This window comes from Camelus bactrianus, chromosome 23 (assembly GCF_048773025.1).
Source record: "Camelus bactrianus isolate YW-2024 breed Bactrian camel chromosome 23, ASM4877302v1, whole genome shotgun sequence".
Taxonomy (NCBI): domain Eukaryota; kingdom Metazoa; phylum Chordata; class Mammalia; order Artiodactyla; family Camelidae; genus Camelus; species Camelus bactrianus.
In genome coordinates this window covers 16,982,705-17,104,600 of record NC_133561.1, presented here as the reverse complement: position 1 = coordinate 17,104,600, position 121,896 = coordinate 16,982,705, and the positions used below count along the sequence as shown (strand labels likewise).

The window sequence follows — 121,896 nt, the reverse complement described above, 5'->3', positions numbered from 1 at the left end:
CATAAGATTCATATGCAATAAAAATAAGGAGAAGAAAATATTGCCTGGCCCCACTGTCATTTGATTGTGGGTCTGGTCCCTGGGGCTTGCCCTGTTCCACACCCTGACGCTGGAGTTGCTGTAGCCCCACCTCCCAGGCTGCTTAAAACAAGTTTTGTTTTTTTAAATAAATAGATACAGCCTGGCACACAGCCCTGTGCCATGGGGGAGGGCATAGCTGGCACACTCTTGGTACTTCTTTAAAGACCCTTTATAATGGGGGTTTTATTTGATTATCACCTTTATATCTGCCTCAGCCGGAATCCTGCTGTCTGGCACCTGGGAAGCGATACCCTCTTCCCTGCTCCGGGCTTGCACACCACATTTTTCCTGGGTGTCGGGACTTCCTGCTGTTTGAAGATATGCAGTGTGATTGGGCTGGTTCTGACTCTTCAATTACTGCCTCTGAAGCCCCACGAGGCAGCTCTAGACCAACGTTCTTAGTGTCCCAACTCGAGCATTTCTGCTTTTCTCATCCATGGGGACACTGAACCTGGCCATCTGTGGGCAGGGCTGGGACACTCCATGTCCTGCATCAGTTCATCCAACTCCCACGTCCCGCTGGATGGTCATGGTGACAAAGAGCCAGTCTGTCATTTTCTGAGCACAGAACCAGAATTTTACAAAGACACCACAGAGAATGTTAGCACAGTTTTAATATACATTAAAATTTCCTGGGAAGTATAAACAAATACATTTATACTTATATACTACATATAAATAAATTTTTTTCTCAAGATGTTCACAGTTTCAAAAATCATAATACCAGCAGCCACACTGTTACCATCTGTGTTTATAGCAGATATTTTCAAGGCACCTCCACGTATGGCGGCAAGCATCTGACCACTTTATTATTGCCCTAGAAGTCATGCTCAAACAGCCACAGTTTTGTTATTAATCTCTTTCCCTGCATTTCTCCCTTATATTACATTTAGGACATTAAAAAAATGACTGTAGACATGCTGTTTTATCTATGGATTTTTTTCAGACAGTGAGAGGGATACTAAAAGTGATCTTTGTCTTTAAAAAATGACACAAACAAACTTACTTACAAAACAGAGACAGACTCACAAACACAGAAAACAAATTTATGGTTACCAGGTGGGGAGAGATAAATTGGGAATTCAGGATTTGTAGATACTAACTACTATATATAAAATAGATAAACAACACGGGCCTATTGTATAGCACAGGGAACTATATTCAATACCTTGTAATGGCCTATAATGAAAAAGAATATGAAAAGGAATATATATATATACACATATATATAGTATATATATGTATCAATGAATCACTATGCTCTCACCAGAAATTAACACAACATTGTAAATTGACTATACTTCAACTAAAAAAGACAAAAAAAAAAAAAAAGTGTTCTGTTTTAGGACTAGGTTTGGGGTCTGATAGGGTTCAGATCCATGGCCCTTGGACCTCCAGGTCCCTTAGAGCAGGGACCACGTGTTTTGCCCCTGCACCTGAAATACATTCTAGGTGCTTAATAAATATTTGTTGAGTGAATAACTTAACTATGAAAATAATTTGGGGAATTTAACACCAGCCCCTTGCTCTATCTTGTGCATATAGTAAGTGACCAATAAATATTTCCTAAATGAATGTGTGAAAATGGTGGAGCTTGTGGGTAGAAGAAAAAGGCAGTAAAATTTACATTTAAGATGACCTTGTCACTTAACCTGCGCTTCAGTGATTGTGGGAAAGCTGGAGGGGCTGAATGCTACTAGTTTAGTGAATTTAATTCAGGACATGTTCTCCTGAAGGGAAACAAAGATCAGAAAGAAATGCTTTCAGCCTATTCACCAAATCTATTCATCCATTCAATAAACTAAATAAATTCAGTATTTAGTAGGAGGGGTCGCAGGCGTGGTAGCAGTAACTGCTGTCACCTCAAAAGTTCCTACAATAGGCTTTGAAAGGAAGCTGATTTTTAAAATACAAGAAAGGAGATTATTTGTAATACATGAGTAGAAGATTTGTATATTTTTTTAAGTTAATTAATTAATTATTTTAAGATTTGTGTATTTTTTAAATAGAAGTATACACAGTGGAAAGTTTTAAAAATTAACCGTAATTTTCCTCCCCAGGTAATCCTCAGTGACATTTAAAAATCATGCCCGTATAAGATTAGAAAATTGAAAAAGTACAGAAAGGTAGAAAATGAAAGATTCAAACCTCCTTCATATATCCCATATACATAAATTTCTTTAGTTATATAAATATTTTAACCCAAAAGAACCGTACTATAAACGTGGCTCCGTAACACAGTAACATATTTTTGAGATTTTTTTTTCTATTATAAACACTGTTGTAATAAACATTCCTGTACCTGTGTCTTGGTACCTTTCTGAGGGACACTGCGCCTCTGGCCAAAAGACCAGGTTCAAATTTTGTCTCAGCCCCAGGCACAGCAAGGGAACTGGGGAGGAGACTGTCTCCCAAATAGCAGCCTCTGCTGGGAGGGGCCAGGAGGGTCTGTCTCCTAACAGAACTGTGTTAATAGTGGCTCTCTGGGTGGCAGAAGTCTGCCTGATTATTTCTTACATTATTATTTTTTTAATATTTTAATTTATTATTGTATTACTTAATTATTTTATTTTGGCAGAGGGAGATACTTAGGCTTATATATTTTTAGAGGAAGCACTGGGGATTGAACCCAGGACCTTGTGCATGCTAAGCATGAGCTATATACCCTCCCCCTATTTCTTATATTATTCTATGTTGACAAAATTTTCTACAACAAGCATATATTTATTAAGTTAAAAAAAACCAACCTAGACTTTATCTTAAAAAGTTTTGTGGCACATCCTGGAGAAAGGTAACAGTACCTTTGCTGCTTCTTTTTTTTTAAAAAAGTAATTATTTTTATTAAGGTATAGTTGATTTACAATATTATATTTTTTCCAAGTGTACAACATAGTGATTCAAAATTTTTATAGATTATACTCTATTTAAAGTCATTATACAATATTGGCTATATTCTCTGTGTTGTGCAACATATCCTTGTAGCTTATTTATTTTATACATAGTAATTTGTACCTCTTAAACTCCTACTTTTATCTTACCCCTCCTCCCTCTCTCCGCTGTTAACCGCTAGTTTGTTCTCTTTATCTGTGAGTCTGTTTCTGTTTTGTTATATTCATTCGTTTTATTTTTTAGATTCCACATATAAGTGATAACATATAGCATTTGTTTTTCTCTGTCTGACTTATTTCACTAAGTATAATACCTTCCAGTCCCATCCATGTTGCTGCAAATGGCAAAATTTCATTCTTTTTTATGCCTGAGTAGTATTCCACTGTGTGTGTGTGTGTGTGTGTGTGTGTGTGTGTGTGTGTGTGTGTGTGTGTAAAGAAGATGTGATATCTATATCTATATCTATATATCTTTATATATATCTATATATATATATCTTCATTTGTTGATGGACACAGGCTGCTTCCATATCTTGGCTATTGTAAATACTGCTTCTATGAACATTGGGGTGCATGTATCTTTTCCAATTAGTGTTTTCATTTTCTTTGGATATACACCCAGGAATGGAATTGCTGGATCATATAGTATTTCTATTTTCAGTTTTTTGAGGAAGCTCCATATTGCTTTCCACAGTGGCTGCATCAATTTACATTCCCACCAACAGTACACGAGAGTTCTCTTTTTTCCACAGCCTATCAAACATTTGTTATTTCTTGCCTTATTGATAATAGCCACTCTAACAGGTGTGAGGTGGTATCTCATGGTGGTTTTGATTTGCAAAACCCTGATAATTAGTGATGTTGAGCAGCTTTTCCTGTACCTGTTGGCATATCTTACCAGGCAGGGCCTCCTCAGCAGGGGAGGGGGGAAGGCTGTGCATATTCTGCATATGAAATGCAAGGGCCCCATGGGCCTGCAAGATTCATGATATACTGGCAGACAAGGCTAGAGGCACTGTCAGATCTTCAGGGTGATGTCTGGTGTGGCTTTGGAGTCAGACAGACCTGCCTGCAAGTCAAGGCTCCTCCACTGGCTCTGAAGGAGGGTTTGTGACCCTGTGCACGTGGCTTAACCTCTGTGACTTACTTTCCTCATTTTTACATGGGGACGATGATGCTTATTTTAAACAGCTATTGTGAGGCTTAAATGAGACATATACATAAAAAGCTTAGTCTAGTCCGTGGCACATACAACGTGATCAGTAGCTATTATTGGTGCTCTTCAATCATCAGTTCTAATTTTTAGAAAGTTCTTCCTCTTACTGAGCTAAAATTGGTCTCCTGTAACTTCTTTGCATTGCTATGAAATCAGCATGCTCTTTCAGTCATTCAGCAAACATGGATTTCCTGTGTGCCAGGGACTGTGCCAGGCCTGAGAATAAGAACGAGTCCCTGTATGTGGGAGAAGTACCCCTCCTCCACATGAGAGTCATTGGGATATGTAAGGGGAACCATCACTGATTCCTTGACATTCCTCTTTCCCAGGCTCAACCTCCCTCTCCCACATCCATTTAGTTGCACTTTTGGCTCTTGTTGCTTGTTGATTTTAATTAAGGCTCAAAATTATCCCTCCTCCAGGAAGTCTTCCCAAACCTCACTAAGCAACTATATCCCCCTGCCCAGGTCATTCTGTCAGCACTTGGAGACCCAGTTTCCTTTCTTCCTATTTGTTTGCACTTGCCAATTTTCTGGTGTGTTCCCACTTTTCTGGAGAGCAACCCAAGGCCCCCAAGCACTGTGCAAGGAAGCACTCTGCCATCCTGGAAGTCAGGTCTCCCCACTTTAATTCTCTGCTCTTTGGAGAGTGGCCATCCAGTATACCCAGGCAAGGGCACATTCAGGCCTGAAGCTTATACAGTTATGGAGGGGAAGGGGAGCTCTTAAAAACGATTATAAATTAGGTACAAAAATGAATGTTTAATTAGAGTGAGAAATGAAACCACAATGAATCACAAACGTTAAAAAAAAGCTGACTAGTATGACAAAATTCAAATGACAGTCATAACAACAACTATTATTATTATTTGATTTCCTGACACATTGCCATGCTTATTTTTCTTCCTACATTTTTTAGGCTGCATACTCTTTGTTCTCTATATGATAACTTTCATAATTTAATTTTCTACTGAGAGAATGGAAAGTTGATAATTTAGTCTTTCCTCTAGCATGGCTGATCAAATATTGGTTTTCATATCCATCATGTAGCAAAGTTTCATCATCTGGGCAGACCAGCCCAGAGCCCCAGGCTTTGTCCTGGTTCTGTAGCTCCCAGGTGGGGCCACAGCAGCCGCTCTACTCACTGTTGGCATCTCTCTTCCCCTACCCAGGAAGTGGCTACAGGCTGCGGATGCAGAGGCTAGCCTGGCGGGAGCACCTGGAGTGGAGTCTGGCTGGGGCAGCACTATCACCTCCAGCCAGCAGGTGGGGCTGAGGGCCCCGTAAGCGTAAGCATTAGTCTCAGAGCATCTTTTGAATAGATCTTTGGAATCATGGGTCTCCTTTCCTAAACCTTTCACCTCTTCTTACTGTAAGTGGAGGGTATTAATGAATAATAATAATAGTAACAACAACAACAATAATAACTATTATTATATGAATATTATATTTGAAAGACAAATGAAAGAATGCTGGCTAAATCTCAGCAATGGGATTATAGAAGAGTGGTTTTTTTAAAGACACAAATGTCTATGTCTTTGATTTCTTTTATTAGACTCATTTTTTACTTTTGAACCTGAAAAAAATATACATAATTTCATAATGGAAACTGGCCCCTAAGAGTGTTTTGCTGTGAAGGCCAAAGAGGAATGGTAACAGCAGCTATACAAATCTACTCTTACCTGTTCAGATATTGTACGATTTCTAACGCACTTCTACAGATATAAGTTAATTTAGCCCTCTTATTTTTTTTTGCCAATTTTTTTTTGGGGGGGTAATTAGATTTACTTATTTATTTATTTTTAGAGGAGGTGCTGGGGATTAAACCCAGGACCTTGTGCATGCTAAGCATGTACTCTATCACTTGAGCTATACCCTCCTCCCTTAATTTAGCCCTTTTAACAACAGCTTCTTTCTGAGCTCCCTACTGCCAGCCCCCCCTCCAAACTTTCCTTCCACTGTTACCCAAGTTATTCATGAAACTCCGTTGCATAAAATCCTTCAGTGGCTCCTCACCACTTTCAGTACCATCTCCAGTCTATTCTTCCACATCCTACACATCTGCCCCCTCCTACCTCTTCAGGCTCATCTCCTGCCACTCCTTCAAGGCTAGCCAAACATACTGGGCTCTCTTAACTCTCAGGACATTAGCAAAAGGTATTCTCTCTGCCTAGAATGTTGTTTCTACTTTCTTCAAATGCAAACATTCACAGTGATCAGCTGGACTTATCCCATCTCTGAAGCCACCCATAAACCTTCCTGGCAATATGCCATTCTCTTTCTTTTGTATTAGGGAGTTCCAAACATAAATGCCTACAATGTCAAGGCAGGTAACAATATAAGTAGATAGATGTGGTGTAATATGATCAATAGCACCAGATACAGGCCCATGATCAACATCAAGGACAGTGCACATCACAATGGGCTGGGGGGATTGCTGCAAACTCAAGGGCATGTGTCCCTCCTCATGGAGGCAGCCTCTATACAGCTCCAGCTCATGGCTTTCTAGCACCAATGCCAGGCCCAGTGTCACCAAATTTCTTAATTTTTTAAGGTAAGTAAGAAATCTGGATTTTTTTTACATTAAAATTCCAGATTTTAAAATGCTAGCAACCAGTTCAGATTTAAAGCACTATAGGGGACAATTTTTGCAAGCCAAGCAAAAGACATAAACAGGCCCACTTTACCCTGTGGGCCTCCAGTGTGCAATCTCTCTTCTACATTTTAATGGAACATTGGACATCACCATGGCCAAAATTTACTAAAAGCTCACTATGAGCCTAGCAGGTCCTTTTCTAAGTGCTTTACATGTTTTTCATGCATTCAGTCTTCTCCACAGCCTGAGAAGTGGATGCTATTATTGTCCCCATTTTACAAAGGAGGAAACAAAAGCTAAGTGACCTGCTGAAGGTCACTGAGTTGGTGAGTGCATTCCCAGCCCTAACATAGTGCTTCTCGCATGGTTTCGCCTACTGAACCATGATTCCTTTGTTTTAGACACCACAGCTACTCACCTGTGTATTTCTACAGTGTCTAGCATACGAGGCACTCCTTAAATGTCTGTGGAGCTGAATTGATGTTGCATGTAATAAATGTAATTATACTTTTATTCATTCACCCAGAAAAAGATTTGGAGTGCCTACCGCGTGTCCTGTCCTGTGGTAGGGACTATAGGAGTTCAAGGACATGGCCTTTGGCCTTCAGGTGCTTCTAATCAAGGAGCACAAAACAATTATCACTCCTAAAGTGTACTGCATTACTAAATAAGACTAACTGCAAAATTTTACCAAGTCCCAATTATGAATTCACCAGATAGAGTAGGAAACATACATTTCATCCCGGTCTCTGTCTGGTGATCTAACAATATTTCACAGAGCAGATGAAAATATGTGGCAAGAACAAGGGAAATGTTGATTTAAGGGAAGAAACTTCTAAAGCATTTCAGCAATGGTAATACTTCAGCGTATAAATGATTGAATGAAATGAAGCTTAACTGAAATTCACACAATAAAATTGGCTGGTTGAAAATTACTCTCTTTTGTACAGGAACAGACTTAGGGAAATTATTTGAAAGGTTTCAGAAAATATACTCTTTTGCTCACTGTGTGTCTCCTTCATATATAAGACAGGAGTATGGAAATACAGGTAGTTTCTCTGAACTGTTTATAGAAGTCAGATTCTATTGTGACAAGCACATTATAAAAAAGGTGTATTGAAAAGTCTTGGTGGAGGGAAGGATTACAGAAAGGGTGATGGATATGTTTGTTATCTTGATTGCAGTAATGGTTTTACAAGTATATGCATATGTTAAAACTCATCAAATTGTAAACTGAGTATTCGCAGTTTATTTCACATCAATTACATGTCAATAAATCTGTGAAAAAAGTTACCTAGACTGTTGCTGTTCAAAATGTGATCTGTAGGCAGAAGCAGCAGCCCAGAAAGCTTATTAGAAATGTAGATTCTCAGGCCTCCCTCCTGAGTCAGAATCTGCAATTTATCAAGACCCTCGTGTGATTCTCAAACACATTAAATCTGACCTCTTATAGTGAATGTCTGGAACTAATTTCCCTTCATGAGTTGTTAAAGGGGAATTATATTCCCTAATCTGTTTTAGGTCACTGAGAGCAACTATCTACAAGACATTCCTTGATGGTTATATTAGGATGAGGCTTAAATGTCTGACCTAGAGGATGTGCAGATTTTTCAATAACATTCAATATGTTAAATTGCAAAACATTAGAAAAAGTCAGTAATTGCTCGTGTAGCATATTTTACCTGCCCATCTTCCTAGGTGTGTTTTATAGTTTTTTTTTTTAACATTTTTTATTGATTTATAATCATTTTACAATGTTGTGTCAAATTCCAGTGTTCAGCACAATTTTTCAGTTATTCATGGACATATACACACTGTCACATTTTTTTCTCTGTGAGTTATCATAACATTTTGTGTATATTTCCCTGTGCTATACAGTGTAGTCTCTTCTACAATTTTGAAATCCCAGTCTATCCCTTCCCACCCTCCACCCCCCTATAGTTTTTAATATTTATATTGTTTTAAAAAAATTTTATGATTACAGAAGAAATGGTTATTGTAGAAGACTTGAGAAACAGAATCTATAATTCCGTGAAGTACAGTTATGTTTACCCATCTCATTATCATCCTCAAAAGTTACTGAATACTAAAAGTAGAACACAACAAGGTAATATATTTTTGACTTCTTGGAGGTAAGGCCTTGTGATATGCATGCTTTAAAAATAATTAAAGCTAAATCTAAAGATCCAAGCTAAGTGAAAAAAAAAATCAGTGGGCTTGGAGCAGTAGAATTAGTTTTGAGATATGCATTTACCATAGATCAGTGACGCTTAAGCTTCAGGGACCTTCACCTCAAAGCCCCTTCCAAGACCCTTGGAGAAGCCCTAGTAGTATATTCACCTGGCCAGATGTTTCTGTAAAAGTTTCTAAAGTAAGATATTTATGACCATGTCTCATATTCTGACTTCCATCATTTCTCTTCTGCATTAAGTGGTGTAGGAATGGCCATGGGCTTTTTTGAGATCTGGCTAAGGGAGGAGTGATTGAATTGGGATACATTTCATTTGGATTTAGTGGCATGCATTTATGGTTTGCAGGCATTTCCATCTACTGTTAAATTATTACTCACCGTGGGCATAGGAATGGCTTTCTGGAATACACCTACTGCCCATTATGCCAACTTAGCCAGCACCATGTCACAGAGGTGCAGGGCCAGAGGGCAAAGGAACTCTGTGTGGGTAGCAGAGGAGAAACTAGATTTGAAAGAAAAGGAGAAACTAGCCCACAGAAAATCCTTCCGACTATCAGAAGTAAAAAAAAACAAAAAAAACAAAAAAAAAACTCTAAATAAGAGGAGGGATTCTCTCAATGCCTAACCTAAAACGGAGGTTCTCACTCATCAGAAATCTACTAGGTAATGTCATACATACAATTAGAAGTGCACCATACTTATTTTTGTTTTTATGTGAATCATGCAAAATGGAATACATTAGAATTCTTGTGTTTGTGGGACAGAAACTTGCAGGTGTACTAAAGTGAGTCTATACATGAAGTCACATATTTTATTCATGTTAATGGATGAGATCCTGTCTTAACATAGCAGAAAATTCTTGTCCTGGAAAACGCTGGGATCCAGTAGAAACCACACACAAAACTGCCATGGAGGCAGCCAAACAGTCCTGAAATATTATATCTCATATATGAGAGCAACTTGATACAGGTTTTCTGAAATTTGACAACAGTCCTAAAAAAGTACACACTAGTATCAGTAATTAGTTGTAAAGCTGAAACTTGTAAACAGTAATAAAAAACAAATTTTGATCACCATGCTAAAGAAGACTGATTTTTCTATTCTCTTTATAGAAAACATTACACAATAATTGGCATAGTGTACAGCCAAAAAAAAAGTCGGGAAAATGCTTATAAATGGTGCCCATAAAGTCTAGAAACACAGGTAAATATAATGTTGTCAAGAGCATTTTCAACCTTTAAAAACATAAATAACTATGTTTCTGGATTTTTGGACACCCTGTAGAAGTGTCAGGCAGTTAATAAGAACTTTCACGGTTATCTGTGTGATATTTGTGAGTTTTGTTAACTTTTCAAAATGTCGCTTGTGATTTCTCATTCCAAATACAAATTCACCTTCCTACCTACCTTTCCGCTCCTAATTTTTAGTTTTTACTTAATGAGGGCCCCACAAATTGTATGAGCTTCAGGTCCCGCAAAACCAGGATCGGCCCTTCCAAGACAGTCTCATAGAAGCTACTGAATTTCTCGGTAACCTCAATTTCTTACTAAAAAAAAAAAAATTTTTTTAAGGTATTTGCTTGGCATTTCCTCCGAGCTGCTGTGAAGCCCAAGCAAAAACTGTGGTGGGCAAAAGAGTTCAGCCAACGACACAACTCGCTATAAATGGGGAGGGACTGACACAGAGGGTAGGGCGCTGGCCGGCAGTCACCCTCCCCGCACCGACCGCACGCAGGGCCGGAATGACGCCGCCCCTGCCGGACACCGGGAGCCGCGGGAAAGAACGGCGGGACGGGGGTCCCTGGGTCGTAGCCCCTCCCGGGAGAACGAGGGCCGGAAGGGGACCGGGATAGGGTGGGGACTGGGGCGCTCGGGACCCGCGGGGCTAGGGGCGGGAGGATCGTGCCGGAGCTGATGCCCCACCCAGCTCCGGGAGCCTGAGATCCTCCTCAGCGGCGGAAGTTCCGGTGTCGTTTAGCGGAGGTCAGAGGTCAGCAGGAAGTCGATACGTGGCCGCCGCCTGTCCCCGCTGAGGAGGCGCAGCAGGCGGATATGGCGGCGGTGCTGAACGCAGAGCGACTCGAGGTCTCCGTCGACGGCCTCACGCTAAGCCCAGACCCGGAGGAGCGGCCTGGGGCGGAGGGCGCCCCGCTGCTGCTGCCGCCGCCGCTGCCGCCGCCCTCGCCTCCCGGGTCCGGTAGGGACCCGGGCACCACAGAGGAGCAGCCGGAGCCCGGGGAGGCGGCGGCTGGGGGCGCGGCGGAGGAGGCGCGGCGCCTGGAGCAGCGCTGGGGATTTGGCCTGGAGGAGCTGTATGGCCTGGCGCTGCGCTTCTTCAAAGGTGAGCCGGGCAGGCCCACATCCCTGCCGCCTCTGCCCGGCCTCGGGGAGACTGGAGCAGACTCGCCCTCATCGTGCGGGGTCGCGGCGACCAGAGCAGGACTCTGTCCTTGGGGGTACCCGAAGTTTGTCACTACCCGCTTGGCCGCTAGGTCACACCCCTGAGGGGCCTGGAACCTTGGTTTGACTGTCTAAGTCCCGCCTCCCCGAGGTTACCGGAGCATCTTACCTGATTTAGCTTCTCGGGTTTCCAGGAGCCTGGGTGGAAGAATGAGCTTACCCCCACCGCCCGCTCTCTCCTCTCTCTTTTTCCCAGAAGATCTCATTCTGGGATTTTTTTGGGGGGTGGGGGGGTTAAACCATCGTATTCCTTTTCCTGTTTCCTATGGCTTGGAGTATCAGAAGCACCGATTTTTATCCTTTTTCCATAGTGGAAGAAATCTTTCCCTAGGTTCCATATATACTCTTTCCATTCATTCTGGGGAACCATAAACTCGAATAGGACTTGACCACTTGGCAGTATTGATGTGGCAGAAAGGAAAAAAGAAGTAAAATATTACGCGAATGTACCCCCTCTGGTTTGTCAAACTCTATAAAGAGAAGGGATGCCCACTATGTTCTAGTAATTTCTAGATGGTTAAAATTTTACCTTGTAAGCAATGTCCAAGAATGAATTTTTAGATTAAGTCCTGAAACTACCTTCTGTATTAATTACAGAGTTAATTGTAATAAATCTTGTCTTAGAGCAAGATTGATGTGTGGGTTTGTTTTTTTTTTTAATTGGGTGGTTCACTTAGCCAAATGGTGGTGATACCAGTCACATGACCTTGTCTGTAGGAAAGACTGATAAGAAGCCCGTTTGATTCTTAGAGATAATTTAGATCTCGTGGGGCGAATGGGCAAGGAGAAACATCAGCAAATGAAACTTTAAAAGTGGTTGCTAGGTTCCGTATGCATTCCAGAACGGCATATTTATGACACTTTTCCCAGAGGGAGTGCCTTTTGGAGTACATATTTTATTAGCTGAAGTTGAGTCGCTCAGTGTAGTTATACATGTAGAAGTTATTTGTTTTCTCTCAAAATAACTTTAATTGTGCAAGCTAATGAAGGTCTCTCTTTTATATATTTTCCGGAGTAGTCTTTCCTTGTTCATTGCGTTTTTATTAAAAAGTTTACCCTTGAAATATTCATCGTCATCGCACAGTGAGTTTCAGCCCTCTGTGCGCTAGCTAGCTTGGGGATTTGGTAATGGCTAATGGGTTTTGAATCACTTGACCCTTAGGTCACTGGTGTGAATTTAGAGTTACCAGTGGTGATAATATACTACCACTTATGTAAAAATCTCGTGGTTTCTGTGCAAATCGTGTATTTTGCATTTAATTAAAATTTTTATTCTTGAAACTTATTTTTCCAGTGTACAATAAGATTAAAGCATATTGTAGCAGAATAATGTGTAAGAACAAATCTAATACTGACTTTTGCCATATGACTAACAAAAAAAGATGGATAATTTTATCGTCTGAGCCTGTCTTACTTGAAAATAGTAGTAATGTCTTTAACAGTTTGAAACACTGTTAATGTGCTGTAAATTTAGCATTGCTTGGGAGTCAGGAAGCTCTGGATTCTATTTACCATGTACTCCTAGACAACTAACTTTTCTCTTCCAGAGTCTGTTCATATATAGATATATATGACTGGGTTAAGTGAATCTCAGATTTAAGATTTAGTGGTCTAAACCTAACATTATTTTAACATGTTTGTTGAGTGGCAGGACTCCTAGGGGAATCTGTAATTTAGGGACCTAGTTATCAGTCACCTTAGAGAAAAAAAGGTACATTAATAGGTATAATTCACTAAGTTTCTAAATTAAGCTCTCAGAGCAATATACAAGTACTTAAATGGAGAAATAACAGTCTAGTAATGTAAGCTGCCTTTCTGCATGGATCATAACATAGTTAGCAATGAAGAAGTTGTTAGTATATGAGATACCTGATTAGGGGGAAAAAGTAAGGATCTAAAAGCAATCAGAAGAATTATGGAAAGTGGGGTGAGTCGTGCTGGCTGCCTTCGTTTTTAATGTGTGAATTTTTCCAGCATAATACTTGGCATTTTTATCAGTCTTGCAAGGGTTTTACTAAATCCCTGTTTTGTGGTTATTATATCTCACATGAATTAAAAATAACATAACATTTTATCTCTCATTGTGGAATAAATAAGAATCTTGAAAACATGGATATCTTTTTCCGTTGAAAGTTACTTGGATTGGGAATCAGGAACCTTGTTTTGCATTCTGTTCCTGTCACAGTGGTCATAGGCCAGTGACTGAACCTATTATGTCAACTACCTACTCTCTTAATTGTATGAAGGTAAAAGTAAAATAATGGATGAAAATACTGGAAAATGTAAGTTAGCAGTTTACCATAGAAGTTCTTGACATTGTTGAATCCTTATTATGGATAAATTTTTGTATTAGGTTACCACTATGAATGAATAGTGTGTTTCCTTTTGTTGTTACGAAACTTAAGATTCCAAAAGAGGACCAGTGGCAACTGCAGTACAGTGTGGAGGATCCAGGGAGCAGATGCCATTCTAGAGAAGGAAAGGCATGTGTGTCTGGGAGATGGCAAACAGGAAGGGGTAGTTTGATGGAGAGAGAGCTGGAAGGGTAAGATGGGGAAGGACTTGAATGCCATTGTAAATAGCCTTTTTGTCTGTAGACAGTGAGGAACCATTGAAGGTTTTTAAAAGGAAGAGCAAAACTGCCCAGTTCTAGTTTAGCAAGATTAAGCTGGTTTTCTCACCTCTTTGGGTTAAGGACTAAATTGGTTGGTATTATTGTAGCGTTTATTCTTGGATAGAGTTAACCTGGGCAGTTGTGTTTTGGTTTTTATAATTCTTGGGGGTGAATTTTTCCTTCTCTAATACTTTATTACATCATTGTATTAAGCTGGTAGATGATTGCATTAATTTAAAACTCCAGAGTGATAATTGCCACCAGTTATTGAGCAGATGTTCACTAAATATCAGGTACTATTTTGAAAGCTGTGTATATATTATTTTGTTTAATCCTCTGCAAGTCCTTCAGTGAGGTATTATCCTGGTTTCTTAGTTGAGGAACTTGCCCGAGGCCCCTTGATTATTATTAGTAAGAGGCAGAGTTGGTTCTTAGTCTGTCTGATTCCAAAGACAGTTCTTTTCACTACAGGAGATGAAAAGCAAATAGGAACCCTGCTTTTTGATGGTGTTCCTAGGAAAGTATTCGTAACTACCTACCCTGTTGCTTTATCACATTTTTGGAACTTCTTTACCACATTTGCTTGAAAATATTAAGGGCTAATGGAAAGATTCATACTGTTTTCCTATTTATAATCATTTTATTGACAGTCTATTCAGATATCTGGAAAAGTCAAGTGTGAGAAGGTCATCTACTCTGAATTCCTGCATAACCTTGCTGTCAGGTTTCAAATTTTGATTGTAATGAAAAAATCCCCATCTGAAGGACTGAAGTAAATGTGCCCATCAAAAATATTGATACGCCAGATCTCATTGCTACTAATACAATATTAGACCTTTTGAGAGGCCTGCATTTAGCTAACATAATGTTTGTTTTTTACTCTTGTAAATTGAAAATGGATGTGTTGATTCATTAAGGATTGAAAACTTGTGATATTCTAATTGTCTTTCCTTCACTGTAATACTTTTCCTCATCTACTATTTGGTTTGGGGTACAGCTCAAATAGGAAAGGAAAGATATGCTTCTTTCCCATTATTAGTTTTCAAAATAATGAATTGTTTCCCTTAGCAGCCTCAAAAGGTGACAGTTTTTTTTAAATGTCATTATGTACTCATGCATTTAAACCTTTTTTTTCTTTAGCTTTTATTATTGATGCTCAAATTGTACCATTTTTAGCAAGTGGTAGCCTCTTCTGATTGGCTCCTAAGTTCCTTTGACATGATGGGAGTCTTCCATCGCTTCCTTGTATCTGGTATGATGACATGTTCCAGAAATGTTTCCTGCTGCCCTAGTAATCGGCCATTTCTCCAGAGAGACATAGTTCCTTTTAGTGGAAAGTGGCATTTGAAGAGCCATAATCTGGGTGTTAACAGTGGGTGCTCATTGCTTCTGGATTGGTCGTTATTTCAGAAGATAGATCTAGGGGGTGGGTGTGTGTGTGTGTGTTTATGCATGATATGTGAAAGGAAGCTGTAGTTGAGTTTGGAGGAACTTAAGTCTTGAACTCAGTTTCTCTATGTAATTGTTAATGCATTTCCACTAGCGTTGCCTCCGATTACGCTATTACATTACTGATAGCAGAGAAGCAATCGTACGGATGGTTCCATTTCCTTTTGTTCTTTAGACATGCATCTTCAAGAACTTTTATAATTGGTTCCATTAATGTTTTAAAATACTGTACAACTGTAATTTATTCTTTGATAACATGTATAATTAGTATGTGCCTCCTGGACTTAAGTGGGTTAGCTTCAGATAATTCCAAGATATTAGTGTATAACATAGGAGGACATATAGACCTAAGAGTCACTTAGAAGAAAGAAAATCATAGCCACCGAGAATAGTAATGGCCTTTTAAACATCTGAGTTTTTTATTTGCTAGTTCATGTTAGATTCATAGTAGATTTGAACTGAACTAAAATTTTCCTTTGAATACTGAATTCAAGGAGCTGTTTATGTATGTGTTGTATATGTATATTTTAGTGTAAGTGACTTTAACGTTTACCTGAGGCCTTCCCTTTATTAACTACACATGCAGAAAAGTACACAAATCATAAATGTTGCTTGATGAATTTTCACAAAGTGAACACTCTGGTAACCAATGCCCAGAAGGAGATAATGTTTACTTTTATCAGTTAACTAAAATGAGAGCTACTCTGGCTCAGTATCTACGAAATTGAGCTCTGGAGTCAACACTGTCTGGGGCACTTTTTCCTAATACTGCCACTCAGTTGTTTAAACTCTGCCTTCTTTTACTCAGATTGTTTTAAGAATTATATGTATATATATACCTGGCAGTTGGTATTCTGTGACTGCTTATGTTGTTCAGGAGAGATTACCAAGAATTTATTATGGGGTGTGTTGAAGTAATGGTGGAAAATTCAACTTTTATTAAGCACTTTGTACATGCTAGGTGGTTTCCAGAGTTTTATATTAATTAACTTATAAATACTGCATTATATTATACTTTCTTATAAGTAGTATAAAAATTTAGCAATCAGTTTTTTTCTCAATTGAACATGGGAGAGATGTGGTTTTAATGTTTCTAAAAGACAGAATTTATTCAAAATGTATTCTCTGCCAGGCAACAGTGTGTTAGGGCCATGAAAGAAAACAGATTTGAGCTTAGGCTGCTTTGTTGGAAATATGATATCTAGAATGAGAGAAGGGAGAGATGGTCCTGGACTCTTCCACACAGATCAGACAGTCCCTGGATGCTGCTTTCAGTTTGAGGCATCATCCTTTAGGGGTAAAGACAAATGGAGATCATTCAGAAGAGAGCAACTTGTACAGGGTGGGAATTCAAATCCCTACCATCATTATCATAACAGCTGCTGTTCAGTAAGTGTCTGCTCTATGCAGGCACTGTACCAAGACTTTGGACCACATTCTTTCTAACCCTCAATGAGAAACCTAAGGAGACGTTATTATCTCCATTCTATTGATAGCAAAACTGAGACTCAGAAAGGTTATCCGTGTCCCTGTTACATACTTAGTAAATAGCAGAGCTGGGATTTAAACACAGGTCTTTAGGAGGTATGTATGAGTGAATAAGTTAGGGATATTTAGCCTAGAGAATAGAGTACTGAGGGCAAATGTGTATGGTATTTTGTGGCTTTTTTCAAGGTCTCATCTGTTAGATGTGTTTTATTTAATGCTGAGGACTAGAAATAGACCCTGTGGATAGAATTGAGAGAGGTCTACTCATAATAAAGAGCTACAAGTCACAGCTATCCAAACATGGAAGAGACTGGGACAGTGAATTCCCATCACCAGGAAGTGTGCAAGCATACATTAGCAATTACTAGGTGGATATGCTTTGATTTCTTTATCTTAATCTTTTGTGTATCTACTTCAGGTTTTTTCTTTGTTGTTACCATTAAGTTTATATAAAATATTTTATAGTTATACTAGTTTAAGCTAATAACTTCCATGGCATACAGAAATTCTATACTCCTCTCTCCCTCACATTTTAGGTTATTGCTGTTATAGCTTGCAACTTTTTTTATAGTGTGTCCAATAACAAATTATTGTAGGTCAAGTGGATATGTAGAGGGGATTTGAACTTCAGTTGTGCATTTCGGTCACCTGTCTTTAATATCCTTGACAATCCATAGATTTTACTGGCTTTCGTTTCATCAACTAAAGGCTAGAAGGAACACTGAAATAATTTGTTACATTCTTCTGCCATTACCTCCAGAGAGCAGAGAAAAAATATTTCTCCGTAAACTTACTCTAGCAATTGACATTTGAGACTAATAGCCTTTTGTATAATTTATTTCAGGTGGAAGGGTCATCTTTCAGCACTTTGGGCTTGGTAACTGTGATTATAACACTATTATCAAATTATTAATGCTGTCTTTTTAGTATTGTAAAGTTAAATACTTATGAATTTAATAGGAATGTAATCTAGAAGTCATTTATATATTTACTGGGGAAAATGTGTTTTGTGTATTTCTTATTTATTGCTTTTATAACAAATTACCACAAATTTAGTGGCTTAAAACAAGTACATACTGTTTTATAGTTTTGGAGGTTAGAATTTCAAAATGGGTCTCACTGGGTTAGAATCAAGGTGTCAGCAGAGCTGTGTTCCTTCTGGAGGCTCTAGGAAAGAATCTGTTGCCTTGCCTTTTCCAGCTTCAGGAGGCCGCCTGGATGCTTTGGCTCGTGACCCCGTCCTCCATCTTTAAAGCTAGCAACATAACATCTTCAAATCTTCCTCTGTCTCTTCTTTGTCCCCTTCCATTTATAAGGATTCTTGTGATTACATTGGTTCTATGTGATAGTCCAGGATAAGATCAGCTGCAACCTTAATTCTATCTGTAATCTTAATTCCCTTTTTTAATGTAACCTAACATATTAACAGGTTCTGGGGATTAGGATGTGTGGACATCTTTGGGGGGCGGGTATTATTATGCCTACCGTATGTCATAGTGTCTTACTGATTACTGAAATTGAGCCTATGAGTTTAATCATTTTACCTTTTTATCAAAGTGGAAACAAGACAATTTAAAAGGTCAAGTTGTACTAGATACTTTATAATGAAAAATAGCCATCCCCTGTCTCTTTTCCCATCTCCAATCTGTCTCCCCCGAGGCAACCACTTTCCATTATTTTAACTTTCTTCTGGTATTGGTCTCCATTTTCCTGCTACTTCTTTCCTTAAGAAAAAAGATGTAACTTATACATGTATGCCTCTCTCTTCCTCCTTCTCAAACTCCTAATTTTATGTCACATTTGTGATTAAATCAGTGAGAGTCGTTTCTATTTGTGTTATTCATAGCTGAGACTGATCACGCACTTTGATTATATTTTGGTTCCTGTGCAGACTCTTGTCTTTTGTGTAGTTGGAGGTCATTATCATTTGGTTTCTTTGTCCTCAGATAAACTCCTTCTTTACAGGTATCTCTCCTAGATGTGCATAATTTTTTCTTTCAAGATGTCCTTAAATTTTTGATCCAGTCTTAGCTTTCTACCTTCTGAGTCTCTGTCTAGCTATCATCCTGGAAATTACCTTTCACCTCTCTATAATGGGAATTCTTCCTGGAATTCCTTATTTTCTTTTAGACTTTTTTTTTTCTGTTGGAAGATTTCATTGAGATTTTTTTTTTCCACGTTGGAAGCTTTCTCAAATGTCTGGTGATCCCTGGATTTTCATTCTTGTTAAAGGGTAAGGCACTAAAGAGGACTTGTAACCTTGAATACAAGCTATCATTGTAGGTGATGAGGCAGAAGTTTCATTGGGGAATCTTCAACATTAGTATCCTTCAAATTGGGGTGTGTGCAGGTCTTTTATTTTTGGACAGTTTTCCATGAAAATATTCTCCTGCCTGGCATGTGTTTGAACCTAGTTGCTAGCATTTGGGAACTAGACAGGAGAAAGGGTGGGTGGAAGGTGTTTACCATTTACTAGGGAAACTTCCACTTCATTTCTTTTTTCAGTCCTGCAGTTCAGTCTCAGGCTGGTGTCCTCCCACCTGGATCAGCTGTGACTCATGTTCTCTAGTGAACATCCAGACCTTTGCTAAAGTAGGGCAAGGTAGCCTACTTCGAGTTGCCAAACAAAATGGGAGGTAGGGGTACCTACTTCTTAGATAGACTTTAAACCAAAGCTCCTATTTTTATCTAGACTCTAGCTTTTTAAAGAACCTGCCTTTAATTTCTGAGCCACCTTTCCAGGGTTCTCTAAATTGGCTTCCGTGTCTTTTTAGTGGGGTTTCATTGGGGAGCAGATATAATTGTGTATGTTCAATCCACCATGTTTAGCAGGAAGTTTAATTGTATGTTTTTAATCTTTTTAATTGTATTTGAATCTTTTAAATATCAGGAAATCATTTGGTTTTGCATTTACTTCTTCCTCTAGTCCAGGATCAGCAAACCTTCCAGACAGTAAATATTTTAGGCCTTAAGAACAAGATATGGTTGGTCTGTGTTCATATTCTTTGTTTTTTGTTTGTTTGTTTTTGCTTTTTGTTGTTTCACAATTCTTAAAAAAGATTAAAAATATTCTTAGCTCAGAAGCCTTAAAACAACCGTGGGCAGAGTTGGTCTAGTTTGCCAGTTCCTGCTTTAGTCTGTCTCCTTTAGGTAAAATACATTTTAACCTGACTTTTATTGGTCTTCAGTTTTAAAGCAAATGAACTTTTTAATATAATTGTTGCTGGACAAATGCCAACAAGTGATCCCTTTTTAGTCTATTTGAGAATGACTAGCTTTGTAGTCATGCTTCTCCAGGTAGTAGAAGTAGTTATTTTCTGCTTCTCATTGGTGTGTTTTTATACACGTGCACCGGAAAAATAGCTCTGCAGCTTCTTTCCAAGCATAATTTGGGGTTGCTATAGAAAGCAGAATTCCAAAATTGATTGAATTAAATAACTTTGTAATAATTAACTCTGTAAGTGCAGGGATCTAGGATGATGCCTCTATTCCTTACTGTCAGGACTGAAAGAGCTTTCCTTTGGGGACATGGTCCTGGTTAAAGATTTTTGAGCTTCAGCAAGGCTTTTTCTGTCTATGCAGTTATGGTAGTTATAACTTCTTTCTTGCTAACTACATTTAATGCCCTTGGAATCAGAAATAATTTAGGAGAAAATTATTCTCATCTAACTCAGAAAAACTAAATAAAACCCTCATGTTGTGTGAACTAGAGCCATCTGAAGAGCGAAAGAGAAGTAACTTCAATAGTCTGCCTGATGATATTGATTGTGAAGGGTTTTCTTTGAAGTTTAGTATGTCAACACGATGTGGGCTGTCGTATACTAAAGGTGGCTGGGATTTTTAGCATATCCTCCTGGGTTTTGTATAATCCTCAGGGGAGAATAATTGCTCTGTTAACACTTCATCCCAAAAGCTGAAAGATAAATTGCCTTGACTTTTTAAAAATGTTTATTAAAAAAGAAAAAAAGCATATGTTTATTTGATATAGAAGTACATACGCATATTGGAAATCTAAGAAAATAAAAATGAATAAAGAAAAAAATCTGTAACCAAACTTTCTGAAATAATATAGTATTAACGTTTTGGTGTGTTTCCTTTTCTTTGTGTGGTTTTTCTGCCTTTTTTTTTTTTTGAGACAAATTTGGTCCCCCAGCTAGAATAATGATAATTAATTTGAAGGGGTTTAAAGGAAGGATTATGGAGCATTTCTTAAAACTAGCAAGTATGTAAGAGTCTATGGAAATGCCAATAGAGTTCATGAGAATGGATGTACTGTTTTGCTCATTCTCACAGAAATTTACCTATATAGTCAGTTTCTTCTTTAGAGATATTAGTTGAGTGTGGTTTTAGTAGGGAGTGCCTGTGAACAAAGGGTATTCTGGTTAGTGGTGGTGAGCAGATTTATTTGACTGCTTGACCCAAACTAACACTTAAAACCATATTCTTCTTTTGAAAAATCCCTTATGGATTGGGAATATATTCATAGTTCTCTCAGGCATAAAAGGGGCAGATACCAAAATGACATCCCCAAATCCTGAAACTCCCATCCCTCTATTGATGAGTCGCCTTTTAGGGTTAAGGTTAGACTAACACCTTGCTGAATAATGGGTACAGTTTCCTTCTTTACTTACGTTCTCCCAGGGTCCCCTGCTTCTAGTTTGCACTACTGAATGTTTGAAATAAGCAAATTTATCACCTGGTAAGAAATGGACCCTCCTTCCATTAAAATAACTTTGTAGTAGTTTTATTGTTAAAATATTTTTTTGTACCCACTAGTTCTGTTAGCTTCAAATCATCTACCTGAAGCAAATAAGAATTCTTGTGTGTATGTTTGAAAATTGCTCTTACACGACTTATCAGAAAAGTGTTTGATCTTCCAGTAAATAAAGTTTCCATCTGATTTTATCTTTATTGATGTTTATTTAGATCAAAGCAACCACTTTCATAGAATTTAGGCTTATTTTAAAAAGGGAAAAAGCAAAATAAACCCCCAGGAATCCTGATTGAACAAAACAGGAAAGTTAGTTATAGTCTACCATGCACTCTATCCCCACTGTTTCTCAGGCTACACCTTTTTTTCCCCTTGAATCACCAGCAGCCTGTTTTTCTTTTATAAGGCTCAAGATAAAATGAATATTTAGGTTGGTACCGTTTTGGTTTTAAAAATCAAAATCTTTCTAAATAATATCCTTTCAACTAGTTGGATAAGATCAGAAGTTGGAGCTGATTTTCAAAACATCACTTTTGGGGAAAGTGAGAAGAAAATTGTCTGGGCTATGCTTCTCTAATAATTACCTGTGACATAGTGTAAGAAAACTGTTGGTGATTAGTATGTATAAAATTAAGGTAGATGGTAAAGGAAGGTTATCGGCACCTTTAAAGTTGGAGAAAGGCTTTCTGGTAAAAAGTAGCCACTATTGTTTTACATATTTTAACAACCTAACATCTTAGAATACAGAGTTCTGGCTAGCTAATTTTGTAAGAAAAATCTTAACTGTAATTTTTTAAAAGAAAGATCTATATGTGTAATCACCCATTTTTATGTAGTTGTAAACATGGTATCTAATTTTTTATTCTACTTATTTTAATTAGTAAGTCATAAATCTGTTCTCTGAAATTCTATATAGCCCTTATATTGTCATTTTAATAGCTGTATAATCTATCCAGTGGATTACTGTAATTTAAGCAGTGTGTTATTGCTGAATAGTTAGATTTTTTGTTTTAAATAATGTAGCAGTGAACAGGCGTAACATGGTTTTTCTTGCTAAGATAATTTTTCAAGGCTGTATTTCGAAGAGATTCATTGGGAAGTGAATGAAATAAAGAACACTTCTAGGCTTGTTGGTTTTTACTTGAGAGGTAATGTAAAGGTGTATTTTGGTTTTGTACACTCTCATCTGTTTTACTTTACTTTGATTATATACTGTGTTGGAATTAAACACACCTACTGGCCCAAAAGAGTTGGAACAAGTCACTTTATTACCTTTTTGGCCTAATTTTTTTCCCCTAGGTCAGAAGTATTCTAAAATAATCTTTCTTTTATCTCAATATAATTTTATTATAATTTGTTTGCAGTATCTATATACCTGAACTATGCACCTAGACACAATGATATACTGTATTGCCAAGTTACAGATTTTTGATTGAGCTCAAGTTTGTAAGTTCCAGGAGGGCAATGAATCCCTAGCGTCTAGCACAATGATTTGTATACAGGTGCTCAATAAATATTTATTAAGTTGAGTGAATGAATATAGAAAAAGTCTTACAGTGTTCATCATTGATTGAAATAGCCTTCTAAGAGTTAGATTTTGAAATGGGAATTGCCTGTTAGCTGATAAATACAGACCTATGGTAATCATGTTCTAAAAACTTTACAGGGCGTTTCTACTCTTGGTACTGTCTAGTGATACTGTTTGCTCAGTAGCAAAGACAGATGGCATGTCCATAGGTTTCTGAACTGTTTTGATTTGTATTAAATAAATAAGATCAGTGCCACAGTTTTGTCTTTTTTTAATATTTATTTTTTCCAAGTATTGTATGAGTTTGTTCTTGTTGGAAAATATATAGGTGTGTGTGTGTGTGTGTGTGTGTGTGTGTGTATAATGCTCTTCAATCCCCATCCACTAATTTTGCCAGTCACTTCCCCAGAGGCAACACCTCTTAACAGTTCTTTTTGTTCTTCCACATATTTTCCTTTGAAAGGTTAAAATGTTCGTAGTTTTAAATTCTCTGATTATCACTCCTAGTCTTAGCCCCCTCCCACTTTCTCATTTTCATCTCTTTAGTGTGACTCCTCCTAGATCTTTTTCTTTGCATTTACATTCATATAAATGTACCCATAGACTGTATATGTGGGGGTGTTTACTTGCTATATTTCATCAGTTCTAAGACATACTAATATCTTATGTACTGTAGTTAAGGAAGAAGAACCACCAGTTATAACTGTAAAATACCATAGATTGTAAAAACTAATCTGATTTTAAAGAGGTTAGCATGAGGGTTGGAGGTAGTACTTAGAATTGATGCTGTATATTTTGTGCTGTGATTGTAGGTAGTTTTCTGCAGCTTCCTTTTTTTCACTTAACAGTGTTTCCTGTACTTGATTCATTTACACCACAGGCTGAATATACTACATTATTTAGCTGTTCCCTTATTGATGAACTCTCAAGTTGTTTACGGTAACAAGAAAACAGTGCTGCAGTGAATATCCCTGTATCCACCTCCTTCTATGTATTTGAGAGTGCATATCAAGAGTAGGTAATAAGAATTGAAATTACTGGACCATAGGAAATGTCCATTTATAATTTTGAGATTTATTGCCAAATTGCCCTCCAAGATAACTGTAACAATTTATACTTTCAACAGTAGTGTATAAAAATCGGTACCTATTTGTCCCATTCTTACCAACTCTTGATGTTTTTGGAACTTTTTTTTGACCTATCTAATGGCAGAGAGCGTCTTGGTATCTGATGGTTTCAGTTTCCATTTCGTTCACAAGTGAGATTGAATATCTTTGGATGCTTATTGGCAGCTTCTTTTTTTTTTTTTCCCTCCCTCTTCTGAGTTTCCCTTTCATATCCTTTAACCCATATTCTTCTCTCATCATCAGTGATTTTCTTTTGGTGACTGCTCTGTACGTGGATAAAATTTGTAGGCAACATATACTACTTTCTACCTCCTTTTTTTTGTTTGTTGTTTTGAAATTTGGTAGTCTCTTCTTATCATTAGACTCAACCAGTAAATTAATGCTACTATTTATCAAAGAAGTAGAACTATTTAAGGATTTTCCATTTTACCAGCACCCAGTTTCATACTACTTATGAGTGGTGTTGGTGATAGTTAAGTCTTTATAGGTCAAACTGGCTCCACTCTGAAAACCTGCCAGAGTCAACCATAATATGAAGGAAGGAAAAGGATCTAACAGTTATACTATTCTGTTACCTCTGAAGTAGCAGGAGGCTTCTCACCTTATTGATGAACAAACTGAGAGATTAAATGGTCCTACAGCTAGGAAGTATCTGAGATGAGATTTAAACCTAGGCTGTCTGATTCCAAAGCCCCTTCACACATCATAGTGCCTCGGTGGGATGGATACATTTTGAATATAGCTTTTCAAAGTGTATGTAATCTCTTATGCACATTGTCTCTTATATTAAAAGTGTTTGATATAAAATTATTTTTTATCTATTTAAAAAATAGTTGAATATTTTTAATATTTATGAAGGATGTCAAGTGGTACATTATTATGTGTGTGCCTGACTGTAGCTTGACAGATTGGTTTCTCTGTAGTAGTTTTAACATAGGTACTAGTACTTGGCTGTGTCTTAAAAAATTAATTCAGCATAAAGGGTTTCTATCTTGACTTACTATTAAAACTTAGTACTTAAAATAAAAATCTCACTATAATGGTGTTTATATATTACAAACAATTTGTGATATACCTTATAGCAAAATTTTAACATATAATGCTAAAAATTACGTATTTTGCTAGTGCTAATTATTTTCTTTGTATTGATTTTTCTTATAGAAAAAGATGGCAAAGCATTTCATCCAACTTATGAAGAAAAACTAAAGCTTGTGGCACTGCATAAGCAGGTTCTTATGGGCCCATACAATCCAGACACTTGTCCTGAGGTTGGATTCTTTGATGTGTTGGGGAATGACAGGAGGTAACAGTCTTTCGTTGTATAATGAATTTAATGAGACTAATGTTGAAAAGAGTACAAAATAAATTGGTTAAAGTGTAAATAGCTGGCTCATTAGCTTTAGAATAAGAAAAACATTTTTGCTTGCAGCTTCTGGAATCTTCAGATGTTTGTCTGTTCTTGGCTTGGAGATGTTTATGGCTGAATATTGTGGAAGAAGTTTACTCATCTGATTATGAACATAAGACAAGTACAGCTCTATTTGATTCTTCCTAAATAATATTAAAACAGCCATTTACAATATAGAAATTGATTCCCTTATTGGGACATATACAGAGTTGTGACAAAAAAGACTACATTAAGCATTTTATTCAGTTAAGGCTAAACTATGATAATAAGAAAAGTAAAACTTTGATACCCTTTTACTGGTATGGAAATTATCAGCAATGTAGTTGAATTGTAGTTTACAACAGTAGATTTGCTTAGTATGTGGCATATGTAGTTTAGTAAGTCACTACATGCTTGTCAAAACTTAAAGCATTGAATCTTTTATTTATAGTAGAATAATTCTTCATTTTAGTTATAACTGAGACTCATTAATATTTAACTCTTAGAATTTAAATCAAATTCTCATTCTGTTAAGAAGAAGAGGTAACTTTTCTTGTTATTCTTCACAGGAGAGAATGGGCAGCCCTAGGAAACATGTCTAAAGAGGATGCCATGGTAGAGTTTGTCAAGCTCCTGAATAGGTGTTGCCATCTGTTTTCAACGTATGTTGCGTCCCACAAAATAGAGAAGGAAGAGCAAGAAAAAAAAAGGTGAAGTTTGAGGGCAGACTACTTTTTCCTCGTGTAGCCTAGTATACTGATGCTTTTGCTTTATGGAGTGTCTGTTCTAAATCAGAGGTCTTACTTCCATTGGATCCCAACTTCTTATGGCAATTGCTCAGACTTTCTGATGTGAGCAAGTATTTACATTATGAGTTTTGTGGAGAGAGGATTTGCTGCTTCTGTCTGGCTTTACCTTTTTTTTCTTCTTTTTAAATTAAAAAAAAATTTTTTTGTTTTTTTTTTTCCTTTTTTGTTATATTTTTGTTGTTTTTTACTTTGTTTTGTTTTGTTTTTTGGCTTTACATTTAAAAGGAACCACCCATTCATCATGGCAGCATTCCTTTTGTATTACTGCACTAAGTTTCTGAGCGAGCACAATAAACTCAGCCATCCCTCTGGGCTGACACACCCTTTGCTGCTACCTTCCTTGGATTTCTAGAATATTCATACTTCATATCATGCTTATCAGGTGTGTTACATGGTAGGCCTTTTATAGGCATTTCATATTGGTTGTGGCGTCCAGATGGCTTATTATTTTCAGAGGTTAGAGGGGGAGCTATTGAATGTGCTATTTATGTTTATAGGATTCTATCATGATTGTGAACTCAGCAGAATTATAATCGGCACCTTATTTATCTGGAGGTTATATTTTCAAAAACTTTGACAGTCTAGGGGATAGGGTATAGCTCAGTGGTAGAGAGCATGCCTAGTATGCACAAGGTCCCAGTTTCAATCCCCAGTACCTCCATTTAAAAAAAAAAATTAGAAAGAAAAAAGAACTTTGACAGTCTAAAATTTCTAGGTATGAAAATGATGCTATAAAACCAATTCTCCCTCAGATTATATTATACTTAACTCTAGAAACAGTTAGTTCTCTGGTTCCCCACCTTAACCTAGATTGGAAATAACATACTAGAAGAGAAAATAGCTTGGCAGTGAGGGAGAAGACAGAAACCATGAAAAATAGACATAAGAATTATAGAAGTGTAGCAGTTAGGGGCCATTTAATATGAAAATAAACTCTCCATCACTGTGTTATGACATGTACAATTTTTATGTTGTAGTTATAACTCCTGAGTTATCAAGAGACAGGGCACTGGATATAATTTATTCCTCTTGAAGAGAACAGAAAATATCTTAATACACTTCCAGAAGATATTTATCCAAAGGAAGACAGTTTTTATCCAAACGAAAAGCTTTGATTCTTATAAGAGTGGAATGAGTTTCCTTTACTGTAAAATTGATTTATGTGCTGTATTATTGTGTAATGATACTGGGTCAGTGAGGTGTAGCTGTGTCTTTGGAAGTAAGTATACATTACTTTCTAAGTTTTTTTAAATGATAAATTGAGTAAGTTACTCCTCAACATATAAAACTGTATTTTTCCTTTTAAAAATATGCTTATGTAGATGAAGTCTACATAAAATTCTTTTAAAGCATTTGAGACTAGACTTCCTCTATCCTAAAGCTTAAGCTCTGGCTTGTGGACCATCTTGCCCTATGTACTAGCTGTGAGATATTAAAAGTAAATCATGTTATTGCTGTAATTTGAGCCTTGGTTGTGGCTCAGGCATATTCATCACTTGTAGAAGTTTGGAGAGAAAAGCAGGGTAACCCAGACACATCTCATGGTAGGACTATGAAATGGTATGTTCATTGAGAACCCTCAGAAATCTTCTCTTTCAGACCATCTTCAACCTCCCTTTGCCCCCACGCCACTCTTAGAGCTGTGGGGCATCTATGCTAGTGCAACAGGCTGCTCTCCCTTGGGTGAAGGGCTGTGGGCCAGAGCTGGGTAAGGGCTGCACCTAGATTTCCAGCTGTTCTTTTCTTTTTTAAATTAAATGCTTAAAAATTTTTAACTTCAGAAATAATTCACAAATATATGCAGTAAAAATGACTTTCCACATATGGCAATGTATGAAGCACAAACTGAAAAGCTTCCTTTCTGCCTTTTAATCTCACTCTTCTCTCTGTAGATAATAACTGACACGTTTAAGGTGTGTCTTTCTGGGCCTTTTTCTATTTATTTACCTGCTTTTTCCATTAAACAAATATATTAAACTTCTTTACATATTAGGTCATGCAATTCTATTCTTTTTTTATGGCTACATGGCATTTCAAGGTAGCTTATTCATTTCTATTCATGTTTGTTGAATGCTGGCTCTTTCCAGCACTGTGGTAAGCCCTGAGGATATAGCGGTGTGGGATAGGCAGTCTGCTCTTAGGTAGCATGTACTTTAATGAGTAAGACAGATGTATTGCCAGATTTGTCACACAAATTTAATTGCAGTCACAGCAAGTAGTAGGAAGGAAGAGCTTGTGGTGCTGTGAGCATATCTTAGAAGGAGCCTTCAGGGTATGGATCTATCAAAATGACTTAAGTAGTGCTTTGCTGTTGGACTCCTTTTTCTGTTGCTGTGCAGCAGCCATTGTTCTCGCCGTGATCTGTATATTGTGAGGTTGACGCCATATGATAAATTTCTCTTGGTGGAATATGTGCATTTCAAATTGTGATAAAATTATCACATGATTCTCTAAAAAGCTTATGTCAGTTTTCATAGGGAAATAGTCTTAAATTATTTTTAAACAGGATTCTTTAGGGTTCATTCTCTCTGTCCTTTACCTTGTAGGAAGGAGGAGGAGGAGCGAAGGCGACGTGAAGAGGAGGAAAGAGAACGTCTGCGAAGGGAGGAAGAGAAACGTAGGCGAGAAGAAGAAGAAAGGCTTAGACGGGAGGAAGAAGAGAGGAGGCGAGTTGAGGAAGAAAGGCTTCGGCTGGAGCAGCAAAAGTAAGCTTGTTGTGTGGCTTGTGTTAAAGAATGAGAAATGGACTGCTGTACTGTTGTGCTTGAATCTACGTTGTGTGCCTTAGAATGAGTCTGTGATTTGTGGGATGACTGGGAGGTAGACCAGCGTGAACTACTTGCCATTTGTGCCAATGATATGTTACCAAAGAGGGCCTTATCTTAAGCATTTGGTTGCAAAAAGAGGAATGTATTATAAGAATTTGGGATTTGCTCCCAGAACCCAGGGACCAGAACAGGAACTGAGGTTGCTTCCTTGCTTGCTCTGTCTTTGGGCCCACACAGTCTCTTGTCTTTGCTTCTCTCATCTGTGTCTCTGTTTCATTCTTCCTGTTCTCTGCAAATTGTCACTCTGCTTTGGCATGTGCAAGGCTTATCCCAGCCTGGATTTATGTAATATTTGTTTTCATGCATCTGAGTAAGACTGGCTGGAATATGAGAGACCCAGTTACAAATTCCCAGAACAGAGAATCTAGTTGGCTCAGCCTGTGTCAGGTGTCTATTCCTAGTCTCCTAGTACAGGACTTGGGAGCTGAAACCATTTCTTACTCAGTAAGGGCTGTGAGAGCGGCTGTCTCAGGAGGGACTAGTTCTTCAGGAGGGAGCTGTGGAAAGGAGGGATTAACACACATAAGACACTGTGGGAAGAACGCCTAGAATCTTAGGGGTGGCATGGCATATAGATTAAACCAGAGGACATGCGAATCCATTGTTTTCTCATTATTTCTGAGCAGTTCCTCAGAAAAGCTTCAGACCGACCCAGGATCTCATTCTACTTCGGAGAGAGACTGTGGGTTTTGTTGTTGTTGGTTTTGGGTTTTTTTTTTTTTTTTTTTTTTTTTTTGGAGGGGGGTGGTAATTAGGTTTATTAATTTATTTATTTTTAATGGAGGTACTGGGAATTGAACCCAGGACCTTGTGCATGCTAGGCAGGCACTCTACCACTGAGCTATCCCCTCCCCTCTGGAGAGAGATTACGAGTATTATTTTTTGGTTGGCGGGGATGTTGCCCTAGGTGGACCCAGGATCATATTCTATTCAGAATTTTGTGAGGTTGTCCTTTTTTATTATTTATTAACAAGTGGCTTTGAGGCCTTTATTGTTGGTCACATGACTGAGTTAAGAAGCATGTGGTTCCTCTATGGAAATAAGGAAAGAAAAGAAAAGAATAGTAATAGTTTACAGAACTCAGTATCTCTAAACCAAGTGTGCCCAGATATTATTAAAGTGTTCCTCTTTAAGGCAAGCTTTACATTCAATGCCAAGGACATGCAGATTTTCACTGACTTTATTTACCAGAGCCACATGTAACATCTTTTAGCTGTTCTGCCTCTTACTACTTTTCATGTATTTAGGTAGAAAAGCCATGGCCAACAGTTAACTCCCTCATCTGTGTCAGAAATGACAGTCCCTCTTCTTACAGCATCATGTTCAAAGAGTATAGGCTGGAGCCAGACTGCCTAGACTTGAATCCTGGCTCTGGCATCTACTAGCAGTGTAATCTTGGACAAGTTACTGGACGCCTCCATTTCTTCCTTTGTGAAGCCCTACCTCAGAGGGCGGTTGTGAGAGCTAAGTGGGGTAGTACATGGAAGTGCCCTGAACACTGCATGGCGCGCAGTAAGGGCACAGTAAGTGTGAGCAGTTATGATGGTGATGATGATGGTGGTGATGATGATATGCTTATTATTCTCCCTCTCCATCCCAAATTTCCTTGAAAAACTTAAGTGAAAAATTTGAGGCCAAATTCATTTTCTTAAATCTTCTGGGCCTAGGACACATGCTGATTGGTATACATGATTAGCTTAGTCCTTTTTAAGAGTTATAAATTATAAAAATAAATAACAAGGACATTTTATTTTGTCATGAACAGTCTCCTGTAGTCAGACTAGTATATATTTTTTGATGTTTTTAGGCAGCAGATAATGGCAGCTTTAAACTCGCAGACTGCCGTGCAGTTCCAGCAGTATGCAGCCCAACAGTATCCAGGGAACTACGAACAGCAGCAAATTCTCATCCGCCAGTTGCAGGAGCAACACTATCAGCAGTATATGCAGCAGTTGTATCAAGTCCAGCTTGCACAGCAACAGGTACGATAGATAACCCCTGAATTCAGCCTTAGAGAGGGTTTTTAGTTTCATTGGAATGCAAGGTCTTTTTTAATGGTTGCTAATAAATTTTGCATCAGTTAGCCTCTCAGGTATAAAGTAACTTTTAGGTGACCTTTATCAAGGGAGACTTCTAGCATTGCACTGGCAATTATGAAAGAAAGTACATAATATTGAAGCAACAGATGATGTGGCCACTATTATTTGTCATAAGGGTATTTGGGAGTTGTATGGACCTAGTGTTATTCCAGTGAGTCTGACATAGACTCTAATAGTGGCCCTGGAACAATGAAGATTTGGGTAATTAGTGTTAGTTCAAGCACATCCTTCAGGCAGAATGCTGTCATAGGCCTGGATAGCTTCCAGTTGGAGGACCCCCATCCCCTAAGACAGAGCTGGGTTGGGTCCATCTTGACCTTTGTGTTGGGTGCAGTAGCTACAGTGCTCACTTGCAACACATTGGTCGTCCTCCTCAGCTCCCTGCCCCCATGTATGTTGCTTCCACATAGGAATAGGTGGTTTGGGGAAAGAACATGGGACTGGAGGTCAGATACCACTTGGATTCTGTCCTGACTTTGTCATTATCTGGTTTGATCAGGCAAGTTACCTGTTGCTCTGATTGTTCTGCCTTTTCTCCCAGTCAGTAAGAATAGGATATAAAAACCTGGTACTTATCCTGTTAACCTCACAGGAAGATCAGAGGAATAAAATGAGAAAATGGTTACTTTGTGAAAGTATTTGGTACATGGGAAGATAACTGAATTTACATTCATTTTTTACATCTTAAGGAGGCATAAAATGCCTCCTTAAAGTTAACCTAGCTAAAGTTTACTTATTTCATTAATTTTCGCTTATAAAGCAGTTACTACCTTTCAAAATATCTGAGTGAAGAGAAGTGTTACAGTATAGTTGCTCAACATTTCTTGTTAAATGAAGTCATCTTTGTTGTTTTGCTACATTCTTTAAATTCCATAAAAATTAATACCCTTACCTAAAATATGTTTTCTGGAGTCTTTGGCATAAGTGAGCAGTTAAAAGGCACTCCAGGCTTTGTGTAATCCATAGAGGAGGGAAAAGATGGCAAACCAGAATTATTCAAGATAATAAGTGGTATTTTTGAGAGATTTCTTTTCTGTCCTCTAAAGCCTGTTTCTACTTTAGCATATCACTCCCCTTTTCCTGCTTCTTTGATGGGCATTGAGATAAGTTTTTAGTAGGATAGGTCATATACACTGTCCTGCTTGTAGGTTGCTGTCACTTAGTGAGAACAAAGTCAGTCAAATGGGGAAAACCAAGAATCTTTGAAACAGAATTGGAAAGCCATAGTTTAGACTGCAGTGATCGAATTGATTGATTATCTCTAGGAAGAGAGAAGGGAAGAGACTGGAGAAGGAACAAAGGGAACTTCAGCCCTGTAAAGCATTACTTTTTTTGTAAATACTGGAACAAAATGACAAAATGGGAACACTTGTTAATTTGGAGGTATGGTTACATGGGTGTTTGTTACATTGTTCCTGTGCCTTTCCGTGCTTTTTTAAACTTCCCAGAGATAGAAGAGATTATGTAAATAAATAATTATAATCTATTATAGATAATAGATATATATTCATAGACAGTGGGATACCAGGGTAGGGAGGTGTTCATTTTGGAGAGTTTCAAGAAAGGCTTGAAATGGAGAGGGACCATTTGAGCTGACCTGTTGATCATCAACAGAAATGCTTTTTTTGCTTTCCTGTCATGCAGTGAATGTTCTGAGTGTGCTGACTTGTTTTGGTTGTGTGCCCTTTTTCTGGAAGCTAGTACTCTTTTAGAAAACTGATATGGAAATTACTGAGAATGTAGTCCTTGGGAGAAGGTATTTTAAAATCTTAAGTGTTTTTCTAGCCTACACTAGCAGCAGAGAGAGGTGTTGCTGTTTAATAACTGGTTTGTAAATGTTACGTTAAATGAAATGTATATACAGATATGCCAAAATATGTCATTATCCCTAAACCATGAGATTATAAAGACTTTTTTCCTGTTTTCTTTCTTTTTTTCCCCTAATTATTATAAACATATGCTCGCTTATAACTTAGTGTTTTAGTTGAAAGTTACTTAAATGCCCAAATGCTCAACAGTAGATCGGAGAAATAAATCTTGTATTTTCACAACGGCATTTCCTATAGCAATACAAACAAACAAAATACAATTATAATTACTTGTGACCTTACAGATGAACCTCACAAACAAACTGAGTAAAAGGAGCCAGACACACAAAAGAGCATATATTATACAATTTAATTTATATAAAGTTCAGAAGTAAATAGGCAGAATGAATCCATAATGTTACAAGTCAGAATAGTCGTCACTCTTGGGTGTATCTGGAAAGGGGCACCAGGGAGGGTTCTGGGATGCAGATAGTGTCTTGATTTGTGTGTTGGATACATGGATATGTTTGGCTAATGAAAACTGATCAAGCTGTACGTTTATGATTTGTATACTTTTCTATATGTATATTTTAATTCAATTTAAAGTTCCCCAAAAAGTTACCTAAGTAATATTTAGGTACTTCTAGTTGTATTAATATTTATCCATCTTGATAGAAGAAGGGGATGTTCTAAAGTAGTTGTTTTTTGGACTTAACATGTTTTTATTCTCCATTTTTGACTCAGTGGACCTTTTGATTTCATGTTTATGAATATATATATTTTAATCATAATTATGTGAACAGTGATGAATTTTCATTAAGAAAGTATTTTGAAAGAATATGGAAATGAATATATGTTATGACTGAAACATTGCTATTTACACCAGAGATTGACACAATATTGTAAACTGACTATACTTCAATTAAAAAAAAAATTTTGATGTCAAACTTCATTTTATAAGCCTATTTAATTTTTAGGTCAATTTTTTTACATAATTAACAGTTTTTAATTTAATTGTGGTAAGAATCTTTCTTTATATATAGCTTAAAGATTTAATTTATTGATTATTTTTGTCTATGTTTGTTACACTTTGGGGGCCCTTATCAGATTTCACCAGTTACAACTTCTGCCTTTATGAAATTTCTGTTTATTTCTACTAAGTTTAATTTTTCTGATTCAAATTTTATGTATATTAATTTTATCAAGAAAATTTTCTATCAATTTTAAGAGCAAATGTTACTGTGTTCAATTTTTACCTGTAATAATTTTATTTTAAGTTGATTATTTCTGCCTACTTTAATTCTTCCTGGTTAGTTTTTCTAGTGATCCTCAGGTCACAAAAATGTGATCCTCAGTTACAGTTTTTTGTCCATGTTAGTATTTTGACTTTTTTAAGCTATCAGTTTGTTAATGTGCTACTAATATTCATTACAGATAGGATAAAAACTGGTAAGGTTTATTAGTAATTCCTTAAAGCATTGTGCTATCTGATAAGAGCAAAACTATGGGGTCAGAGTGCATTTCAGAGCAAATGTCTCATTTATTAGCCTTCCTGGTTAGTGTTTCTTCACTTTTTCTTGACTTATAGGCAGCATTACAGAAACAACAAGAAGTAGCAGTAGCTGGGGCTTCATTGCCTCCATCATCAAAAGTGAATGCAGCTGCACCAAGTGATATGCTGTCAGTTAATGGACAAGCCAAAACCCACACTGACAACTCAGAAAAAGAGCTTGAACCAGAAGCTGCAGAAGAAGCCCTGGAGAATGGACCAAAAGGTACAGCTTGGTGGATGTATTCATTCATCCAGATGCCATAATTCAAACTTAATGAAAAGCAGAAGTCAAGAAGTCAGATTAGTTAGCTTTTGAGAGCAATTACGTATTTGTGAGAGTTGAATGCCCTCTCATTCTTTTTAGTCTGAACCTGATGCTTCTGGTGAACCTTAGAATAGTTTAGAAGAGCAAGTCTCAACGTCTTTTTGACACTTTGGGTTGCCTTGTTTCATATATTGATTATCTATTGCTGTGTGATGCATTGGACCTAAATTTAGCAGTTTAAAGTAATAATTAAACATTTATTATCTCTTGACGGTTTCTGTGGGTCAGGAATTCAGGAGCTGTTTAGCTGAGTGGTGGTGGTTCTGGTCTCGTGAGATTGCAGTCAAGACATCCACTGGGACTGTAGTCAGGTGAAGGCTTGACTGGGACTAAAAGCTCTGCTTCCAAACTGGTTTCCTCATATGACTGGCAAGTTCATGCTGGCTGTTGGCAGGAGGGCCTTAGTTCCTTGCCCCATGAATCCTCTCCACGGGGCTGCCTGAGGGTCCTTAACACAGCAGCTGGCTTCCTCCAGAGCACACAGTCCAAAAGAAACCAAGGTAGAGATGGCAGTGTTTCTTATGCCCTGTCTTTGGAAGTAATACATCAGCACTACTGCCATATTCTGTTGGTCCCACATAGCAACCTTGATGCATTTTGGGTGGTGACCTCACAAGTACATGAGTACCCAGAGGTGAGGATTACTGGGGGCCCTCTTGGAGGCTGGCTACAATATATTATATTTTTTGAGACAAAAATACCACATTATCAAGAAGATAACTTAGAATTTTCAAAGATCTGCTTACCTTTTCGTGGGCAATTCATTCATTCATTCAACAATTGGTTAAAGGTTTTCTGAGTGTTGGGCTATAGTAGTGAAGCAAAATAACACATAAAATGTAAATTGTGGCTGCGATAAGTACTGTGAAGGAGAGAGAGAGAGAGGTCCGTTACAGAGTGAGAGTGTGTGATATGAGGAATATGGCCTAGTTGGAGGGGTCACCAGAGGTTTTCCTGGGGAAAGGGTAAGCAAGAGTAAGAGTTCACCAAGTAAGAAAGAAGACAAGAACATTCCAGTGGCGGTGATCAGAGATGGTGATATGGTTCATAAGAAAGTTGGTTGCAGAACCACCTTAGAACAAGTGACAAAATAGTTTCAAAAAAGACCTTGAAATACTTTGGTTTATACCACTCCCTCCTTTTTAAATTCCTATTAAGACTTTACGGGGATGGAAGGTGGAGGGTATAGGTCAGTGGTAAAGTGTGTACTTAGCATGCATGAGGTCCTGGATTCAGTCTCCAGTACCCCTGGTAAAAAGTAAATAAATAAACAAACCCGATGACACCCCCCACCAAAATAAAAATTACGAGTTTACCAGTATTTTCAAATAAATCTTTTATCAAAATCTCTGTGAATAACTCTGGAAACTTGAGTAGTCCAGTGTACATAGATAACTGCTCAGTAACAAGACTTTAACTCCCTTTTACTCAGTCACTAGCAGTTCCATTCCTGTCCGAGTTTTTCTGTTTCTTTGAATTCCTTTAGAATAGCCCTTCCCCTAGAAATTTGGTTTACTTGGAGGTCAAGACTTTTCTTCAATAGAGAGGCTGAAATCAAAGCCCAGCTTTCTTTGTCCACATCCAAAAATGAATTTATTTGAATTCCAGATCTCCTTTCTGTGTTAGACTGTCCCTGTCTCCAGCTAGTAAGTTTCCAAGGTCATTCTTAAATCCCCATATGCAATTAGAGTGTTGGAAAAAAATCCTTCTAAGACTATGGATTGCATTTGTTACCTGAAGTAATATGATGACCCCTGAATACCTGTGACATTGTTAAATGTAGTAATTTGGGGGGAGATTTCCATGGGAAAGCTTTTATAGTCCTCTGAGTCCTTGATCTAAGGTAGCCCAGATTGCACTTGGTGCCTACGTGTGGCTGGGCAGGTGGTCCTGTGCAAATGTTGCTACCTACAGGTGAAGGCTCATCCTCTTTAGCCTTTGTAATTCCTGTTGCCTTTAGAATCTCTTCCAGTAATAGCAGCTCCATCCATGTGGACACGACCCCAGATCAAAGACTTTAAAGAGAAGATTCGGCAGGATGCGGATTCCGTGATTACAGTGGGCCGAGGAGAAGTGGTCACTGTTCGAGTACCCACCCATGAAGAAGGATCATATCTCTTTTGGGAATTTGCTACAGACAATTATGACATTGGGTTTGGGGTGTATTTTGAATGGACAGACTCTCCAAACACTGCCGTCAGCGTGCATGTCAGTGAGTCCAGCGATGACGAGGAGGAGGAGGAAGGTAGAGCCGTTGGTCCATATTCAGTAGCTGGGTTGTGTGTTGGCAGAGATGGTGCAGTCAGATGTCAGCCAGCCTTATGCTTCCTGATTAACACTTCATGGATGAGAATCAATCTCCTCATTAGTGGGACCTTGGGATGAAAAGGCTGTGAGGGAAGCTAGCCTCCTAAGGGACTGGGGCCTGAACATGAATTTTTTTAAACACCAGGACGGTCTGTTTGACAGTTTATTTTACTGCTTTCTAAATACTATAATACTTCCAGCCTTGTGTGTTGAAAAGCCAAATGTGCAAGGTTGTTTTGAAAAATTTTAAAAGAGCAAGCAAGAAATTCTGCCAACTCTGGAATTTATTTAAATTTATATTTTTGAATCAGCTTCTTTGGTCATTATTCTAAGTTTTTTTTTTTTTATGTAAATACAGAAATTCACCAGAACATCCTACCTAAAAAATTTCAGTTGTTCTTCTGTTTTGCTAGAGTGAATCTTTTATTTTCTAAGTAGACAAAATCGAGTGTTTCCAAGGACAGTCTAAACTGTCTTGGTCTGGGAAGTAGGTTATAAAAGATATTGCTTATTAATTGAGAATATGGTCTCCTTAATTTTGTTATCCAGAAAAGTCAGAATGCAGGGCTTTTGTACACACCTAGTAAACACTTAAATATTTGTTGACTTGATTGAGAGTAATGTGGAAGAAGTGCCTTGGCTGGGCGAATGGGAAAGCACTTTCAATTCTTGGCCCTAACTAACCTTTCAGGTGACTTGTAAACAAACTACTTATTCTTGAAGAGAGTTGATAGTCACAGAGATTACACTGGGATAAATTTAAAGAGATAGTTGCTGGAGGTGCGTGGAGGGAGGCTAAAAATTCAGTCAGCTTTTGATATACAAGTTCAGTTACATCACCACACCATGCCACTCTCTAGGCCTTCTGGGGTCGTGTATGACAACACACACGTGGGCCAGTGTCATTTAGGAGCTTCTTTGTCTTTCATGGCATTTTGTTTTTAGCAATCTTTATTTCTGAGTACCACTAGCAAGGTAAAGCATTGCCCGTAAATACTACTGACTGAATCAGAAAGGAAAATCTAACAGTGAGAAAAAAGAAGAAGAGGTGAGAGAGAGACCTCAGCAGATCGCAGGGAAGGTGCCACTGCCATTGTCTCAGGTGCTCCTTGGCAACATCAGGACCAGGGACTTACCCTTTACTGGCCTTTCTGATGCACGCAGGGACTCATTAAAATCAGATGGTTTGCAGATGTCTGGGAAGGGAGATTTTTATTGTGTGTGCAAATTATTGTACTTATAAAGAACTTTGTGAATAATAGGAGAATTTTGTTAAGAAGTGAGTTGAGATAATATATTTCTCCTGGTTTGCAAGGTAGATAGCTTCTACAAGGAGGTTACTTCCTATTCTGAGCCCTTAGCTGATTATCGTTTTTGGGTTATCGCTGTTGGGAAGAGCATTGGTGAAAATGGCTGAGGCCCAGTGCCTGTGTAGAGGTGAGAGAGAACCTTGACATCCTTGACCTTTGCTCTAATGTGTGATATCCCTCAAATGGAAAATGCCTTTACCTATCCTTGTGCTGTTTCTCATCATAAAATGATTTGGAACTAAAACCTAACCCATTAAAATCTCTACATTAATAGTAACAACAGTGAGGATTTATTGCTCTTGAGAATTGTTTCCTAAGAGTGAGCACAACTTTTTCCTTTTTGAAGATTTAACTCACAAACAGCATTTAGCCATATGCCTCCTTGTGGAGGCTACTGTGCCACTGTGTCTTGTCCACCTTGTGTATTCTATTTTCTGAGGGATCCTTTTAGCTTGGTTTAAGATGGAAGAGATGTCCAGTTTTCTTGTTTGTTGCTTTGGTTTTTCTCCATTCAGTCTTTTTTTTTTCCTTTTCATAGTCTTTTTCATTATAGGTTATAAGATTCTGAATATAGTTCCCTGTGCTGTACCGTAAAAATTTGTTGTTTATTTATTTTATATATAGTAGTTAGTATCTGCAAATCTCAAACTCCCAGTTTATCCCTTGCCCCTTCCCCTTTCCCTCCTGGTAATCATAAGGTTTTTTTCTATGTCTGTGAGTCTGTTTCTGTAAATAAGTTCATTTGTGTCTTTTTTTTTTTTTTTAAGATTTCACATGTAAATGATATTATGTGGTATTTTTCTCTCTTTCTGGCTTACTTCACTTAAAATGACAATCTCCAGGTCCATCCATGTTGCAAATGGCATTGTTTTATTATTTTTATGGCTGAGTAGTATTCCGTTGTATAAATATACCACAACTTCTTTATCCAGTCATCTGTTGTTCTTGGCATTTAGGTTGTTTCAGTGTCTTGACTATTGTAAAGAGACTATGAACATTGGGGTGCATGTATCTTTTTGAATTAGAGTTCCCTCTGGATATATGCCCAGGTCTCCATTCAGTCTTAAAAGATGAAGGAGTTTGTTTTCTCTGAAGACAACATAATGGTAACCCATCCTCCAGCTGTGATTCTCCACTTTATTGTTTCCAGGTCCCACGTCTTTGCTTAAATTGATGAAAGATGTGTTGTTCGTCCATCTCAGTAAAGTAACCTTTAGTTTTACAGATTTTGAACAAAGTTTGGATCTTGAATTAGTGGACCCAAAAATCTGTTTCATCCTTTTGGGCAATAGTGTATATTTTGAATGGCTCTATATTTCTTATTTGCAAATGAAGGACATTTAATTTTAAGTAGTATTGCTATGATAAAGCAAATCTGATTTGGGCCTGTTTGTGTCATCTACTTTTTTTAAAATAAGCTTTGTATTTTAGAATAACTTCAGAGTTACACAAAAGTTGCAAAGATAATACAAAGAGTATCTATATACCCCACACCCAGTTTCCCCCATTGTTAACATCTTACATTGTACTGTGGGATGTTCATCATAACTAATAAACCAATATTGATACATTTTTATTAACTAAAGTCCATATTTATTCAAATTTCCTTAATTTTTTCTTAATTTTCCAGGATCCCATCCAGGATGCCACATTGTAGTTATCACATCTCCTTAAACTCCTTTAGATCCTGAAAGTTTCTTAGACCTTCCTTGTTTAAATTCCTTGTAGTGGCCACTGACAATCATCACATAGTTTATTCTGCCATGTTATAAACCTGAAGGTCTTTTAAAATCTATGCTGAATATTCCCTTAACCTATTTTGAGGCTATTTATATGTAATATGCTAAACTGAAACTTTTAAGCTAGTTCATAATTTTCTCATTCCTATAGTTTTCTACAGGTATTCTTTTCCTAACCTCATATCATTATAGTTCAGAAAACTATTAACTGGGGCAAACCTAGAAACAGCTCATTTTTTTACCACTCAGATCATCCCTGGGTTACATAGGCCTAGTGAAAATAATTGAATCTTCAGAGGGTCTCTGAATATCTACCTACCTCTACCTTTCTCATTATAATCTTTATATTTAAGATAAATAGAAAATAATAGTCCTTAGAAGCTCCTTCCCCCCTTCCTGAAACAAGAGGGGACTTTGATATTGTTGAGTAGGAGGATCAGAGCAACATTTTCCTTGGTCCTACTCAGATGAGTGAGATTCCTCCAGTTGGGAGAAATTAGGACTTGAATCGATGTGGAAGGGAAAAAGTGGGGCTCAGAAACAGGATCAATGGTTATAGTACAGAGAGGGAGAGAGGATGCTGACTGCTCCACCACTGGACTCCCAGACCCCAGACAGTGCTTGGCATATAGCAGCTGCTCAGATATATGAAAGATCAGTACATTTTCATATGCACATAAGTAGTAGACTGGATTGAGAGAATCCCTAACAAGCAATTTCTTGAAAGGATGGAGTTTAAAATGCTTGATGCAAATGGGGTTTTCTTGGATCTGTTCACACTGACTTGTCTCTGTTCTTTCTGACAGAAAATATCAGTTCTGAAGAGAAAGCCAAAAAGAATGCCAACAAGCCTCTGCTGGATGAGATTGTGCCTGTGTATCGCCGGGACTGTCATGAAGAGGTGTACGCCGGCAGCCACCAATATCCAGGGAGAGGAGTCTATCTCCTCAAGTTTGACAACTCTTACTCTTTGTGGAGGTCAAAATCGGTCTACTACAGAGTCTATTACACTAGATAAAGATGTTACAGAGTCTGGAGTCTAGGGTTGGGCAGACGGTGGCATTTAATCTGGAAATTTCTTTTGATTTTTGTGGAGCGTTGCAGTCAGTGTTTACCCTATTGATTTTGGTCTGATGGTTTGTGAACTCTTGCTGGGAATCAGGATTTCCTTGAAACTCTTTAGCATTAGTAGTTTGGGGTTAAAGGGATTCCTCAGACTCATCCAGCCCTTCGGTGCTGACCAGTAGAGTCACTAGTGGATGCCGAAGTTACATGAGCTATGTGTTAAATCTTTAAAGTCTCTAAAATAAAACATCCCAACGTTGACCCCACTCGGCTGATGGTTAGTCCATTGCTGCCTGCTCTGTGTGTTTTTTGAGAGCCCATAGTAACAGTGCCCTCTGATTTGAAGTCCTGTGTTAACAGTCTACATGAGGTGCATCTGACTTTGAAGATCACCATCTTTAAAACTTAAGACCTCACAGATTATAATAGAAAAAGAAATTGCCTTGGTTTGATCTTGTTCGGAATGACCTAGATTGTTTTTGCTTTGTATACAGCTGTTTAGTTCAGAGTTCTATTACAGATAATTATTTTCTGAATAATCTTAATATAGAATGTCAAACCTGATTGATAATTGAAGTATCAAGATACATAGAACATTTCAAACATCCATCTTAGCAAGCCACCACAAACTTGGTCCTTTTCATCTGGTATTCATACTACCAGTAGCAAAGCAAAATTAATTCATTTTTATCTTAATTTGGCTTTATAGAGCATCTCAAATTGAAACTATTTTCTATACATGCATATAGTTAGGGATTTTGTAAACTCAAATTGGCACCTACTGAATTAAAATATATAAAGCCATTAAAATATAATTTAGTGTAGGGGGAGTAACATTGCACTAATATGGAAATCACTGCCAGAGATAGTCCATTTTCTTTTAATTTGATACTACTTAGGCACAAACCCTACATGATTCCAGTTTGAAATTACTTACCTAGAGAGAATTGGAAACGCATATGCCCGTGCTTAAATTTTTTATAGCTTTAATCTGTATTGTCTTCACTGATGGAAAGAGGTACATCTTACTGAAAACAAATATAGATTAATTGCCTCAAACTTAAGTGATTGACCAGTCTAGAAAATCTTGTTTTTAGAAGGGAGGGTGGTTATGGGTAGAAAAGGACAAAGGTGGCAATATACACATAATGTTATTATATGTTGTTCTTGAAATACTTAGATTTTTTTAAATTTCAAATCATAAATCACTTCTTGTAGGAGGGTTTCCACTGATTAGCTGCAGAATATACAATTCACTACATAAGAGGCTGTTTGTTTTTTGTGTGCTGCATTTCTTTCTGGTTTTTTAATACCTGGTTTTGTACATATCTAACTCTGTTCTCTTTTGGTTCTTCAGAAACTGGATTATTTTCTCCTAAGCAGTGCGTAATTTGTGTTTTTTAGTTTTGATTCGGTAGTTCCAGCTTGTAGATGTCCATACTGTTACATCCAGAAGATTTGTCAAGTCCATCAGCTCTTGTGTACATATGGTATAGAAACCATGGGGTTAGGCACTTCCTGGCTTTTTTTTTTAATGAGAAAATACTGTATTTAAAATGTAAAATAAACTTTTAAAAAGCAGGCACTAATATATATTTCTTCCAGCCTTTGATTACAGATTTGTCCTTGCACATGTTAAGATGAATTATCCTCTAAACATATTGTTCTTGGGAGCAGTGTATGTTACTTTACATAGCAGCAATTCCTGTCACATATTCATGTCAGAACATTTTTGGTTTTAAATTTTTTATTGCCTTTGGCTGTTGATTAGTATATTACAAGTGCGATTTCAAAAAGATCTTGAAAATAATATATTTAATCAATTAAAATGTTTATCTGTAACTTGTTGATGTTTCATTAATATAGTTACTCTTTGAAGCATTTCATCGTTTGGGTAGGACAAGAAGAAATGTTTTAAGTGATCTTTTCTGTTTTAAAAAGTTAAACACTATTTCTAGCTGATTATTTAGTTTTTGCTGTGAATTACCCTAGTTTGTTAAAATAGGTTAACAGTTTTTCAGACTTCTTGATAAAAGGGAAAGCACTGACTTTTCTTATTGAAGGTGACTTATTATAAAAATTATTTCCCCTACAAAACCATGTATGTAGCACATTCCTTGAAGGCCTGCTTTAAAATATCTGCTAGGTATGGCACTTACGAAGCAGGAGTGAGAGGCATGCCCTAGTCAGTGTGATGTGGAATGCTACCCACTAGTCTAAAAATGACCCCATTGAAATGCAGGCTGACTTGGGCATTAATTTTTTTTTTTCCTTTGGAAATTTGGAGAGGTTAAATGAGGTTACCTCTTCCTCCCTCCCTCCCTCCCTCCCTCCCTTCCTTCCTTCCTTCCTTTTTCTTTCTTTCTTTCTCCCTCTCTCTCTTTCTTTCTTTCTTTCTCTCTCTCTTTCTCTTTCTTTCTTTCTATTTTTTCCCCTGTGTTATTTGTTGTTACCATGAAGGTAGACCGGAGAACAGTTAAGGAGAGGTATGAGCACATCTTAGAAACCATGCTGCCAAGTCTTGACCATATGTCTTGCGGAAGAGAAGAAATAATTAGTTTAAAATAATAAATGAATGCTAATAGTTCTATAGGGCTTGGAGTGCAAAAGTCCACAACCAAAAGTGATCTTTGTGTCTGTCCCCAGCTTTTTCTAAGTTCAGCTCTTCTGTTAGCAACCTAAACATGTATGCACGTATACTTGGGGTAGAGCAAATCTTAATTTCATTTCCATTCACTGACTCTCCAAAAGGTGTATGAGTCAGTATTGGACTTTTATTCCATACATTTGCCTAGGATTCTTCAACTTCCTTCTTGAAAGTTTTTTAAGACCAAGTTGATTAGTGTCCTTTCAGCACCTTTATTTTGAATGTATTACATTATTTTTTCAGGTGTGTATTATTTTGCTTCAATATCATTGCTTTAATCTTATTAAAGATGGAAGCACAAGCTGTCTATTCATTGATATGCCGCTTGTAAGTTGTAATTTGATTAGGGTACTTAATTTAAGTGGCTGACTTTTCCAGAACTGACATTGGAATTTGGACTCAGGCAGTCAAATATGGGGTAAAAATATAAGTTGAGCAGTTAATTCAACCTGTAACAAAAGTGTGATTGCTCAGTTCAACCCTATGATGAACCAGTGACTTGCAAGTCTGTTTCTGAAAAGGGCAAGTGCAAGTTGATTACAAATGCCAATTTTTTTGGACCTTTCTTTAATGGCATATCTGTACAATTGTAACAGTTTTCACCCTTTTCCAAGATCATTACTTTAAATATATCCAGTTTGAAAAGATAACATAACTACCTTTTTTTAGCATGTAAAAATATAGGAATGTAAACATGTTTTTAAAAAGGTCTATATTTTGCAACTTTTGGAGAACTTTTCCTGTTAGTAATTATGGGTCTACTGTGTTCTTTCAGTCTGCTGTGTGTTCTGTAGAGTGGCTCTTTGGCCATTTTTCTGTTAGTGAACATTTTAGGTTACTTCTGATTTTTTTTATTATAAATGATATTACAGTGAACACTCTTTTATATGTTTCTGCAAATGTGCATGAGTAAATACCAAGTAGTAGAATTGCTGGATCTTAAATTCTGTGCATTGCTTATTTTAATAGGCTCTACCAAATTGTCCTCCAGAGTGGCTGAACTAATTTCTTGTCTCATACACTGTGGTGGGTAGTGTATGAGAATACTTTTTCTCTTTTTCAACACTTGATATCAGACTTAGGGTGAAAAATGAAATTCCATTTTGTGTGTTTCCCTGATAACTGGTAAGATTAAGCATCTATTTTTATTGGTTATTTGTATTTCCCCCCTATAAATAGCCTGTTCATGTCCTTTACCCATTTTTTAGCTGGGTAATTTTATATTGACTTATTAGCATTTAAAAATATAGTTTGTACACTAGTCATACATTATATATGTGTGTTTTGTCCCAGTTTATTGCTAATCTGTTAATTTTGTTTATGGGTATTTTTGTGTGTGTATGTGTCTGTTTGGTCGTAGATGTTAAAACTATGTTGTCAGTTTACAGTTTTTTCCTTTATGTCTTTTGCTTATTTCCATATATATATATATATATATATATATGAGTTTGTTTTTGAACTCTGTTCCATTTATCTGTTTAACCATTTATGTGCTAATACTATACTTTAAATTACTATAGTTTTGAAATATATTTTGATACAAGGCAAATCTCTGTTCTTTTGATACTTTTTCTTGGCTTTTTTTTTTTTTTACCTTCTATATGAATTTCATCATTAGCTTGTTGTATTTCATGAAAAAACCTTTTATGATTTACATTGGAATATTACACTGAATTTCTAGATTAATTGGTGGAGATTCAGCCACTGATTCCACTGACTTTCAATGTGAGCTTAGGCTGCCTTTCTGAAAGAGTCTTTGTTCTTTAATGTTAACTTCAGTGGAAAAAATGAAAGTTCCAACCCTTAAGTGGTCTTTCCTGCCATTGTTAATTAGAATGCTGGCTAATCTGGGGCAACAAAAATAAAGTGGTTCAAATAAGATAGTCTGTTCTCCCATATAAGCCAAAGGAGGCAGTGGGGCAGGCAGGTGGGCACCAGTACTTGATGAAGAGATTGGGAGCCCCAGATTTCTGTAATGTTAATCTGTTCCACCATCCTGAGGGATGGTATTATTTTTGTATGCATGGTTAGACTCAGTTTTGCTGGGATCACATTCCAGGTTTACCTAGGGTTGAGGAAAGGGATTCATGCCGTTTTAAGGGGAAAACCCTTATTTGTCTGTGTTCATTTTCCATTAGCAAGTACATAGTTACATGCCCTTGACTAGCTGCAGGGTCTCTAGCTGGGCGGTCATGTGCCCAGCCAAAACTCATAGAGGGGTGAGTGTGACTATTAGGAAGAGGAAATGGATTCTAATGGATAGCAGACTTGGATTTATCAGGTGAGTATAAAAATATGTAACTTTCAGTGATTTTTTTTCCATTATAAAGGCCATGCCCATTTATTATAGCAGATACAGACAGTATACATAGGTGAAAAGAATAAAACTAAAATTATAAACCTACCACTCAGAGATAATAGTATAATTCTAGTGTACAGAAAAGTATAGAGTAGAATATGAGTACTCATGAACTCACCACCTGCTTTGGTCACATTTGCTGTTTTGCTTTATTTGCTTCAGATCTTCTCTTAAGAAACATTAATGAAAGTTTGGGCCCTTTGTACGTTTCACTGATTACCATTCCTCTTTCTTCCTCCCAAAGATAATCATTATCCTGATTTTGATGTTTATCATTCCATATGGCTTTTATAATTTTGTATGTTTGTAGAAAAGGGAGATAGTTTGGGTTTTGTGGAATGCTTTTGAATTTTATATAAATGATAATCATTTGACAGTTTTTTCTGCATTGTTTTTAGTAATTAGCTTCATATAACTTTACTCTTTTCCATCATGTGGATACTATAACACCATGTAGTCATTCTTCAGCTGTGAGACATTTAGGGGTTTTCTCAGGTTTCCACTATTAAAAACATTCTTGTACGTGTCTACTTATGCTCATGTGCAAGAGTTTCTCTAGTGTATATATCAAGAAATAGAATTGTTGAGTTATAAGCTACATGGATCTTCAACTATTCTAGGTAATACAAAGTTACTCTTCAAATGATTGTGCTGATTTAAATTCCCAAATGCAATATACAAGAGTGCCTGTGTTCCACATCTTTATGGACAATTGTCAGATTTTATAATTTTACCAATTTATAATTTTACCTTAATGACCAGTGAGGATAAGCATCTTTTCATGTTACTGGCCTTTTGTGAAATACGTGTTTATATCCTTTATCCATTCTCTTGGGCTTTTTCTTGATTTGTAAGAGTACTTTAAATATTCTGGATCCTACAATTTATTTTTGGTCTTATGCATCACAAATAACTGGTAACACACTTCAAATTATCTTTTTACTTTATAATGTCTTTTACTACTTAGAAGTTTTTGCTTTTAATTTAAATGTATTAAGCTTTCATGATAAGTGCTTTACATTCTACCTGTGTACCACAGTTTATCTGGACATTTGTTGATGGACATTTGGGTGGTTTCCACTTTTGGCTGTTGTGAATAGTGTTGTTACAAACATTTGTGAACAACTATTTGGGTATATATCTAGGAGTAGAACTACCACGTCATGATAATTCTGTTTAATTTCTTGAGGAACTGCTAAATTGTTTTCTGCAGCGGCTGCACCATTTTACATTCCCACCAGCAACATATGAGAGTTCCTGTTTCTCCATACCCCCTCCAACACTTGTTGTTTTCTGTGTTTGGTTTTTTTATGGCTCCATCGTAGTGGATTTGAAGTGGTATCTCAGTGGTTTTGATTTGCATTCCCTTAAGGACCAGTGTTGTTGGTTATCTCTTCATTTGCTTATTGGCCATTTTTATATCTTCATTGGAGAGATGTCTGTTCAAGTCCATTACCCATCTTTAAATTGTGTTGTTTGCCTTTTCTCTTCTTTTTTTTTTTTTTTTAATGGGGGTGGGAGTAATTGAGTTTATTTATTTATATTTGGAGGTGGTACTGGGGACTGAACCCAGGACCTTGTGCATGCTAGGCATGCACTCTACCACTGAGCTATACCCTCCCCCCCCACCCCCGATTTTACCTCTTTTTATTATTTCTTTCCTTTTACTTGTTTAGGTTTAATTTGGTCCCACCTCTCTACCCTCCCCCCCCCTCCAGTTTCATAAGGTAGCTTAGGTAGTTAATTAGAGATCTTTGTCTAATCCAATTATTTGAAGCTGAATTTTCCTCTCAATGCTGCCTTATCTACATTCCATAAATTTGGTATATGGGGTTTTTTTTTTTTTTGCATTTAGTTAAAAATATTTTCTAATTTCCTGTATGATTTCTTCTTTGATACATACGTAAGTTCTGTGGAAGTACATTGCTTCATTGCCAAATATTTGGGAATTTCCCAGTTGTTTTCTGTTGTTGATTTCTAATTTAATTCTATGTGGCTAAAGAACATATTTTATATGATTTCAGTCCTTTTTATCTGATTGAGACTTGTTTTAGGTCCCAGAATAGTCTCTCTTGGTGAATGTTCCGTGTTCACTTAAATAGAATGTGTAGTCTTTTGTTTGGGTGGAATGTTTTCTACATGTCAAGCAGGTCAGGTTGGCTGATAATGGTGGTAAGGTCTTCTCTATCTTCACTGACTATACTTGTTCTATCAATTACCAACAAAAGAGTGTTGAAGTCTTCAACTAAATTCTATTTTGTGGCCGTTTTTTGGTCAATTTTTGAATTACATATTTTGAAGCTCTGTTATTGGGTTTCTGCCCATTTATGATTGTTATGTTTTGATGGATTGACCCCTTTTTTATTATGTAATGTATCTTTTTAATCCTAAGTTATATTCCTTGTCCCAAAGTCTGTTTCCTCTGGTATTAATATTGCCACTTAAGCTTTCTTTTGATTAAAGTTTACAGGGTATATCATATTCTATGTTTTTACTTTTAACCTATCCATGTCTTTATGGGTTCCTTGTTGATAGCATATAGTTGTATTTTTAAAAAATTCCAATCTAATGATCGTTTGCTTTTCATTGGAGTGTTTAGACAATTTACAGTTAATGTAATTGTTAGTAGAGATGTATTGAAATCTCTAATCTTGCTATTTTCTCTTTGTCTCATCTGTTCTTTGGATTATTTTCCCCCTCTTTTACTGCCTTCTTTTGGAATTCTATTACTGTTTTGTTTTTAGCTTGTTTAGTGTTTGTGCTAGGGTTCATAACATACATCTTTAATGTGTCACAGTCTGCCTTCAAATACATCATACCAGTTCAAGTACAGTGTAAAAACATTATGGCGGTATACTTCATTTCCTCCCTAGTGTCGACAGGATAGATTTTTGCCTGGGCTGGGGAGGAGAGAAGGGTTTTCATGTCTGTTCCCCCAGAGCAGCCGATCCCTCCTGGGTGCCTGTGCTGCCAAGGGCGGCTCTCTCTAGCCTCCTGCTCTGTACCACTGGAGACCCAGCCTAGAAAAGAGCTTGCAAGTGAGTATGAGTTCTCCTTTTCTGGTCCTCTCTGCTGTCAAAATTGACACACTAGCCCGCACTCAGCTTTTAAAAACTTGTTAAAGTTTTAGTTCATTTCTTCTTCTTATCTCCAGTGACACCCATCGTTTTCTTCCATGCTCAGCATAGTATGCATGCTCAGTGCATCCCTCCTTTGTTTGGATGGGTTTATTACCCTTTGGAATTCTGTTATTTGGTTGCTTTGTCATAGCTCTGAAATGGGCCCAAGGAAAGTTATAATTTTGAATATTATCCACTTTTTTCCTTCACTGTTTATTTCTATATCTTAAGCAGAGTGAACCTGGAAGATATATTTTAAAAATAGCTTTTTCATGGTTTGTTGCTAATTGTTTTGCATATTGATCTTCTATCCAGGAGTCTTTTAGAATAAGTTATTTCATCCTGAAAAGATTTCACCTTTTTTCTCTCCAGCCTTAAAACAAGACATTTTGATACTGACATTGAGACACGGCAATTGTATCTGGTGATAAATTGATTTTTTAATTTATGTTTGTTGTAGTAAAATATATAGAACATAATAACATTTACCATATTAAACATTTTAAGTGTACATTTCGGTGGCATTAAGTATATCCATGTGTTATGCAACCATCACCAGGATCCGTCTCTAGAAATTTTGCATCATCCCAAGCTGAAAGACAGTCCCCATTAAACAATAAGTCCCCATTCCCCTCTGCCCCAGCCCCTGGTAATCACTCTTCTACTTTCCATCTCTATGAATTTGACTCCTCTGTGTACTTCATATAAGAGGAGTCATGTAATATTTGTTCATTTTGTTTCCAGTTTATTTCAGTTGGCATAATATCTTCATGGTTCAGCCATGTTGTAGCATAAGTCAGAATTTCATTCCTTTTTAAAGCTGAGTATATTATTCCATTGTATGTACGTGTATACCACATTTTGTTTATTCATTCATCCATTGATGAACATTTGGGTTTCCACATCTTGGCCACTGTGAACAATGCTATGAATACGGATGTGCAAATATTTCTTTGAGACCCCACTTTAAAATCTTTTGGATATATACCCAGGAGAGGAATAGCTGGATCATAAGGTAGTTCTATTTTTAACTTTTTGAGGATTATCCATTCTGTTTTCTACAGTGGCACCATTTTATATTCTCATTAGCAAGGCACACAAGTTCCAGTTTCTCTCTAACACTTGTTTTGTGTATCATCCTAACTGGTGTGAAGTGGTATCTGACTGTGGTTCGATTCATAGCTTCCTAATGATTAGTGATGCTGAACATCTTTTCATATGCTTACTAGCCATCTGTACGTCTTCTTCGAAGAAATGTCTATTCCTTTGCCTATTTTTTAATGTTGAGTTGTAGAAGTTCTTTATATATTCTGGGTATCAATCCCTTAACAGATAAATGATTTGCAAATATTTTCTCCCATTCTGTGGGTTGGACAGATTGATTTTTTGAAGGTTTTGATTTTTTACCTGCATCATAAGCAGGATTGCTGAACCTTTTAAACAGTTAAGTGCAGAGGGGATGGAGAGCAAATTACACTCTCCACATCCATCCACTGGGCTTTGGGATTGTATTGAGAACTAACTTCAGAGTCCAAGGTCTGGGGAGGACAGAGATTTGTCACAGCCAGTTGGTGATTATACTTTGAGCTGTGTGTTCAGTCAGCCTTTTCTCTGTGGTCTCAAAGACCTTTATTTGACTACTCTTCTGGGCTTCTGTCTGCCCTTTTTTTTTTTTTGTTCTTTTTGTTCTTTTCTCAGCACTGTATAAGGAGACTTGAGACGTTTCTGCCTGTATTGTCCCCCACAGTGATTATCAGGGACTCCTTGGAGTTCAGCCTTTTCTAAGTAAGGCTGCCAGCAATAGCCTGAAGCCCCAATTCATTGTTTCTGGGGACTGGTAGCTTTGCTGTGAGCTGGCTGTGAGAGGGGTACAGAATCTTTCCTGGAACACATTCATCTAGCTCTTTAATATAATTAAATCCCTTAAAGGATTAAAAATCCTATGGCAAACACACTTTATGTCCCATTTATCAGTATCCTCTGAACACTATTTCTGCCTAAGGGATTGTATACCTCTGTAGCATCTTGGGAAAGCCTTTATACAATAAAGGATTGAGTAGCATACAGACAGACAGGCAATCTGTGGAGATCACAGAAAGTTAAAGTGAAGGTTTTTATTTATTCTGGCCCAAAAAGGGGTACCACAATACTCTGGCTTCATGGACTATTTGCTAGTATCTGAACAGGCCGCCTTCCTCTTTTCTCAGTTCCCCTGTTTTCCCAAGACAGCCCCAGCCACCTGGCAACTATGACACTGACAGGACACTCAGCTCTTCTGGGCTGACTTGCATTTCTCACCTATGAAATGGGAGGTTTGGACCAGATGAACTGATCTCTGAGATGTTTTGTGACAGAATTTCTTCCCTCCTGGGCAGTTCTTTCATGCTCAGAGCAGACATAGTTCCTTCTGATAATCCCTAGCATGAAGATCTTCATCCTAGCCAGAAAGAGCCTCAAATTCTGGGGACAAATTTAAAGGAAGAATGAGTGGCAAAAGCAAGCTCCAAACTTACATCAGTTCCCAGAGAGGGCTGGTCACGCTCCTGGACAGACGTCCGCTGCCTGGCAGCACGGTTGTGGTCAGGTCTACCAGGCTGAGCCCCTGAGGCTGTGCCAAGGAGTCTGCAGCTGTCCAGTTCCACTGCCTTTGAACAGTAAGTTAAGGAGGCACAGTGGGGGGTGGGGGGGGGGAGGAAACACCATTTAAAAGTATACAATCATTTGCAACAGAACCAAAACAGATTTAGAGCTCCCAGTCATCTTACATGGAAACTTTTTTTTTAAATAGCCTGGTTTTCTCCAGTCATTTTGCAAGGCCTTGCTAGGTAAGCTTCAGTGGGACTGTACTAAATTATTTCACCCAGAAATGTAGGCCTATGGCCCCCTTTTTACTTGTTTACTGGTCTTTTCGTTGGGTTTTATGGAAGAATTTTCTCCTCCCCATATGTTTTACTGTTAAACCAGCTCTCTGTGGAGCCACATGGCTAACAAAGTAGGGACAAAGCTGCTGCCTCCAGAAAATGAGGATTTGTAGGAAGAGGGGAGAAATCAAAACCCACAAACCTGTGCCTGCACTTAGGCTGACGAGTGCTCCTGGAGAGAGTCTCCTGCTCCCTCTGGACCATCTTGATCCGGGTCACGTGGCCTCAGAGCCACTGGACCTACTTCTGTAGCCTTGCACGACCCCCACTGCCCTGCAGCAGCCATGACAGGCCCACCGCCCCTCCAGCCCAGCTCAAGCAAGTGAGCTCGCCTCCTGCCAGCAAATGACAAGGCCCTGGTCTCCACTCTGCCTCCACCCCATCTAGCGGCCTTGCTTCCCGCTAGTCCCATTCCATCCCCCATTCCATCCCCCATTCCCCTGGGTCCTCCCGGCATCACTCAGTTTCTCTTCCCAGCCTGGCCACCCTTTCTCTTCCCATGTAAGCATGCTCAAGTTTCATCTTAAAAGGAAAAAGGCTCATGTCCCCTGAGCCTGGCCCCCATTAGCTCTTGCCCAGTCACCTTTCCATCATATGCACAAGCTCCTCAGGAGGAAGTCCTAGGCTCCTTGCCTCTACTGGCTCCTGCCCCCACCAGAGGTTACCAGCAATCTCTCTGTGGTTAACCCTTGACACCTTTACATCCTGGGATGCTTTGCAATATTTGACCCCGTTTACTACTTCCTTCTGGAAATTCTTTGCTCCACTGGCCTCCATCGTCCTCTCCCAACTTACGAGACTCTGGGCCCTCTTTCCACCCTCTCTCTTAGCCTCCACTTCTTCCCATCTGTCTTCTAAAGGCCAGTGTTCCCAGGATCCTGGCTGCAGTCCTCTCCCCCCGCACCAGGGGAGGCACCCACATACAGGTTTACAGGCTTCCTCTTTTGTAATCCAGGAAACGAGCTCCTCCTGCAGGCTTTCTTAGCAGGTTTAACGAAGATCCGTGTGTTAAATGTGTTTGGCCATCAGTAAGTAGTAAACTGCTAGCAGTTTAGAGAATCAGAGAGAGGGAGGCTCCTGATTTGGTCTTGGGACCCCATGGAGAGGCTGTGGTGGCACAGGGACCCTGGACGCCTATATGTGAGATGTGGACTCATGGCTTCGGTCTCAGCTCACCCTGTTCTCAACGGACTCACCAAAGAAGTTAGTCTTTGCTGCTTAGCTCTGGATGGCTTATTTCCCCTCCTCTAGCTCCCGCTAGTTCCTGTCTTCACCACCAGCCCGACTCCGAAGTGGAGTAGGAGTGGGAGGTTTCCTAAAAGGAGCATCACTTCCGCGGAGCAGGACGTGGAGCCGACATGGGCACTGGGAGAGGAGAGAGGTACAGGAGGGCCAGCTGGGAGGCTGTGCAGGAGACTCAGTCCTCCTCCACCTGACCCTTGTCACTAGGTGCTGTCTTCAGGTCGAGGGATGTCACCAGCCCAAATGCCAGGGCTCGGAGGCAGTTTGGACCAGGGGCCCTACAGATTCAGTAACAGTTCAGTGAACAGATGCTCCTTGCGCACCTACTCTCCTGGCATCAGAGGCTGGGGATACTAGGGCATTGAGCCCAGCAGGGGCCCTGCTGTCAGACAGCTGACGTCCTGCTGGCCAGAGACAGACCAAGGGAAACGAAATGAAATAACATCAGATGATGAAAGAGCGATGAAGGAAGCACAAGAAGGTGGTGGGATACTGAGGCTAATCTAGCTTGGGAGGGCAAGAAGACTTTGCTGAGGGGATATTTTGTCTCCTCTCTTCTGGGGGGGGGGGGGAGAGGGAAGCCTGGGATTTTGTTTAAAAGAGTGTCTGGGGAACAGCCTGCTAGTCACGTGACCCATTCTGTCCCCTGGTTACTACTGATAACTGAAAAAGCCATGCGGGCCTGGAGGCAACTGATGCCTTAAAATCCCTGTGTAGTGTTCTCGTGGTCCTTCTCAAACAGTGAATGCAAGTAAGGTTTGCCAAGAATTTGGGGTGGCTAACACCCCCCACCCACCCAAATAATTAGCAGTGGTCTCCATTTAGGTGGACCGAAGCAGCAAGAAATTTGCCTGCCTGAAGTGCAGATCATGACAACTGAGAGGAACCCAGAAGTTCTCCCTTGGAGAATTAGAATTCAGACGGGAACTTCAAGCAGGAGTGGAGACAGCACCCCTTCCCCACCTGACCTTTTCACCAACATAGAGGAAAAGATGAATTTTCAGAACACATGAGTGAAAATATTCTTAACATGAATGTTCAGCACTGTACGGCTTATTAGTGTTGAATAGAGTATATTTTCTGCTTTAAAGATGGTTTCATGGTCCTACCGTTCATCAACAAGATGCCAAAGCACTTCAGTTCTATTCTGTAAGAAAAGGGGGAACGTTCTTTACTCAGCCTCCTTTCCTCTCCTTGAAGAGAGGAGACGAGTACCCCCTCAGAGAAGCCTTCTTGCCCTCCTACTGACCTATCATTAACTTAATGTGAAGTTAGCCCTGTCCAGACAGAGGAGGGTTAAACCAAGGTGTGGCAGGGTCTGGTTTATATTTTGGAAAGATTTCTCGGGTTGCTGTGCCCAGAGTAGGGAAGCAAGGACAGAGGCAGGGAAACCAGTCTGGAGGCAGTGGTCCAGGTGAGGCCATGGTGGCTTTGAACTGTGGTGGCGCGGTGAAGATGGGACTATTGAATTCGGGTTAAATTTCAGAGGTAGACCTGGCAGGTGACACGTGTTCTGAGTGGCAGTTGGCAGAGGATGGCCGGGCCATGATTCATATGGAGGGCTACCCCACTTAATGTGCTGGGCCCCTGAGCGGTGTTAGCAAGTCCTATGGGATTCACAACTGGAGACCACAGTGTTCACCCTTTCATCTGAGTAGGTTTGGGGTCTTAGTCACACGAGAAGAGAAGGGTAAGGTTAATCTCCTGCTGATATTCGGGGAAGACATGATGAAACATAATGGCGCTGCTACTTATGCTCAGTGGTAAAGGGAGATGCCCTAGTCACAGGATGCTATCCAGGTACCTACTGGATTCCACTGGGGATGTGTCTGGAACTTTCCCCAGGTCCACCCTCCTCCTCAATCCCTCATGTCAGAACTGTGTCCTCTTTAGATTCTCCCCTCATCAACCCAGGTCCTGCTGATCCTCCCCAGTACCTCTCACACCAGTGCTCTCCTCCACAGGGACATCACCTGTTCTCCATCTCCCATCTCTGTTCACTTTGCTTCTCTCCAGGAGCTGAGGTTCCCTCTGGGAAGTGGTGCCAAGGAGGCTGGGAACTCCGGGGCTTAGCCTTGTTCCCATAGTGCCCAGCCACCCTGCCTGGAAGATGTGGGTTTCTCCTGGTCTTCTCTATGTCCTGCCTCACTGCTGGACTGCACAGAGGATGAAGCACTGGGACATGCAATAAACTGGGATTTGCAGGTCCTGAACTCAGCGTTTCACTCAGGCCAGTCATTCTGGGCTCCCATTGGCAACAGCAATAGCACCTGGGAGCTAGAAATGCAAATTATCAGACCTCACACTAGACCCACTAAATTGGGAATTCAGAGGGTAGGGCCCAGCATCTGTGTTTTAATAAATCCCCAGGTGCTTCTCTTCTTTAAAAATTTTTTTGTGATTTTCTTTTCCAAATCAAGCACTTTTATTTCTTTATTTTTAAATTTTGTTGTGGAGGAGAGGTAATTAAGTTTACTTACTTTTAATGGAGATATGGGGGATTGAACCTAGGACTTCACGCATGCTAGGCATGAATTCTACCACTGAGCTATACCCTCCCTCTCCAAGTGTTTCTGATGCACAAGGAAGTTTGAGAACTACTGCTTCATCCGTGTGCCTGGGACTCACCCAGTGTTACCACTGAAAAGTCTTGAGTCCTGGAAACTTCAGTCCCCGACAAACCAGATGGTTAGTCACCCCCAGCTTTAGGTCTTGTGTTTCATTTCCTGATGCTGTGAAACAACACCCCTCCCCCCAACCAGAGTGACCTAAAACAGTATTATTTTGTTAATGAATGTGCAATTTGGGCAGGGCCAGCCCATCTCTGCTCCACTCTGTGTTAGCTGGGGCAGCTCAAGGACTGGGGTACAGCGTCAGCAGGTCTGGCTCCTGTGCTGAGACCAGAATAGTGAGGCCCTTGGCATCTCTGGATACATGTGGTCCCTCCAGCTTGGTGGCTTCAGGTGTAGATGGCCTCCCTGGATCCCAGGGGGCATGTCCCAGAGAGAGAATGCAGATGGGAAGTCTCTCCTCAGTGAACAGCACTTCCAAAGCAGTCAGGCTCCCCAGATTCCAGGCGTGACGTCACCATCCTGTGGTGGGAGGTGCGCACCCCTCTCCAGGAAATCCACTCAGCCACGCCTTGTCTCCTGCACCAGCACAGAACATTCAGAGAAGGGAACTCTAGCCAGCCTGAATCCATCCCTCCTCCCCTCTTCCTTCCTCCAACCCTACAAAGTCCACTGAGCACCTACAGTGTGCTACGACCTGGGGCTGGAGGCTCACATTTCTCTGCAAATACATTTAATTTTTAACAAGTCAGGCTTGAGCTCCAGTCCTGGGAGCCTGGGACAGCTTCTGATGCTGGAAGAGGAGCACTTGGATACTCTAGGTGGGCTTTGAAAAAGGGACAGTGAGGGGGTGGGAGAGACAGAAGGGAGGAAAGGAGGGAAATTCTGCTGCTGCTGCAGCTGCTGCGGCCGCTTTGAAGCTTTCCTGGATAAATGGGATTTATCCTGCCTGGATGAAGGCTTCAGGGGTTTCAAAGCACTTGCCCTCACATCACCCTATTTGATTCCAAACTGACCATTAGAACAGTGGCCATACCACAAATTTCAATTTTTCCAGTGTCTATTTCCTACCTGACAGTGAACTTCTTCCAGAGACAGGACTATCTTGAGCCATCTGGAACCTTCAGTGCCCAGCAGAGAGAATCCTGGTCTCATTGGGCCCCAGGAGCTGGGTTCCTCTGCAGGTACTGGCAATACGGAGCGCCAGCTGTCTTGCTGTAGTTTCTCCCCGACCCCGGCCACCACAGGCACTTTCTGAACTTGTATGAATTAGAAGAAAGCTTCTCCCCTGGGTTGTCATCTATGTCCCACAGCCTGAGTTTCAGCCCCCATCTTGGCCAGAGCCCTCAGGCAGGGCTCTACCTGTAAAACCATGAGTGCATGGTTGCTCTGCTCCCCACAACCTCCAAGGTGTGTAAGTGAGGCAGCTGGCACCTTGAGAGAACCTTCACCTATCTTCTAGGGTCTAAGGGGTCAGACAACTGGAACTACTCACTTCCCCTGCAGCAACTGGGGCTTCGAAGCCCAGGTCTCATTGTACCGGCTTTGGCGCCATCTAGTGGACATGTCTGGTCCCGCAGCCCTTTCTGTAGCCCAGAAGCAAACCCTTACCTGGTCACATTGGTGCCTTTGGACTTTTGAGTCCCAAATCCACAAATCCGCTGCTCTCCCACCCTGCTTGGCTACAGTGGGGTGCCTGCTGGATGCCAAGTCAACACTCCTTCTCTTGAGATGGGCAGGGACTCACACTGAAACTCTCTCCCCAAACCCCAGCCCTGTACTCAAATGTGTGCACGAAAGTGGGCACAATTAGAGCAGAATGAAACAACCCAAATGTCCATCAGGATGGTGAACACTGATTCTATGGACCATCATGCAGAGGCTAAAAGGAGTGTGCTGGACTGGAAACATCTCCAACAAGCATATCAAAGAACAACACACACAGTATGATTCCAGTTACTAAAAGAGACCAACCCAAACCTGACCTGGGGTTTACACATCAGTTTGAAAATGTATGGGAGGACTGGTCAGGACACAGGCCTTGGCAAAGGGGGAATGGGGAAGGGTGGAGGAGGCCTTTCCCTCTCCACACCCTTACTGTACATCTTTTCCAGTCTTAAGAGGTAAATAAATAAACCAACAAAACCCTCCTGTCGCCAGCACCTGAGTCCCTGCTGCTCTCCCAGGTGGAGCAGCCTGGCCTGCTGACCCAACTCCTCTGCCCCCCCCCCCCAGTCTGGGGCCACCAGCCTCCCAGTATCTCTGCTCCCCTCCCATTGGGGTGTCCTCAGCCCTCGGCAGCTTCTTCCTCTTACCCCTGACAGTTGAAACTCAGCTCTGGCTGTGGCTGCTGGCCTCTTCCCATGACATCATTTCCAGCCAGGAGGGCCTTTCAGAAGCTTATGTGGTCCGGCTGCTCCTGTTGAAGACCCTTCACAGCTCTCAGCAGCAAACACTTGGTGGGTTGCCAGTGTCCACACTGCCTTCCCATCTGTAGGTGATCCCCATTGTGTGAGTTGTCATGAGGCAGGGCCTTTCCTCCCATTTCAAAGGCCGAAGGGGTCTGGCTATCCCCTCCCTGTCTTCTGGGCAGCTAGGGTGCAGAGCCCAGACCCAGGCTTGTGCAGTGGGAGCTCCCCCAAAAGCAGCGATGCAGGGACACTAGCCTCCCTTCACCACTGAGGTGCCCAGGGGTCCAGCGCTCCCATGACCCTGTGCTCACAGCTGAGGGACCACCTCCAGCAGTGCTGCCACCCACCCAGGCTCCCTTTGTCCCTCTTTGTTTTCCAAGCCCTGTTCCCGACTCCCAGGCAGTCCTGGAGCTTCCAGTACCCTCCTAATAACTCCTTTAGGGAGTCCAGGTCAAGGGTCACAGGTAACTAACTCTTCCGCAGGGGACCCTGATCAGTGCGATAACCTGTGGTCCATGCAGCGAGGGGCTGCTGGTGTAGCAAGAAGTTGCATCAGAACCCAGATGTTTAGTCAGGGGATGCAACATTCTAAAGGCAATTTCCACAACCACAGGAGATGATTTTGCTGGGTTTTCAAGGTATTTAGGGACATAAGAGGCTTGGTGAGCTTTCACTTGGGCCTTACCTGGCCTGGCAGGACAGGCTAACCATGGTCACCACCAGGGAGCACATCTTAGGGAGGAGCTGGAGAGACCAACGGCAGGCCCCGGGCAAACATTCGCTGGTGATGTATCTAAGGGTACCTCTGTCAACTGTCACTTTTACAAGCAGTAAGTTCCAGCCCTCATTTCACCCAGTCTCTTCCCTACTCTCGAAGGGGTCAATTTCCAGGTGCCCTCACCACTCTCTGGGACCTCTGCCAGCCCTCAGACCCTCCTCAACCTCATCCCTACCCAGCCAACCTTCTCCAACCCAGACACAACCTGGAGCCTCTCTCCTCCAGGTGGCTCCTCACCGCCCTGCAAAGCCTCTGGGCTGCCAGGCTCAAAACAAACCCCTCATCTTTCTGGTCCGCGGGAGCCCACACAGCTCAAGTCCAACCTCCATCCTCCATAGATATTTAGATATTTACTTATTGAGCCCCTACCAGGTGCCAGGATCTGGAGAGTGCAGACAGAGGTCCTGGCGGGGGCTCCCTACTCGCCCACATCTCCCGGCCTCTAAAGTCTTCCCGCAGCGCCCGGCTTCTGCTCCTTGATGCACCGCCTCTCGCTGCTCCCCGTGCGAGCTGTGTCTGTCCCGCTTCGGTCCCTGGACTGGAAGGCAAGGCACGAGCGCTACGCTCACGGAATCCTCCCCTTCCCTTGTTGGGCTGCAGCCACCCCTCAAATAAGTGTCTGTATTTTCAAGGCAGAGTCCTAGGAGCTGGGACCAAATCCCCAGCAGCAGTAGCAGCAGAAAATTACCATCTCCCTGTTCTGATTTCACAGTCCAGAAAGTGTCGCCTCTGCCCCGGCTCTGCTAATAAAGGCGTTTTTTTAAAAAAAACCAAACTGCCACAGCGACTGGGGCGGCTCTTCTCCGCTCCTGAGCCTGGGCCCCCCCAGGACAGAGGCGCAGGGCGGGAGAGTGCGCCTACCACGTCCGCGGGAGGCTCATGCTGGCCCCGCAGACAGGAGTTCTGGACCTGGCCGCGCCATGTGACCCGAAGCCTATCACCTCCTCTCCTGGAGGTTTTCTCGGCGGCAGAGACTGGCAATTACATACCCCTGCTTTTCTCACCCTCGAGAAGCGAGGCGGGGCAAGAGGTGGGCACCCGGCCCGCAAAGCCGCAGGGGCGGCGGGGGCGGGGCTTGGCGGCGGACAAAGGGCGGTGGACGGGGCGGGGCGGCCTGGCGGGCGGGAGGCCGGGGCGGGGGTGGGTTATGTCCTCGTCGCCCCCGCCCCCCGCCCCCTTGCCGCCTCTCTGCCCGGGGGCCCCGCGGCCGCGCCCCTCACCGGGTGGCCCAAGTGGAACCGCGAGCCGCCGCGACAATAGCCACCATTTCCGCCCGGCGCAGCTCCCCCTGGCTCCTCCCCGCGGGTCCCGAGCGCTAGGGCGCCTCTCCGGTTTTATGGACCGCGTGTCTCAGTCGATTTCATTGATTTTATAGAAGTCCGGTTTCACCACAAACATGCTTCCTTTTTGTGGAAAAGAAGATGAGGCCGCGAGGCCCGGACGTCCCCGCGCGTGGGGTTCCCTGGCCGCTGTCGCCCCCGTCCGGCGGCGGCCTGGAGCACCCGTGCTCCCGCTTTCGCACGCGGCGACCACCAGAGGGCGCCCGGCTCCGTCTCCTCGTCCTCAGGCGCCCTGGCCACCGAGACCCGGCCGAGCGGCGGACGCAGATTGGCGACGGGCCGGCCAGACCCCATCCCTGCACAGGGCAGCGGGGACCTGCTGGCAGAGAGCGGCCTCTGGAAGGGAAGCGCCGGGGTGTGTGTGTGTGTGTGTGTGTGTGTGTGTGTGTGTGTGTGGGTGTGTGTGTGTGTGTGTGTGTGTGTGTGTGTGTGTGTGTGTGTGTGTGTGTGTGTGTGTGTGTCTTGGGGGGCAATCACGCAGACCCGCTCCTCAGCCCGAACCTCCAGAGGCCACGAGTCAGAGAATCAAGCTGGGTCTCTGTGTGGCCCTCAGGCAGGTGCTGGCCCTCCTCGGGCCTTGCTTTTCCGCCTGTGGACGGAGAATGGGCACTGCCTCTCTGCGTGCGGGGCGCGGTTCGCCTGGAGGCCCGGCGGGCGGGCGGGCTTTCCCAGAGGGGCAGGGGAGACGTGGTACAAACTGCCTTGTTATTGTATTTAAAATCAAAAGTCCTTTGAGGTGGGAGCCAGGTCCTCTAATTCCCAGGTGCACCTGCCCCCAGCGCTGTGATGTTGTCGCTACTCAACACAAGCCTGGGAAATCCCAAGCAGACCTTCCTTTGAGCATACTCGGTGCAGGGAAATCTGGCCGACCCAGGAGAGGAGCAGAAGCTGAACTTCTGCTTAGAAAGGGAGTCCTCCGTTTACAAAACTCACTTGCAATGGGATTTCTCTCAATGAATAAGTTGTAGGAAAATGACCTTTGTAAACAGAATATTTATAACAGGCCAGGGGACTTGAAAATAAATCCTCTTGTAAAATAACTTACCTGGTAATAATAGGTACAGGGCCAAGGGCAGGCATGTGATGGGGGAGCTGGCTTGGGGCTCAGCTGGTAGGTGCCTTGAGCGGCTGCATAGGGTCCAGTTCTCTCCCACTCCTTCTGTAGCCTCCCTAGCAGGGAATCCGGATATCAGGATACTGCCTTACCTGGCCTGGGGTTAGAAAGCTGGGCCCCTTCCTGTCTCAGTTTCCCCTCCTGACCCCACCTCCCCAGGACAGAGGGGGAGGCTGCTCCACTGCATGCACTGGAAGAGACTTGGAGACCACTCAGGGAGCAGTCTCACTGGCCAGTCAGCCCGGGTGTGCTGGCTGGGGCCTCCAACCTTGCCCAGAGTGAGTGCTCCAGGTGGAGACTCTAGCTTGCAAACACCTACTCATTCCCTACTCCCACACACACACCCCCCCACAACATTCCTGAACTCAGTGGGGCATCTCTCTGGATGCTGGTGGATGGAGGAGATGGCATTTTGGGCTCCAGGACTCCATGTGACATGTGGACTGTGTCTCGGTCCATCAGCCCCAGGCCACCCTGCTGCAAGGAAAGACTCAGCCACTCACCATGAGGGGGCCAGCCACACAAGCCTTGCCCTTCCCTGGGCCATTTGGTGCTGGGCTGAGACCCACCCAAGCAGAGATACCACTGCTCACTCGCTACTTTTAAAACCTCTGATCTTTGTGAATTTTTCATTAAGTCCAAAGAGCCAGTGGAACACATAGCACTCATCCTGCTTAGCCGAGGGGAGGCAGAGCCAATGAATGCTGGGGTTTGGCAGGGCCTTGTTCACTCCCATTAATGTTGGAAAGCCTCTCTACCCCACCACCCCAGCAGCCCTGGGCCTTCCTGGCCAGAGGGTGAGGGCCAAACCTGGGAAGCCTGTGGGGAGGGGAACACAACCTAGGGCTTCAGGTGGGAACCATCAGGGCGCCTTCACCACAGCTGCCCTCCTCCCCTCCCCTCACCCCCTGCAGCTGGGGAGAGCTTAGAGCCTATCCTGCTGAGATAGGCTCCATCCTCCAGGCATGTGGGCATGTGCGGAAGGCACCTCATAAGGCAGATTTCATTCATCATTTTCTTTTTTTTTTTTCCTTTAAAAAAATTGGGTGGGGGTGGGGAGGTAATTAGGTTCATTTATTTTTATTTTTTTAAATGGAGGTACTGAGGATTGAATCCAGGACCTCGTGCATGCTAAGTAGACACTCTACCTCTAAGCTAACCCTCCCCCCCATTCATCATTTTCTTTGTTTTTCACTTATTTGTTCTACACACAGTTCCTGACACCTACTTTTGAATCAGGCTCTCCAGTAGAAGTGAGGGCGGAGACCCAAAACATATTTTTATAGGATTCATGGAGAGTGCCTCTTCCTGATACTGAGGCAAAGAACTCTGACTTCACTACTTACCAGCTGTGTGGCCAGGGGCAAGTCACTTAACCTCTCTGAGACTCAGTTTCTTCATCTGTAAAGTGAGAACAAGGGCACCTTGTCCAGAGACTTCCACTATGGGTCTCGGCCATCAGGCTGTGAGATGTCCCTGCGGAACTTTCTCCGGCCACTGCAGAAAGACAGCCTGAGGCTCTGGGGGTGAAAAGAGACCAGATCCTCCTCCGGGAAGGCCCTTGGTCTCCCTCCACCTTCCCTCACCCTCACGGGGCTGCTCCAGCCCCCTAGGCTTCCTCAGCAGTCTCTTTGTCTGATGAGCTGCTTATGCAACTGGTAATTGACTGAATGCCAAGGACCCCTGAGGACTCCTGCCTGGGAAGGGACAGATATCCCAGGAGGAAAGAGAGGGCTCCCCCAGCTCCTCCAAGGCATGAGACTCCCAGCCCCCACCCCACGCCCTGGCTCTGCCTCTGATGGCTGTGTGTCCTCCTCTCTGGGCCTCATCCATCCCACTAGGGCCTGCTCCTCACACCTCCCTGCAGTCAGCCATCAATCAGAATCACCTGGACCCTTCATCTCCTCCCTTAGCAATACCTCCTCCCTGGGACAATGCCCTTGCACAGCTGGGAGGTCTGACAGTCCTCCTCCCCACCAGAGCAGCCCGTCCAGCAGCCAGGGTTCTCGGCCTTTAAGAAAAAGCTGACATCCCCCATCCCCTGCCGCTCCCTTTCCTCCCTCTTCCCTTCTCCCTTCCTCCTTTCAGGAAGCAGGGGCCCAAGGTCAGAGGGGAACAGACGCCACAGGGCACCACCCCTCCCCCACAGCAATCCTGATTACCTTGATGAACCCGGACAGAGGCCCCCAGAGGCCAGGAGCCTGAGCAGTTTCACGAGGCAGCTGGGTGTGGCGCTGGCACCATGGAGAAGACGGACTGTTCAGCTCACCACATTCATCATCATTATTCCTCCTCGCCTCTCTGTTGGCGTTGGGGGGGCTTCTTTAATGAACCTTCTGGCTGACAGTTGACGCTACCCCTTCAAGAAGTGACATTCCCCTGCTGGAAGGATCATCTGATGCAGGAGAATTCCTCCCCTCCCCCCAGCTTCTCATCTGGTTCCCCAAATGCTAAAAGTCTTCTGAGTACAACTGGCATTTCCCTACCCACCGGAAGGGCAAGAGAGGACCCTCCCCCTAGGGACAGGGACTGTCTCCAGGAGCTACATGGTGGAGGGAGTCAGGGGGACCCAGCGAGAGAGATCTCCCAAAACTCGGGGTCTCTGCCCAGCCGGAGCAGAAGAGGGGAGGGGCATTGGGACACTCTGGGGGGAGGACTCAGTGCCACTCCAGGCCCAAGAAAGGGGAGTGTTTATGCTTACAGGGAGTCAAGGTGCGCAGTATATAACCAAAAAAAAAAAAACCCTTATAAGCTGAATGTCCTTGAGTTTTCTGTGCCTCAGTTTCCTCACCTGCAATAACTGAAAGGATTAGAAATAAGACACGTAACACTATGCAGCAGGCCCCTGATATGTGGTGGCTGAATATTAATCAAATAATGCTGGTCCCTTGTTTGCCCATCCCTTCCACAAACAGGCACTGGATTCTTGGTGGACAAGGCATCACGTCCTGCTACAGTCAGGACAACGGTGCTTCCAGGGCTGGGACTGGAGGTGCTCCTGGCAGGTGGCCCTGTGGTCCCACTGGCAGGGAAATGTTTGCTGGGGAGCTGGGAGCTGAAACCCTTCAGCTGGAATGCAGAGCTGGGTCTGCCTTCACAGATGGGCATGGGGTTGCTGGGGCCTGGGAAGGGAGGGATTTTGTCCCTGAATACTGTTTTGTGCCTTTTTAATTTTGAACTATGTGAAGGCATCATCTACCTGACAAATAAGTCAATTACTTATAAAAAGTGAGGCATACAAAAACAAAAAGTAAATAAATCATAATAGAGTAACATACTTAAAAAAAAAAAAAAGCCCAAAATGGAGTTCCTTATGCTAAACCCCATGTCACCAAACCAAGACTTAATTACAGTTTCAGTTCTCCCAGAAATGGAATCTTAAACTGGTCCGTCAGGAAGTGCCTGATCAGTACTAGTGAGGTCATCTGCCTGACAGACTCCCCCCAGCTTCCACTAAAGGAAAGTGACCTGGCAATAACCAGCCCACTTTCTTGGCTGGAAGAACTTCCTCGTTCCCCCTCCCTTCTGCCTATAAAAGTCCTTCCTTTTGTACAGCTCCTCAAAACTCCTTTCTAACTGCTAGATTGGATGCTGCCTGATTTGAATGGATTTTTGCTCAAATAAACTTAAAATTTTTAATATGCCTCATCTTTTAATAATACAAATCTTAGAAAATCCACCAATGAGAAGACCAAAGTGTGACGATCCAGGCAGGGTTCTGTGGTGAGCCAGCGTGGGCTCCACTGGTGGTGGAATTAGGGGCACACAGGGGCGAGGAGGAGCGGGAGTGGGGACAGAAACAGGGGAAGACGGGGCACTCCCTCGTCCTTCAGGGCCGGGTGTCTGCTCACCCACACTCCCACCCCGCTCCTCCTCTGCTCCCAACCTCTTGCCCACCTAGGTTAGGGCACCCAGGGAATGTCCTAGAAGTAGCCACTTACCTGGCTCCCTTCCCCATCTGGGTCCCGAGTTTCTTGTACCTGAGAACCATGTCTTGTGGTCTCTTTCCCCAGGCCTGGTGAAGGAGAGAAACGAGGCCGTGTAGAATTGGCTTGGAGCAGAAGTCTTCACTTTTCTGTGAGAGTGGGAAGACCTCAGCTTTCCCCTCAGTACCTCAGCAGTGGAGCTCTGGTCTCCTGCCTGTGTCTGAGTTCCAAACACAGGCATCCCTCTTGGTCATGGCAATAAGGGACCTTACACTGGTAACCAATGACCTTGCACTCTGGCCCCTGGAGAAGAGAAGGAGGAGGGCCTGTCTCATCAGTGTGTCATCTTCCTCACACCCAGGGTGGTCTGGAAGGCTGCGCCACACTCAGGAGAGACCAGAGACGGCCCTAGCTCTCCACACATCCTTGGCTGAATGCATGCCTTGCACACGTATGGAAGAGACACAAAAGGGCCTGGCAGAAAATAAAGGCTGGGTTAGACTCACACAACAGCCTAAGCTTTGAATGCATTCCCCTGACTGACACACAGATCCATCAGCGAAGGGTGGAAGACTTACTGGCTTAAAATGTGTGGGCACAACCTCTGACCAATTGCTGACTCACAGGGACAAGCTCTAGAAAGGCCAGGTTAAAAATCAAAATAAGAAGAAGAAACAGCAGAGAGAAAATAGTTGCACACTGTGGGGAGACAGACTCCACAGAACTGGCCTGAGCAAGGGGATAAACCCACACACCCAGCGGTAACGATGGCAGGGAAGGGGTCCAAATCCAGAACTGCTACAGCATATAATCTAAAATGTCCACTTGGCAATAAAAAAAAGTATGAGACATGCAAAGACATAGGAAAGGGTGACCTTACTCTGAGGGAAAAAAAGGAGTCACTAGAAACTCACTGAGGGGTCAAGATGTTGGGCTTTGTCTCTCTCCTTCCTTCCCTTTCTCTCTGCTTCAATTTCCAGGGAAGGGCCTGATTGGGCTGGACTGTGGGAGAGGTGCGTGGAGGTGAGGAGGCAGAGAACACCTGCAACGTTACCACAGGTAGAAACTACCTCCCTGACCCCATATGGATGAGGATCAATTCCCAGAGAAAAGAGGGGTCCTTGATTCCAATCCAGGTAGTGTTAAAAATCAACTGAGGCATATTCAAAACTGTAAGAGTTTATTTGAGCAAAAACCCATTTGAAGGGGACAGGGCTACACCAGAAGTGGTTAGGAGCTGGGGGAAGACAGAATGAGAGAGACTTATTTGCAGAAGCAAAAAAAGGAAATTATTTGCTTGGCTGTAGCTTACAGCCTATTTGGCTGTTTGTGATGAGTTGTCTGTATCGTCCTGATTCCATAACTTTGAGGCATTTATAGTCTCGGGTTTTGGTCTGCTTAGGTAGGTCCCTGCAGCATTAGAGCCACAACCAGTCTAACAGCCTTCTTGTTTAAGTAATTTAACAGTAGACATCCCCAAAGGTGTCTGCCATCGTTACTTCCCTTCTGAAAAGTTAAGTGGTGATGCCTCCAGGAGCCCAAAGGCACTCAGATTTGTTCTCTTGCATCAGAGGAGGACATCGTCCACTAACCGTTTCTTAGGCAGGTGCTTTGCAAAGATCCATTCTGGCCACCGTGGGGCTGTGTGGGAGTTGGAAAGGGGAAGGGTGATGGGAAGAGCTTTGTAGTTTTGTCTCAGACAGGCGCCGTCGTTCTATTTAACATAAATCGCACTCAAAGAAACGGCTATTGGGTCTTCATCCTTTTTTCTTTCTATTCCCTCTGACTGTTCTGCCAATGATCAAGATTAGGCTGTGTATCCATAGGACATGGTGGGGGTGGGGAGTCCCGACAACACTCAGGGTGGGCCCTGCGTGAAATGCAGCTCCCAAGTTGCAAGGGGAGACAAAAGAACCAGGAACAAGAAAAATAAAAGGAATTAAAATAGGCTTAGCTACTTTGGGGTTTTCCTTTGTATTTATTTTTAGCAAGGATTGTGTGCCTAACTCTGCATTAAAATAGCTGATGCTACCAGTCATTGTTCCAGGCCCTTGCACACTGCAGCCTGGCAGGCTTTCTGCAGCCAAAAGTGAAGGCAGCTGGCAGGGCTGGCCCACCCAAGCTGGGGAGAGGGCGTGTGTTTCACGGACAGCCCCCCTCCCTCACAAAAATCTCAATGGTGTGAATGTAAACAGAAGTCAGGAGCTATGGGTATGGCCCAGGGCTAGGAGAGAAAGCTCACAGGAGGCAGCCATGCTTGAGGACTTAAGCCTCCAAAATGCCCCCCCCCATCTCCGCCCTCTACTGTAGCCAGCAGAGGGCTGAAATTCCTCCACTGGATCACCAAGCCTGGCATCCAGTGAGACAAGAAACGCACGCTGTAGTCAGTTCTCCACAGGCTCCATTACGGGGTTTCCTATGAGTACTTTTCCTGGGAGACGGGGTCAGAGAAGGATTTCTAGTCGGCAAGTCCTACCTTAGAATGCCTGTATCTGTCACATCCTCTCCTCTGATCTACAGGACAGTGGAGCTCTGGCCACCTGGGGGAAACACATGTGGCTAGGAAGGGAGTAAGAGGGTGGAAGGGCGAGGGGATCCTGGAGATTAGATCGAGGTGCATGAGACAAACTTTCCTTTGCCCAAGTGTTTCCAAGTCTGGAGTGAGTGACCTCCGTGCACAGCTGGACAGAGTCCCTAAGCAGAGTGAGGCTGATAATCCTGAGCAGGAAGACTGCCATAGTGTCTCCGACTGACTCTGGAATACTGGGGAAGAGATAGTGTGGTGTCGCTGTATGTGACTTCAATTTTTACCCTGGAGACATTAGTTAGCATTTTAAGTACCCTTGTCAGGAGCCACACTCCAGAGGTTGCTGTGTCAACCGCTTGAAATCTCTTATCTACATGTGCACCTGAAAGATGTTAAAAATAAATTTCCTTTGGCAAAATGATTGGTGTTCCAAACGTGTGATTGGCTAGGAAGCCTGAGCTGGCGCTTCTGCGGTGAAATAAAGGGGATTATGAAAAGCTGGCAAGTCTTAGTGCTGTGGGTCTAGAGTTGCACGCGTTCCCATGGGTCCCCTTACAGGACGATTCTGTTGGCGGATACTATAGGAAGAACAGAGTTCCATTTGCTTCCAAGGGACCCCTTGTGGCAAGACACGTCAAAAATCGGGGACCTCGCTGTGGGGCAGCAGCACTGCGACGTCGAGCAGGTTATTTAACTTCTCTGAGCTCCATTTTCTGTAGACTGGAGATAATGATAACCTCGCAGGGTGGCTGCGAGGGGTATCCGAGGTTTAACAGGTCAAGTCTCTGCTGCAGCACCCTTCCATTGTGTGGCTGGGCCAAGGTCAGAACGGGCGTCCCGACCTCTTCAGGGCTCTGGGTCTCACCACTGCCGGTTCCCCTCTAACGCGGGCGGCGGCGGCGTCCCCTCGCTCGCGGGGATGCGCCCTCCATGCGGGGTGCTCCCAGTGCCACCCTTCTTTCCCTCCCCGCCCGCGCCCGCTCCGCGCCGACAACTGCTAGCCGAGGGGCCCTCCCCGCTCCCTCCGCCGCCCCCGCTCCGGGAACCCGGGGCTGGCGCCCTCACTGGTCTCAGTCTCGAGGTCCGCGCCCGCCCCTGAGCGCGACATTCTCGAGGGGACCCGCCGCTGTCCCACGGAGAGGGACGTGTCCGGGAGGCGCCGGGGCTGCCCCTCCGCACCGCAGCCTCAGGCCCGCCGAGAACGGGCGGCAGTGCGCAGCAGCTCCCTCTCCCACGGCATTGAACTTGGCCCTTCCCCCACCCCCAGGCACTTAAAGCAGCTGCCAGGAACTGAAATATTAATAGGTACAAACTTCCTGGAAAGATTTTCGGCTCCAAGATAGATGACCCCGCCTTCCTCCACCAAAATAAATAAATGAAGGGCAGCTCGGGGCAGGCAGCCGGGGAGCCTGGAAGGACTCGCAGGCGGCCCCTGCCCGCCATGCTGGGGCCGCGACTACCAAGCCCGCCGCCGGGCAAAGGCTCTCCTTTGTAAGGAAGGCTCGGCGCGCGCCAGCGGCGCGGACGTACAGGCTGGGAAGGAGGGGTCCGGGCACGCGCCCGCACCAAGCTGCCCGGGGCTCCGGAGGCCGCGCGCCCGGCTCGGGGCGGCGGCTCCGGCTTGCACGGTTCAGGCAGGACGGAGGATGACAAGGGTTTGCGCACTGCTCTGCGTCCTCGGCCGACCTCCGGCTTCGCCGCCCACGGCCCGGCCACCCGCCAGTGTTCTCGCAGCGCGGGTCCCCGGGAGTCGGGGGCGGGGAGGAGCGCGCCGGCGGCCACGTGACGCGCGCGCTTCCCGAGCCCGCAGCTCCTCCTCCCGGACAAAGACTGGCCCGCCCTGCGTGCTCCTCCGTGGGGGCAGCTGTCATTTAGGATCCTCCACACAAATCCCCAGCTTGCTTTAAAGACACGTTTTGCTTTTTCAGAGTTCTTCGACATTCGGATCTCCCGGGCTTCCCTGGGCCGGGAGGAAGTTGTAGCGGAGGAAGCCAACCCGCCTCTGCCTTTCTCCCAGCCTCTCGGGAGGAGATCGCAGATCCGCTGCTTTCCCAAGACGCTGAGCTTCCTGCACCCTCTCCCATCTTGCAGATAGCTAAGTTCCAGTGCGGGGAAGTTTCAGTGCACATTCCCGACCCAACCCCAAGCCGGGGAGCGGCCTGGGTCCCCCTGCCAGCAACCCCACCCCCCACCCCTGCTAGTTCCAGCTTCTGGCTTCTAAAGGTAGCAACTGCCCCTGGATTAGCTCCAACTTTTCTCCCTGCCTGGAAGTCATTCATTTAAAATATTGCGCGCCTGATAGGTTCCAGGCACTATCCTAGGCACTGGGGTTAGAGCAGCAAAAACAAACGCATACAAAAATCCCTGCACTACTGGAGCTTATATTGTAATGGAAGAGACAAAACAGCATAAGTGAAATACATAATGTGTTAGATAGTAATTAGGGTTGAGGGCAAAAATGCAGGGAAGGAAGGTCCATGTAGGAGGACAGTGATTTTTGAATAAAGGACTGAGTGAGCCAGCCACGCAGATATCTGGTGGCCTACTGAGTTCCAAGAACAGTAGGAGGCCAGTGTGGCAGGAGCAGAGTTAAAGGAGGCACCTAGGAGAAGCCGGGGATGGAGAGGTCAGATGTCGGAGGATCTTGTATGCCATTGTAAGGACTTAGCTCTCTCCTGGGTGAGGTGGGAGCCCTTCAGGATTCTGAGCAGAGGAAGGATGCACCTGACTTGTTTTAAAAGCTGCATTCTGAATGGAAACAAATTGCAGGGGGCAGGGCCAGATGCTAGGAGGCCCGTCAGTAATCTAGGAGTGATAACTGGGGTGTGGCCAAGGGAGGTAGCAGCTGAAATGACCACAAATAGTGGGATTCTGGAAGCACTTTGATGGGAAGACTGACAGGATTTATTGCCAGGCCAGATACGAGGCAGGAGAGAAAGGAGTCAAGTAGAGTACCAAGGCTTGGCCTGAGCAACTAGAAGAAAGCACGGCCATTAACCAAGATGGAGAAAACAGGCCTTGCTAGTTTAATGGGTGGGAGTGGACCTGTCAGGAGCACAGTTTTAAACAGGTTAGGTTGGAGGCACCCATTAGACATCCAAGAGGAAGGCTGAATCGACACTGGTTAGACAGGTCTGTAGTGCAGAGGAAATGTGCCAACTGGAGACAAACATGGGAAGTCATCAGCAAAACCTGCTGGTATTTAGAGCCACAATTTTCTGAGATGATCTAGCTCTGTGCTGTCCGACGTAGTAGCCATTAGCCACATGTGGCTACTGAGCACTTGAAACTAGTGGAAATTGTGCAACTGATGAACTAAATTTTTAATTTTAATTAATTTAAATTTTTAAAAACTACTATTTGATTCAGTTATTGGGTCAAATTGTTTTAGGAAAAGTACCTACACAGATTTCACTGCTCCAGGCCTTGCCCAAGCCTGATTTCTACAGTTAAGGACTAAGATAAGCATATGCACAGGAGACCCTTAGTTGCAGCTGCCAAACCAGCACCTGCCAAACACACTTGAGAAATATTAGGTCCCGCATCCAGGGGCAGCCACCCCTGACATTCCACTCCTCTGCAACCGCCCCTGGAGAGGTAGGGGTGAGCAGAGCTCTGTTTCTACAGCTGAGACAACTGTGGTTCCTGCAGTCACATGGCTGGCACACACGGAGCTGGAGTTGGAACACGGGGCTCTCTAAAATGAAGTCCACATTTCTTTCCAGCAGGCCTGGGAAGGGCAGAAAGGAAGCCAGGGCCCCGCACAGCCACCATGGGAGCTGAGTCCAAGTGTGGTGCCGAAAGTTCTTCTTAGAAGTGTCTTTCCGGAGTTGTGGTCAAATGTTTGCACCAGTGCCTGAGCACCTCGACACGTCAATATGCTGACAGCCAGGTCTTGAGGTTTGTGGCCTCCAGAGGGTGAGGAGGGAGGTAGACAAATGTCAGGCTCAGCTGCATAGGAGACATTTGGGGATGAAACTAACCTTCCAGGAGGTGAAAGCAGCCTCACTTCTTTATATTTCTGGGACCTCTTACTGACTCCAGGACTGATCTGGGAAACTGTAGGTGACTAACCTCTTAGTTTTTGTGTGTAATGGTGACGTAGGTGGAGGGGTGGGCAGATTGAGGGTTTCCCGTCTCCTGAAGTCCTGTCAGTCCACTGTCTGTAGACAGGGACCCTTCCCTGCTGTCTCCTGCAGGACTCTGCACAGTTTAACTGACCACAGTAGTTTCTAGAAGCAGTGTTTCCTAAATGCCCTCCAGGGAGGTCCTGTAGCAGGACATAGAAAACAAGAAGACACTGTCCCTTCTGGGTCCCCAGGATGGGATTGCTTTACGAATTTAAGTACCTGAGCCACGAGTAGATCTGAGAATAGTCACTTTTTTTTTTATATTGAGGTATAGTTGATGTTCAACAATATATAATTTCCAGGTGTACAACATGGTGATTCACAATTTTTAAGCATTATACGCCACTTAGTTATTATAAAATATTGGCTATAGTCCCTGTGTTGTGCAAGGGAGTCACCATTTCTTGAGCACCCACCATGTTGAAAAACCATTCTGGACATTTACATCGATTTTTTTGGTAGCTTAATTGAGTCATATTTTACATGTTGTATAATTTACTCATTTTGAATGTATAACTCAATGATTTTTTTTTTAGTAAATTCACCAAGATGTGCAACCATCACCATCAGTCAGTTATAGAACATTTCCATCACCCCAGTAAGATCCCTCACCCCAACTGCCTGTTAATTCCTGTTTTCTCCTTGCCCGGAGCAACCACTTATCTGTTTTCTGTGTCTATATAGATTTGGCTTTTCTGGACAGTTCTTATACATGGAATCATACACTAAGCAATCTCTTGTGTCTGGCTTCTTTCACTCTGCAGAATGTTTCCAAAGCTCATTCATGAAATAGTGTGTATCAGTACTTCATCCCTTTTTATTGCTGAGTGGTATTCCATCATTTGGATATATCACATTTTGTCTATCCACTGACTGGTTGATGGACACTTAGGTTGTTCCCAGTTTCTGGCTGTTATGAATAATGCTGCTAAGAAAATTTGTGTGTAGATACCTTAAATCTGTTTGTTTGTTTGTTTGTTTGTTTATTTATTTATTTATTTATTTATTTATTTATTTATTAAATCTGTTATTTTTGATCCTCACAATCCTGTGAGGTGGGTGTTACCATCCTTGCTTTATAAATGAGGATACTGAGGGTGATAGAGATTAAGTAATTTATCCAAGGGCACAAAGCTACCATATTTTATCCGTTCTAGAACATGGTTTTTTCCTATTTTCATATTCTGAAACCAGGATGCATCTTATAATCAATGGCTCATCATAGCTTATTCAGTAGCATTTTCCCCTTTCTTAATGGTAAGTAAAATATTAGTATATTTTACAATCAAGGGCATCTTAAATTTGATTTGATATTAAGAGGCTAACCTTAGTAGCCTCCCTTATATATAGTTCACCTTTGTGTAAGTCAAGACTCTTGTTTGCAAGTGACAGAAATCCAATTCAAAGGGAAACTTACCCTCAATAGTTGGGAAAGATCCTGGAAATAGGTCATTGGGTTGGACGAAGAGTGGCAGAGACCCTGAAAGTGGGACTCAACACTGCTAGGTCTCTGTTCATCTTTCATCTCTGCTCATTTTTACCAGTGGGCTCTCTTCCTCCATAGGGCAGCCCCAACTTAATAGTCCTGAGAGTAAGATAACTCCCCAAACCTCTCCTACCTCTGTGCATCAGTCCTAGGGAAGAACTCTGGTGACTTTGCTTGGTCATATGTCCAGCACTGGCCCAATCACTGAGGCCTGGGGAATGGTGTACTACAATGGTCCCGGCCTGGCTGACATGCTTTTCCTTGTGACCAGAAAGTCTGTTACCTGAAGAAGGGAAGTAGGAGTAAGTGAGCTGGGCACCACCACCATCACTCCACTATCACCTGGCATCACTCAGTGTCACTGCAGACATTACAGACTAAGGGGTGTTTAGAGAGAATATCTGAAGTTTATGGTTCATTCATTCTGTTGTGAGGTAATGTTCCAAAGAGGTTAATTATACATCCAAGAACTATGTTGTTTGAAGGATTTAATAAAGCAATGAAATATGCATGTAATATACTAGACATAATTATGTTTAAACTTCTCATCAAGTAAAGATTTGTTTGCAGACAGTTCTTTAATAGAAACATGAAAAAATCTTTTAGGGTACTAAACCTGTGAATTTGCCATGTTGAATTTAAGCCCCAAAGTACTGACTTATACATTTAGCTTTACTTTTAAACTGTGTGCTATCTCTTGCATCTCTCCCAGAAGATCTGACACCTTCCTACCTCCACCCTTTGGCTCACTTTCCCTTTAGCTGAACTTCCCATACCCCATTTCCACCTATCCAAATCCTACTTTCAGTTTAATGCTGCTGCCTCTGCAGGAGTCTTCCCTAATAGCTCCGTCTGAAGGCAATTTCCCCCTCATCTGGGTTCCCATAGCCCCCTTGCTGGGACCAGTTATATGACACTCATCAGAGAAGACATTAGAGCTGGATAATTTCCTGAGCATTGGTTGGGGTTTTCCTCTCAGTGTTTTAATTCACATTTTACGGAAGTAGCCAGGCTGTTCTGTACCCTTGCTTTAGGGAAGGTTAAGTCACAGGGCTTGAGACACTTCCAGCATTATTTGGGTAAAGACTAAGCTGCTATAACAAAGAGACCCCAAAATACAGTCGTTCAAACAAGATAGAAGTTTACATCTCTCTCATGTGCCAATGCAGAGGAGGCCAGCTGAAGTTCAAGATGGATCAGCTGCTCTGCTCCACATGGTTATTCAGGGATCCAGGCTTCCTCTATGCTGTTGTTACTCCATCTCCTTAAGTGTTATTCTCATCTGCATGGTTGCAGATGGGACATCATCCCGTCTATGTTCTAGCCCATGAGAAGGGGAGAGTTTAGAAAAGCACATGTCCAAGGCTTAGAAGTAGCACACGTCACCCACTCACATTCTACTGCCTGGAATTAAATCGAGTGGACACATCTAGTTGCAAGGAATGCTGAGAAATGACATCTCTAGCTGGAGCCATGTGTGCTAACATAACTTGATTACTCTAGAAGAAGGGGAGAAGATATTTTGAGGCATAGCTAGCAAGTTACTACATTCTCCTTTCTGGCTTTAGTTTTCCCAAAACTGGTGACATTGAAGAGATGATGCTGTATACCTGAAATTAACATTGTAAGTCTACTATACTTCAATAAAAAAATAAGAATTAAAAGAAAAAAAAAAAAGATGATGCTGGGTGGTCCAGGGGGTGGGGAGGGGTGACAAGCAGTAAGATTCCCCCAGAGGAGAGGTCTGGGGAAAGAATTTACCTATTGTCCCAGTTATCTATTGCCACATAATAAAACACCCCAAAACTTAGTGTTATACAATGACACCATTTATTTTGCTCAAAAATCTGCTACTTGGGCAGTGTTTGGTGGGGACCAATTGTCTCTGCTCTGCTTAGAATCAGCTTGGGCCTGGACTCAAAGGCTGAGACCTCAATCACATGTTTGGTTGATGCTGTCTGTTGGCTGGGACCTCAGCTGGACCTGCAGCCAAAACACCTACATGTGGCCTTTCCATGTGGCTGCTGGGATTTCTCACAGTGTGGGTCTTGGGTTCCAAAAGCAAGCATACTGGGAGAGAGCCACACAGAAGCATATGACCTTTTCCAATCTAGCCCCAGAAGTCATGCAGCATCACTTCTGCCATGTTCTATTCACTAGGAGTGAGTTGCCAAGGATGGCCCATGTTCAAGTGAAGGGCAATTAGACTCTACTTTTTGATGGAAGGAGTTTCAAAGAATTTGTGGACCATGCTTCGAAACCATCCCAGTTCTCATGGAGCCTGCTTGCTTTCAGTGCCTGGGAAGAGGGCAGTGTTTCAAAGGGCTGGCTGCTTGTAACAACAGGGAAGACAGATCCTAGACAAGGGAGGCTCAGCCTCACCCAAGAACCCTGACTTCATAAGTGGCATGGAAGCAGCAGGGCCTCCAGGCCTGTAGTGGCCTTGTGAACTGGGGTCATAGGAGTCCCTGCTGATACCACCATGGACCTATGACCAAAGACTGGAGACCATGTGGTACCCTACACTGCACACTACCCTGGGACGTGTACTTGCTAGGATGCTTTCCAACCTAAATAACAGCAAGTCCAATTGAAACTGATCTAAAAAATAAAGAGACCTACTCTGAAGTATTTACCTTAGAGAAATGAAAACTTATATTTGCCCCCAAACCTCTACACAAATATTTATAGTTTAATAAGCAACTTTAATAAGTTATTGAACTAGAAACAAATGTTCTTCAATGAGCAAATGCATAAACAGTTCATCCAAACCATGGAACACTGCTCAGCAAAAGAAACAAACTATGATACGTGCAACAACATGCAGGAATCTCAAAGGCATTGTGCTGAGTGAAAGAAGCTAGTGTTAGAATGTTATATACAGGCTGAGTCCGTTTACATGGTATTGTGGAAAAGGCAAAGCTATAAGGATGCAGAAGCTATTGGTGATTGCCAGGGGTTAGAGGCTGGGAAGACAGTTCAACTACAAAGGGAGAGCATGAGGGGATTTTGGGGGGGAGGGCGATGGAGCTGTTCTGTATCCTGATTTTGGTGATGATTACAAAAATCCATACATATGTTAAAACTCAGAAATTTATACACACACCTGAAAAAAAAGATAAATTTTTACTGTATGCAAATTCAAAAAATAAAATTGTGCTTTTCAACAAATGGTGCTGAAACAACAGGACATCCATATGCAAAAAAATGAATATGAATACAGATCTTTCACCCTTCACAGAAACTAGCTCTGACTGGATCACAGACCTAAATGTAAAATGTAAAACTATAAAACTCCTAGAAGATAACACTGGACAAAATCTAGGTGACATTGGTTACATTGATGATTTTTTAGATACAACACTTGACACTGGCTTGTCCCGTGGAATGGCATGTGAGGGACTGGGCTCCAGTGGGTTCAGAAGGCATGAGTAGGTTGTATGAGCAGGGTGCCCAGACGCCTCTAACAGCAACTCTTTCTTTTTCATTGCCTCTTTTCCCTTAATCCTAGGACTTCATAGAAAGTTACTAGTGATTAATTGGCTGAGAAGGAAAAAACTCAGATCTGGTTTACAGATGGTTCTGCACGATCTGCTGGCACCAACAGAAAGTGGACAGCTGTAACCTTATATCCCCACCCCAGGGTGGCCCTGAAGGACAATGAAAGAAAATCCTCCTAATGGGCGGGACTTCAAGAGGCACTTTGCTCCCTTTGCCTGGACTGGGAGATGGCCAGAAGTGTGGGTCTATATGGATTCATTGGCAGGAATGTGGAAGGAATATGATTGGAAGATTGGTGACAAGGAAGTCTGGGGGAGGAGCATATGGATGGATCTCTCCAAATGGGCACAGAAAATGAGGATATTTGTGCCCCATGTAACTGCTCACTAAAGGACATCTAGTTCAAAGGAGGCTTTTGCCAATCATGTGAACAAAACATGTTCTAAGGATGTTAGCCAGCCTCTGGCCACCCAGAGTGCTTGCTCAATGGGCCCATGTAACCAAGCAGCCATGGTGGCGGGGTTTGAGTCCAAGTCTATGCATGGACTTCCCCTCACCAATGCTGACTTGGCCATCAGCCAGCAGCAGAGACCAACACTGAGACCCTGATATGGGCTCATGGAGGGCCCAGCCAGCCACCTAGTGGCAGGTTGATTACTCTGGACCCTTCCACAATGGAAGAGGCAGAGATTTGTCCCCAGTGGACTATACATGTATTTGGGATAGGATGTGACTTTTCCTGCTCAAAATGTTTCTGCAAGCATCACCAGGCATGGATTTGTGGAGTGCCTTACTCACTGTCCTGCTATTCCATGCAACACTGTCTCACATCAAAGAAGTCACCTCACATCAAAAGAAGAACAGCAAAGGGCTGATGCCTATGGAATTAACCAGCTGAACCACATACCCCATCACTCAGAAGCAGGTGACCCAGTAGAAAGGTGGAATGGCTGACTGATGACCCAGTTATGGTGCCTATTGGGAGTCACCACTTTGAAGAGATGAGGTTCTGTCTTACAGGCTACAGTGGCTGCTCTGAATCAGAGACTGTCATGTATTGTCCCACAGCCACAATACCAGGGCCTGGGAGTCAGGGTGAGAGCAGCTCCTCTCACTGTTATCACATCTAACACCCCAGTTATGGTCCCAAGTTATATATCAATCAAGGGCTAGTCAGGAGACAGAAGTCAGCAGTTTATTTCCCCCCTTAACGGAGGCACTGGGGATTGAACCCAGGACCTCATGCACATCAAGGACTTGCTCCACCACTGAGTTATACCCCTCACCCCGACACAGCAGGGTTTTTTAAAAATAGAGAACATTTAACATAAAGAACTATTAAGTAGGTAAGAATCTAAGTAGTAAGTAAAAGTAAAAAGAAAACTTCAAGTTATCACAAAGGTAGCCACTGCGGGAAGCAGCCACCACCCTAGGCCTTGAGAATTAAAGTAGTTAGAATGATGAAAACAGAAACTCACAGAAGAGGTCCAGAGCTAACACATGGACCTCAGAGAAGAGGGCGCTGCTCGGCTGGTGTTAGTGTCTCTGAGCTGGAAAGAGGGGCCCTGTGGGTCTGGAACCCACACTTCTGAGGAGGGGACATTGTCCAAAGAGCACTAGGATTTCTAGTACATGGTCGTGGGGAAAGGTGCATGATGAGGATGTTGGAGAAACTGTGAACTGGATTTAGCTGCTGCTACAGGAAAAAACTGTTGCTGTGGGTTGAAGAATTGGGACTGGGGTGCTCCCAGAAACTGGAACCAGATGGAAAGCCCATGAGAAGCCTTACATGAGGGAACAAGACCCCCTTGCCTCCTCTAGCCTGGCAGTCTCCTGCTCTGCTCCCCTGGTAGAGCCAACTGGGGAGCCAGTGGGAAAGGAGAGGTGCTGCCCCACGTTGCCAAGCAGAAATGGCACAGGGCAGTCACAAGTAGGGCACAGACCACAAGGGGGTACATTTGTCGTTCCTGTTTGGAAGATTTTGCTTACTAAACCTGCAGGTGGGTCCATGTTTGTACATACCTCACAAAACCTAACAAATGTTTCATATGTTTCTTAATTTTCTAAATTCATCTTTTTACCAAGACTGAAGTCAAAACCTGTCTTATAATTCTGATTCTGCCCCTGAAAAGTTTTGTGATTGGTGCCTGTCATTTCACAGCTCTGAGCTTCAGTTTCCGTGTCTCTAAAACAAGGAAAACAATCCTTATTCCTTAGGGTTGCTGTGATGACGTGAGAATGAAATCTTAGCATGGTCCTTGGCACATAGTGAAGAAGATATTAAAAAAGATGTGTTCATATTGACTATGAAGCCAAATGTCTCCCTTTAAGTTATTGTCAACCATTTTCAACATTAAGTTCCAAGGGTCCCTGAAAATCCATTGTTCTTTGTTTCCCAAGAGTGGACCACTGGGAGACTCCTGCAGTGTCCCTACCAGCCAACTAGCAGAGCAGAAAGGAGGAAGGCTCTGAGGAGATTCCAGGTGGCACCCAGCTGAAATCCCCAGGAGTAGAGGTGGCATTCCCCTCTCTGGGTGTGTCCTTTCCTTAGGAAAATATCCTCCTGCTCTGCTGAGGACTGATTTAACCTGCTCTTTCTTTTGGACTCACTGCCAATTGCTTGATTCTGTAAGGAGGGAGGAAATGGTCATGTTAAACCCTCTGGGCAGAGGCTGGGTTGGTACCGAGGCCTGGGCAAGTCTGCCTTGAAGGTGGTATTCGTGCTGGGGTCTCCTCCTCAGGTCTTCCCAGGCCCTCTCCCCAGCCAGTGGGAGAAGATGAGCTGGGCCTTTAAGGTGCCCTCCAGAGAGCCCCCACCCCAGCCAGGACCTTTCTACTTTTGGTGTCCTCAAGACTTGACTCCTCCAGGATCTGGGATTCCCTCTTCCCCTGGGGTGGCCCTCCATCTTGCCCTGACCTCATATGACCTCATAATTTATGACTTTGCAAACTCCGCATGACTGGTTCCTACGTAAAATCCCATTCTAAAGCCTCACTGGGTGTCTCTGGTCCTGACCTGTATAAATCTTGTTCATCCTTGAGGCCACCGCGAACGCTAATCTGGCCAACTGCTCCTACCCCCAACCCCTTCCCTCAGAGATGGTGCCCCTCTCCTAGGTGTCCCCTAAGAACGCGCCTTCTCGGGACTACAGACCACCTGGTCATCCTTTCTTCCAACTCCTAGTGGGGAGTCTGAGTCAAAGACCGAGGCCCGGGATAATAAAACTTAATCAGAGCACTGGAAATCCGGCCGGTCAAGGGAGAGCCTGGGACACAGTCTCTTCCGCTGCAGGGAAGGCTGGGGGCACAGTGACTGTCCGCCAGAAGCCTGCGGCGTCCTGGGGTTTCCTCCCTTCTTGCTGATCAGTTTCAGCCAGGTCCAGGTGGTTTAAATACTGAAGCCCGCCTTCACAGGGCAGAAGGACGCAGTCGCCAGAGACAACTGCGGGCGTGGCGGAACCCGCAACTACTGCTCCCCGGAAACCGCAGCAAGAATTAACGCAGTATTTACATACTAATGCTTCTCCGTTCATAAATGTTGTATTTTCATCCATCTACTCCGGAGGCAGCTGAGAACTAACCAGCTTTGTTTTCCAAAGGGCCAAATGTAACCCCTAGGCGGGACATGCGGCATCTTCAGGCCTGCAGCTGCAGCTCGTGGGCCTCCAGAAGTCCACCGGGCTGGGCCGGGTGCGGGGAGGTCCCTGAGCTCAGAGCCGTGCGGGACGGCCCGCACCTCATCGGGGGAAAGAGCCCTAAAACTGAGGACCGGGAGAAGCTGCGGGGACAGGGAGGCTGAGGTCTCGGAAGCAGGACTCCTCGCGGGCGCGTGGCCCGGACAGGGACGGCAGAGGGCGTCCAGGGTCATGGGGGCATCCTTCCTAGGGGTGCGGGCGGGGAGTGTTGTAGGCAAGCGGGGAAACGCGGCAAGAGCTCACCATCCCAAAGCTCCCCGAGAGATGCTGCTGGCGGAAGGGAGTGGTATCGGAGGGGGCGTGGTGGGATCCCGAGGGGCGTGGTCTGGTGGAGCTGCCACCAGTGACAGGGAGGAACACTTGAGCGCTAAGAGCTGGCCTGATCTTAGGCGGAAAGGGGCTGGAAAGATCAGATTAGCTTTTTAGGAAGGTCCCTCTGGCTCTGGAGGGGTGGGGGGAGAGACCGCAGGGAGCGAGCCCAAGTCAGGAGGCGATTTCTGAAAAGTGTGATAAAAGGAAAAGCCCTCATTAGAGCGACAACAGTGGGCAAAGAAGGAAAGGGATGGGCTCGAGAGGGGTGGAGGACAGGCCTCCCGACCTGAGGTCGACGAGGTGTGGGCGACGAGGGGTAGGGAGGAACCTGAACGCTCAGATCTCGAGGCCCCGTCAGTGCCCCGCCCTCCGCCGGCTGCTCCCGAAGGCGGGATGGCAGCCTCAGCCTTTCCCATACCCTATTTCCCGAGACGAGGGCAGCGCTCCTCGGGAATCGGTCCTTGGCCGGCGCTGCTTCGGTCTCTGAGAGCCGCGAGTCGCGCGGAACGTGCAGGAAGGACCCGTTGCGCGGCCATCTGCTGACCAGTCTGGAGCCAGCGTGATTGCCTCGGCTCAGCTGACCACAAAGCCACGAGCTCTTTAACATGCCGTCAGGCCCCACAGGCCCCTTACCTGGCCCTCTTTGAGGATGCTCAAGGCTGGTGGCAGAAATCCTAGCCAACTCTCCCCATTCCATCTCCCTCCCCTACATTCGGAATCAGAACTGCTTATTTCAAGCCCAAACGTGTTGATGATTACCAGATCTATCATGAATTGAGCACTCACTGTTTGTGTGTGTTCTTGCTGTGTGCTAAGCATTTATTCATGCGTTCTCTCATAAATTCCCAGAAACTCCTGCCACTTTCGTCATTTTGGCTTTGCCGGCACCACTTGTACTATTATTTACTTATAAAAATTTTTAATCCGTTCAAAATTTAAAGAAGCGCTATCTGAAATCACAGGTTTGATGTACAACGTTTATTTTACTAATTCATATACAATATAGATATCCTTAAAATGTTCACTCATAAGCCACATTAAATCACCTCACTTTCCACCAGTGGTCCGTTTTTCAGATTGGTAAACTGAGCCTCGTGGAGGTTAAGTGTCCTACCCAAGGTTATGGCATAGGCCAAACTAGTTCCCTACTTAATGCCTGAAACTGCTGCAAACCAGACACTGGTGACAAAAGGATGCAACCTGGAGGGATCCAAACAGGGTGATTCTCGCAAAGTGGAACCACAGACACACAAATGTATCCAAGACACTAGGTCTGGGCAGAGATGGGAAGGTAGGAATACTCTTGAGTGTCGGTTCTCTCATCTCTGAAATGGAGATAACAGTCTACTTCTTGAGGTCCTTGTGAGAACTAAGTGAGATAAAGCAGAGTGTTTGGCACAGTGCTTGGCTTGGCACCGAGCAAGCCCTCAAATCCTACTGCTGCTATAAAAAGTCAGGTAGGGAGCTCTGAGGCCATGCTTGTCAGTGAGTGGCTCCTCTGCCAGAATATCTAAGATTCCACCAACTCCGCTCCCCCTTAGGCTACCAGTTAGTGGTTTGGTGCATATATTTCCAGACCCCTCCTATGCATGTACAAAACTCTCCAGAGGCTTCTCTCACTCAGTAAGTGCCCTTATTAGGTCCTATAAAATTCTACGGTGTCTGGTCCCCATTACATCTCTGATTTCCCTCCTACTCTGCTCACTTTCTCTGTCTCCCTGTGGTTCCTGAACACACCAGGCTTGCTTCCAACCAAACCCCCTTAGGGCCTGGAATACTCTTCTCTCACCTTGGTGTGGCTTGCTCTCTAATTTTCTTTAGATATTTACTCAAAAGACACCTCAGTGATGCCTATCCTGACCTAACTCCCAACACCGACCTCCCTTGTATCACAACACTTCTTACCCGTGTTATTTTTTTCTCTTTAGCACCTACCACTGTCTAATAAATTGTTCACAGTCCTCCCCTGGTATCTGTGTGGTATCTGTGGAGGATTGGTTCCAGGACCTGCCTCCCACACCAAAATTTGGGGATGCTCAAGTCCCACAGTGGGCCCTTGGTACTTGCGGATGTAGAACCCATGGATATCAAGGGCTCACTGTATATTTATTGAAAAAAATCTGCCTATAAGTGACCCACACAGTTCAAGCCTGTGTTGTTCAAGGGGAAAGGTTTGAACTGTGTGGGTCCACTGACGTGCAGATTTTTTTCACTAAATACACCCTACAGAACTACACGATCAGCTGTGATTGATTCCCTAGATGTGAAATCACAGATGTGGAGGGCCAGCTATGGGACTTGAGCATCCGAGATTTTGATATCCACTGTGGGTACTGGAATCAATCCTTGGAGATATGGAGGGATGACTGTTACTTTACTTCTTTATCCTTATTGCCTATTTCCCTTGCTAGAATGTGGCTCCATGGGACAGGGAAACTTTATTGTTCTGTTCACTTCAGTATTGCTGCAACAGTACTTGGCACATAGAAGGTGCTCCATGAATACTCACTGAATGAATAAAGCAAGGGAGATTGGGTGATTTGCCCAGTCCCACAGCTAGGAGAGTGGCAGTTTAGCTCCAGAGCCTGAACTCTTAATTGTGAAGCTATACTGCAAATAATTATTTCCTTTTAAAAATGTTTTCTCATTGACTAGAACTTGCCAAAGAATGTTTAGGAATAAGTGGTGAAAATAGTACTCATACTGGTTTTGAGAGAATGCCTCTTACCTATGATTTCATCACTAGTTATGTTGTTTACTGATCTGACTGACTTTACCATGATGTGGTGTAACACACTTAATCCGATTTCACTTAGAGACCAATGCTTAATGGCATAAGAACGATTGCTATCCAGAGGAGACCTAATAGGAAATGCATACTACTTAGAAAATGGGAAGTTGGAAACATTTTTCTCTATAACTTTGTAAGGGACATACATGCCGATTTGCTTTATCAGAATTTTAAATTCTAGTCCAGTGTTTATTGAATATTATCTGCCAAGCTTTGTGTTTTCACATCTACTTTTACTTAATCTTCAAAATAATAAATCAGTTACCATATATTAAGATTATAGAAGTTTAATGTTAAAATCTGAAGAAAAGCAGGAACATTCATTCTAGCATGAATCCAACTGATTTTTATTCAGGTTTACTATGTACCAGCACTCAGGCTATAATGGAAAAAGACAGTGAACCCCTGATCTTGTAGCATATTCTAGTGGAGGTAGAGCTGATAAAAAAGTAACTTCCAATTTTGATAAATCAGGAAATAAAGCCAAGGGATGTGACAAAGGGTATGCGGGCAGAGGGTTTGCCTGTGGTTTAGTAAGCAAGTGGTGGAAAGAGATTGACAAGGCGAGACCACATAAGGCCTCATGAGCCAGTTTAGATGTTACTCCGTGAGCAATGGGAAACCATTAGGTATTTTTAAGTGGGGAAATTATCTGAAATGATTTATGTTTTAAAAGCATTCTCTGAGGGCTGTGTGAAGAGGCCAGAGGGAATGAGTGGATGGATGCAGACTGATTTAAGTTATGGCAACAGTCCAGGTGAGAGATGATAGCAGCTCAGACTAAGATGGCAGAAGGGGTTAAGTGGAAAATTTTGGATGCACTTTTGGAGTAATAGTCAACAAGATTTAATGGAGGTGAGGGAAAGGGAGGAATTAAGGTGATACTTCAAGACTGAGCAGGTGGTGAGCAGCATGTTTCAAATGCAGAATTTTCTTGTACTTTCTATATCCCTCATTCCCAATTTTGTCTCCCCTCTCCCCCATGTTTCTACTGTCAAAACTTAACGTCTAGTACCTCCAACAAATTAACTGCTCTTTTATATATAACAGAGCATGGGAATCAGAGAGCAAGACCTTGGATTTAGTCTACCCAGGAACAAATTCCAATCTTCAATTTACTGCATGACCTTGGGCAAGTTTCTTCACTTGTAAAATAGTGTATATAATAGTGTCTACCTCATAGGGTTGTTGAGAATTTAAATTCGAGTTGGAGCAGCTTTATACCTTTACATACTCAGCATCTGGCAGATCGAGCTATTCAAATTTGCAGTTTAACTTATTTCCTCTCAGATTCTAGGCTGTCAAGATCAGAAGGGCAAGAGCTTGGGCATTGTTCAAGCACTCACTCACCTGACTATTTAGCTAAGGGAAGATTCCCCGCTATTTACCTAAGAGAATGACATTTCCAAATTCCTTCCTAAAAGTTCTTCCAGCATTCCCCGATTTTCCCAAGACCTACTTATCTGAAGTTATTTTTATTTTACCATACAATTTGATAAGGTTTTTCATCTGTAAAGTTGATTTAGACTTTAGGAACATTTTTCTGGGATCATGTATTAATCAGCTATTTTCCTAAGATACTTTATATTCAAAAGCTGGTTACCACCTTGTTGCAATGCTAAAAACTGAACTTAATACCTGAGTAGTGGGTTTAGCTATGGTCCCCACACATCACTTTAGGCCCAACTCCAATTCACTAGACACATTTCCTGGGTAAGTTGTCATGTAGCCAACTCCAAAGCATATTAGGGAAGAATTATCCGTCCATGTTAATGAGCATTAACCTAGGGATCAATGGACGTGGCAGATCACACACATCTAAGTCAAATAACCCTAAGCTGAAAACTATGCACACTGTTTGGACCCTAGTTAACTAATAATCCTCCCAAATTTAATTGCCTCATTATAAGCAGGAATGAGTTACCTACCTTAGAGAAATAATACCTGTCAAACATCAAGAGACCATGGTATATTGAGACAAGCTCAGTACATTGACCAGACATCTATGCACTTTTGAGTGCTAAGCGAAGCTTTTTTTTTTTTTTTGTCTTGGTTTAGTCTTTATTTCAGGTATTTGTTAAAATACCACTAGATTATTCCTCAGGGCAAGAGCAAAGATCATCCCCTGCAAAAACTTAGGAACTATGTACAGAATTTTATAGAACAGAGGACACTTTAGCTGAAGCCTGCCTACTGACCAGTGAAGGGTGTTCTGAGTGGACTCAGCAAAGAAAAGGAAATCAGGCACGGAAGGAAATCAAACTTCATCTGTCATCAGGACAAGTCTTGTGATGGTCACAATTGGAGGCTCTGTTTTTGGAAGGTTCGAGTACAGCACAGGGGTTCCGTGTGTCTTTATGCCTACACCCCTGGCTGAGGTGCCATTAGGTCAATGTCACTCAAATTCCTGGCCAGCCAGACTCCCACAGCAAAGAGCCCCAAATTGAGGATTAAGTTCCTCCGGAAGTCATTCCTATCCGTAGTGAAGCGGTAAACGCCCCGAAGCCAATCTCCCATGTTGTCTGAAATTTCTGGAGCTTCATTTGCCGAGGCCACAGTGTTCACGCCGACACCGCTGGAAGCCATAGCAGAAACTCCGCCTAAGCTATTCTTTATTAAACTTACTTTAAGTTCACTAAAACTTCTAGAGCAAAAAGACTGATTCTAAGAACCTAAAGGATGCTATCACGTATTTGTAAATAGTTGGTCCACAACAGATTCTAGCAGGCAACTTTTCCTACCTTAGACACCCATTTTCCGATTATTTTTTCAGGATTAGGCCATTTGTCCCTTTTCAAAACTGCAGAATACCAAACAGGTGACATTCAGCAACAATTGGCTCTCAGTAGTTTATAAGGCAATGAATAGATGCTCCTGCTAATAATCCAAGTAATTCTAGTGCCTGCCTGTAGAAGAATATACAAAGGATCACACTAAAAAGCAGGATCCCAGGTAAACAAATTAAAAACAGGCTGTAAAATTTTTTATCATTGGATTTTATAATGACCTATAATCTAAAAATGAAGTTACTGCTAAAAAGGAGCTTAAGACCAGTGTTTACTTTGTAAGCCCAAAGTTGTATCTTGACACAAATCTATTCTTAGCTCCAATTTGTTCATCTCACTTCACTTCCAGAGCATCTTCACTCTTATGTTAAACCAGTGTCAGTAGATTTAGGAATGTTGTCTGTGGTTCATCCTTATTTCACATCACCCCATTGCTAAATAAAATGCAGTGCTAAGAATAATTATAGGTACTTAATTTATAACTTTGGGGTTAACACAGTATCTTAAAATAGCCAGCTAATTTTTGAGCTCAAGCCTTACATCTGCAGTTAAATTACCATTTAACATTCAAAGTTTAATAGTGTATATTGTTTCTAAGTGTAGTTTTACTACTGATACAAATTTAACTATTTCTATGTGATTCTGTTGGCCAGCTAGGTTTGAGAACTGTTGGTTCAAAATACACATATCCAAAAAGTTTAAATTCAAAGAGTTTTGGCAAAGACTTACCATCTGCAAATTTTTAAAAATTAGGAAAGCCAGTAGCTTGTTTCCTTCCCATACAATGCTTATACTTCTCTTGAGTCTTATGTTTCAGATATAAAGCGACAAAACACTTGTACTAAAGTTATTCTGAATATGGAAATTTCAAGTGAATTAACTGTACAGGTAAGGTTGATAGTAAAGACCAAAAGCAGGTATAGTTTAATGTATTTTAATAGCAAACTTACAGGAACAGCACAGAAGACAGACAACATTAAAAACATGTACTTGCATGTAGGACAACTCAGTTAGAAAAGTATAGTGAATGGATGGAATCTACTGTATGATAAAAATGCTACAAACACCATTTAGTTGCCATCAATAAGAAATTTACTTATTTTAAAAAAATCCAAATGCTGGCATTGTCCAGAAAAATTTAACAGGTTTATTTATAATTGTTATAAAGTTGAACTGCTGAAACTTGTTCACTGAAACATTTTGACTTGCATTAATGCTTTATGTCCCCGCATTTATATTAAAAATTCACACACAAATGAAAATGGAAAAACTGCCAATACCTGATTTCTGTCCCCTATTTTTCCACTTGCAATCATATACTTAGGTACCTTTTGACCCCATGGAAAAAAAATATCTAACGTTCAGAACTACCAATAACAGGAAGAAGAGATTTTTTTTTTTTTTAAAGAATGAAATGTTTCCCATCATAGTGGATTCTTAAGCGCGTTCTCCACGTATGCGGCGTGCTAGCTGGATGTCTTTTGGCATAATTGTTACACGTTTGGCATGGATAGCACACAGGTTGGTGTCTTCAAAAAGGCCAACCAGATAGGCCTCACTTGCCTCCTACAACAGGGATAAAGGAAAAAAAAATTAATGTTACCATCATCAACGGTTAAAATACATCTGTATCAGTTAGAATGATAAAGTTTTAAAGCACTTTAAAAACCTACTTCAGAAGATGTTGACTATTTTACCAAATCCTTACATTTAAAAATCTGTGAGACAAGGCTAAAGGCAGCTTATAGAAAGTGAAAAACTCAATTCTGTAAACCTTTATCAAATACAAAAGTCAAATTATTTCATTTCTAAGAAAAGTTTAATCTTCTAATGTAATGTTATTTCTAGTAAACTGAAATGTGTGAAGTAAAGAAATCCAACTGAAACTCTTAACATTCTCATCCTTACACAGATATATGGAATCATGCATCCAATCTGAAGTAATACTCTTTCCTACCCCATCAAGTCCTCCTTTTTCTGAATCCTACCTACACTTCATTATGTTTCAACTTTTGCCTTGCCAAATAATCCAATATAGTTGACCACTGGTTTCCATCATACGGTCCTCATCTTCCTCTCCTTTAAAACCTCACAGTTTTACCACTAGAGCACGACAGGGTGCCAGAACACACCAGATTAGTGTCTTAGTTACACACAGTGACCTATTTTTCCCCCATGTTCCTCACTAACTGTATCTTTCTCTATGAACCACAACCTCTGCAATGGCATTTGTTGCCCTCCAGTATTAATACTGACCCTCTCTGGTTTTCCCCATTACACGGTAAGATTTTTTGAAGGTATCTTCTTATCCCTATTTTCGGTCAAAAACTGCTACCTATATGAATCATTCACCAACACTTGGCACGTAAAGAGGAAAAAGGGGAATTTCTACTTACAAATAACTCAAATCATTAGTACATCTTACAATTGTCTGAAATGTTGACGAATCCTTTAGTCTACGTTAAAATATCCGCTTACTTATTTTGAAATGAAGCTACTGTTTTATCAGTCCAAATGTTTTAGTGGATTAGGAGCACTAAATGAAAGATGTTACTGAGCCTCTCTATAAACAAGTTATTTCTCTGTGCATATGTTTAGAAAAAACATGGACTTTTATAGTTGCTATTTTGTCCTAATTTAAAAAATTATTTCCATTTGGAGCCTTTAGATAATGATAAAAACTAAAAGAGAAACACATACTTGAGCAATTCAAGCCCCACAACACTATATAATACACAAGATATACAGATGGGAAGAGCCAGATTTGCTTTTTACAAACATTTTGACTTTGCCATAAAACTTGAGACTCTGCTTTTAAAAGCACAAACACAGTGGGAGGATATAGCTCAGTAGCAGAGCATGTGATCAGCATGCATGAGGTCCTGGGTCCAACCCCCAGTACCTCCATTAAAAAATAAATAAATAAAAATAAGTACACCTAATTATCACCCCCCCAAGCATTAACACAGCGACAATTAATTCAAATGGTTTACATTATTGCATCTTATGAAAAATCATTTTCTTCACATTTAAACTCTCATCCTTTTTAGCCTTTTCTCTCTCTTCCATAAAAATCTGTTGCATCCAAATTTTATCATCCTTACATGTCTTTCTGCAGCATTTGTTATCAAGAGCTGTCTTATTTACCTATCCTTTAATGCCCAGCTCAAGACTATTCCATGAAGGAGAAAGCAAACACTCTTCTTGATCCTAGTTCTCAGGTGCAGGTAACTGAACTACTAACTCCTTGGCATTCAAAGTGGCCTTGTACACCAGCCATCTTTTAATGCCCTTAAATTACTTAACAAGAAAGCTCATTTTATACTCATAATGCCTTGCCCTCAAGTAGAGATTCCAGAAGTATTTGCTCATTTTTTAATATCTAACCCTATTTGAAACTTGCATCTTTTATATGTAATTAGTCCCCTGTACCTTACCTACTCTAAAGAATACATTAAAAGCCAAACTCCTGGGGTACGGTATAGCTCAGTGGTGGAGTGTGTGCTTAGCATGCACGAAGTCCTGAGTTCAATTCCCAGTAAATGAAGCAAGAAAAAACTCCCCAATAACACCTAATTCTCGTACCCCTACCCCCACAAAAAAAGGAAAAAAAAAAAAAAAAAAAAGAGAGAGAGAGAAAATCCTTAAATATTCAGGGATTCATTCTTGGGATATTCCAGAGATGGGTAAAAAGTTTAGAAACATAGCATACTGTAGACTATTCTTATGGGTTCACAGCACATCAGATACTAGGACTTAAGCTCCTCTAGAAAGAAAACAGTTTAATTTTGTTTCACTCAGCATATCTCAAAATTATGCAAATCTAGAATGCTTCTGCAAAAGACAGCACTATGAGCTGCTATATGGACAAGCCAACAGGTCCTGCAATTCTGAGACCATTTAAGAGTGGAATGATCTATTGGCTCCTGTGGTACTACTCAAATGTGACGTGTGACAGCTGGGGCTCTCACTGCTGTCTTAGAACCTGGCTATCTGTTTTACAGGGTTGTGTCTGGTTAACTCTGGAAGAGTCAATACTCACAGGGAATATGATCGTGATCCATATTTTTCTAATTCTATTATCAACAGGTAACAGCAAAAGAAAAAATGTAACTGGAAGGAAATACTAATTTACAACATTTTGAGTATATTCAACGTCTAACTCTCCTACAATTTCAACCTACCAATGTCCATTTTTAACACAAGGATAGCTTAGTTCAAACTCTCAGTTATTAGGGGCAAAGACTAAATTTTAAGTTAGTTAATTCTTGATATCTACAGCAAATCTAAACTAATTTCTTCACCATCCTCACTGGACACTCCTCCTATTTAGTTGTATTACAAAGGTGTACACTGTTTAATTCTAAACGCAAAAATAGTGACTTGGAATTCTACTTCAACTGCTCCCTTCCATTGTCCTATTTCCATTAGCAAATTCTACATCTTTGTTATCGTAACAGAAATGAAGTCTATGTATAAAAAAAGCAAACACAAGACAAAAATACTTGTAACAAAGATTACTCTTCCAATAAAGTTAAGAGCTACCTAATGCTACAGAACTATAGGCAGCAGAGATGAATATTTTGCTCAAAACCAATACAACCACACTTACTGGCAAATATAAAATACACACCTTAATAACAGCAACATGAAAGTTTACACAGGAATTTAAAAAAAGACAATAGTCTTTTACCTAGATTGTTTAGTAATCCCCTTACAAGTCTCCATCATTGACACTTAAGCTCAACAATGTTGGACTTTGAAGTATAATGTTGTGTTCTTCAAGCATAGCCCTGCTAACTGTAACTACAAAATTAGCAGCTCTGGATCAATGTTTGAGAATATTAGTAATATCTCTATGTTTAAAACTAGTGGGGAAAATGCGATTAGCAATTGTAATAACAAACAAAATGGGACCTAGAGATAGTTAATGATTAAAACAGAAAATAAAAGTTTTAAGTAACAGCACTGGAAGATTTTAGTAGTTTGAAATTTCAGTAATTTCAATTCATTGACAATTTAATGGATGCCTACTCCTGGAATTCACCAATCAAATAAAGTTCAGACTAACCATAGAAACAGCTCAACCAATTACACTTCAGGGTAGAATCCACCTATCAAATTTTGCTCACACATAAAGGAAAAAGCTTGGCAACAGCAGCCTTGAAAAATCCTCCAATGGAGTGCATGTAGATTCTGGACCCTCCTCCAAAAGAAATTCTGATTCAGGTCTGTGGAGGAACCTAGCAATCTGCATTTTTGATCACCTCTAACCCCACTCTCTGATGGAGGTGGCAGTCTTACCATACTTTGGACTACAATGACCTAACAAATGCCAAACATATTAACATAAAAGGTTACTTAAGTGACTGATGTTAATTATACCCACATAATCAAGTATCTTATTTGTGGGCATTTCAAGCTTTAATCTTGGCACAAACCAATATTTAAAATACATAACCACAGCTAAAGCAGTATTTCTCAAAGTTCTGACACACTGGAGCTAAGATTAAATACATTGTTTCCCACTTAAGGGGAAATCCATAATCCCCGTTAGCAAACTATAAGTCTTCAAATTCCTGTATCTCCACAAGCCCAGTATCATCTTTAAGCACATCTTTTTTCCCCGTCATCAATCCAATCCTAACTACCACTCATGCCTCTTGTACCTCAATGCACAATTCTTTAATGCTGCCTATTCTCATCCAAGATACTATGTTCTCTCCACTTTGACTGCCTCTTCAGATCCAGGAAGCCATTTATTCCAACTTTCCTTTTATACCAGTCACTGTTTGAAACTAATTACCAATACAGACCTTTAGTCCCATGACCTTGTAATGTTCTGCAGCATCCGTAAGCCAAACCTGAGGGTTTTTGTTCCCCTAAACACTGCAATGTCTAAAATTTTTAAATTACATGTTCTGTGTATGATCTTGAGCAACTCAAAATTTCCGACGTCTCAACACTGAAATAAGTATCACCTACCTCACTGGTTTGTGATGATTAAATTGTACCATCTTATGCAAAGATTTAGAACTGCTCTTGGTACAAAGCAGGACTGCCAACTCTTAGAGCCTTTCCCACCCACTATTTTACCTGCAAAGCACCAATAGCCGCACTTTGGAAGCGCAGATCTGTTTTGAAGTCCTGAGCAATTTCCCGCACCAGACGCTGGAAGGGAAGTTTGCGAATCAGAAGTTCAGTGGACTTCTGATAACGTCTAATTTCACGGAGTGCCACGGTACCAGGCCTTTAAAACAAAACACATTAAAGTGGTTACCAAATACATAGAAAAACCTAAGAGAGATGAGCTTTATAGAGATCCACGTTTCAAAAAATAAATCACTCAACTATTCTTCAGCTTCTGTATCAATTTTCACTCATCAATTTATGAGCTGAATATTCAAGTCTATTAAGAATAACACAACAATATCTTTAAAGCAAAAAGCATACTATTAAAGTAGATTCCTGGCAGGGAGTTAAATAAAAGCCCTCTTTATTTTTTTCATCTTTAATAATATATACATATCACTAACTTCTGTTATCATTACAACTTGGGAAGATAATAGGTCATTAACAAAGTCAAAATTGTTCACTCTTCTCAAGGCACCACTCTCCTTCCCACCTGTACCCACAATTCTTCTGAAAGACTTACCAATACAACCCAATGAGCTTCATTTAAAAACATACTTGTGGTATTTAAGTTTGATTTCCCAGAACACCTTTACTTTGACTACTGCCCATCCCTCATGGTTAAATTGGAATACTCTGGATTGTATGGTGTGTCTTCCATATGGAAGTTTTTTTTAAACTAAGTAATTTACAGCAAGAAATTTACCCCAATTCTGACTTATTTCTTCTATTTTATGAGCTTTTATTTTAGGTTAACTGTAAAATCATTTGCAGAGTACCTAAATACGGACAACTTCCGCCCTCTAATGGCAGATGCCCTTAACAACACTGCTCAGGGTAGTTCAAAACTAAACGTGCTAATAGAAGGAAATAAACCAATTCAAGTAAATGAAGGACAAGAACTTAACATGCCCTCCAATCTTGATTATTTTACCAAAAGCAAGAGCATCCTGAAAAACGTATTTAAAAACTTACCTATTAAAAAAAAATACATTACTAACTTAACAGCTAAATAAAATGTTACTCTATTCTACTAACGTTATCAGTGATGAAACGCCTCCCTTAGCCTATGGGCAAGATTATGGCTTCAAAAATTAAACATGTTCTCAATAAAACCTAACACTAAGATTATATATATATTTTGGAGTATTAGTAAATCAGTTTCTCTAAAGCAAAAAGTATGTTCACTATACATCTTTTTTATTAGATTATACAGACACTGCTTCAGGAGATAAGACTGTCCCATTTTTTCCTCTTCTTTTTAATACCTGTAACGATGAGGTTTCTTCACCCCTCCAGTAGAGGGCGCACTCTTGCGAGCGGCTTTTGTAGCCAGTTGCTTCCTCGGTGCTTTACCACCGGTCGATTTGCGGGCGGTCTGCTTTGTACGAGCCATGGTATAGAGACCTCCTTACTTACCTACTAGTATCAAAAAAAAAAAAAAAAAAAAAAAATCACCATACGCAACCACCAAACATACAGTTCACTACCACCGCCCCCCCCATCTGGATATTATGGTCAATATTAAAAAAAAAAAAGAAGTCCGTAATGTTATATAATTTGAAAAGGTGCAGATTTTATCTACCACCCAAATAAGACTTCCTGAAACAAACTGTAGTACTAGAAAATTGTTAGCATTAACACCCATTATCTCTCAAAATGCCGAATCTGAGCGATAAATGGCAAAACAAAAAGACCCCTAATAGCCTTCGCTTCAGTTTCTTTAATTAAAGTAGAAACTAGAAATATCTGTAAACATTCGACCGACAAAAGTCAAAAGAATGAAGCCACAAACCACAGAAAGGTCGAATCAAATTACAGCAAAAAAGGTTTTAGCCCCCCCCCGCAGCCCCCCCTTACGCCTGGCAGTTGATAGATTTCCTGTAAATATCTGCAAATATTCCTGGTTTTGCATCTCTACAGTTATGTTGACAAAAAGGCGTCTCAAAAAACAAGAGAAAGCAGCTACCACCAGCGAGCAGTCTACAAAGCACGTCCTCGCGTCCAGTCCTCACAGGCTTCGCAATGAAATAATAAAAAAAAAAAGTGCCCCGCACCCGGGCTTTAATTAACGCACAAGACCGGCCGACAGGTCCACCCCAGCACCACATAAACTTTTGGTTTCGCCTTCTCCGGCCCCTCGGCAGAGGGTCCCCCCCCAGCCTGCCCGCCTCGCTCCCAGCGTCTCGCGCAGGCACAAACTAGCCTCCCAGACCAGAACAAAATGGAAACAATCGCAAAACGTATCCGATTCCCTTCCAAAGAGACAAAACACCAAAACGCTCGAAAATCCCCTGATCCCCTGCCACGTGCCGCCCTCCAAAATGCAAAAGTTTTTTTTGCATTTCAAATGCATCAAGTTTCCGCTTCTCTAAAAAAGGAGAAAAAAATAGTTTCTCTTTAAAAATTTTTCCTCCTTTTTTGAAATGGGGAAGAGAGAAACGGGGGAAAAAATATGGTCGGTGACCAGAGAAGAGAGACAAGATGGTGAAGCTTAGCAACAACTGTGGGGAGGCAGCAAAAAGCGAGTTACCCCACGGTGGGAAGCAGCGGCGATTTTCACCCCTTTCCCGCCCGAAAACTGGGGGCCGGGGCCCAGGGGCGGTAGTTAAGAGGCCCGCGCGGGTCGTGGTGAAGGTCTGGGGTCCCGGGAAGGGGCGGCGGGCGGGATTTCACCGAAGAAAGAGGAGCCAGGGGCGCAGGGAGGAGGGAGAGCAGGCTCGGCGACGCGGCGGTTGCTGCTGTTGGGCTGAGGCGGCGAGAGACGGGGGAGCCGCCGGAGCCGCCGCCGCCTGAGGGGAGAGAGAAACTCGCTCCTCATCTCCATTTCTGGGCCAAAAAGTTTGTGGGCCAAGCCGGAGGGACCCTGGGTCCCCTCCCCGCACCTCCGGGGCCCGGCCCGGGGCTGACGGCAAGCGGGGCTCGGTTCCGGGGAAGCGGGCAGACGGGGAAACTTACCCCCCTTCTCCTTCGGCTGGAGCTCGGCAAGCTAGAGGCGGCGCTGGCGTTGGAGAGCGACGGCGGCGCGGCGGCGGCTGCGAACACAATTGAAAGATGGCTGACACCGAGGCTATCCCCCAACACACGCCGCCCCGCCCCCGCGCCGCGCGCCAACCAATCACACACAATGGAGGGAAGGCTCGGCTCCGCCCCCGCCCCTCGCTCGAGCCCCGCCCCTCCCCCTCCCCCCGCGCGGCAGTTCGCTGGCGCGCGCTCGCCCCTCCCCCGCGCGCCGCCCGCTCCCTCCTCCCGGCCGCCTCGCGCCGTGTGTGTACAAACACAAAAGACACGCCGAAGGGCCGTCGGCTCCTGCCGAGACGCCCGCCCGCCTACCCCCGTTTTAACTCCCGCTCCCCGGCCCCGCACTCCCACCCCGCTGCGTGCACACACGTCATCGAACTCAGGAAGCCCGGGTTTGGGGCGTCCAGGGGGAAGTCGAGGGGAGGGGCAGGCGGGCGGAGGCGCGGCCGGTGAACGCCCGGCCTGCGGGCGTCTCGGGCCGCGGCCGGGAGGGCGAGGGAGGGGTTGCCCAGCTCCCGCGCAGGCCCCGGCGCGCGTCCCCGAGGCTCCCCGGGCGGCGTGGGGGCGGGGAGGAGGACTCGGCCCGCGCGGTCGCCGCACCCCAGTTGAAAACACTGCCCAACAGGAAGCTTGCAAATAGAAACCTTGCGTCCCGCGCCCACTTTCGGATGGGGCTGCTTTAGCAGCTGGCAGAGAGGACGGACCGCCCTCTTCACGCTCTCGCTCCGGGCCAGGTGCAGCCGGCCCGCCCGCCGACAACTTTATTCACTGAAGACACCAGCTTGGGCCGAGGCGGGCCCCGCGGTGCGGGCTGCGGGCGGTCCGCCGGGGGCTCTGCCACCTAGGACGCCCGACCCCTCGCAGGTGGCATCTCCAGGGCGGAGGGGACTGGGCTCGCCTTCTTGGGTCAGGATGCCTGATGCAAGATGGCTGTATTTTGTAAGCCTCTAAAACAATGTATGGAATACAAAGCAAACTGCACCAGAGGCATGACGACCAGTCCTGGCAGCTCGTCCTATTAGCCATTTGGGCCGTTTCAGTATTTGGTAGAATTGCCAAATACAGGATAGTCAAATGTTGTCAGCAGCTTCTGCATAGTTTAGATGCGGCGGAAAACGGCAGAAATAAGGAAGACGTTTGGGGATTATTACGTTTATCCATTTTCCAATTTTCAGTAGCATAAGAAACAGACTTCACTGTTCAAGTTATCCACGTTGTCATTTCATTGGCTTTAGAATATCTGCACCATCCCTAGATGGTATTGGCAACACTCTGCAACTATGTGTGAAGGTTTTCAATAGAAGTGTCATGCAGACATCCCATAGGATAGTGAAGGAGATAAATTTTATAGATGTAGTCTAAAGATCTTATAAAGCATCTTAGTCATAAACATTATCCTGAAACAAATATATGGAAATCAGATATGAGGGAGGGAGTAGATTTGTCCAAGGTCACTTAAGTGAGGAACAAACCCAAGAGAAACAAACAAAAATCCAAGCCTCCTGTTTCATTATTATTTAATGAATGTTAAGTGTCTGTGGTTGCTGCGCAGAACACATGCAATCTGCAAGCCTATCCTAAAAGCACATATGCAAAAAAGCCTAGACGGAGCTGCCAGCTAAGATTTCCTATAATTCAGGCCAAGAAGAGGAGTTTTTTTGCTTGTTTTTTGTTTTGTTTTGAGGAAACCTAAATATTTGTTGGTTTTTTTCCAGGAGTTTTCCAGGAAGGCTGTTCTACATCAATTAAATTCATCGTATCTTTAAGAAATGTTAAACGACATGGGTAATGTTCTCTTTATATGCTAGATTTTTCCAGAGCTTCTATTTTTTGGCTTTACAAATATTTCTAAGGATGAGAAAGACTATTTTAAGTGAAAGAATTCTGCTCTTGGATTATCTGAACCAACTCAGCTGTCCATCTGTAAAATGGAAGTAACATTTATCTATATGAAGAGAGATCACCAAATTTTTTTCTAGTTGTAGAATTGAGCACATTTAGCACCTGGGTAGGTGTCTGGTTACCTACCTAGTGGCTTCTGGAAGTTCTCTCACTGAGTGAATATTGAGTGCCAACTATGTGCTAGGCACAATTCTGGTGCTGGAATACAGCAGTGAACAACACAAACCTTCCTGGGGCTTATGATCTCTGGAAGCATTGGCTTGCCCAGGGAAGTAGCACTTGGAAGAAGGGAAGGAAAGAAGTCCCTGGAGTCCTAAGAGTGGCAAAAACTGTAGCTGAGTGGAGAAGAGGACTTTAGAGTCAAGATGATGGGGGAAGGAAGGCTGTTAGGGCAAAAGGGACTCTAAAGGGGCACCCGGGTCAGTCTTGAGTTGGCTCTACTTCTAGAACTCTTGGGCTAATAATGGCCTCAAAATTTAGAGTTTAAAACACAATGGAGAGGAGGGGAGAAAAAGCTTTTTAGTTAAAACATTTTCCCCTAGAATCGAAAGCTTATGGTCACTAATTCAGACCTGTTTACAAGTAAAAGTTTAAAAAGTAGAATGGAAAGGACTTTAAAAGGACCACTGTTAATATCTGCTGGAGTCCTGTGTCAGTCAAATGCAGAGATTACTGCCACAAGGAGCTGCTGCTTCTGGCCACGCAGGTGCTATCCCCATGCACACTTTATCATGTTGATTTATCTGTCATATTTGTTTACTTGTTTATTATCTAGGACAGCAGTCTCATCTCTTTCTTTCCACTGCTCTAGCACTGCCACCTCCACTCCACTCCACCCCCAGTGTGGGACCTTTCCCTATTTGTTGAACCTCTTCATTAAGTGATCTCATCCTGTTGCATGGAATTTTCAAACATACACAAAAGTAGCATAGTATAATGTACCTATCAGCTGGCTTCAAAAGTGATCTACTCATGACCAGTCTTGTGTTTCGTCTATACTTCTACTCCTTCCACCTACCTCCCCGACTTGAATTATTTCAAAGGAAATCACAGATTTTATATAATTTCATCTATAGATACTTCAATGTGTTTCATAGGAGCCAAACATGTGGTTGATATGCCTGTTAAATCTCTTGTCATCTGTGATTCTTTCTGTTTGTATTTTGATGAAAAATATGTCCTGAGGCTTTGGATCCCAGTCCTCTCTCCATAACTGTCCCTCCTTAAGTCTTGCCCAGTAAATGGCATTATGATTTACTTAAATGCTCAAACAAAAAAGCACAGGCATCCTACTTAAGCCTCCCTTTCTTTCACACTTATAATCCTATTGGTCCTACCTCTCAAAAGCTTCTCAGAATGACCTACTCCTTTCCTCCTCTCCTTCTCATCTTTCACCTGGACCCATAGTCACTTCCAACATGACCTTTCTTTGTCCACTCTTGCCTTTCTGTATTCCATCCTCTGCACTACTGTGCAGTGATTAAATTTATAGCATGTAAATCAGATTAAGTCGCACCCTTGCATAAATCTATTCAGAGGCCTCCCGCAGCTACTCTTGGTTAAAGCATTTCATGACCTGCCCTCCCTCATAGAATTGTGCTCCCCCTCCCTAGTGGCCTTCTACTTCAGGCCAGTTACCTTATCTTTCAAGTTATTCCCTGCTGAGGGTCACTACACTTGTGTTTTGCAGCTTGAATGCTCTCCCCACGCTTTTCACAGGGCTGGCTCCTTCATCTTCTAAGGCAACATTTCCTACTTTCCTATGTCTCTTGAAAAAAGATCCTCTTTGTAAGGTACATGGAGGAAAGGTGCAGGGGATTTGGAGCCGTTCATATGGAACTTGATTAAAACTTTCATTATATATTTTTATATTATATAACCACTATAAGAGGAAATTGTTTTAAAGAAGATAATAAATATCAAACTTGTGTAAAACTCCCAAATAAAATGTTTTTAAAGTTTTTAATGAGAAGCGTTGAGCTTATGTCCATGAACATAATTTTTTTATATCAGGTTTTATACTTGAAGTGGCCATATGCCATTTCTGATCAAGATTTCATGATGAAGAGCTCTTCATATTCTTGAGGATCTCATCATTGAAAAACTTCAATATAATTGTTATCAGTCATTTAAAAAAGTATAACAGTTGAAGTTATATATTTAAAATTCTTCCCTTTTTTTTCAATGACAAATGTAATCTTGGAATTTCTTGTGAATGGATTTTGAATCCAATTAAATTTTTTAAAGATCAAGTATGTAAAAATGATGATGCAGCTCAAATTTGCAAAAGGCACATGAGTTGCTAAGCAGTCACTCTGCAGCTGCCTTGGTCACCACCAAAGAGATTCTATGCACTAAACGGGAGAGAAGCACCTGGCAGGAGGACAGAAATTCAAATCTGCTCCAGGAGGCTGTTCAGCCTTCTTGTCCCCAACCCTGTTTGGCTGAATTTTGGGCTACACCAACACATCTTGGGCACCCGGCACAGCATTCCTCGGTCTCCTTGCCCATGACAGGCAATACTCCCTGCCCTGCAGGATTAAGCAGGAATTCAGGGGCTGGAGTACTTCCTTGGCTGCCCTCAGCACATCACATGAGCAGCAGGTGGTAGGCACCGCTTATCTGCTCAGCACTGCAGCAACCATGGGACACAGGTGAGATCCATGCTGCTCAGGCTGCCTTCCTGGGAACCCCGGAAGGGGCTGCTCACAGCCAGGAGCCCTGGGCTGTATGGCTGAGAGGAAATATCTATCTCCTGGCACCTCCTTAGCCCAGAGTGAAGACCACTGGATGGCTCTGAGGTCTCGGCTCCAATGTTACCCTTAAGAGAGCCACCCTGAGTCCCTGTCTCCCTTGGCCCCACCCTTCATGTTATACTCAGTCACATTTACTTGCTTATTTCCTTCACAGCAACTCTCACAAGCTGACATTTTGTTGATTTGTTTGCTGATTTGTGGTCTCCTCGACTAGACTAAACTTAGTGGGAGCAAGGACATTGATTCACTGGTCCCCGTCAGGGCAACTTGCATAGTACCCAGCCTATGCCAGACATTTAATAAATATTTGATGGATGAATAAACAAGAAGTGACCATATTTCATAGAGTTTGGTAACCAATTGTAAAATGTATTTTGTTTGCAGGATATTCACATCTGAAAAAATGTACCTCTTAGAGTTAAAAAGCTATAATACCCTTCTCAGTAGTCTCATCGATATAAGGAAGATAAATATCTTTCTCACAAAAATTGTGAGGATGAAATCTGCCCATTTGACCAGGGCTAACTGTCACAATGTTTTATAAGTTTTGAACACTCACAAAATGATTAATGGTGTCTGTTCTTACCATTATATCCCGCTCACCAAGCAACCTTGGGATTGCAGTTGGATTTGTAGCTTGGAGGTGCCCTCCCCAGTATCCAGGAGATCGTCACATCTTTCTGTAAATGAATAAATGAGTGTCCCGGTTCAACATCAGTCTTGGTGGAGTGGGTTAGTGTAGGTCTTCCCTGAAGAAGGAATGCCAAGATGTTAAAGGGTTTCTGAGACAGCAGGGCCCAGAGTCATGCCTGAACCACAGTGAATTCCTACGTGTAGATGGCACCTGGCAAAGCTTCCTGGACATTAGACAGCCTTTGAGATACTCCCCAACACCTTCCTTCCAACTCCAGCATTCTGATATAATAATCTTGACACTTCTTAAGTATTAATAAACAGGTGAGAAAGTTCTATTTCATTAGAAAGAAATAGAATTTTCTCACTTTTGTTGCCTGTCTCAAGGACAAGGACTTGAGTTTTCAGGGAGCCCCAGACTGCCTGGTACCATTTTTTTAATGGTCCAGACAATGTTCTTCCCCTTTTTCCTACTATCAAAAAAGAAAGTAAATTCTTTCTTCTGTAACCCCCTTTCTCACTCCTAGCACTTATAAGAATACCACAAATACCAGACAAATTAACTTATCCGTATTAAGAAGTTTTTCTTTTTAATGGACTATTTTTTTCAATTATACTAATTTAAATTATAAAACATATCTTATCAAACCCTAAGTTTAAGACTTTACCTGGAAATGAACATTTCTAAGTCACCTTAGTCTAAACATCCATGTACCTCCCCTATAGTCTCAGATGGCTTGTCTCTCCCTAGGCTGGAATATGAGAGCTCAGGGCTCCTATGGCTCCCTGATGAGACAGTAAGCTTCCCTAGGACCACTTCCAACACTGACATCCAGCCACAGCAAGACCCATCCTGGACACACTGTCCACAGACTTCTAAGAGGGAGCTCTCCCCTACCCCTGTTCATCCTCAGACTCAGCTCCACTAGGGTTGCCAGATAAAATGCTGCCTGGGACATATTTATACTAAAAAATATTTCATTGTTTATCTGAAATTCAGATTTAACTGGGGATTCTGTATTTTTATTTGCTTCCCCCTGCTAAGGGGCTGTTTCAACTCTCCATGGCCCCAGCTCCCATTGCTCAGACTTCTCTGAACTTCTTTAGCAGCTGAATCGGAATTCCTTCCATCGGCCTGGAGGGCTGGTGTCCACGTGCATTCCTGCCACATCCATCCTTCCCTTCCTAGAAAGCAGATTAATAGCTTGGTGGTAGAACACATGCTTAGCATGCATGAGGTCTGGGTTCAATCCTCAGTATCTCCATTAAAAATTAAAAAAAAAAAAAAGAAGAAGACATAAAACCTAGAATCTATAAAGAAGAGATTTAACTCCGTAAAAATTAAAAAAAAAGAAAGAAAAGAGAAGGGAAAAAAGGCCTCTATAGTTAAGGTAAGGAGTTTCTAGGCCTTCTCAGTTCTCTTCTGGGACCTGTAAACCCTCCACAGTCATGGCAAAGCTCCGTAATAGAGCTAAGGTTATTACTCTGTTCTCCCTCCTAAATATCTTGCCAAAAATCTACCCCAGGAAGTGGTCTGGGGTCCTTGTCACAGCTTACCAGTGCCGTGAGGGTTGGCAATGCCACCTGAGTATAATTCTTATTTAGTCCTTCCCCCAGTAGAACCCATGCAATGACAACGGCCATGGCACAGCCAGGAGAAAAGGAGACCAAGTGGGAAAAGAGGGGACTTTGGAGTTGAAGTCCTAGCTCTGCCACTTATTACCAGCCTCTCTGGGTCTTGTTTCCTCATCTGTAAAATGAGTGAAATGATCTTAAAGTGTAATAATAATCCTAGCTTGCCTGGTCACTTTAAGGATTAGAAAGAGTAAGTACAGAGCACCTGACACAGAGTAGGGGCTCCAGGAACGGCAGTCATTGTGCCAGACCTGTCTTTACGACTTTCAAAAGGTATGATCTGCTATGTATCAGTGCAATTTAAAGTAGCTTTATTAATAGTACCCAAACACATGGGCAAACTAACACTTTCTGAAGCATGAAGGTCTGGGTTAGCTTTAGGGGATTTATCGTGCTTTGGCTTCAGTCCCCTACTAGGTAGATAGTCAGTGTCCCCCAGGACATAGTATGGGCCCAGTACATCTACATAAGGTTTAGGAAGAAGCTGAATTAAGTAATAGCTGCATTATTGGAAGCCCCACAACGGCCCCTACTCTCTGAGGTAGAACAGTAATTGTGGAATCAGAAGGAAGATCTTTCTGTGCTGGATCCAGAGTAGTTAACATCTGCGAGAGATTCTGACTTTGCCCGGGGGAACTTTCTGCCTGTGAGTAGCGTCCTTCCCTGGATATTCTCTCTCCGTCATCAAGGACGCCTCATTGCTACTCAAAATCAATAGAGAAATCCCCTTATTCGGAGAAGGCTCTCCCTGACTTTATATGTAACAATTATTTGGGGATGGTATCTTTGTGTTTTCTCCCAGAGTGATCAGCTTTTCCTTGCTTCTGGGTTATCTTGAACACCAAAAGTAGCTTCTTCACCCTTAGCTACCAGGAGTCACTGATGAAAGAGAAATCTGTTGTTATTCCAGAGACAAAATTTCTCTCCCTAGGTCCTTTAAACTTATCAGGAGGCAAAGAAACTCCAGCACATTAAACATGGGTTTTACAGAGATTTTTCGAAGTCTTTCTAAATGCACTATTGCCCTCCACAAATTTTCATTTGTGAGCATAGATGAATCCCTTCGCTTCCTAATCAGCCCAGTGCTTGGAAAATTTAGAGGTCAATATATGTGCCAGGAAATGGGAAAAGAAAATGGGAAAACATTGGTCTAAATAATTCTGGTTAAAAAATAGTAGTTATTTGGACTGAATAGATCTTTTTTTTTCTTACTTTATTGCAGTCTATGCTTTCCAAATTTTTATTTTTACAGTGAGACTATATTACTTCTATAGTTAGAAAAAACTGAAGTGCAAAAACTGGGAAAAGGCACTCGCGGCTCCTGACAGAGTGACTGGAAACAGCAGACACAGATAAATGGCTCTGCTCTGGAGTTTGCCTCTTACAAATGTGTGGCCAGAATCTGCCCACAGATCTGTGTAGGATGTACTAGCTGCTCACTAGGTGTGAACAAGAGCAATTCAGGTCAGTTCAGCAAGCATCTATTATGTGCCCATTGTGTGTCTGGCACTATACTAGGCACTTGCTACAAAGGCAAAAAGATAGACAGCCCCTGCCCTACTGAGAAAGGGATAATCTCAATATGGTATGGTGCGTTCTCCACGAAAGTCATCTCAGGAGTCCTGTGGGAGCACCAAACAAACCTCAGGGTCAGGGAGCATTTGGGAAGGGGTGACACCTCAATTTTCTTTAGATTAAAATAAATTTTAATATTTAAACTATTTTCTTATTATAAGGAAGAAAATGATTACAGATAACTACTAACAGTTAAGAGTTTGTATTTTCAGATATTTTGACCTCTTTCCAACATGATATTCATATATCAACATGCATAAACATGATATTATTATGCAAATTTTTCTTTTCTTTTCTTTTAAATAAAAAATAGGAATTTGCATTAGCCTTGAAGGATGAGTAGGAATAGATTAGGTAAAGAAGAGGTGAAAGGGTGTTTCAAGAAGAGGGAACAGCATGAGTAAAGTTAGTGAGGCAAGCATTTTCGTAAAACCAGGACATACGTAAGAAGGCAGGAAGTCTCAGGAGAGGAGGCTGGAAAATGACCAGGGACTTGGTCCTAGGTGGCTTTGCCTATCCGGCTAAGACACTTGGGCTGCTGGGGAGGGTAATGAGGGAAGAGACATGATCAGGTTTTCTTGTATGAATATCACATTGGCAGCAGGGTTAGTGGGGAGTTTGAGAGTTAAGACTGGAGGCAGTGGGGGAGGGTATAGCTGAAGGGTAGAGTGTGTGTCTAGCACCCACAAGGTCCTGGGTTTGTACCTCCATTAAAAATAAATGAATAAACCTAATTACCTCCCCCCTAAAAAATAATAAGTTTATGTAAAAATAAAAGGCTGGAGGCAAAGAATTTGTGACAAACATGGATAGACTTTGAGGGCATTATGCTAAGTGAAGTAAATCAGACAGAGAAAGTAAATACTGTAGGATCTCACTTATATGTGGAATCAAAAAACAAACAACCCGAAGCACAAAACCAAGCTCATAGATACAGAGAACCGATTGGTTGTTGTCAGAGATGGGGCATGGGGTGTGGAGGGGTGGTGTGGGGGTTGGTGAAATGGGTGAGGGGGTCAAAATTTCCAGTTATAAAATAAATAAGTCATGAGGATATAATGTATAACATGGTGACTGCAGTTAAAAATACTGTATTGCACATTTGAAGGTTGCTAAGAGAGTAAAGCTGAAACATTCTCATCACAAGTAAAAAATTTTCTAACAATGTATGGTGACAGATATAAAGTAGACTTACTGTGGTGGATCAAGTTACAATATGCAGCTGACCATCGAGCTATATGGGTTTGAACTGCATGGGTCCACTTATAATCAGATTTTTTTCAATAATAAATACCACAGTACTACATGACCATAGTTGGCTGAATCCACGTATGTGGAATTGTTGGAATATAGAGGGCTGACTGTAAAGTTATACACTGATTTTCGACTGCCAGAGTACATCACCTGTAACTCCTGAGTCATTCAAGAATCCACTGGATACAAATATTGAATCATTATATTGTATACCTAAAAGTAATCTAATGTTATATGTCAAGTATACCTCAACTTGAAAATTTTACCTCTATTCAACAAGTATAATTGAGCATCTACTAAGTACCAGACACTTTAAAAAAAAGACTGAAGGCAAATACATATTTTTCACACTTAAAGACATAGTCAGTTTCACCTCCCTAATTAACCCAAAAGGAATTTAGCCCTTCAGTAAAAGTAGTTTAATGATTTGATTATGCCAAACTCCAAGGGACTAAACATCCCTGCTTATCCTGTGCTTTCATCTGATGGACTCCTTCATCATCATCATAGTAATATAATAATAATAATAATAATAATAATAATAATAATAATAATAATAATAGTAATAGTAGTAGTAGTAGTAGTAGTAGTAGTAGTAGTAGTAAACATAACTAATGTTTATTGAGCATTTATGGCACTGTGCTGAGTACATTGGATATGTTTTCTCAAGTAATAAGTATATATTATTCTGCCCCATTTACAGATGATGAAACAGGCTAAGGAAGGCCAGACTAGCAAGAGGCAGATCTGGGAGTCCATGCCCTGTATCTGCTGCCTACATGATTTGCAAACTTTTATTTGACTACAGTTAGTCACAGTTATCAGAAATTTACCTTGAAAATCTTTAAAATGGCCACATTTCCAAATAGTTTTACCTGCTAAGAATTGGTCAGTTTTTCTAGGATGTCATATAAGTATACTAAGACCCGCACAAAAAGTTGCTAAAATCCAGAATAATGCCTAATGTTAAAAGTTGCAGTAATTTTCAGAGAGATTAGTATATAAATACAACAGTCGTCTAGTCAGGAGAGTGCATGTCAACCATTTGCCATGTATCATCAGTTAGCATATTAGCCTCATGGAACTTAGTAAATACCTTTCTGTCATTTTTACTTCCTCGGGGTATACAGCTACTGCTATTCCATTGCTTCCAGAGAGAGACAGTATCTGAAACTGGGGAGACCCAGCCAAGGAGCCCGAAGTTTGGTCACTGTGCTCCTGGAACATAGTTTTCCAGTGCTGCCAAGTGAGACTGAAGGACCAGCACATTTGATTCAAGCTTATTTAAAAAAAATTTTTTTAATAGAGTTACTGGGGATTGAACCAGGACCTCGTGCATGCTAAGTACACACTCTACCACTGAGCTATAACACTACTTGCCAGATTCAAGCTTATTAAATGGACAAAACCAATGTGAAGGGCCTGGCTCTTTGTAAGTGCCCTGTAAATGCTATTTTCACCTTCCCTTATCAGTAAATAGCTATTTAGTTGTATCTAGCCACCATTTATTGTTATATTAGAAAATAATAAAGTCTATATTTGCAACTCTGAGTAGAGTTGAAAAGACCATTGTGGGGCAGTAATGCTTTCCAAGGTATTTACATAGAAATCGGACCCATCGTGTGAGGCAGTGCACCTAGAATTGTTTGGAGTTTGGCTTCAGACTCAAATCTGCCAAAAGCCTTTTCTTCTGAAAAAGCTCTCCTAATTGGGATTGCTGCAGGCCATTTATTTACCTGCCATAGTTTTGTTTCCTAGCAGTCCTCAGATAAATCATTGGAAATTGTGGTTTGGAGCATCATTTAAGTGCCCCCACTCCCCCAAACATTTGGCTTAAAAAACACCCCTGGTCAGCTTACCATCATCAGTATCTGTTTATCACCCATTCTGTACCTGTACTTTCCCTTCTAAGATGGGGAGAGGCATAGCTCAATGAAACTATCATGAGAATCATTTCAAGTTTCATCTCAGCACATTGGTTTGTTGGTAGTGATGACGTGGAACAGACACCCTCAGACATTGCTGATGGTCGTATTGGTAGCACGACTTTTTTGGGAAGCAATTTGCAATATGTATCGAAGAGTCATTAGCATATTCATACTCTGAGCCTGAAATTCAACTTGTACTAAAGAAACTAAATAAAAATTTTAAATATGGAAAATACATTACAATGGTATATGTTGTAGATTTATGAAGACCTGTGAAAATTAAAAACAAATAGAAATATAATTAATATATTTTAGTAATCTCTTGAATGAAATATTGTCCTTTCGTTCTTTTAAAATGTTTATTAGCAATGCTTTGTAAAAAATGTAATGTTGGTTGGAGAATGGATATAAAATTGTGTATTTATTTTGGTAATATGCTGAGAAAATTATATACTTGTATATACCTATACAGCAGGATGGAGGTATTATGGGTGCTGTTTTTCTTCCTAATTTTCCAGAATTTTAATAATATGATTATATTATTTTTATAGTGGAAAGATTTTTTAATAAAAAAACTCTTATAAGTACAATTAGAACCATATGACATTATGATGAGAATTTTTAGAACTAAAAACACCAGGACACATGGCCAGACTTATGGTCTGGCAACAAGACATAGGATTTGAAATCGGGAATTATTCCCCCAGACCCAGGACACATACTTACATGTAAACCGGCAATGATGACTGTAAGCCAAAAGTGAATTGGTGACAGGGCTTTATTGGAGGGAACTCCTCTAGGCATTATGTCATCAAGTGAGTCAAGGCCACCCATGTTGCCTTAGTCCCAAGGTAGTGCAAGATGTCAGGGTACAAATAAAACTGATACCCTCCACAGCTAAAACAATGAATCTTTGGGGCAATTGTCTCATCCCAGAAACTCCTCTGTTGGTGGTGTCATCATTCTTCACAAAGGCAAGTTCTAACTAACATAAACATGGGTGCGGAAACATTACGATGTCTTATGCTGCTTTCTCCCTCTCCCCACCACGAATTCGCCTTGCTTGTCCTGGGAGAAGAGCCTTCCTCATAGAGCCAGCATCCAGGCTGGTGCCTGGAGAATACACCAGATGCTCACTGCCATTGTTGTTTTCTGGCTTCTCTCTCTCTTTTTTCCTTTTCTTTCACTTTCTTTCGTTCTTTCTCTTTCTCTGCTATTACATAGATTCCAAATTAAGTTTTAATAAAACGGTATTGTTGCATGTCCTGAAGATTCATTTGGTCATTTGTTCATTTATTAAAGGATTAATTTAAACAGGCAAAATTTATTACATACTGGAAATTAAAGAGCACAGAAAAGCGTCTCTCCCCCTGCCCCTCATTTTATAGGTTAAATCAGAAATTGCCGTGGGAAAGGGGGGGATCTGTATGCTTAGGACCTGATGCTCCCTCTGCATCCGTGTTGATAGGACACAGGTGGGGAAGAGGAGGGACTTAGGAGCTGCCTGCAGAGAGTAGGTCTCAAGGGTGTGCCTGACGAGGGCATTTGGAAGGCTGGTGACTCCTAGTGTGCTGAGATTAGCTGGATATTTACAGGGAGACTCAGAAACGGGAAGGAGAAGAGACTGAGGACAAACATCACACACTAGACAATATTGTTTGTGTCATAAGTGAGGCAACAGTAGCTTTTTTCTTCTTGGATCCGCCTCTGGATTTCATCTTTGGGTGGTTCTGCAAATAGAAAAGTAATCATGGCCACCTGCCTAAGAAGCTTTCTAGGAATTTATTGACCAGATTTCTTTGATGCCTGAGATTTGATGCTTACCACAAGTCACTCGGAGCACATTCATAAACAACAGACGTGAAGACAGCATTCACAGGGGCGGTGGATGCTGCTAATCACTTCTCTTCTTCCAGAGACTTGCAGTAGTGCAGGCCCACTCTTCACCCACTCAGCACAAATCTTGTTGGCCTGTGCGCTAGTCTGGCCTTGGTGTCTTGTCTTTGAGAGGATTTCTGGAGATTATCAAGGAAGAATGTTCTCCAGCTGAGAAGATGGGAATGCAAGGCGGATGAACCCCAAGTTCTTCTCTGTCAATAGAATTCTCCCCTCTGGGCTCTTCCTTTCTCTCTTCATCTCCTTTCCCCTCCTCTCTTCCGCTCTCCCTTCTCACTCCCTATTCTGGCCAAATGGATTGGGGAGGAGGGGAATGGCCAGGTCTGGGAAATCTATTCTTATTTCTTTTTCTCTCTCTAGCAAGCCTGAGGTTCCTTCATGGAAGTGCATCAGATGCTGAGGTCAATTTAAAAAACCAGCCCAGTCTGGAAGGGATCAGCTGGGTTCAGTGACCATCCCCAGACCCCTCCCATGTCTGGGAACAGAGCAGGAAGTGGGGGGAGGGCAGGGGCAGAGAGGCCCAGCTGGGTTGGTGGTGCCAAGGGGTTAGGGGTGAGGAAGGTCTTAGCCGTTCCAGAGGTGAATATTCAGAACTCAGCCCCTCTAACTCACTCCAAAAATTTTTAAATGAGTATGTTCATGTATAATTGAAAACTTGTGCTCTACACTGGAAATTGACACAACATTGTAAAATGACTATAGCTCAATAAAAAAAAAAAAGTAAAAAAAAATTTTTTTTAATGAAAAAATTTAATCACAAACAGTCCTACATTATAAAACATTTGGAAAATAGAGACTGGATCAAGAAAAGAAAAATTTACCCATATGTCCATCACCCTATTACAATCAGTCTTAGCATTCCAAAAACTTTTAGTTATTAATTCAAGTTGGTCAACATGAAGGTACCCACAAATTATAAACTTAAAAAAAAAAAGACTCCATTTTGAGAATAAAATTAAGAAAAATGGCTGAGATTAGCCCTCAATAGAAATGGCCTAATTCATCACATTGTCTGAGATAAGTTTGTTGAGACATTTTGGCTTTCTCATCTGTAAAATGGTGCTTGAATTCCCTTCCTTTCCGAGTTGTCATGTGATTAAAACAAAATAATTTCCTAAGCACCAGCCCTTCATGTACAATTGGATGGTCCTCAAGCTTCTCCCATCAGAGATCAGGTTCAAATCCCTTTGTTAGATATCCACCCCCAAATTCACATCTTGAAGTCCTAACTCCCAATACGCTGGCATATGACCTTATTTGGAAATAGGGCTGTTGCAGATGAATTAGTTAAAATGAGGTTATACTGGAGCGAGGTGGGTCCCTGATCCAATAGGATTGGTGGCCTTATCAAAGGGGGAAATTGGGAGACAGACACACACAGAAGATGAGGTGAAGAGACACAGGGAAAAGACAGCCATCTACAAGCCAAAGGAGAAAGGCCTGGAATAGATCCTCCCTTCACAGCCCTCAGAAGGACTCAATCCTGTCCACACCTTGATTTCAGGCTCTGGCTCCAGAAACATGAGACATCTTCTTCTTGTAAGAGATACTTTTACTCATTTGTGATTGGTTCCAGAGAGGAACTTCCTGCAGAAGGTGGGCAGGCCAGCGAGAGCTTGGGGAAATTGATTTCCAGGCTGCCAAGGCCCACCTGACACTAAAGAAAGTTGGTGACACCCATGTGAGGCCTGAGAGTTTTGGAACATGCTTTCCCTTCATCTCTGGCACAGACAGATTCTGGTTCAGAATAACCTGTATTACCTTCTCTCTCTTGACCTGGACTTGACTGCCATTCATGAGACAACTAAGATGGGCATAATACCTTCTTGAAATTTTGCTTTATCAGAACTTCCTCAGGCCAGAGGCAAGCCAGCTGTGAATCACTGAAAATCACTGTGAAGAACTCTACAGAGGTTGACAAAGGATGCCCAATGTGGACAGAGCTCCAAAGAAATGGACTGACATTTCTTTTCCCAAGGCAGGACATTGGGAGATATAGATAGGACATCTTACCCCAGAGTCCTTTGGCCTCTTCGGATGGCTAACTTAACATTACTTGGTTTCTACCAAGGGAATTTTCACTGTGAAGAAGAGGGCAGCTGGGTTAAACATAAGAATATAGTTCGGAGGTGGAAGTACAGAGTCAAACATCTAGGGCTGACAATCCAGGAAACTTAAATATGGACAAGAGGTTAGAAGATATGGAATTACTGTTAATTTTATTAGGTGCAATAATGGTATGGGAATTATGTAAGAGATTGTATTTATTCTCCACAAGGAGAGGGAGAAGGGGAAAAAGACAGAGAGGGAGAGAAGAAAGAAAATATGGCAAAGGTGAGTTGTTGAATCTAGATGTAACTTTTCTGTTTGTTTAAATTTTTCATTAAAATGTTAGGTGTGGGGAAGAATAAAGGGTGAAAAAAATCCAGGGGAGAGACACGAGACGAACCAGGACAGAATCCAGAAGAATGACATAATTTTGAAACAGAGGTGGGAGAAGGCTCTGGAAAAAGACGGAGAACTTGGCAGATTGGAGACAGACCTGAGCAGAAAGTGGCCGAAAAGCATGGGCCGCCGTTTTCACCCTTTACTCAGTTCCTTTGTGGCCAGAGGATGTTCTGATAAAGCACAAGAAACTTGAACAAAACCATCCCAAATTTCTCTTTTTGCTTTGACAATGCAACATGAGAATGAAAATGCAAACTTACTTTACGGGAATACTAACTGTACAGGGATACAAACTGTAATGAGTTTTCTAACATGAAAGGATAGCCTGCCTGCCCACGGCTGATGGACTGGGCTGGGTATCTAACCTCAGGCCAGCAGATCCACCAGCTCTACTGTGAATCGGCTCCGAAGATTTTGTTAAAAAAAAAAAAAAAGAGTGGCCGTTAGAGAGAAAATTAAGCAGAAGACACTGGGCAGGAGAGATGAGCAGAGCAGCCACAGAGGAGGAGCTGAAGAAACCAGAAGCCCTAGGAGACCAGAGGAGCCTCCCTTCCTGTCCATCCTGTTCCTCGAGGCTCCTTCCGCTGCGTCCTGTTTCCTGCTCTTGAATCTGAGAACCTGCAGCACCGGCTGTTCCCCACAGCACCTCCTGCCCACTCAGCCTCTTTGGACTTAGCAAACTCACGTGGGTACCTGTTTCTTGCGACCCAAATCACCTGGCCTGGAGCAGCATCTCATCCTTACTTGTGGCGCTCCCCAGCTGTCCCTTCCCCGGGTTGCCAGAAGCATGGACCCACCCACATATGTCGTAACCCCGTCTGTACAGATGGAAACTGTATGATTCACGGCTGTGGTTCTAGCTCCCAGCCCAATCCCTGGTATATGGTAAACACACAAGGACAGTCTTTGAATGAACTAGATGCATCCCCTCCAACCTCAGCTGGGCTCCTTCTCAGCAACTTTTCACGGGCTCCTGCTCAGGTCTGTCTCCTTCCTTGCAGGGGCTGTTCCAATGACTCCAATCACCCATCCCTGCCACCTCTCCTGGCAGTAATAATAGCTGACACGTACTGAGCGCACATTGTGGGCCAGATGCTGTGCTGAGTGCTTTACATGTGTTAATTCCTTTAATCCTCCTAAAACCTAGGATGCAAATCCTGTTATTAGCATCCCCATTTTACAGATGAGAAAGCTGAGGCATGGAGACTAGGTTCCTTCTCCAACATTACAAAACAGTGATAATGAGGATTTGAACTAGGCAGTCTGGTTCCAGAGTCAACGTCCTTAACCCCTTATTAGTTTTGTGATAATAAAACCCAGCGGTGCTCAGCAGCCTCAATAAAGAGTAGAAAAGACACTTTATTCTTCAGAAAAGAACAAGACTCTTTGTTTGTTTTTGGAAGCATGGTTGTGAAAAGGAGTGATCAGTTTCTAGCTCTAGTGTCCAGCAGAATGCAACCAGTTACTGCCTCCTAGTTCACCAAGAAAATTGAGAGAATAGGATGTGAAGTCCGCTGACTCCTGTCTGCAGACATCTCCATTGGACCACCCGCACCCGCCTTCCTCAGGCTCAAAGAACATGGTATCCCCTCTCTTTAGCTGATCTGAGTCCCTCTGGTCTGCTCTGGGGGCTGACCTCATCAGATGATCATCCAGTGTCCTGGCAAAGGAGAGCTGGCCACTGAGCACCACTTGGGCTTAACTAAGAGAAGCTTGTTGAAGAGACCATCCCTGGGGGTGTGGGCAGGGTAGGAACAATTATCCTGGGGCCCTGGGAGAGCTGGCACTGTGAGAAGGGGTTGCCTGAGAAAGTGGGGGCCTTAAATGAGGTGGAGCAGAGTTGTGTTTGAGAAAACAGAACTTGGAACACAGAGCAGGACAGAGGAGGGAGGGTCTTGGATAAACGGAGGAGAGCCACTCAGACATTTGCTACTCTTGTATTATCAGCCTCTCCCCTTTCTATTGGCTTCTTTCCTCAGCTGTATTAAAGAGAAAGTTCCCTCAACACTATTTTCCCCTTTACTGCCACCTCTCCCCTTCCTTTAATGGACAAGCTCCTCTATGGAAGAGTTTATAATACTTGTCTTCATTTTCTTACTACCTGTTAACTCTTTTAAAAACCCCTACTGAGTTTTAGATTCCAAACATATATTACGTTATGCAAAATTTGAACACTACAAAAATATGTAACATAGAAAGATAAGTCTTCATTAATATTAGCCCCCCAACTCCACCCTGCACACACACACACACACACACACACACACACACACACACACACACACACACATCAAAAATAACCATCATCAAAAGTTTGGGTGCACCCAATGTTCACAGCAGCACTATTTACAACAACCAAGACATGGAAGGAACCAAAATGCAACCAAATTTTGGAAGTAACCAAGTGTCCATCAACAGATGAATGGATAAAGAAAATGTGGCATATATATATATATATATATATATATAAAATATATATCTATAATGGAATACTACTCAGCCATAAAAAAGGATGAAATAATGCCATTTGCAGCAACATGAATGGACCTAAAGATTATCATACTAAGTGAAGTAAATCAGACAGGGAAAGACAAACATCATATGATATCACTTATATGTGGGATCTTAAAAAATGACACAAATGAATTTATTTACAAAACAGAAAAAGACTCACAGACATAGAAAAAAACTTACGGTTACTGGGGGGAATGGGGGGAGAGAAGGATAAATTGGGAGTTTGAGGTTGGCAGATACAAACTACTATGTACAGAATAGATAAACAATAAGGTCCTACTGTATAGCTTAGGGAACTATATTCAATGGCTTGTAGTAACCTGTAATGAAAAAAGATATGAAAAAGAATATATTATGTATATGTATAACTGAATCACTATACCATACACCAGAAACTAATACAACATTGTAAATCAACTGTACTTCAGTAAAAAAAAATTTTAAAGGTTTGATGCATATTTGTCTAACTTTTAGAAAATATATGTATATATGTGTAATCAGAATGGCTAAAATAAAACCTATAACAACACTAAATCCCAATGAGGATGCAGAGAAACCAGATCTTCAGACATTGCTGGTGGGAATGTAAAATGGTACAGCCACTCTGGGAGAGACAATGGCTGTTTCTTCCATTATTAAATATGCACTTACTGTATGATTCAGCAATTGCACTCCTGGGCATCTATCTTAGAGAAAATGACTTATGTTTACACAAAATCCTGTGCATTAATGTTTATAATAACTTTATGTGTAATTCCCTCAAACTGGAAACAACCCAAATGTCCAGACAGCTGAAAGGTTCAATAAACTGTGGTACATCCATACCACAGAATACTACTTAGTGATAAAAAAGAAGGAACTATTGATACACATAACAACCTGAATGGATCTCCAGAAAATTCTGCTGAGTGAAAAAAGTCAATTTCAAAAGTTTACATAGTATCTGATTCCATTTATATAACATTTTTGAAATGGCAAAATGATAGAGATAGAAAACAGGTTAGCAGTTGCCGAGGGTCAGGTAGATGGTAGGAGGCGGGTATGACTGAAGCCTTAAAGGGATATCACAAGGAATCTGTGTGATGGAGCAGTTCTTTTTTTTTTTTTTTTTTTTTGTAGGGGGAGGTAATTAGGTTTATTCACTTAGTTATTTATTTGAATTAAATTTAATTTTAATGGCGATACTGGGGATTGTACCCAGGACCTTGTGCATGCTAGGCATGCACTCTACCCTGAGCTATATCTTCCCCCTCAGAACTGTTCATGACTATGTTGTTCATGAAAGTTGCCTGTGTGATAAACTGCATAGAGCCAAAAAGAGATACAAATGAGAGTGTGTAAAATTGGTGAAATCTGAATAAGGTTGATAGATTGAATCCATGTCCATGTCCTGGTTGCAATATTGTACTATAGTTATATAAAATTTTACTACTGGGGGAATATGGGTGAAGGATCTCTCTGTATTATTTTTTTCAAATAAGGTTTATTGAGCTATAATTCACATCCTATAACATTCACCCCTTTAACATATACAACTCAGAGGGTTTTAGTACATTCACAGAGTTGTGCAACCAGCACCACTATCTAATTTTAGACCATTTTCATTACCCTCAAAAGAAACCATGTACCTATCAGTAATCACTCCCCATTCCTCCTTCCTCCCTAACCCCTGACAACCACTAATCTACTTTCTATCTCTATAGATTTGCCTATGCTGGATATTTCTTATAAACAGAATCATAAAATATGTGGCCCTTAGATCTGGCTTCTTTTACTTAACATGTCCTCAAGGTTCATCCACATCGTAGCATGTATCAGCACTTCATTTCTTTTTACAGTTGAATAATAGTTCATTGTATGGAGCTGCTTCCACGCTTTGCTTATCCATTCATCAGTTGATGGACATTTGAGTTTTTTCCACTTTTTGGCCATTATGAATAATGCTGCTATGAACATTCTTATGAGTTTTTGTGTGAACACATGTTTTCAGTTCTTTTCAGTACATAACTAGGAGTGGGGTTGTTAAGTCATATGGTAACTCTACCTTTGACTTTTTGAGGGACTGCCAAGCTGTTTTTTAAAGAGCCTGCTCCGTTTTATATTCTCACCAGCCATTTATGAAGTTCTGATTTTGCCATATCCTCACCAACATTTGTTACTGTCTGTCTTTTATTATGACCATCCTGAGTGTGAAGTGGTATCTCATCATGATTCTGTATTATCTGACCATTTTTCTTCCCCCGTCATTCCTCTCTCCCCAGCCCCTACCTCCTCTCCTTTGGTGCCCACAGTCCCATATGCACATTGGCAGCTATTGGAGGACTCAGGACACAGTGTGTCACCTGTGCACACAGAGCTCCCTGACTAGGCTGCCTCTTCGTCACATGCTTGGCCATCCATCACAATGCTCGGCATGCAGCAGTCACTTAAGGAGTGTTTGTTAGATGAATACATGGGCAAAGCTCCCCAGAAAGTAACACCAATCGAGTAGAAATTTAAGGGGCTTCACCTAATGGCAGATGGCCTCATGGAGATAGAATGGAAGGTGCTTTGTGAGCAGCAGAAAGAGGGACAGCTGTAAAGGAAGAGACAAGAGAGGAAATGCCTTGGGGCTACCACTTGGGGACTTAGAGCCTTAGAATCTGCTAGAGAGTCTTCCTCCACTGCTGCCCAGGGGTGAAGAAGGAAGGAAGTGAAAAAGTAAGGGAAGATACAGAGAACTCAGTCTATCTCTGCTGTTCCTCCTTTGCTAAACTCAGCATCTAAATTCTAAATTTGGAAGCCCTTTATTTACTGAAAAGATGTTCAGGAACAACAGCCTCAAACACTTGGCACTTCTTTTCTCCTCGGGTGGAATGAGAACCTCTCTGAGCAAAGGCTGGACAATGGCTTTGCTGTGTCCACGGGAACTTTTCCCTCTGGGAATAATGCCTCTTCCCAATTATATGGGTATTTTGAGTGTGCTCATTTTGGGAAAAGTTCAAGAGCAATTCATATAAATGCAGTCTTTTGTAATTGTAAATTTATATTTGGGTAAAAGTTCATCTATAACAGGACTGAAAGAGAAAAAAATTATAGGACCCAAAGACAGATAAAACCCCCTGGAAGAAAGGTTAACCTTACCTAAGAAAAAGTTGAGTGAAATTCATTAGTTTCTTTCTACTTATATCTATTTTATAAATGTCTTAGAATGAGCATGTTTTATTTTTGTAAGAGGGAAAAAAAGCAGTACTTTTTTTTCAACTAAGAGAATTGCTAATCAGTGGACTTGGAGTAATGGTTATAAGGAAAGCAGGGGGCCTGAAGCCACCTTCCCCAGATTGATGGTTTATAGGATAAGGGACTGTATTTGTTTTCCATGCTGCATAACAAAGGACCACAAACTTACAGTGGCTTAAAACAACACCTATCTATTATCTAACACTCTGTGGGTTGGAAGTCTGGGTAGACACAGTATAGACATGACCCTCTGCAAGGCTGTCATCGTGGCATCAGCCAGGCTTCGGTTCCATCTGGAAATGTGGCCAGTGATGGATCTGCTTCCAAGCTCACTCACTGTTGGCAGAATTTAGCTCCCTGCTGCTGTAAGCCTGAGGGCCCAGCTTTTTGCTGACTGGAGGCTGGAGGCCATGCTTATCTCCAAGAAGCTGCTTACAGCTCCTTGTCATATGAGCCTCTTACAAAATGGCAGCTTGCTTCTGCAAAGCCCGTGAGGGAGAAAGAGAGCTAGCAAGAATGGAGTCTTATATAATACAACCTGATCACACACTGACATCCCATCACCACCATATTCTAGTGGTTAGAAGTATCATACTCAGGAAAGGGGACTATACAGGGTATGAGTACCAGGAATTGGGGGTCATGGGGACTACCTTGGAGTCTGTTTGCTCTAGGGAGCTCTAAAATTTTTGTGGGAAACACATCCCCTTGTTGCTGGTACATTCTGGTACATTCCAAAGGCTGTCCTACTGCAGGCATTTGTGATTCTTTACCTGGTAACTTTCCTCCCACACCACAAACAGATGTCCTGGGAGTTAATGTCACTAGGAGCAGGCCTCAGCCAATGACAGGTGGGAAATGGAGCTCCCCCAACTTCCTCACCTCTTGGGTAGGAAAACTCAGAGGTGTGTTCATTACTGTCTCCCAGAGTCCCCAGCAGGACTGAGCCCCAGTTACAGTTGCCACAACACTAACTTGCTTAATAATGTTCCTTGTCTGGGCTTCGTTCTTCCCTGCCTAACTCCACCACTTCCAGTCTTCCTGGGATCACCTCTCAAGTAAACTAGTTGCCCTCAGATCCTGTCTCAGGGTCCCATTCTGGGATAACCCAACCGAAGACACTGGAAGTCAATATTAATGTGAGTGGCAGAGGAAAGAACAGAAACAAAAACAGTTACAGGCTGAATTTAGGATTATCCTTGAAGTCTGTCTTAGTCCATTTGGACTGCTGTAACAAAATACCACAGACAGTGTAGCTTATAAACAACAGAAACTTATTTCTCACAGTTCTGGAGGCTGCAAAATCCAAGATCATGGCGTCGACAGTTTTGGTGCCTGGTGAAGATCCTCTTCCACGTTGCAGATTGCCGACTTCTTGCTGAGTCCTCACGGGGGGAAGGAGTGAGCTGGCCCTTTGGGGTCTCTTTTATTAGGAAACGAATCCCATTCATGAGGGCTCTCCCTTCATGACCTAATCGCCTATCAAAGGTCCCATGTCCTAATACCATCACCTTGGGCATCAGGTGTTTAACGTGTGAATTTTGGGGGATGGACACAAACATTCAGACCATAGCAGAGTCCAACAAAGGGAACCTGAAATCAGCAAGGACTAAGAATTAGAGAAAGAGCCTAGGGGGTCTGGAGGTGGAAAGGAGGAAACTGAAAAATCAGACACAATCTTCAACAAATGTACAAATGTAACCTTGCTGGGAATGGTTATATTTCCTACCTATAGTCATGTAATAGTCTAAGATTCATCGCAGTGTAATAAAGCAGGTTTTTGCACCCTGCATGGCTGCCTCTGAGTGCAACAATTTGGACACATCACAGAGGAAGGGCACAGAAGAGACAGCCTGCTTGGGTCCTCTGACAATTAAGAAAGTAATAGAAGTGTCCAGTAGTTTTGGGCTGCACCAGCATCCATTGCCATTTCTTGTTATTGTACCATGATTTTCCTTGAATGTCTTAAAGGTACTTCAAAATTGATGTCTCAAACCAAATCCCTGATTCTCCTTGCTACACTCCTGCTTCTTTCAGTGTTCCGTAGCTCGAGAGGGCGCCCCTGCCCACCGGGTGCGTGAGCTAAACATGCAAGCCTCGTTCTGGTTCCCTTTCTCACAATCTATCACCAAATCCTGCTGTTTTACCTTCTCAGTTTCTGTTGAGTTCATCCATTTCTCTCTGTCCCCACCGCTCCGAATGCCCCAGTGCAGTCCCTGCCATCTCTGGACTTCCAAACTATGTCACTTGCTGACGGCCAATCCCTCTAGGTGAAAGGCCCCTCTTGCAGCCTGGGTTCCCCTCCTTAGAATCCCACTCCAAGATACATATACTCTCACAGTCCTGCAGACCTTAACATTTTAACATTTAATCACAGTTGTAACATCAAATATTTATAAACATATTTTATTATGAAAAAAATGAAACAGAGAAACACAGAGACCACATCAAGCACCTGTGTAGTCATGACTCAGAATTACCAATGCCAACATGTTAACTTTCTGTCATATTTATTTCAAATATTTTCCCTCCCCTTTAAAATAAATCAAACATAAAACAGATGCATGAACAGTTCCCTTCCCCCTCACTACTGTTCTCTTTCCCTTGTCAGAGGAATGACTCTCAAAGAATTTCATTGTGTTTCTTTCCCATTTATGATTTTATGCTTTTAATGTGTGTTAAAACTAATCATGGTTATGTTTCTTTTGTTTGTATTTGTTTGTTCATTTTTATTTTTTATTGACGTGTAGTTGAGTTACAATGTTAGTTTCAGGTGTACAGCAAAGCAATTCAGTTATACATGTACATACATATCTATTTTTTCTTTTCAGATTCTTTTTCATTTTATGTTATTACAAGGAATTGAATATAATCCCCTGTGCTATACAGTAGATCCTTGTTGTTTATCTATTTTATATGTAGTAACGTATATCTGTTGTTCCTTTTGTTTTTTTAAATTATGTTAATGGCACTGTCCTGCTGCTAGAGATCACGTTCCCCTGAGTTGTCACCACAGAATTAATAAGGGGGCCCAAATGCCTGAGGCTTTCTGTGGGATACTTTTCCCCCCTCCGCCTCCAGTCTGTTACAGAGAGGATAAGGCTAAATAAACTTCAGATTAGTTGCTTCTAGATGCAGAGGGAGGACATAAAAGGGAAACAAACTCCTTTCTGAATGGTAATGCCAGCCAGTCTATTTCCTCCAGGCTGAGAATTATACCTTGCCGTGATGAAGGGTCCCGAGAACATTGTCAACTCAGCATCTTTGGCCAGGAAGGAAGTTATAGAATCTTAAGAGGTGAGGGATCTTGTGGCTTTATGTTGTCAGCATACTTGTCACCTTTACCTAAACTGATAGGGCCCATGGGCTCCACCATGGTGGAACTTAGAACCTGCCAATACCATGGTGGGATGGACAGCAGTGTTTGTTTATCTATAAAATATATACCTGTGGGGGTTGGAAAATGAGGCAGTGGGAAGATGTGACCTTTGGAGTCAGACAGACCTGGGTTCCCCTCCTGGTTCTGCCTCTTTCTGGCTGTGTGTTGCTTAAGCTTTAGTTTCCTCTTCCATAGCACCAGGAGAAAAGTCCCATTTTATGAAGCAGTAGAGAGAATTCAGTGAAAGCACTGAGTGCTTTGGGACAGGATTGGATTACCCTTTACATGAATTTGGAGAGAGTAAAATTTCCGATTCTGAGCTGTGCCTGGGAAAGGCAGCATGTGATGTGAAGATCAAATTCGGGCGACCACA

The 121,896-nt window shown here is 42.1% G+C and overlaps 3 protein-coding genes, 2 long non-coding RNA genes and 1 pseudogene across 7 annotated transcripts; 2 read left to right on the top strand and 4 right to left on the bottom strand.

The window, feature by feature from the left end:
• Window positions 1–10,956: 10,956 nt before the first annotated feature.
• On the top strand, window positions 10,957–43,418 carry ACBD3 (acyl-CoA binding domain containing 3). The gene is made up of 8 exons (XM_010973817.3): window positions 10,957–11,311; window positions 25,509–25,650; window positions 26,304–26,444; window positions 29,090–29,248; window positions 31,179–31,353; window positions 34,867–35,053; window positions 37,116–37,400; window positions 41,318–43,418. The coding sequence occupies exons 1-8, from the start codon at window positions 11,023–11,025 to the stop codon at window positions 41,527–41,529; spliced, it is 1,590 nt and encodes a 529-aa protein (XP_010972119.2). The 5' UTR covers window positions 10,957–11,022; the 3' UTR covers window positions 41,530–43,418.
• Window positions 41,645–43,418, top strand: LOC105084026 (uncharacterized; annotated as a pseudogene).
• Window positions 43,419–56,169: 12,751 nt separating this feature from the next.
• LOC123614009 (uncharacterized) lies at window positions 56,170–61,321 on the bottom strand. Its single transcript, XR_012501829.1, has 5 exons — window positions 60,844–61,321; window positions 59,993–60,161; window positions 58,750–58,925; window positions 57,506–57,796; window positions 56,170–57,013 (listed from the first exon to the last, which is right to left on the bottom strand). It is a non-coding gene; the product is annotated as an uncharacterized LOC123614009 (long non-coding RNA).
• Window positions 61,322–86,174: 24,853 nt separating this feature from the next.
• On the bottom strand, window positions 86,175–87,155 carry LOC105083825 (mitochondrial import receptor subunit TOM6 homolog). Its single transcript, XM_045509468.2, has one exon. The coding sequence runs from the start codon at window positions 87,029–87,031 to the stop codon at window positions 86,807–86,809; it is 225 nt and encodes a 74-aa protein (XP_045365424.2). The 5' UTR covers window positions 87,032–87,155; the 3' UTR covers window positions 86,175–86,806.
• Window positions 87,156–88,149: 994 nt separating this feature from the next.
• H3-3A (H3.3 histone A) lies at window positions 88,150–96,479 on the bottom strand. 2 transcript variants are annotated; one of them, XM_074351690.1, is made up of 4 exons: window positions 96,322–96,479; window positions 94,632–94,785; window positions 93,328–93,481; window positions 88,150–88,797 (listed from the first exon to the last, which is right to left on the bottom strand). In XM_074351690.1, exons 2-4 carry the CDS (start codon window positions 94,757–94,759, stop codon window positions 88,669–88,671), a joined length of 411 nt encoding a protein of 136 aa, XP_074207791.1. In that variant the 5' UTR covers window positions 94,760–94,785; window positions 96,322–96,479; the 3' UTR covers window positions 88,150–88,668. The 2 variants fall into 2 exon arrangements, with proteins under 2 accessions (XP_074207791.1, XP_074207792.1); XM_074351691.1 differs by having other exon boundaries at window positions 94,632–94,782; window positions 96,322–96,469.
• Window positions 96,480–108,790: 12,311 nt separating this feature from the next.
• On the bottom strand, window positions 108,791–113,194 carry LOC123614010 (uncharacterized). Of its 2 annotated transcripts, none has more exons than XR_006721473.2 (3): window positions 113,105–113,194; window positions 109,892–110,113; window positions 108,791–109,797 (listed from the first exon to the last, which is right to left on the bottom strand). It is a non-coding gene; the product is annotated as an uncharacterized LOC123614010 (long non-coding RNA). The 2 variants fall into 2 exon arrangements; XR_006721474.2 differs by having other exon boundaries at window positions 109,892–110,082; window positions 113,105–113,184.
• Between the last annotated feature and the right edge of the window lie 8,702 nt (window positions 113,195–121,896).

Coding starts and splice junctions, on each gene's coding strand:
- LOC105083825 (XM_045509468.2), bottom strand. CDS start 87,031: ATGGCTTCCAGCGGTGTCGGCGTGAACACTGTGGCCTCGGCAAATGAA.
- H3-3A (XM_074351690.1), bottom strand. CDS start 94,759: ATGGCTCGTACAAAGCAGACCGCCCGCAAATCGACCGGTGGTAAAGCA. Junction 93,482..94,631: donor AAGAAACCTCATCGTTACAG/GTATTAAAAAGA, acceptor TTTGTTTTAAAG/GCCTGGTACCGTGGCACTCC. Junction 88,798..93,327: donor CGGCTATTGGTGCTTTGCAG/GTAAAATAGTGG, acceptor TCCCTGTTGTAG/GAGGCAAGTGAGGCCTATCT.
- ACBD3 (XM_010973817.3), top strand. CDS start 11,023: ATGGCGGCGGTGCTGAACGCAGAGCGACTCGAGGTCTCCGTCGACGGC. Junction 25,651..26,303: donor GTGTTGGGGAATGACAGGAG/GTAACAGTCTTT, acceptor TATTCTTCACAG/GAGAGAATGGGCAGCCCTAG. Junction 37,401..41,317: donor TGACGAGGAGGAGGAGGAAG/GTAGAGCCGTTG, acceptor TCTTTCTGACAG/AAAATATCAGTTCTGAAGAG.